Here is a 144,179-nt window from a genome sequence, read left to right on the forward strand (position 1 = left end):
CGGCCTGGCTCTTCTCCTTGACCACAATGGGATCCATTGTGTTACTCTTTTGATCATTTCAGTTAGTTTTTTTTCTCATTATATGTTCAGTCCAGTTGATGTACCAGTTTGTTTCGATTAATATCTGTCTAGTGAAACTACATATATACTTATTCAACAGTTAACGTCTTCATATTCCTCGTAATTAGATATATTTACACATATTATTAACTATACAAAAGTTAATAGTAGTTTATTTATGTCCAATGTTGAATAATAGGATTGATTGTCTTTGTGTTACAATGATGCAGGCTTTATATTTGCGAAATTTTTCTCTACATTGACGGGCACTGTTAACAACTAGAACAACTCATTAATTTAAGATTGTTTACTAAACTTGTTATTTGTTTCGGTACGAGAGTTGAAAGTTTCTCAAAATGTATCAACACATTCACTTTTTAACCTTGTCTTTTCAAAACACGTTATACGATAATTAAAAAACTTCAATCAAGTCATTATGTTTGTATATCTGGATGGAAATTCACAATCCATATTTAGCCAACTATTATTTAAGTTAATCCCTTGAAATCTCACTCGCTTATTTGGTCTGTATACAAAATTCTCGTGTCAAAGTGTTAGTTGCCTAACTTGGAATTAGGTTGATTTTTATGTTGTAAGCTGTTTTTAAGCCCATATATAAAATATGAGGATGCTGAAGGGTCAAAGTCAGATCATTCTCTCATATTACTAACAATAAGCGGACACAATATAGTAAAAGTATCTAAATAAACTTTAATTAATAATAGGTACTGCAAAAATTTCAAACAAAAACACACAAGAACTCAAGAACAAAGAGAAAGTTGACTGTTGACACTACCACTACACCAATACTCATAATTACACTATCTAACACACGTTATCGTCTTCAGAGCCTGAAGGTAAACTAAAACCTATTATCGTGCCTTACCTATATTTTATACTAAATTTTCTCATCAATAAACTTGCGTCCATATTTTAAATGAGCTATGTGCTCTTCAAACCGAACATTAACGGTCTCTTAGTTTGCCCAATATACGTCTCAACACAATCACCACAGCTAATTTCGTATATACCATTCTTTTCCCAATTTGGTATCTCATCATTAGGATTACCCAACAATCTATTGGTGGATTTATAATCCAATTTAAAGCTAACTCTGTTAAAAATTCCTTCCAATACTTTTGTATTAACTAGATTGAAAGGTACCAGAGCACATTTTTCATGCTTTCAATTTTGATTTTGGAATAAGGTGGTTCCACTTACATAAATCTACCACACCCTGTGAAAATACTGAAACTCTTGACTGATTTTTTTTTTCAAAGCGACTCACGAATATTTTAACTATAAACGGTGATAGGCAATTGCCCATTGCTGTGTCTGTGTTTCTGTTTGTGTTCCTACATACATATTTTTGTTAATTGTAAACATACTTCTAATATATCAGGTCCCAAACTATTAGAGAGCCGCCAAGGTCTATGGGATTGCCAGATTTCCGCCAAGGAGGTTCTCTCGCTGAAATTATTTTTTGCGAGAGAAGTTTTATTGGTGGGAAAATTCATTTAAAAATATAGGAAAGTCTAGTTGATAGGTTTCAGTCTCTGAAGACGAAAACTCAGTTATCGAAACGCGCGCCAGACAGTACAATTGTGAGTACTGGTGTAGGGGTAATGTAAACAGTGTGTCAAGTATAAATATCACTAACGGGTCCAAAAATTCCATCTTAACCAGACGAAGAAGCAGAGAAACTAATAATTAATATAAAGCAAGTAGCATGGAATAATACTAAAGAGATTACAAGAAAAACGAAAGATTACAGCTACCCCAAAGAAAGCTACTTCAAGACCAGAACTACAGAAAATTAGAACATAATAAACAACCTTACCCAGCAAGTGAAAGAAGTAATAGACGTGTGGCGATCTCAATATTGATTATTTCAGTATATGTGCTGATCAAGAATGTCTTAAGTCAATTTTTGCAGCTTTTGGTATGTTCATGCATAGAAGAGCACCAACCAGAATAACTAAGACCAGTTCTAGTACTATAGAATCGTATGATAAAGTAAACAAAATAAACCTTGGTCAACTAGAGGTTTACGTAAAATCAGCAAAGAACGTGCGTTCTTTATCTCACCTAAGGAAATTCTCGAATCGTGTCTTCTTCAAAAATTACGTGAGACTATACAGAAAAATTTATCATACAGACAATAAAGATTGCCAGGAATATATATTAAAATAGGAAACTCGCCAATTCTCATAATGTTTCTAATGTAACATGGTCCATTGTAAATGATGTAAGAAATTAGGCTTTTTCATCGAACATAGTCTTCACTTTACTTGATATTCTTAATAATTAGTTTGTGAATATAGCCAAAACCATAAAATTCTATAACTCCTTCTCATGATCAGCTTTCATATCTCGCTGATGCTAATGCTAACAGTTCCTTTAATTTCTTAAATACACTCATCTGGAACTGATGAACTTATATCAGAAATGTTTTCGAGTCTGCCCGATTTCTTTCTTTTTTATTTAACAAATTGCAGTACTACGGTTTCAGGGGAACACCTCTCGCATGGTTTAAGTCATACCTTACCAACAGAAGTCAGCTTGTAAGGGTTGATACAACGATGTCTTCTTGAAAACCAATAGAATGTGGAGTGCCCCAAGGCTAAGTATTAGGCCCTATTTTGATTTTTCTGTTTACAACATCGCCTATCTAGACGTCAGTGGTGAAATATGTCTATTTGCAGACGAGACTAGTTTCTCCTGGAGCAACCCTGATCTCACGGCTCTTCATAGGACCATATCTAGGGACCTAATCACCCTCTTAAAGTTTCTAAAACAATATATCATATAAAAAAACATTGCTGCCTTTTTTTATTAAATAAAACCACCATTGACGTCTGTGAAATTCTTAATGCTTGTTGTGAACAATTCCTTGAAATAGGAATTGCATACAAGTATTGCTGCTTCATTTAAAAAATTAAGTTCCTCCAGTTTTGCGCTGATATCAGTTTCCAAAGAATGTTATCCATCTCCTTAACAGTTTATTATGCCCTTGTTGAGTCGCGTCTCCGAAATGCCCTTCCCTTCTGGGATACGTGTGGTGCGACTCAATTTGAGCTAATCTTCAATCTACAAAAAAGAGCTGTTAGATATTTACTCGCAATAAACAGCAGAGCTCACTGCAAGATTAAAAATTCTGACTCTTGCTTCCTTATTCATCTTTAAATCCGTTTGCCTAATTCGAAAGCACGCTTCTCAATTTCAGAAAGTTCGTTGCACGGCTATCCACTTAGGAACGCGGAGTACGATCTTCACCTACCTACTCCACGTTCAGAATTAGTTAAAGGCTCAATATTTTACTATACCAAAAAATGCACAATCACTTGCCAATTGAAATCAAATCGATACTACCTCTCCCGTATTCTACAATAGTTTGAGGGTATATTTACTGGAAATGGAAAATTCTTATAATAATATTTAATGACGGGCATACTGTATACTGGTTTAATTTTGCTATGGACTATTACCTATTACTATTGCCCATAATTTTGTTTCTCATTATGGTTTTATTCGGTATATTGAAATTTTATTTCTTAATTTAGTTATTTTTATATTTGTTTTTTAGTTTTTACAAGCTTTGGTCTACAAATTGTAAACAATTTTTTGACAATAAAACATTTCTCTTGCTCTAGTAACTTCAAATTATCAAAATTTTATCGAAATTCTAATCCAAATCTTATATGTATACCCTATTTTCGCACATATGCACCGTGGGTACTGAAACCGTCACAAGTACAACCTTGCATTGTTTTGCGACCTTTGACTGCTTTAGCGGGGTACGCCTACATTTTCAGCGACGGCCGGCACTAGAGAGTACCCGGACTGAAACAATTCAGATATACAGAACGGAAAAGCGGTACCGATCAGTTTTGTGTATACATTCGAATTGTGGAGAGAGTGCGGTTTGGTGCGTGAGGCAAACGTTGTTTGTTTACTGTTTACAAACAGACATAAAAAACTTTTAATATGTTGGGGTACTACATTTTCATTCTGGTTAGTAGTTTTGCATTTTTTACTAATCCTTATATAATATGAAAGAAGAGGAAATGCTATTTATCAATTATGTAGGCATTTGTTTAGTTGGAGAACATTTTATTCTAATAGATAATTAGCAATATCAACTTCTCTAATTTCGTAAAGTTTTGTAATATTTGAATACATGATCGCAAATACTTGTAAATATTGTGTACAAAGAAATTGAGGATTGTTCGAATATATTTTAAATTATTTAAGTAAAAAATGTTTATTGATTAGATGCTTTAAGCAGATGTGTGATAAAAAACGAGTCTTATTGTAATTATTCTGCATTTTATTGTTGACCAAAATCTACATAACAATAATAGTCCAGAGAACAACGAGAAAACTATGGTATCACCTCATCCTTCACTTCAAAATCTACCCTATGCCAATAAGTGCAAATTATTGTAAAGGGGGAAAACTATCCCTTATTGTTAAAATTGAATATACATTTATTAGATTAAAATAAAGATAACATGATGTTTTTGGATTCTATTTATGTTTCTCAACCTCAAATCAATGTATTTCAACCCTGAGAAACTAATACCCTTTTATGATAAAATAATAGGATTTTATATTACTTAATTTATATTAAAAGTGTCCTTTGTATTTTATTGAACTCAAATGTTTTTTTATCGCAATTTATTCACCCTTAAAAATTTTCCGTTATTGCTACAAAGTTATTTTGTTCATAGAACAAAAATGTTACTAATGTTAAATTGATATGCTTTATAGTGTTTGAGTTGAGTTAGGTAATCGATTAAAAAACATTTTGTAGGAAAGATTATAATCTATTAGGCTAAAAAGGTTTGGAATGCATTTAATTTCAAAAGGGAGACGTTCAAAGGGCTTTAAGACGATACCAGTCACACGCTACTATGAATTTTGTTATATCTGAAGCTAAGAAAAATAATTATATAGAAAAAATCTTTTTGTTCTCTAGCAGTTTTAACGTATCTTTCATATTTAGTTATTTTTATTGGAAGACAGTTTTTTATAAAAATAAAAAAAATTTGTCCATTTTAACCATAATATTTCTCAGAATCAAGGTCCACAAACCGTTCAAACTTTTTGATCCTATCATATGTATTCAATTAAATTGATTTGCAAATTTTATTTTAGTTAGGATGACAATATCAAGGGTGTTTTTCATGCAATGAAGGAATTCTATCTTATTTTCGTCATAACTCCTGTATTTTATGTATTAAAAAGTTTCAAGTCTCATTTGAATTGTTTCTAAAATTTTTTGGAAAAGATTCAATGCATTTTTTCCTAGAATTGACTGTTTATACTTAATTTTCAATTTTTCAAATTCTTATGGTTTGTATTAGGTCTGTAACCAAAAAAAAACATTCTCCGTATTTTTCAAAAAGTATATTACCTATTTACAGTTTTTTAGCACGATTAGCTGCAACAAAAAATTACCATCCTCTAGTTTGAATTATATTCATCCGCAGAGTAAATGATTTTTAAAGTTCTTCAAAAAAGATTCAATACATTTTTTTCGTAAAATTGATTGTTTTCACTTATCCAATTTTTCAAAATCTTATGTTTTTATTAGGTCTATAACCAAAAAAATCCATTCTTTGTATTTTCTCGAAAACAAAATTTAACCTCTCTACAGTTTTTTAGATAAAATAAATACTTTTTGAGTTATTTTTAAAAAATTGATTGTAAATAGGTTTTTTTTAAGCAAAAATTCAAAATTTCAATCACAATTGAGTATAAGGGTATTGATTTTTCTAGAACAATTTGTGCTCAGAATGTTTTTTTATCGATTAGTTACAACAAAACAATTACCACTTTCTAGTTTGGGTGGTATTAACCCCCAGAGTAGAAGCACTTATCGTTATAACTTCCTTATTTTATGTATCACAAAGTCTTAAGACTCATTTGAATGATCTTGAAAGTTCTTCAAAAAAGATTCACTACATTTTTTCGAAAAATTGATTGTATTTTCTTATTCAATTCTCAATTTTTCAAAATCTTATGTATTGTATTGGAATTATAACCAAAAAAAATATTCTTCGTATTATTTCGAACATAACATTTAACCTCTTTACAGGTTTATCGATAAAATCAATAATTGTTGTGTTATTTTTAAAAAATCGATTTTTGTAACAAAAATTCAAAGTTTCAACCACAAATAAGTGAAAAAGTATTGATTTTCTGGAAAAACTTGTGCTAAGAATGGCTTTTTACCGATTACAACGGTTGGTTTCAACAAAAAAATTACCACCCTCTAATTTGGATGGTATTCAGCCAAAGAGTAGAAGCACATATTGGCCAAATCAATCAAGAAATGTATCTTAATGGAAATCTGAAGTAAAAACCTATATTCACTGGACCGATAAAATTTTGAAAATAACTCAAGATGAAAAGTATCGATTTCAGATTAAAACACATCTTAATGAAATAAAAGCTAGAGTTAATTCTAGACTAATATCTTGACCGAAAAATATGAATTATTGAAAAATTGTTGAATTCGTATCGTCTATAAAAATTTCAATTGGTTATTAATATATTGTTGCCAATAATTTGAGCTATGTCAAACTATGAGCACAAAAAACATAAGGGCTACGATGATAAAGCCAAATAATAAAATAAAAATCACTTTCCAGCGATGTCTATTCAAATAAGGGATTACAAAAGGAAATTTGCTTATTTCTCACAATTTTTAAAATGTTCGTAGCCTAAACTCTATTAGATGTATAACACCATAACCTTTGAAGACATCAGGCCATACTGTAGTTGACGATAAGCAAATTAAAAACAAAACATATGTGAGCAAGGGGTCCAAAGTACAAAATTACATTACAAAAAAGTGAAAACTATAAAATCCTGCGAAAAAATATTCCAAAGATTAAAAGTCGATGTTTTCAAGGACAAAAATATTCAAGGAAGAAGAGAAATTGTATTTTATCTTTCAAAAACAAAAAACTTCAAATCACAAACTTGAAAAACAAAATATTCAAATAAATCCTCTCCTTCAAATTTACTCCAATTCGATCTCAATAATTTCTGAATTATGAAATTATGCTTATATCCGGATGAATAAATAAATATTGGAAACCAAATCAAGCTCGTAAGAAGTTTAATGAACTCGAAGAGTGTCCTCATTTTTTGATTTTCCAAAATTGAGAATTTAAGGAAGCATTTACCGCTGGTTGATGATCTAATATAGTAAAATTTTAGAACCGGATTTCTTGTTTACCTGATGAAATAATACAAATTGAAAAGAAAGCGTTGGTGTGCCAATGGGTAATGAAGAATTAGTCACAGTTTACTTTGTCAGGCTCATATTGAAGGTGATAAGTAATAATAATCGATAACGAGAATATTTAGATCGAACAATATAATACTTCAATGGCTATTATTTATCCCAAAAACTCATCTTCCAAAACTTCTTTTCATTTTCTCCTTCTGCCATTTCAACTATAGGAATCAGTATTATTTTATGTATTATGTCTTAAATCTATCATTTCATGTGAAGTTTCTTCTTTGTAGTCTCCTATTTTCTTTATTTTTGTTCGAACTGTTTCTTCTAAGTATATCTCTTCTTCTCTTTATAGTACTTCCTGTTAAACTTTTCTTGTAAGTCTTCATGTGTTCGTTGTAAAGCAATAATCAATTTATTTGTTATCTGTATATTTTTCTTAATATTGCCTTTTGTTTTTGTTGCCGTACTTCGTTTTCCCGCTATTTTTCTTAGGTGCTTCAGTTCAATGTATTCATGTAGGCTCACTTCTATTTTAATATCTCCATATTCCAGTATAGTTTTTTTACTAAGTAATATAGTCTCCTTGATTCATTCTTCTTACAATTTGTTTTTCACCATTAAGTTCCAATCCTCTGCCAATATAGTTCCAAGACATTCGTGTCCCCTTATTTTCTTCAATGTCTCTCTTTTAGTATTCTGTTCTAATTGTATTTTGTTCCTATTTACAATTCATGATCATCACTTCTGTTCCAAGAGTATTATTAAAAAAACTGGAAAAGTACTGCTCTATTAAATAGAAATCGCAAATTATTGAGAATTTTCAACTGAACTGAGAATTCTTTTGTCTGAAATGATATCGAGATCTTACTACTCCTCTCGTATATTGGTTCTTCAGTTTACTCCTTAAGTTTATCTTTCTTGTTGGAACTTCACAAATTACTTCTAATTTATCTATTGACTGCAAATGAGAAATCCACAAAATATTTGGTTATTTAGTGAAAGAAAGTTTATGGCTAATCTTCTCCTCCTTTGTATGAATGCAGATTTTCATTAACTTTCAATACATAATTAATTATCAAGTCATTATATTGAAAAATAGCTTAATTACATGGATTTATTCGGAATTTTCTAGTCACATTTTCACTCATTGATTCAAAATTCCACATAGTTTTTCGCTTTTGATAGCAATATATGCTCAATAAAAATATTGGGAACTGATCGATAATAATCAATTTAATTTTCATAGAAAATAGAATATTATGAAACTTCCAAATCCCTACGAAATTCCCAATGAGAAACAGAACCCATTTTTCTAAACGTGAAGTTACATTACTTATGAGTCACCTTGTATATGAATGCTTCTGGATTATGCAATCCTTTCACCTTTCCACTTGAGTCATATCTATTTTCAACTAAGCTACAAATATCTTTTTCAAACTGTTTAGTACCTGCAGTATTTATGTTGTATAACCATTAATTTATTATAATAATTTCTACAAGCACTGAATGCAAATTTGAAGTTTAAATCGAAGAAAGTTTGATGAGACATTAACGTCGTTGAATTGAATTGAAATTTTTTCGTCCTCACAGCTATAAGTTCATACTCACTCATAATCTATTTCTTTTCGAACTATAGGGATGTCGATACATGTTACAAATCCTGACTGAATGTCCTGTACATTGTCGTAGTAACAATTTTTTTCCTATCTACTTATTTTCAGTGTTTCCTCTAATTCAGGGGAAGGGTCAGATCTTAACAATGGTTTATCCTCCCCTACCTTAGGAAGTCCGTCTGCTATTCTAGTCACCTCCAATCCAGACTATTTTACAATCCATTGGAGGATAATTTCATTTTGTCTGCTTGTTCATTCAACTTCCCAAATCTCTTATTATATTAAAGATTAGAGCATTTATGGTTAATTCGCGATAATTCCTTTCCCAGTTGACCTCCTTGCATGTTTCAATTGCATACTTGGTGTATTCTAAACATTCTGATCTTTTGGTTGTGGATCCGTACATTGGCATATCCATACATTTTTTATATGGTGTTTGAACTTCAACAGCTTAATTTGGAAATAAATTTCTTTTCAAAATTAAACTTTCTCCTTGAGAATATCCCATATTCTGAAGGGTGTTGCGACCTTGTCTAAATAGCCCAAGAAAAGTTTTTTCCACTACTCTCTCCATCAATTTATGAAGAGGTGGAAAATTTAGGATCACTCCAAGTGCAAGCGCTGGACATGTTCTCATAGCTCTAGTTGTAAGACCAACTCCCCATACGCGATTTTTGGTAACTACATCCACGAGTTAACTAAAATCCTCATATATTTCATTCGTCCTTACAGCTGTCGAAAATCTATTAACAAATATAAATACAACTTTTTCCAAACTATACTTATTAATGTTAATGAGAGTATCGTTATTTTTGACCTCTGAGCGTTCAGTTACAATTTGGCTCTTTACCTATGAATCATTTCGTAATTATATTAGAATGTTATAAATAATTCAAATCCTTCCGCTATTGACGCTTGAATTCTAATGTTCCTATTTACCAATAATGTGGCTTTATTTTAATTTTTGTTTGTTATTAGATATACCAATCTTACTCACTTTTACGTTTTGTTCACTGAAAGTAAAAGTATGTAAAGCATATAAGATATCCGATTTTAATGACTTTTAGGTCGATACACTATTAATAACATTAGCTATTAGCTAATTATAAAATATTCGTTTTTAAATTAACTAATCAACAGACTCTACCAGAGCCAAATATTTTTGTGGAATTATTAAATATTGCTCAGATATGAATGCGGAAACATCTTATTAATCTCTTTTGCTTTGTACTAAAAGAAGAACTGTCTAAATCGATGACTCTATCTTAGTTATTATAGGAAATTTGTATCTAGATTTGTCGTCCTACATTGTAGAAATTGGAAATCAACTTAAAGTGACAATCGACCTCAATCGAATTTATTGGATATTTATCGATAATATCTGACAAACTTAAATTCACCTGAACATGCAAGAATTGATGTGATTCGACATCAATCGGCTTCAATAGATGTTAATCAACAATCTCTGACAAAATGAGACGTTAATCCACCGGAATATGTGAGAATTGATGTGATTTTAATGTATACAAAAAGTTGGGTTGGATATTTGAGGCTCTAAATGAAAATTCACCTCTGACTGAAATTTTAACCTAAGTAAAAACCATTATCAATAAATGAATTTCTAGGAATAAACATTTCTGGAACTAAATTATATGACTAGTAATCACTGCAGAGACCTAAGTGATAGTACTAAACTTAACTGGAAACAACATACCACAAAAAAGAAAACAACTTGATAACAAAGCAAAAGAACTACATTGGTTGATAGGGAGAAAATCCAAAGTCTCACTTGTGCTTGAAAATCTAATACAAATATTAATCAGAGATCCCAATCTAAAATACTCCGTCAACTATTAGATGCTCCATGGTATGTAACAAATCACACAATTCACGTGGATCTGGAAGTGCTCAATGTGCAAGAAGTTATGCAAGAAGGATCATCAAATACCACAAAACTTTAGAAACCCACCCCAATCCAATACTGGAGGAGTTGTTAACGCCACGAAATGCGAAGAGACGGAAAAAAAGTTGGCCAATAGACCAATAGGCCAATATCCTCACTAAGACGTTATCGATGTTAGATTATCCAACACTCGCGAGCAAATTAACCCATAGAAAGTAGAAAATATTCGGATTGTTAATAAAAACTTGTTATAATAAAAAAAAAAAAAACTGCAGTAGAAACTACAACGAGAAGGCCCTCTTTCGGTATTCGGAGAGGCCAGTTTGTGCTACTGTCTTGATTAGCAACTCTAGATCTGCTTCAACTAGAACAACAACAAAATAATGTAGGAATGAAATTATTTATTATTGAACAAAAACTGCCTTTTTAACCTCTATACCAAAATATTATAATTAAGGATCAATTACATAGGAATTAAATACTAACTATCCATATTATTTCCCGTTTTTAGCTTACTTTGCATTTACAACCAAGTATAAAAATTTTTTATTTCTAGTTCTGCTGTTTTTTCGAGTCAGTCTGTTGGGTCTACCCCCAGCATTTGGCGCGGTTTTCCGCCAAGGCATGGCACCGGTAGCATAGATGCTACATCGTCAGTTCTTCACCATAGCACTTGTCTGTTTTCAATGATCTTCGAGACTGGGTATTCCGTGACTCTTATTATATTTTTTGACTTCTTTTTATAGAACCTTGACTAAATCGCTCTGGATATTATGCAATTGATCATATATTCTGATTTTTGACTCTGAATCCTTTGTCAACAGTATCTTTCAACAATTACATCCGTATAATTACTGTTACTTTCTTTTCGAGATCAACTCTTCTCGTTCTACAAGCTCATCTCCCTCGAAGTTCCCTTACGTCATAATGTTCTGGTACACAACAAAAGGTCATTTCAGTGTCACGAATCAAGGATAGTGCCTCGCCCCAGCTCATTACCACAATAGTGAGTAGATTCTTGTGTTTCTATTCGATTTAGGGCTTTTCCGTAGCAGCCTGGTAGCTTTTTTTATTGTGTAGATTCCCACTTAAAAATATTACATCCAGTTTTCAGTCTATCAGACTTTTGGATGTTCAATTCCATTCAAAATACACCAGCTCCTGTTGAAATGTACATGAAGTTTAAGATTACATTTTGTCCCATTCCTCTCTTGTGGGAAAGTTTATTTATTCTTTTCTTAAAATTTATCTTAATTTAAATAACGTTAATGGAGATTGATACATGATATTATGTTTAGGTATTGTCATTAAATGAATGTATATTCATAAAAGTGAAAGTAAACTCGTGTAAGTCATTTATCGGTGAGTGAAATTTCATTAAGCTTAAAAATATTCATCAAAAAATTTGAAAGTTACGTAATATTATCGAATTAATTGAAACCAACCACGCATTTTCAAAAATAAAGTGTTCCAAAGAGTGAAAGACAAGGTGGACACATCTCCATCGTTGATATGATTATGACTGGAAATCAGTCACACTCGTTATAGAAATCACGTAAACAAATAACTTCTGTGGGTCCTTTTAGGACTACGATGACTATTCAATAGACTTCGTTCTGCACATTTTTCTATGTGGAAAAACAAATTTGATGTACTCACGGAATGGGAAATCTTGGAATCAGATGTTTCTATTTAGGATATTATCATGTACACGGCTAGGAAATAATTAATCTAGTTTTATTAATTATTTCTTGCTAGAATTCTAGGTATTTTACTCCATTGAGATTGAAAAATGATAATATATAACTCAATATCATGTTATTCTTTCTAGGCTCCATCTGCTCAATGTTGGAAATTCAGTATGTAGTATTTAATTCGTCTCCAATTGATCCTTACTTAATATAATATTATAATTTTTAGTAAAGAGGTGAAAATGCAGTTTTTACATTATTTTGTTGGTGTGCCAGTTAAAGCAGTCGATAATCAAGACTGTAGCAGAGACTGGCCTCTCCGGGCACCGAAAGAGGGCCTTCTCGTTATGGTTGCTTCTGCAGTTTTTTTTTATTATAACAAGTTTTTATCAACAATCAGAATATTTTTTACTCTCTTTGGTTTAATATTTGCCCTCATATTGAGTCTATTAGCTAACTTTTTTTCAGTCTCTTCGCGTTTCGTGGCGTTAACAACTCCTCCAGTGGTAGATTTGTGTGGGTTTCTATAGTTTTGTGGTATTTGATGATCCTTTCTTGAATAACTTCTTGTACAGTGAGCACTCCCAGGTCCACGTGAATGGTGTGATTTGTTACATACCATGAAACATCTACTAGTTGACGGAATATTTTAGATTTTAGATATTCCATATGTCCTTATAGGCTTGATGACAGATTTGTAGATAAGGACTTTGGATTTTCTCCTTATCAATCAATTTAGTGTTGTTTCCACTTAAGTTTTTTGTCTAGGTAGATTCCTAAGTATTTAGCACTTTCACTTTGGTCCCTGCAGTGAATACTAGTCATATATTTCAATTCTAGAAATTTATTTATTGGTAATGGTTTTTAATTCAATCAAAATTTTAGTCAGAGGTGTATTTTCAATTAAAGCCTTAAATATCCAACACAATGTTCTGTATACGTATATGTATATAAAAAGTTAAATAACTGCTAAAATCATTTACGTTTCTGTATATCATGATTAGTCCAAAGAACGTATCATCAATTAAGCTCTTGGAGTGGTTGATTACAATAGTTTTTTGATGGGGATCAATTCCTAAGGTCATCGTCACAGTTTCTTAGGTATACAAAAGTAAAATCTTTACTATTTTTCTCGAAAAAGAAAAAACAATACCTGGTCAGCCTTATACTGATTTGCTGACATCTTTTGTGCATTTCAACATTTGTTGTAGACAAAAAAACCGAAATGTTTTATCAGCCATATTCATCTGATCTGAATATTTCCGATATCTTTCCTTTACCAATATTGGGAAAGCCCATAAGTGAAATGTAATTTCAGATCAATAAAAAAGTGATGGCAGGAACTTAGTTTGTGAAGCATTCATTCCTTAGAAGGTTTGAAAAAATGAGAAACTCCTTGGAATATGTATATAGAGAGAAAGAAGATGTAAAATCAAACATTTCTTCACAGTGAACTAATTTTTTCATTGGATAGTCGCCAAATAAACATAAATGTATCGATTTTTTTAGTTTCCCAATTTTTAGATACTTTCATATATTTTTGTTTCTAAATTGTATTGAATTTAGGGCAATTGGTTTTTGAAATAAGTTAAAACTGATTTTCAATCAGAAGAGACCTAAAATCAAGATAATTTAGCAACAAAAGCATATTAGCAGTTCTTTGAGCCTTGAATCTCTTTCATGGTGGGTATGTGTCCATCAACTCTCCTCTTTTATCCGGGTTTAAAACCGGCTACAGTACCCTTGAAGCTTCTCAATCCACTTCAGGACACACACGAACCAATATTGATAGCCGATAACGAAGATGACCTACAGCGCTTGCTATATCAGTTCCAAACAGCCGAAAACCTCAATATGCAGATATTTGTAGAAGAAAAAACAGAATAAATGGTAATAGAAATAGATGTAAACTAGCTGTGAACGCCAGCCCCATTCACCAGTGTATACAATGGACAAACTTAGTAGTCGAGATCAAAAGCTCCAAAATCTTACAGCAAGAGGTACGAACGCAAATAAATAAGCATCAAGAATCGCTGGCTATTTGCGGGACATCATATGGAAAAACAAATATATGTCCATCGATAGTGAAGTCTGCATATACAAATATGATGAGAGCAGCAGAGACGAAACCATTGAAAACTATCAAAGAAGTGAGCCCAAATTTGAAGAAAGCTATAAGAGAGGATCTGAAAATTCAGGATATAGTACGATTTACGAGATTGAGACAACATTATTGGAGAGATAACGTCGAAAGAATGATGGACTAAATGGACAAAGGATGAAAAATCAACTTCAAGGAGACCTCCCAAGCAACCACCCAAGAGATGGCACGGAAGCTGGACATCAACTTCTCAAAAGGCTGAATAGTAGAAGAAACAAGACTGCGTCTTAAGAAAAAAGAAGACTAAGACAAACATACGGATTTTGATACAGTTTTAATCTAAACTACTACCTTACTTTCTACCATAATATTATAACATAAAACAATTATTATCAAATTTGCTCGGCATGCTCAATAAGGAATGACATTTTTGATAACATTCCATCAGTTTTTATTATTTTTATCAAAGCAGCATTCCTGGCTGCGTGAGATTACAAAATGATGAAACGCTATGTACTTTTGTTTTCATTTTAAATACATGCAATTCAGTTTACTGCAGTATTATATGTAAATTCATGACTGACATGATTCTAATCTTACTTCGAAACATTAATGGGTCATCAAATAGGGTTATAAGAAACAAAACGTTTAAAATTAAATTGTTTGCTACCATAAAATATACATCCTTTATTACCTGTTTGATGAAACTTCAAAGCTCAATATTTTTTATCAGTCTTTACTACTATTTTCCAATTGAAAGTAGCAGAACAAAAGTAGTAAGAAGGAATAAACTATTACTTCACAGAGAAGTTTAATTGGCTACAGATTCTTTGGAATACTAAGAAGATAGTAAATTGAATTGATAGATATAGGTATTGAGAACAAAGAGTTCATGTGATACACACATTTTGATGATCTTATACTAGTCACTAATCTCTAGATATAAATTAGGATGTTTCACGCTCAACGAAGGGAAATTTAATGATGAAATATCCTATCCTATAATCTAATTTTTCCTTTATCTCTCTATCTTTATATAGTACTAGCAGACAAGACAGATATCGTAAACTTAAAAATTCCAAATCTCGACCGTTTAGATTTTTATTAAAAAGTTCTCACAATATCTATTGTCATTACATATATGGTTATCACAATCGACAATGTGTGAGTAGGTATTATATGAGGGAAGTTAAAAGTAGAGACTGTGTGAATTAAAAATAAAGTTTTTTTTGATCAAAGTTGAAACTCAAATTATTTTATAACATATGAATTTATCAAATTGTACAAAAATTTAATGTATTTTAATGTCATTTGATTTTTGGTTAATCCTTGACGGGTATAAACAAATAAATTTGATGGTTTTACAACTCTGGAACGCGCCACATATAATTAACCATGAGAAAAGTACGGATTTTCTAAATCTAAACCACAAATCTTGATTGTTTGACTTTGTTACCTATTAATTGAAAATTGTGTAAGTTTCAATGATATAGGTAAATTTGAAGGATCCACGAGCGTAGCCAAGGAGAGGGTTTTGGGGGTTAAACCCCCGCCACGTCATAAATGGATGAAAGTATCATAAAGATTGGGAATCTGACTCCTATATTCTATGAATTAACGAAATATCTCTACGGAAGGACAAGTCATAGTTCCTCTACCAAGGAAAAGCGCCGGCGCATTTCGTTTTGTCTATCTAGAAGTTAAACAAGCCAATATTAGACCATCTGGTTTATTCGCCGGCTCATGCAACGTGCTATTTCTGATTTCTAAAATGGATCAAAAGAAAAATATATCCTTACTTCCAGCACTGAACAAAATGAAGTTTCCATATGGTTTAGAGTGGTATAGAGATAGAAAAGGGATATAAATTGATTGTGAAAACAATCGGATAATGTGTTCTTCTAAAATTACGTGAAATTATACAGAAAAATTTATTATAACACAATTAAAGTTGCCAAAGATATTTATTATAATAGGAAACTCGCCAATTCTCGTAATTTTTCTAAAGAAACATGGTCCATTGCGAATTATCCAAAAAATAAGGCTCCTTCATCGAGCATATCCTCTACTTGAACTTATAACCTCAATAATTACTTGGTGAATATAGCCAAAAATATATCAAATTCTATAACTTCTTCTCATGATCTGCTTTCAAATATTTCTGATATTAGTGCTAACTTACACAGTTTTTTCTTTATGCCCATAGTTTTAGCAGAGCTTCGCAGTACAATTATAGACATCAAAAATAAATACTCATCTGGAAATGATGGAATTACATTAAAAATGTTTTCGAGTCTGCTCCATTGCACACCTTACCACTTTAATTAACGTTTCATTTAAAAATGGCAGTTTTTCCAATTGCCTTAAGATGACTATAATTATACCTCTGCATAAAGGAGAAGAAATCAGGTACCAAATTATCACCAATTGCACTCCTTCCCATGTTATCTAAGATCATAGAAAGATTGGTTAAAAAAGCTTTTATCACTTCTGTTTAAATATAAAATACTTACTACCCATCAATTTGAGTTTTTAAGTAACCTACTTCACGTTTAGAATTAGTTAACGGCTCAATATTTCACAGTGCAGAAAAATGCACAATCACTAGCCAATTGAAATCAAATCGATATCATCTTTTCGAGCATTCCGCAATAATTTGAGGGCATATTTACTGGATAGTGTTTTCTACTCTACTTCTATTTAATTCTTAGTATGCTGCATACTGGTTCAATTTTTGCTATGGAATCATATACGACTTATATACTAATTATCTCCTATGACTATTACCTACAATTTTATTTCTCTTTATGGTTTTCTTCGATATATTGAAATTTTAATTCTATTTGTATCTTAATTTAGTTATTTTTTGTTTTTTAGTTTTTCCAAGCTTTTGTCTACAAATTGTAATAATTTTTTGACAATAAAACATTTCTCTTTCTCTCTTCTCTGTGAAAATATATTAATCCATAATGAAATATTTTATATAGTCAATATCTTTATTTAATAACCACACAATGTATTATTATCGACTATTTGATTTTGATTAATTCTACTTATACTATTCCGTGAGTTCAATAACCATTTGCAAGTTTTCTCAGCTCTCTATATATACGAGTATATATTGATATCTAGTTACCTTAGACCAGTTCCATGTATAAACAAAATAGTCTAAAGTAATGTAAATAAAGTCAAAAAAGTAAACCAGAAATACACAATAAATTAAAAGAAAAAAGCCATCGAGCCATCATCAAGTATCTGTATTTAAAAAGGTTAAGAGGTAAGCAGATTTACGAAGATATGCTTAATACACTTGGTGATCAATGTCCTTCGTATGCGATCGTGACAAATTGGACTGTAAACTTTAAAAGAGGTGAATTTTCCATTGGAGATGATGACCGATAGAGCTTCTGTGTCAGTCCCCGAAAATATCGATTCAGTTCATGACATGATTTTATCAGACCGTCGAATTGGTTCACGTCAATTTGGACATGAGAAAAATTGCTGCAAAATTGATCCCCAAATGTTTGAATGTAGACGAAAAGCGTTCAAGGGTAGAATCATCGCGTTCGATCTGTGCTCGATTTAACGATGTAGACTTATTAAACCGAGTTGTTACTATGGATGAGACTTGGGTATATTTCTACGATCCAGAAACAAAGCAACAATCGATGGAATGGCGACACTCTGGTTCTCCAAGACCTATGAAGTTTCGTGTCCAAAAATCTGCTGGAAAAGTTCTTTCTTCAGTATTTTGGGATTGTCATGGAATAATCATTATTGATTTTTTGGATAAGGGTAGAACAATAACTGGATATTACTATTCGACATTACTGACCACTCTACGGGAAAAAATTAGAGAGAAAAGACGGGAAAAATCTCTTATTGCCATGCAAGAAGTTCGAGATTTAGGGTTCGAATTACTAGAACACCTCCCTTATTCACCAGATTTGGCTCCGTCCTACTATCATCTCTTTCCTCAACTGAAAAAAAATTTAAAAGGTCGTTTTCTTCCAACGAGGAGGTCTAGAGACGTTGCAGGTTCGCTTTAATAAAACTATCCAATTAATAGGAGAATGTGTTGAGTAATAAAATATTGAAATTTTGTTTGGATCTATAGTAGGCTAAGAATTTTTCAATATATCCTGGTATCTCTTCTCACCATTAAAGGTTTTTTAATATCAAAATAAAGAAACATCTATTGGTTTCCATCTTTGTAACTCAAATATACATATTGGTACGATGTAAGTCCTTCATTTCCATTTCTGCCTATCCATAACCATTCATTTTCAGTTTCTCACCCCAATCCTTCCAAATACATCCGCATCTCAACCAACCTTCTCAACCTCGGTCTTCCTCTCTTCCTTTGCTTCCATTCCATCACAATTTTCCTTCTATCCTCCGGTCCAGCTTTCCATTAGTGTCCCAACTAACTGCCTCTTACTGTATTCATTATCTTTACTAGATTCTCTAGTTCCAGCTCTTCTTCTTTTTCTACTTCTGTATATTTTTTTGTTGTATACCTACTCGTTGTCTCTACACCATAAAACAGGTTGGATATTCTTATTGTTTTATCCATGTTTTCGCCTCCTTCTATCAATTCTTCCAACATTCCAATCAAAATATTTTTATTCTTTGCTACTACAATAATCTTAAATTGTTAATTTGATGTTCATTTTCAATTTTGGCTGTATAAACCAAGCTTAACTGTCATTATACAATCGTTTGTTTATTAATGGAACCACATATAATCGCAAAATTTTCACTGTATTGTTTGCTTCTAATTGAATCTTATTGAACTGTATAATGCCAGTCAATGTTAATTTTAGAGATTTGCGCATTTTTATACGATATAACATAATTGAAGAATGGCGCTCGTTTAGAAATTTTCTTTATTACACTTCTGGCTTTAGAAACAGTCGTTCAAGTTTTTAACACGAGTTCGTGCAATAATTATTTTTATCTTGATTAACTATTAATTATTTTAACGTGACCTTATAAAAATGAAAAAATTGTTAGATAATTCGACTTCGATTTCAATAATGCATCTAAAATTGAATTTGCTATAGTTTGATATATCATTTCAATAGTTTTATGTTTCGAATTTGTATTTACTTAATCGAATCAAGCTTTTTTTCCAGTTTTTTAACATATGAACTGTATCCGTTAGTCAGATATATTGTTGTTAATATGACAAGTACTATTAATGAAAAAATGACGATTGTACACATTTTATACTGAGATAAATTTAGTTTGCGATACATGATTTTTTTATTTGCACCTTTGACTTTATATTTACTTGAAACCACATTCACGAAATTAGCTGATATTTTAATATTCCATTATTGTTATACAATACAATGAGCTGAAAGAACCATTCTCTCTAAAATTTTTGGAAAAAAAAATACGTCAAACATTTCATTATCTTTTGGTATAGAAGTTATGAATTCATCAACGTTTTTACACACAACTGTTGTGAAATGCACTCATTATACGTCTGCTTTCTCTACCTTAATCATGGCAATGTCATTAATCACTGCTGTCAGATGCTTTCTTGATTTAGCTATATTATATTGTTTCGCTACCAAAAATTGGTTTTTCTCATTTTATCATGTGATACGTTACTAAATATTTTGAATTTAGTACTGTACTCATAAATAAAAACTAAAAAAAGCAAATTTTCCAATACCAAATACGAACTCAGGAAGAAACATTAACACATCGACATTGAATGTTGTGTCTTGTATCAGTGTAACGATGGTTTTTGGAACAATTTATAAATTGAAGCACCATTTGAAACAATATAAATCTGACTCAAACCTGTCAACATTATTGTGTGTTCAGATTTTATAGTAATTTAGTATTTTATGTTAAATTATGTTGAAATACAAATTAAAAATGGATATTGAAAATGGATGTGACTTTTCTTTAACACCACAACAACTTAGAGAAGCTGCTGAAGTTGCCTAATTGAATTTATTGCCAGAAAAGTCAAGGAAAGTATATCATAAGGAATATGAATTTTGAACCGGAAACAGGGATTGTTTTTCTAACAAGAAACTTCAAAAATAATATTTAGTAGTCGCGTATAAAGTATAGTATTCTACTTGCGTGTAATGAGTTATTATTCACTCGGTGATTCATGCTACTCACTAGCGCTCGTGATAGTCTTCACCTCTTCAATAATAACCTTCATAATACACTCGTCAATAATATACTCTTTTTAAATAGGAATTTTTTACATTATTTGATAAAGCTTGTTTTTCTGCATCGTAACTCTGTATATTGATTAATTTCTACATACTCAGCACAATATGTATATAAGATATACGGAAATATTGGAACATATTATCATCATGTTAAACACTACTACATATTTTCAATTTAGTACTGTACACATAAAAAAAATTGAAAAAGCAAATTTGCCGATACCAGATACGACCTCAGAACGAAACATCGACATTGAATGCGCTGTCTTGTATCAGTGTGTCTTGTATCAGTGTACGATGGTTTTTGAAACAATTTATAAATTGAAGTACCATTTGAAACAATATAAATTTGACTCAAATCTGTCAACATTATCGTGTGCTTGGATTTCTCAGTAATTTAGTATTTTATGTTAAATTTTGTTGAAAAACCGACTAAGAATGAAATGGAAATGACTATTCTTTAACAGCACCACAAATTAGAGAAGCTACTGAAGTTGCCTAATTGAATTTATTGCCGGAAAAGTCAAGGAAATTATATAATATGGCATATGAATTTTGAACTATCAACAGGGATTATCAATAACTATTAAAAACCTCTCGTAATAGTTATGAAATCAATGCATAGATTTTTGTGTTTATTATTATGGAAATATTATACGATTATTTTAATTTCTAATAAATATAAACTATGTTTGAAAGCTAAGTTTATATGATCTATAAAATATTGTATGAAATATTAATTAGAATGAAATAATAGTGATAATGCTACCAAATTTTCTAACAAAAACCTTCAATAAAAACATATAGTAGTCGTATATAAAGTATAGTATTCTACTTGCGTATAATGAGTTATTATTCACTCGGTGATTTATGCTACTCACTAGCGCTCATGACACTAATCTTCACCTCTTCAATAACTACCTTCATAATACACTCGTGAATAATATACTCTTTTTAAATAGGAATTGTTTTTTTTTTCATTCATTTGCATTCATAAAGAATGTAATTTCTGAATCGGTCAAAAATCTTGAAAAAAGTACCGTAACGGCTCATTTTTTCACGTTTTTGCGTTAAAATAAGTGCCGTAACGTGTCATTTTTTAACGCAATTATGAAATTGTTTTATCAAAATAGTGAACTGTGGAAGCTTTCTTTCTCATGACAATTCAAGTACCAATAGTAATGTAACATCTTCTTCACTTCAAATTAATAATGCTCAAAATTGTACTTCTTGCAAATAAAAATTGATAAAAGTTTTGTCGAATTTTTTGAGTCTACGGACGTAGAAAAAGTTTTGTATGAAATTCGTGAGTAAAGTAACTTTTTTCACTCGTAGGAATTGCCATCCTACTCGTGCAAAAAGTATTACCTCACTCGCTTGCATAAATAAGTGATTTTTTTTACATTATTCGTTGAAGCTTGTTTTTCTGCAACGTAACTTAATATACAGTGCTTTTCAGATAAAAGTATCCACCTTTAATAACTTTTTAACTGTGCTATTTATTCTACTTAAAAAATCCAAACAAAAAACTCTACTTTTTATTAAAGTTTGACATTGTCAACTAGAATTTGTAGTCACTATTGATAGTGTAATTTGATACATTATTTATTTTGTTTCTCTGAAATTGTTTACTCTTTGCAAGAAAGAATTGAAATTGTAGGTTTATACTACCAAAATAATAATTGTGCAAGAGCTGCTGCTAGAATATTTAACGAATTACATGACGGAAGTCATGCAACTTATAAGTATGTAATTCAACTGATGGAGAAATTTACCACAACAGGGTCTGTTTGCAATAAAGTGCATAAGCGAGAGGGACTCGTAAATAACGAAGCAATCCAAGTGGCAATTTTAGGGCAAGTCAGCTTAGAGGCTCAACAACCCCAATCGTTGTCAACAATAAGTAGAGCGATCGGTGTTTCATCTTCTACAGTTTTCCGAGTTCTACATAAATTCAAGTACCACCCATACAAAGTTAAGTTGGTGCACGAGTTGAATGAAGATGATTTTGATCGTCGTCTAGAGTTTTGCGAATCAATGACGCAAATTATCAATAACAATCAATAACAATTGTTAAACAATATTTGCTTTTCTGATGAATGCTCATGGTCATTAAATGGGTTAGTAAGTAGGCATAATTGTAGATATTGGGCTGAAAGTGATCAACATATTATGCGTGAATTCCATACACAACATCTCCAAAAGTTAAACGTTTGGTGTGGTATCCTAGGTGACCACATTGTCGAACCTTCCTTCATCAACGGAAATTTAAATGGTGAATCATATCTTGAGTTACTCAGGGAAGGGGTTGACCCACGTATTACAACAATAATAGAAAATGATAACCTTTCCGAAGATTTACTGGTATTTCAACAAGACGGAGCTCCCCCACACTATGCTATGCCTGTCCGACAATTTTTAAGCGAAACATTCCCCGCTCGTTGGATAGGTAGAAGGGGGCAGATGATGGAGTGGCCACCTAGGTCACCGGATTTAACACCCCTAGACTTCTTTTTATGGGGGTATTTAAAAACAAAAGTTTATGCTACCCAACCAGAATCTCTGGATGATTTACGAGAGAGGATAGAAAATGAATGTCGACAATTAAATCCAGCCGTATTAAGCAATGTCAGAAAGGCATTTCAAAATAGATTATACCATTGTATGGAAGTGAATGGTACTCATTTTGAACACTTATTGTAACTTCATAATAAATAGCACAGTTAAAAAGATTAAAGAGTTTGAACTGTTGTACAACCCATTTTAGTACAGGCAAATAAGGTGAAAGTAAATAATAAGTAAAATTTGTGCTCTTAAAAGAAAAATTGTTTATCTCATAAACTAACCACTTTAACCTACAAGTATTATACATTTTTGAAATCAGCTCAAAGAGGAGTATCCAAATTTTACATAAAAAATATGAAAAGTAATTTAAAAAAATAAAGGGGATGCTGCTAGGGGTGAGGGGGTGGCTTTTCCAGTAAGTTTAAATAAGCCATAATGCTTGCCCCTTCCAACATAAATTGACGTGTTTTTGGATTTTTTCTAAATACCAGTATTACAAAAGTTATTAAAGGTGGATACTTTTATCTGAAAAGCACTGTATATAATAAGATATATGGAAGTATTGAAAAATATCTCCTAATTAGTAGTTTATCCTGATAAATAATAATAATGGCTTAACACCAAAGAGGTAGCTCCGTTCTCTAGATCCTCTTGTTGAGTGGACTAATCCCCATAGTTCATGTCTACACCATGTCGCTTATTTCCCACCATAACTTCCTTTTTCTTGTCATTTCTTCTACAACTGAGATCTCATTGCATTATACAGAATGTTATAGATTTTTTTAGTTCTCTTCATGATAGCCCCAACTACTTAACTCGCTTTCACAATATCTTCTCCGCTAAGTTCGTCAGTTATTTCTTTGGTTCGTTCTTAAAAATGAAGTCGGGAAAACTACTTGTCCAACCCAAATCTACAAAATCCCTCATACCATTACCAATAATTATTTTTTTCTTTTCAAAAACTTGTTTCCTTCGAAGTAATAGATTTTATCCTACTGTCACTAATACCGCTCGTTGAAAGATTATATGTGTCAGTGTGTTTTTTCCTGGTTATTTATCATAAGAATCGTTATGCATTTTTTACGGTAAATTTTACCGCCTAATAATAATAAACACTTCTCAACAATGATTAATGACATAAACAGTTTTTTAATAGTTTCAGTGGCGACCCCAACTATTAAAAGTACAATCATGCGGTCTTGATTATTATATTTTGTAATTGAATACGTTCTAAAAAATTAAAAATATATTGTTTGAAAAATATGATAATAAGTTACTTTCATTTAACTAAATTAGAAATATTTTGCATATTTATGAATTATTTTATGAATATCAATAATCAAAATTGGCGATCTATAATTTTATATTTTATATTAAGGCCGCTAGTCTTAGGGTCGAGGATTGCATAATTGTAAAAGTTCGATAATTAACTATTTAAACTTATTAAATTATTTACATAACGAAAAACTAAACGCACATGCAAAATCTCTAGAATCCGCTTAGTTTCGCTGAGATCTAGGAGTTCGTGATCTGATCGATTCATTGCTCTTAGGATATTGACAAAGTTATAAAAGAAAGGAGACTTGGTAGTAAGGGGTAGAAGGATTATTGTTTTATTGGGAACTGTTCTCACATTCATTTAATGAAACGTGGAACAGCGTCGCGTTTCTCGAATGTAATTTCTGATAAAAAACTGGGTGATTGAATCCTAATCATGGAAAAATGCAAATTTTCACCCTCCTGTGAAAAATTTTTTATATCGTTTCAATACTGGAAAAGTTTAAATTGGGTAAAATTTTAAATATGTGGATAAAAATTTGAGACATAAAAATTGTAACTATAATTTATTAAGTATGACAAAAAGTACACTGTTTGGTGAATTAGTTGATGGAATTTTCGATCGCTTTCTAGTGGGAAAACTAATTTCGTAAATTAAAATGACATAATACGGAATAACTCATCATTAACTTGCCGATATATTCACTAATAGTCTTCCTGCTCTTGCGTTCTCAAATGATAGGAAATCTATTGGAGTTTTGAGTTTGAGGGTAGGTGTTGGAGCTACCTACCTCGTATTTAGTCAAACAAAGGACAATAACAACAGACTTTCCGTTTAAATATTGATTTCACGATAACGTTTCTGTAATTATTAATTTTTTTACATTGTCGCTCAATTACAATCACGATGATGAAGCGCAACATGGTTATTAAATCCATCCTGAGCATTCATGATGCCATAAGAAAAGGAAGATTCCAGAAGCCTACCTAGTATCACTTGGCCCAAATATCCTTGGCCGTTTCACAAGAAGACGTGAGTTCCTCATTGGTAGCATTCAGCGTATTCACCAAAAAGAGCTGAGCGAAAGAGTCCTTGGTTTCGAATTCATCTCTATTGAAACCGAAACCATCAGCAGCTAACGTCAACTTACCATTTACGACATTTGATGCTTCAGCAGAAAGGTAGTTTGCCTTTTCCTACGTGACCAGTTGCTTTGATCCTCCAGTTTTTCAATAAAAGTCTTGGAATCAAATGATTCTGATGTGCTCATGATCGACTATCACACAGTCACACAACAATCCGCAAAACAAACTGATTGAACAGTGAGCGAAAATCTCGGCCCATAACCTCTTGGGTTAAATTCCAATTAAAAGAGAAATAGAAGATTTGATAGTGTAATTAAAAAAAAATGAATAGTTACAGAAACGTTTCTGTGAAATCAATATTCAAAACGGTAAGTCTTGAGTTCGACTAAAGACGAGGTAAGTAGCTCCAACAGTATAATTTTAAATGTCAATTTTTTAAATAATACGCAAAGATTATGAATTCATATGAAGTTTTGAGATGATATCTTCTAATAGGAGTATTTTAGGTGTTTTCGGATTCAATAGACTTTATTATGGTATGACAAAAATCAAGCTAAAAAAAAAACACGACATAAATCTTATTTATTGAAGGACCGTTATTTACAATTTCTGTGATCAGAAAATCTAGAATTCCTTGCCAATATGTTTCTAAATTTTCAAAACCCTTAGGGACTTCTGCATTGTGTACGTAATGTTTGGGAGTTTTCAAACCACTAATTCCTTGTGAGGTGGATTAATAGATGCCGACTAGTATCTAACACCTCCATTTTTTTTCTAAAGGTTTATGTGAGTAAATTGGAATATATGCAGGATGTGCAAACCGAATTAGAAAGACTGTGTCCTTTGATTCGTTTCTTGTCATGGCATGTTAAGCATGTAATTATTATAACTTTTGCATTTTATTTAATAATTATTCTCAATTATGAGCATTAGGTAGATAACCATGTTTAAATATTGTTAAAGGAATCAACATATAAAATTAAAAATCTACTTTTTGTACATTTTTATCTGAAATATATTGCGATATAATGAATTTCTTTGTGTGTATCAACCTTATTTGTTATTAGCAAAACATTCAAGAAACATTCCAAGCATACCTAGCTCCAAATATTTCATCATATAATTATCATACATGATTCATGTTCAATAAACATTTATTCTTAAAACATAACATACATCTACGACATTGCTATTATTACTTTCGTGGGCAACAGAAGATATTTATCATTAAAACATACGAGGTCTGGCTATTAAATAACGAGACTTCGTGCCTATAGGGAGCCCTAGACAGTTGTGGTGAAAAACGAGTAGTGTCCCAAGACAAAAGCCTATACGAAGCTGGTGCCAAAAAATCTGACTCCTGATCAAAAGCTCTTGCGTCGACGGGTCTACTCAGATTTCCTTGAAAGGTTAAAAAGATTAGAAAAAGATCTGCTTTGAAAGGGATCCGATTCGAGTCAATGGAAACGGTAAAGCAAAAAACGACGGAGCTACTAAAGGTACCACTCACCAAAGAAGACTTCCAGCACTTCTTTGATCAATGGAAAAAACGTATGGAAACGTGTGTGACGAGGGAAGGGGAGTATATTGAAAGGGAGCATTCGAATTTCATAATAAAATCCTTTTTCGTAACAAGTCTCCTTATTTAATAGCCAGACCTCGTATATTTACTCGCCCATATATGAAGTCAAATATGCAAACAATACAATTAGTAAGTAAGTAGAAGCCAACAATAATTATTGCAGTCCTCTCACATAATTCAATAATTCATATTATATGAACAATGGAGTGCAGTGTTGCCGATAATACTACAATTGCAGAGCTTTCAGGGGTTTTTTGAAATAAATATATTCCATACCAAATTTTTCAGGAAGCTTCACAAAAATAAGTTTGTATCACATAGCTCATAAACGAGCAAGCCTGTACCAATTAAGAAGTAGCAGTTCAATAATAATACACGTGAAGTGGTTTAGAAACACAGATTTCTGTTTAACAATATAAAATTTAATTTTCAACATTCTTCCTACAAAATGCGAGTGATTCATTCGATAGACAAGTCCACCAACTCACGCAAAAAATAAATAAAACAAAGAATACTGCTCTACTATTTTTCTTGATATCGGACAGGCTTTTGTCAGAGTGTGGCATTAAGGGCTGCTATACAACATTAAAAGAAATCTTCCCCCAAATTACTAACCATTTCTGAAATCTTAATTAATCAACAGAACCTTCCAAACAAAAGTTAATGAGATTAGGTCCGAAAATTTTACTATAGCAATAGGGGTGCCACAGGGTAGCGTACTAGGCCCACTATTTTACATACTGGATACATCAGATATACCAGAGACACAGTATACAACTACAGGAAATTTTCCTTACGACATAGTCATTCTCTCTACTGATCAAGAACCACAAACAGCAGCAAAATATGTCCAGGCTCATCTTGATGAATTACATGTTCACCAGTTAAGTTCAACAATATGTTAAATACCACAAGCATATAGTGCCAAATACATAGGAATCCACCTAGACAAAAAAACATAACTAGAAACAACACATCACAAAAAAAAACAATTTGATACAAAAGCAAGAGAACTACATTGGTTGACAGGTAGAAAATCCAAATTCTCACTTGAAAAAAAAGTCCTTATCTACAAATTTGTCATTAAGCCTATATGAAATAGAGCTGAGGGGTTGCGCTTTCAAATCTAATACAAATATTATTCAGAGATCCCAATCTAAAATACTCCGTCAACTAGTAGAAGCTTTATAGTACATAACAAATCAAACCATTCACGTGGACCTGGGAGTACCCACTGTACAAGGAGTTATTCAAGAGAGGATTATCAAATACCACAAAACTTCAAAATCCTACCCTAATCCACTACTAGAGGAGTTGTTAACACCACGAAACGCGAAAAGACTGAAAAAAAGTTAGCAAATAGATTTAATTTGAAGTATAAGAGGCTGCATTACTGGATGTAAGTTTCATCAAGACATTATAGATGTTACATTATCCAACACACGCGAGCAAATTAACCCATAGATTGTAGAAAATATTCTGATTGTTAATAAAAAAACGGTAAGTTCTGATCTCAACAATGTATATGTGGTCCACCTTTTTGTTAATATTCTACATATTTTTCAAATCATAGCATTTTTTAAATTTATGGTAGTCCAATGAGTATCTCCTTCAGGTATTAACCTACTGCAGTATTTGCAAACTCTCTCACTTTTAACTACATTTAAAGTGATTACTTCTGACTTGTTTTGACTTATTTTGAAAAATCGTGGTTTGCTTCAATAGTAATAATACGTCAACAACTACTTCCATAATCATAACACTTCTAACAACATTTGATTCCACATTAATATTTTCATTGTAACACGTTATGAAAAGAGCGTTACGTAAATAACAATCATTTATTTTGGTATTTTTACATACACTAAAAATGTGATATCTTATCTGTCTTTAGAAACTCTTTTTGAGGACCAAATCGTCATTTTCCTTAAGAGGCTGTCTTTTTCAAAAACAACACAAACAAACCGCAAGGATTACGAAGTGAAAATGAAGAAGTAAACCAGCAACAAACATAACCAGAAAAGCATTTAATTATAATTCCACATGCAGAAGGATAGGAGGTATACCTACAACAGATAAGCTAACCATGGGAAGAGGTTACAGAAATAACCAAAAACAAGAGAAAATGGAGAGCTCATGTCAACCAAATTAGACGAAACTCACATACCGACGCATGAGGGGCTAACACATCGTTTTACCATCACTGCTAAAACACCGACAAGTGCCCTTTACTCTACCAATATGACGATAATGATGATGATGAAGAATGATAACATCTGAATCATAAGTTATCTAAAAATTATAAAAATTGTTCCTGTTATGTATTTGGTAAACACATCATAAATAAAAGTTATATATACTAGCAATGCCAAACATTGATACAACAACCAATTTAACCAATTTTTATGTACCTATATTATTATCAATATATCTAGCGAGATTCAATTTTTTTTTATTATATTTATAATTAAAAGTCTGACAATGTTAGTTCACGATTAAAAAAAGTTACACGCTTCAATATAACTACCGCAAACCTAGTGACAGTAGTTCCAAGAGTGAAAGTTAACTAGATGCTATATTTAAGGAAATAAATATGATATAAATTTCCGGGTTGACTTACACTTTTAAACGGGCCTTTCACACGCAAATAAATATTTCAAATACATTAAATATATTGGAACCGTTAAGAAGAATAACTACAGAACTCAAGCTCTAAATATATATGAGTGCATAATACTTCCAAGTAGTACATTTTTAGAGGTTTTATGGTTACTTTTGAATTTTTTCTAATTTTTGTACATATTTATTCAAATTTATGAATATTCATGATATTTCTCAGTTCACCTCGGTGTGAACCGGTGTGTACCGCTAGAAAAAATCCTCACTCTCCAATCTCTGAGTTCTCCATATTTTTCGATCGTTCATCTAACCATAAAGCCCAGTGTATATCTGACAAAAAGACCCAAACCCAAAAGGGCAAACTATCCAAACTTATTTCACTTTGAAAACCTCCTCCAAAAGCTCTTGATATGGACACAGTTATTCACAACTATTCCCCTATCTCCTAATAAGCCAAGCAGGCTCTTGCAAATGCTTATTTTACGCTATCATGTCCAAATCCATACTTTAGCATCGTGAACCATCAATAGCTTGAGCATTCGAGTTACGACATTCTCAAGTTATGAGACGATATAAAAGAAGGTATTCTAATTATATATCTGTGAAAGAGTTTGAGTGCTGGAGATTGAAATATGTTCAAAATAATTTAAGTGAATTCGACCATATCCGGAGCTTTCCTTGGATAGTGAATCTGTTTTTTGTAAAGTCTGTGGTAATATGATGAGCATGAGCGAAAGTAAATACTTTTCTAAATTGTTTAATTGGTATAGGTGCTGGATTAGTATTTTTATTGGTCTCATTATGGTCAAAATATCTTGGTCTTAAGAAAATACAAAAGCATAACTTATTCTTGGCGTCTTCTGCTTCTATCTTTCGTAATAGGTCTATCGCCTGCTCCTTTTTCGACATTTTCTTTCTTCATTCCAGCTTCATATTATTGCTTCACCTCCTTTGGGATCGACCTCTACTCCATGCTTCAATTGGAGATTTGTTGTTATGTTATGTATGTTATCTAAGACACATTGTTTTCGCTTTTCTCTCAATCTAGTTGTGTTTTTAACGAAATTCGCTTGAGAGTTTCGATTTTCGTGGTCTCCAAGAGCTCCCTCTTGGCAATATTACTTCATATAAAGTTTAATTGCTCTCTATATAAGTAAATACAATAATACATATATAATAAAGTATATAAGAAATTGATAACTGCGGGAAAAACTTGAAGATCTAATGTAATAGCATGATTAGTAATGGGTGTCTTGAGAAAGCTATTTTCAGCAAAATTACAACTCGAATTTTTTTTCTGTCATGTAAGTAATTGCTTCACTGTTATACCAAATAATTCGAATATGAATTTATTCAATAATTTACTAAATTTTTTAGGAAAACAGAATTATAAACAAGACTAACTCAAGATTTTAAACTCGAATTTGTGTCATTCTATATCCCCAAAAATTAGTTTATCCACTCGCCTGTCAGATCTTACATAAATGTAAAGTTGTGAAAAAAATATAAAACTACATCTAGAGAAAATAATTTGATTCCAATTTAAAAGAAGGATAAACAAATCTCATAATCATTAAACAAACAATGAACATATTAAACTGTGTAATATCTATCCTTACCATATATGCAAGGACTTTCTCAGCAGTTATCAAATTATTTTAGTAAACATGGAATTAAAGTTAGTCATGAAGGACAATAAATTATAACAATATCTAGAAAATTGATTAAGACGTTATTATTACTATAAGAAAATACGTTAACAAATGATATAGTCTATCAGAGACACATTTAAATATGAAAGTACGAAACCAACTTCACATTTGATGCATAGTCAGTCAGTCAGTCATTCACAACATATCCTTTTATATATTTACAACGAAAAAGAATTTTTTGGGTAATTTTACATCATTAAGTATAAATGGCCCATCGATGTATTCGAAATTTTTTAAACTTTTACTAAATTGACCTATCGGGACTAATTTTTTTTTGAATGTAAGTTATCTACTGTACTTTCACTTGGTGTTATCATTATTAATATTAAATAAAACATTTTCCGGGAAATCCAGAAAAAATCAATATCTCAAAAACATCGCGAATTTTTTTGATATGGTTTTAAGAAATCCTTGATCTATACCCAAAATATATATCACTCTATTTAGAAACATTTTTAGTGACACTCAGCTTATCTAACAAATGAAAATCGTCAGACGCTACTCATTTACAAATCCTCGGAAGAATCAAACATTATTTAATACTTGTGATAACTTAAATTTCCGATCATTTATTTTGCCAAGAATTCAAATAATTAATCGAACACTCGTGGCGTATCCACCATGTATAATTAGAAGAAATTTCTCCTAAATTATTCATAAAAAGTTTACCTTCAGTCTCTGAAGACTATAACTTTTTTCAAAACATGCGCCGTACAGTGTAATTGTGAGTGTTGGTGTAGTGGTGGTGTAAACAGTGTATTTAGGATGAAAATCAACAACGGTTCCAGAAATTTTAACTCAAAAAACAACTTCAATTAAAAATTTATTCTTGACGATATCGTGGAATACGCACAGCACTAATTCAATAATCTAAAGTCATATCAAACACGAATGATGCTCTACTCCATTCTACTGTGAGTATCTCAGTAATTAGCTGAGTGTTTGAGTGCAGAAGCATTTCATCACGACGCTGCGTCTTCTGTGAATACGTGCGTGTCCACAGACATAGGCCGCATATTACATTTTCACTCAGGCGATGCTCCTCGTTATTTTAATAATTATTTGCAAAATAAATGATCGAAAAAAAACTGGCGAGCAAAAAATTGAGGTCTCTTCAGAAATTGAGAATAATTTTAGCGTCAATATTGTGATAACGATTAGTAGGCGTTGAAGCAAATTTTTCCCAAGACTTGACAGCTGTCATTAGTTGTCATTTGATGTCTAGAGTATGACTTTGATGAGAAGACCTGGGAAAAGATATTCTGAAGTTTGCATTGACAAGCGTCTTCCATTTGGCAGTGGGTCAGTTATGATTTGGGCGGGAATCACTGCACAAGCTCGACAGAGTTGGTCTTCATCGAAAATGGCTCCCTAACCTCTCACAGGTACATTACGGAGGCGGTAGAAGACCATGTTATGACTTCCATGGTGGCTATGGGGGAACGTGGCATTTTTATGCAAGATAATGCGAGACCATATACAGCCAGAATTGTCATGGAGTATCTAGATGAGGTGGAAATTAGGCGGTTTTACTGGCCAGCCTGCAGCCCAGGCATGAATCCTGTTACAGGAATGGGATAACATCGTCCTGAATGTGATCCGCAACTTAATTCAAAGTATGCCGCGCCGACTTCAAGTAGTCATCAATGCAAGAGGAGGGAATACACGTTACTAGTATCAAGCTTTTTTATTTTGTTCGTTCCATATCTTCCCTAACAACAATTGAATTTCGCCCAAAATGTTAACTTGTTGCTTTTTCAGAATAAATCATTAAATCCTAGAGAAAAATGAATTTTTCTTTAGTATAGAGTATCATATTCAGCTTACAAAAGTACATGCAATGATGTACAGTTTGCGAATACTATCTGAAAACGTAAAATTTCAAAGAACATGAAAATTTTAAGCTGACCTAAATTTTTTTCTCGCCAGTGTTCGAATTATTATAAGCTTTGAAAATAATGTAGGATTTTTGCGGGGATTTGTAAATGAGTATCGTCTGACGATTTTTGTTTGTCGAATAAGCTGAGTCCCACTAAAAATGTTTCTAAATAGAGTGATATATGTTTTACATGTATTTTTTCACATAGAATACGATGGAGTTGTTAGTTTCACGATAAAACCTACATTATAAGCGTTGGAAGAGAAATAAATAATGGATGTGAGGCTTGGATAGGTCAAAAGCGACATTTTTGTTTTGGGGCCATATTTTCCGAACTGGGTATATTGGTAAACTGCCTTTTGGAGAAAAATCAGGTCAGGAGTTGCTTAAAACAATATCAAAACTTCGCGTAAATTAGGGCTGAGGTTTTTGAGAAATCGATTTTTGAAAAAAAATTATTTTTTAGTTTTTCTGGATTTCCCGAAAAATTTTTTATGCAATGTTAATTGTGAGAACAACAGCTGAAAGTAGAGAAAATTGGTCTCTATAGGTCAATTTGGACCATAATGGCGGCCATTTGAAATTAGAGTACAACTTGAAATGCTTAAATAGCGTATTCACAATGTAGTCTTCCACATAGCGCCACAGGGCTCAAAAACGTTTTTCGGAAAAATGAAAGTGGCCATTTTTTTTCAAATTGAATATAGAATGATATACCAAAGTTTGAAAAAATAGGATTTTGGTATCTGAAATTCTGATTTTTGTATCTGAAATTCTTATTAAACTCGTAATTTAATGTAAGTTTGATAATAGAGTTTATGAGTACAATACAAAATTTCTGTATATTTTCGATTTTAATGTTATAAATTATAGCTTCTACATGTGCTAGTTTATAAGTTGATTACTATCTGTAAATGTTTACTAATTTATAGTTAACCAGTTATTTTCAAAAATTTCACAAAAATTGTGAAATAATAATAAGATTTTCAAAAAGCCTTTCGGTTTCTAGTACATATATGTGCTTAAATTTTATTTCTGATGTCTGTTATTGATATTTTTGTTTGTATTTTGCCTTTATTATGGTAATATATCTACAGAAACGTCGATTTTCAAGTCTTTTAGGAATCTTCTATTCATGATCTCAATAAAAAACGTTCACGAAGTGTAATTTTAATTTAGGTGAGAGGACAACCACCTGGTAGATTAAATGTTGTTTGCTTAATATGTCGATAAGCCATATAAATAAAATACAAATAATTAAAAAAGTAAAATTTCCTTGCTAATCGCCAATTCGTAAAAGGCCAACATTAGAATATTAGTCATAACGATTATTTCCATAGAGTTGTCAGAAATTTTGATTTGATTCGTATGAATATTGTATGACGTATTAAGCACGTGATGAAAGATCTCCATCGTTTCAACTTTTTCGAATTTCATTCCATGAATATCTTTAAATGATTTAAATTAGCAATTTCTTGATTCCCGTAGATTGAAACATGTGTTTTTTGGTAATTATGTCATGTCAAAAATCGCTTTAAAAAAAATGACTAGAAATATTACTAGATTACCATCTAGTGGCAACTTAAAAACATTCCTGAGGCAATTTATCGAGATAATTAATTCAATTACTGAGTGTTAAACAATAAAGAAAGAATAACGACCGACCACACAGAAGTTCCGGACCACGATTTGAAAATAACCACATCACCTTCACCAATATACCATACCAGCACGTAAAATAATTTCACTGGCATTGTTTTAGGTATTGTTTGGAAAAGAAAATGAGGTTAATAGTTTAACTACAAAGAGGACATTCATGAACGGTTTTTGTTTTTGAGAAAAACACGAATACAAAAGGATCTCATTATATTTTTGGACACATATATTTAGAAACGCCTTATAAGGAAAATATACCGATGTCTACAGGATGGGTAATAGCTGTGTGGAAGAGAATACATCAGTTTTTTTTTCTAAACGTGACTTCCTATATTTTTTCACATATTCAAATTTCTACTTTCGCAATAATGGCCACATATGGTGATATGATGGTTCTGATATTTAAAAATTTATATCTGCAGGACCAGGGTTGCGGAGATTTGTTGGGAATCGAGCTCGTGTCGGTGGAATGTGGAATAAAACTGAATTAAAAGGAAATAACTCAATGAAGAAGCAATATCAATTGCAGAAGGCAGTTATGCGAGGAACAATAAATAGTCAGTAGTTCATAAATACGTACGACACTCATACCAAATTAAGAAATGGAAAATAATGTTTACTCCCCGTATAAAATTCGGTGAACATCTAACAAACCACCAGTCCACGTGGACTCGTCGTTTCCACTGTTTACCAATGAAACCATCGAATCGTAAACATAAATGTATTTCTATTGGCCGAAACTGTCGGAAGGCGTATATACACAATTTCTTTGGAATATTCCTTCTAGACAATCTGCGATAAGCAGTGGCGTGGTGTGTTGAGATTTATTGCTGAATTAACTAGAGTAAATAAATTCTCCATTTATCGAGTAGTCACGAAAAACATGTAAATAGAAACTGAAATCAGTTGACAAAGCTTCTAAAGATTTATAAATTACGTAAGGAAAACAGGGTTGCGAAATTAGAAGTAATACAGCAAAAGGTAGCAAATTATCCAGAATAAAATTATACCAGTTTAGAAACATTGCGGCAAGTTTTCTTGCCATGTGACTTTAAACTGATGACGATTATTTGCGTTAGACAATAGACTTACGAAGTTCTAATGGACGAATGGGGTACAAAAAGGGCTCAGTTCACGTCTGGTACCTTGTTTAAACCAAACTCCCTTACAGGCAGGTATATTTTACTCGTTTACGTTTTATAATGTAACTAGCAATACCCGTCGTGGCTTCGCCCGCAGTTTATTGAACCTCGCGTATTAAAGGGATAATTCAATGAGAAATTACTTATGTATTCTATGCATAATGCAATAAAAAGTATTTATAAAAATAATAAATTTATAAAATGAAGTATCTACGCCTATGGTTGATCAAAATTGTCTGCAAGGGTTTTTATATAAGTTTTTATAATATGCAATTGATATTGGAAGAACTATAATATTCCCCGATTTCGATTTAGACTAAATACCTAGATCTTGTATTTATGAGGGACCTATTGGTGGATTCTAAATTTTTGTCGTACGTGTTCAGTAGATTTTAGGGGGACAAAGTAACGAACTTTATTTATACTTGGTATATTGAAAGAAGATGAGGTAGCACCAAGATGTGCTCACAGTTTAGTAGTAATCTCTGGCTGTTGGTTCATGGTTGAAACAGTATGGACGTTTCTCTATCTCAACAGCTTCTTGAATGTCTTATTTGAGCCTGTTGTATTATGGTTTTATTCCATTTGATTTTATGCCTGATATGAGTACATTAGTGAGCTAAAGTAAAGGAGATATCGGGTTTTGTTAAAGATACTAAGTGACATTAATCGACATACATGGATTGTTTGACTTATCTAAGAAATAAGAACATTGTCCAACCAAATTAGTGATTTATACATTCAATGTTGTTAATTTTTATCTTTAACATATTTGATTAATTAGAAAAAACTATGTTGCCGTTTGTACATTTTCCGAGAACTTCCATGAATTTTTATAACTCTAGAAATTCTATCTCTTTTATTATATCAGAAAGTGTTATGTTTAATTTACATATGAAATCGTAGAGGAGGACGATGGAGCTCCAATTGAATATTGGCGGATTTTATCACTTCACCAAACACAACGTTTGTAAATGGTTTTTTATCAAAATAATGGTCCTATTTGTCACACTAATTGTACACATAATCCTATTTATCCGAGGATGGTCCCAGAAGTACTTGGTCTGACCTAGATATAGCGGAAGTTACTTGAAAAATAGCACTGTATTAGAAAGTACACAATCAGTACTACATATGATTCTAATTTGAAGACGCCACGTTGTTTAGTATTAGTTTGGCAGCCATCAATAGTGAAAGTTTTCAGTGAACATGGAAAAAATTGGTTATCGTAATGTGATATAATACTTTTATTCGGCATTAGCCCAACCGATATAAAAGCTGAAGTATTCTTCTGTGGTTATAAGGTAATGACTCCAGATATGTTGAAGAAAATTCTCGGAGCGGTACAGGATGATCGACGCATCATAGGGCACGAGTTAGCAGACATAGTAGACATTTCAAAAACTTCGGTACAATGCTTATTAACTGGAAATTTAAACATGAGAAAGCTGTGCCGAGTTTGCTTATAATGGAACAGCGTTGTGAAGATGTTTCATCAAATGTTACACATAATCAAAGCCGAATTTTTGTGCCGTTTCATAATCATGGATAAAACGTGAGTACATCACTTCACATCCAAAACAAAAGATCAATGAAAACAATGGACCGAAAAGGGTGAACCGGTTGCAAAGAAGGTAAAGACCGTCTACAGGCGTCGGTTTTCTGGGATGTGCGAGGGATATTTTTCATTGACTCTGTTGAAAACGCTAAGATTTGGCAACAATGAAGAGGTGATGTGGATGATTAATAACTATTTTGAGGAGCTTGATGATTCTTATTATAAAATGGGTATCGAACTTATTGAACAACACTGGGAAAAGTGTATGGAGCTAAAAGGAGATTACGTTGAAAAATAAATATATTTTTTCCAAAATTTCTGTTTTCATTGTGGGGACAGATACTTTTGGTACTATCCTCGTAATTCTGCTTCAGAGCGGTTAATTCGAATAACATTTTCTTTTACTGATAATGTGCAATATTGAAAATTCATTTTTTGATTTTATTACGAATTGAAATTATTGTGTAACAGTGAAACAAACACTCCTTAGTTTGACTCCGAACAGATTGAAGGTAAATATTTTACCCTTCGTTTCTGAAGACGACAACTAGGTTCTCTGTTTCTTATTAGTTTAACGTGCCTTGACATCGCTGATCATTGGAAAAAAACTGTAATAGTTTTCACGTTAACTGACGTAAAATACAAAAAACTCAACTCCAAAATATATTTTTTTAAGTTTGGAGTAAAATAATGTCGTTAAACGCCTAATAAATGCATTAAACTTGCAAATAAAACTCACAAAAAATTTAATTCTGAAGAGAATGATGTTTACAATGTCAGTAAAAAGTGAATGCAAGTTGTTATTCTACTAAATGAAAAATGAAAAAATGAAAAATGTGCAAATGCAAATTGTGTAAGTAACGTTACATATAACGATATTGTCCTATGTTACAGATCTGAGACCTGTTTTATTCAATTTTTCAGGTCAAAATACGTATAGACCAAACAAATTTGCATGACAATTTCAGACCCGTTCAGAGTCGTTCAATATGGATCCTATTATTGGTGGATCAGGAATCCGGGCGAAATATATCGCTCACTATAACTCGCTTACGAAGCGTTTTTGGAAATTTTGTTATACTAACTTTTTTAATCACATTTACATATAGAATCATTTCACGAGAGTTTGGAGCGCTATTCCCAAATACCCTGTATATATTTTTTATTCTTATCTTCTAAGAGTCCTTTTTTACTTCGTAGAAAAACCTCTATAAGCTTCAGTATAATTTTCACCTCTAGAATAAAAGCACTGCAAATCTGCTTTTATTTAGTCCATCATCAATTCACAGAATTCTTGTCTTCTATTAGGATAATCTTCATTTAACTCCAGTCTAGTTTCACGAAACTTTTTTTCAATTTTGCTAACTGTAGACTGCGAAACGTGTTGACTAGGGTTTTTATTATTAGAAATTTTACAAACCTCTTTTTGAGTTCTTGTTTTATCACCATAAACAATCACAATTAAAATGTCTATTCTTTGAGTGTCGGACAAATGAGCCACAATTAAATACGTGGCACAAATATTATACTGACATCTTTTAGTAACTTTGAATACTTAAATGACAGCAGCCTACTAGATTCATATCAATTGTTGATTTGGCTTTTTGACTAATATTTTAGTATCTGCAAAGATTTTTTCCTAATCGTTAGCAGAACAGATACGAAAATACCTGATTATTTCCAAAGTATATTTTAATAGACCAGACAATATTGTTAATTTAAAAGTTAGGATAATGGAAGAAATTCCCTTCGGTTATTGCCAAGTACATTGAAGAATACGTAAAGTTTTGATTTAGATATATTATCAAAATTTGACATCTTAAAAATTAATTTTCTTAATTACGATTGCACTAAATTTTAAAAAATTCACATTACTGAACAGAGGACTAAAATTCCTTCCCAACAAGGTGCCACACGTCCTCCTTTTTTATTTAAAATTTTCGAGGGGGTACTGAAGGTGATAATATATTCATATTGTGAATTGTCAATTTGACCTGTTTTTGATTATTTTTTCACATGGCACATAATAACGATAACATTTAATTTATTCCATACATTTAGACCGCATTGTATAATCACTGGGACAAGTTGACGTATACTTAATAGCTCTGTGCGAAATAAGCATTCATGACCATAAAATTGAAGCCAGTTTACGATGCAGTAAAGTTTCCCGTATTAGGAAGCACAAGTAAGTAAAACCGGGCGGATAGTAAGGATGAAGGATAAATGTTCACCGAATACATAATATTCCCATTCCTGTGAGTAATCAATTCACATTATCCATTCAAAATATACTTCTCCTATTCTTTCTCAAATTAGAAATAATTCTGTAAATAAAACTTTTTACATCTCCCTCATCGAAATTGACAATAACCGACAACGGCATTGTGACAGTTCTACTATAGACATCATAACCTACAGATGAGTAAAGCAAACAATGTTTCCAACTAAAGAATTGGTATATTATATTATAAGGATTAAAAGTGCACATTTTTTCACGAGCAATATTTGCAGTTGCAGCGCAGCCGAGTGAACGCAAAATTGCGAGTAAAAATAGGCACTTTTAGTCCGTATGATATATACTATTTTTTTCTCTAACCAATTCAAAATTAAAATAAAGTTAGTTTTATTCAAAAATCGTTAATAATTTGGTAATAAATTTGAACACATATTAATTATAACAGCGATAGCAAGTCGGTAGTCATGGATATCTGGTATTGTTGGTAAATATCGATTGTCAAGTAGACGTCAGTTAGTAGTAATAATCATATAATTTTTGTAGTAGTTTTTAGGCTGCTTTCAAAATGAATCTCGATCACTATGAAAATATACCTGCGGATATATTGGAAAGTGCCGAAGCAGTATATCTAAATTTTTGCCACCCAAATCTCGCCAAGTGTATGAACTTGCATATCAGCGATTCATGGATTGGTGTAAAGAAAAAAATATGCAAAACTATGCGGAGAGTGTTCTTATGGTGTATTTCTCAAATTTAACGAAGACCGTCAAGGCATCCACTCTATGGTCACAGTATTCAATGTTCAATGCGATCCACACTGGATATCAAAAATGGTGTGGATATTAGTAAATATTCAAAATTACGAGCATTGTTAAAAAGGCAAAGTGATGGATATATACCTAAAAAGTCTAGGGTTTTTACAAAGGAGGAAGTGGATCGGTTCCTGGATATGGCACCTGATAATTTATATTTTATGATAAAGGTTGTTCTAGTACTAGGAATTGGAGGGGCTATGCGTAGTGACGAACTAGCTCATTTGTAAATTGATGACATTGAGGATATGGACTCGGTCCTCGCTCCAAATATACAGGAACGTCGTTTATTTTTGAAGTATGTTAATGAGAAATGTCAAAGAATGGTTGTTGGTATTCAAAAAATTAGTGCCGTGTCGCAAAAAATTGCAAAATTTTTGAAGTTATAAAATTTGAAGGAGTATACTGGACATTCGCTAAGAAGAACATCTGCTACACTTCTTATTGATGGTGGCGGTGACCTCACATATCTTAAAAGACATGGAGGTTGGAAATCGAGTACGGTAGCAGAAAGATATATTGAAGAATCACGTCTCAACAAAGAGAATACTGCCAGAAAAATATTGCAACCTCACAAAGAAGGTACAACTACCCGTTCAGATATTTCCTCGAATGTTTCATCAACAGTTACGGAGAATATTTTGAGTTGTTCTAACATTAATGAAAATCTTTTGAATAGTTCGAAAATTGTTAGTGATAATTTCAGTGGTGCTTTGAATTTTGGCAATAATTGTTCCAAATAAATACCTACATATAGTTGCCCAATTAGTTTGTTTTACAAAGTTTGTAAGAGACAAAGAAAATAATATTAAAATATCAACATTTTTTATAGTTGGAGAAAATAGTTATGTTACTAGGAGTTATTGTCGAGCCCAGATTCTTGCACTACCGAAACAGATAATGGGTCTTGTGAACCGAGTGATATATATTAATTCTTCTTCAAGTGGAGGTGTACATTGAAATTCTTCTTTTAGAAACATTTTTACAATATACTTTTCAAAACTAACAAACATAAAATTAATTAAAAATTAAATGACAGCTCCCGCATACTTAGTTACAACGCCCATAATAAGACATTCCTATTGTTTCTCATCATTTTGTTACTAGTACAATAATGAGCGTTCATTATTTTACTAGTAAGAGAATAAGTTATTTTTATGATCTGTCTTGCCGAAAATAATATAGATATTATTATACGCTTGAAGAAAAATATAATTTTTTTAGATCCATATAAATATTTTTTATATATTGTTGTTCCTACTCATATTTTCTATGTGTAATATCTGCCACTCGAAGTCCCGGTAGTTTTTATTATTTCACAATGAATTTCGCCCGATGTTACCTTATATGTTCAGAGGAATTTTGAAATATGTCCCACACAAAACTACATCCCACGCTAGTTGATTATGTCAGATATAAACGTTAGTTCTACTTTGTTGCAAATTGCTCACGATTGAACCACTTAAAGGTAACCTAGATACGAGGTAACTATAAAATGTAACTATCAGATTGCTTCTAGGAACCCCTGATTACTCGGTAATTTAAAATTTTGCCGAAACGTACCTAATTTTTTAATGGATTTGTTCAAATGTCGAATCAAAAATCGCTAGGTTTCAATGTAATTTGAAGATTCAAAAACATATATATGTTACCGTTGGAATGCAAAACACGTTAATGTACACATTAACTTGGTTGATGTTACTGTTGATCAAGATCCAGTTATCTCAGATCAATTTTCTTTAAAAAATAAAAAATTAATTTTCTTTAAATGTCCATGATAAAAGCCTTCATTAATTATTTCTCAGAAACTGCTTCGTTACATATTTGTACCTGTCTCATAAGTGGGTGTCTGTTCAATGAAATTAGACGTTGAATACGTATTGGTTTCCTTAGAATTGTATATCTAATTTGTTCATTGCATTTGATTCTATGAAACCCTTTCTGTTCCCCTCACTGGTTGTGGATAGTTTACTTTCAGTTCCAAACAGTTCTTTGTGAGGAGTTTACCTCATTTGTGTTAAAACATATCAACGAAAAGAAAACGAGTGGTTCTTTCATTGGAATGGAAATTATTACGCGGCTGAAAAAAGATGAATCGGATCAGACATCAGCTATCGAGTTTGGTGTTGGTAAATCAACGATAACAGGAATAAAAAATTATGCTTATTCAATCACCAGCTAAACACAAAATCGGTAAGCGGTTTTTGCAAAAACGGTCTTCTGGGTAGCCCATTTCGGGGCCCATTTTGTGTGAAAGCATTGGAATTAAATATGCAGCTTGGTGGTGACCCAACCTTTATCGCAAGTTCTGGTTCACGGTAAATGGGATGCGGCAAATAAAAATTCACAGTGTGGACACTCCAGCAGCAGTTTCTTTTTCCGAGAACCTTAAGAAATATCTTGAAGTTGAAGAATATGATGTGGATTTCGTTTGTGTCTGTCTGTGAGAAGCTTTGCTATTTAGGTCGTTGGTGACTAAAAAAAAGCCTCGCCTCTAGGTTACAAAATGAACAAGGATCGCGTTACAGTAATAATGTGCGCTAATGTATCTGGGACACATAGAGTTCCGTTGTTAATTAACACTATATCACATTTTTTACCTCTTATTTCTTACAATAGTCGCGAAACATCGCATATTCTTTTTCGTATATTTTCGAAGACTTAAATGGAATAATTTGCCCTACTGTCATTATTACACTACTCGATTTGATATTCTTGACTCGTCTCCTTCGTCGCCTGGTCCATTAACGTCTATCTCGTATAAGGTATTACTTGAGATTTGATTTTGTTCTTTTTTACACTGACTTGGCGTCCAGGGGTCTAACATGAATATTGTTAATGAAAAAAATAGGCACTACCAATTTTTCAGAACTAATAATGTTCAAAATTCCAGTTTAACATGGGGCAAATTAAACCCCGTGAGTATTTTTTATATAAAAAATGTTATAAAACTATATTTTTTATTAAATTGGTTGACACCTTTTGCTACTTATCAGACACTAACTAAATTAAAATCTAGGACCCTATAACATTTAGAAAACAAATTTTCATATCTCATTTTAATTATTTTGTGATGAAAATCTGTCTGTTCATCTGGTTATAAAGTCGTTGTTAGTGGCAAAACAAGTAGCCATTGCAAGGGAAACCCTGTTCCATTTTTATCAAAAATGAATTATTTGACGTCAAAATGGTACTTAAACCAGTAGTATTTTGTCAAACAGACCGGCCGCTTTCCTACACATTCGGCGCTGATGACGTAGTACCTATTTGGAACGGATCCCTGGCGGTATAAAATATATCCAGACTGTTAAATTCTGCAAGGATGTTAATACTGATCGTATCGACTTGAAATGAACACCATTATTCATCTAAAACTAAATTGTAGTTATTTTCGTTAAAAAGAATATATTTGTTTTAAATTTTCCAAGCTCATTTAAACAAAAATCACAAATGACACAATTCTTAGAGCTCTAAGGTGTAACAATCATGAAATTAAAACAATTTTTTGTCTAATTGTGCGAAAGCTTAGATGAAAATATTGGATGAATTAAATTAGGAAAACATTTCAGCGTTTTGCAAATGTCTGAACTTATTATTAAACATTTATCTATATCAATTTGAGTATACTTTATTGTAAGCCCCTGGTATTGAAATACTACTAAGCCTACTCATCGATCTATATTTAAATTTCCTTGTGACATTGACATTGAATTTTTTTATTTCTCATGATAGATACTTCTTATTAATATTCCTATCTAGTATAAACAATTTAATTATTCCAATAAAATATAGATACGAGGTCACAGTTTTCTTAACACCGCAGACATGAAAAAACGCTTGGGTGAATTATAATGTAGAATGATTTTATCATAAGTAGATCTTTGAATTGTTAGTATGCATCCTTGACCAAATTTTCCTGTAAGAATTCAACTTTAATTCACACTACAATGGAAGGATATTAACTAGAGTTTAATTTGATTTATTGTTTCAATACGCTAGAAACGAGTAATTCAAAAGGATATTCGAACACTTGATATTTAATTAAAGATTAGAACAAGGATTTCATCCAAATCATTATTTTCAATATCTCTTTGGCTTATAACTTTTTATTTGTTGTATAAGGGCTCCGTACTTTATAGGACTTCTTATGGTTTTTGATGAAAATCTTGTTTTATCAATATATAAAGTGAAGAAGGTGAAATAAACTCAACAGTGTACTTAGATATTTGTGATTATCATTTCAACTCAATGAAGATAATCATTCTGAACAGACATGATGATGGCACCGACCAAAGAGTTAAAACAATCATTTTAAGTCGAGAAAAGTACGAGGGTTGCTGCTTAAGTCTTTACATAAACAATAAAAACAAATATTTATAATTGGATGCGGCTTTATTGTTTTTCTCCAATAAAATCAATACACTTTTACATGCGTTTGTATCAATTCCGCAATTTATTTTTGATTTACGAGAATAAGAAGAAATCCATGGGTGCCAAATAAGTTTTGACTGTTCGAAAAGGTTTTTGTTTGAATCGATATCTGAGAGCTCGCATTGTCGTGGTGGAGAATGATTCGTCTTCTGCGATTGGTTTCCATGATTTCTTCTGGCAAACAAATGATGGTGTGCCATTCTACGTTGCTCCATTGAAACGATGGCGAAATGTTAATTTATTTCGAAAAAACAGGCGACCATTTGCTTCTTTTTTTGTATTTGGCTGGTCTTGAGATACCCATACAGTTGATTAGTGTTTAATTTCGGTTTCATATGCATAGATCCATGAAACGTTTCCAATTACAATTGAGTTTGTTTTCAGCATTTCTTTGAACCGCTTTTTTTAAGCGATTGTCAAATTATCCGGTATCCAGCACGAACAAATCTTTATGCCAGCCAAATGTTGATGCGATGTTGGATGTATGCTGATGGAACTAATGCCCAAGTACGCTTCAATCACCCGGTACGTCACAATATTGAATTTGGAAAATCAGCACACATTGGCTCGAGATGGTGTTCCAGTCGAAACGAATTGATTGGCATACTACTCTGCTTAATCTATGTCGAAAGTCATAGAAACTCATCGCACGAAAAGGTTCGCGATTAAATTCCATTTTTTGACCAAAATAAATGGTTCAAGTGTCTATACACATCTCAAATAGCACTCGTATGAGACAACAGGTTCTCAGTACTTTCACCATTAAAAATGTCGAACTTTATGATGGCAAAGTCATATTTGAGACATATCTCAAAAATGTATCAGCATCTTCGTGCTATTCAAAGCCTGAATTATGAAAACTGTGAAGTATAAGTAAATGAATGAGAACTGAAAGGTACCATTGAGCGAAAATGTATAAATAGGTTAGATTTTTAAGTAGAATTGCGATCCCAATACGTTCTATTCTATATTTTAATATATTCCTTTGTTTGCATTCTATATCTGCTTATTTTCTGTTTCGTTTCATTCTGCACCTTCTTAACTTTATATAACGTTTATTTTGTTTTTTTCTGACGATGTATCATCTATACCAATTCACATGTTTCTTATTTAGTTTTTCCATTGTTGCTTCCTGTTTTATTCCTTTCTTGCTGTTTTTGTTTTTCATACCAAAGGTGAATGAAATACTTTTATTATTTTACACAACAACAACAACAAAGTGAAAAACGAAAGATAATATTTAAATTAATCTCCTTCCAAAGTAGCTTTTTTTCATCTACTCTGTCGTTGCTTCCGGACTGTCAATAAAAGCCGCATGGTAACAAATCTTGTGAGTAAAAATTCACGACTTGTGGTACAGACCATTGTCATAATGAAGAAGAAAGTCTTTGACTAATTTATACCCTTGCAATCAAAAAAAAACAAATACCATGACCTTGACGTCACCTTTGATTTACGTTTTTAAGGTGAAGTAGGTCACTAATTTTCCAAGTCTTCACTTTATCTCAAAGTCTTAAGAAGTTGATGTTAATACTCTGTTTCTGATAAAGCTTTACTTGTATGAGACATAAAAGTGAATAGTTGCTGTATAAAGAAATCATTCAACGTATTTTTTTATCACACGTCGTACACTGACATAAAAACTGTTATAAATACCCTAGCCAGACATGAGTTTTTTTAAGTTCCATCAATTATATCATTCAATTTAATTGCTAATATTCGTTATTATTAATTAATTGATTTTTATTAAATAATTGGACCAAGGTAAACGTGCCAATAATTTCTAGAATATAACTGGAACTATTTGCACACATTTCTCTTAATAATTTACTGGTTACTTTCAAATTTGTAAGAATTTTCGATATCTAAAAACGATATTCTTCATTCACATGGTATTTTTCAAGGTGATTATAGCAAAAAAGCTTCACTTGATGAATCCCTAACATCGCCCCGGCTTATTCAACTTCGAATTCAAATAACGATAATATGTGTATATCATACATTCTCAAGACTAGCCTCCCTGTAGGAATGTTAGTTTATTTTATCCAAAGGGCGTATTTCGTAGGTTTATTTCATTGGTACTGAATGAACAACTGGTATGTACAGTTTCCAAAATCCAATATGTAATATCTTGAACTATATTTCGATAAGCTTATGAACAAGCGCCTTACTGTAAAAGAATACTTGATATTAAGTATTAGGAATGAACTATCGATATCAGTACAAGCTCATAACGAATTTTCCATATTGTAAAATGTGAAAAACGTAATTTTTATTTCTTTAGCAAGTAAATTCCACTTTATGAGATGGGAATCAAAACGTTATAACTTTGACAATCCTAAATCACGTACTTCTGGAAGATACGTTATTATCTGCTTCATTTGATGCAGCGATATCTTTCCAATCCAAAAGGGCAATCGATACTGGATGAGTTTTTAAAATGGTTGGTGAGTTTTCGATATACCAATGGCAGCACCCCAATATCGTGGTAATGCTTTCCAAACATCAGTCAAGTATTATTTATGGTTGGTGTGCAGTGGTTTACCAACCGTGATTCCAATAGACAAAAAGAAGAAATTACTCATCGACATAATAATGACTCGATTTTTAACATTTCTACACGATATCTCTACACAAATTTGATGATAAGGTCCATGGATTTTCTCATAATATTATCTGCAAAAAATTGATTAGTCCCGAACTCCATTTTAATAGCCAACTTGGTCCTCAAATTACTACGACTTCTTGGAAATATTAAATAGGCAAATAAGAAATGAATTAGTAGACACAATTGTGATGTTTTACGACAGTTATCTGTATGCCCACGTGTAGTGGTCAAAATATTTACTATGGCAGTTTTCTTTTGCCATTTTATAATACTTATAGACTTACATAATTATTTTATTGTGTTTTGATTAAGTGTATTCCGAAGAAATGCTCGTTTTTGAAACCGAAAACAAATCGAACGCTTTGTTTTTTCCGCCGAAGCTCCTGTGCTTTCTAAGTTCGTCAATCCCTTTATTATTTAGATGAAGTGATAGAAACCTCAATTGTTTCTGTTCGTTTCGAAGAATTATGTTTTAATTGATTCCTTACATTCATAGGAGGTAAATTGAGAACACGAGTTAATATAAAACTGTATGATTTCCATTACTCAATAGCTGTTGTTTAAATATAAAGCTTACACTTCTTTGTGACTCTGTATTCACTTAGTTTTCTATTCTTCCATCTTTCAAAAGTGTTCTTGATAAATTATTAGTTTTTTCCTTTCTTATACAAAAAATCGATTATTGTGAGATCTGGAAATCTAGCAGACTAACATTTCACACACCTCTCAAACCATAGTCCACTAAACTGATTAGTAATCTAATCAGTAAACATTTGTATGTAAATGAACAAGGTAGTCATCATGTTGAAAGAAAAGATTCGATTGAATATTATTTCCTATCTGGAAAACAGCTTCGTTAACACCAATTTTCAAGAAAGGTAATAAACTTGACCCCAATAACTATCGCCCCATTAGCCTCACACCAATCATCTGTAAGGGTACGTAAACTATAATTTCAGAATATATCAGTGAATTTCTTTTGATCGAAAAAATAATACCTGAACAACAACATGGTTTTGTAGAAGGACGTTCAGCAATGACGAATCTACTTTGGTATGTTAATGAATGGACAAAATCTTTAGACAAGAAAATCCCGACGGACATCATTTACCTAGATTTTGCGAAAGCGTTCGACCGAGTGCCAAAACGAAGACAACTGTATAAATTGGAACATCTTGGCATACGAGGTGATCTACTGGAGTGGATTGACTCATTCTTAACAAATAGAAAGTTCTGTGTGAAAGTGGGAAAGTGATTTTCAGCTGAGAAACCCGTATTAAGCGGTGATTCATCTCTTCATATAAATCTTCAAGAAGACTTGGATTCGATCTCTAAGTGGTGCTCAGACTGGATAAGTGTGTAGCTCTTTACTTAGGCGAAAACAATCCGAAGCATACATACTTCTTAAACGGTCGTGCTTTAAATGAAGTGAATTCTTAGAACGATCTCGGTGTTACAATTACTACGGATTTGAGTTGGTCCGAACATGTTATAAGTATTGCTATCAAAGCAAAAAGTAAGCTGTATCTCCTTCGCAAGTCTTTCGGAAGAATATCATTATATAATTTAACACGTTTATATAAAACTTAACGTCGTCTTCGTGGGGATATGAGAATCACCTATCGCATTTTAAATTTCAATTATGGTAACTTAAGAAACATATTTAATGTGGACACTGATAATCGGCTTCGAGAACACAGATGGAAATTGAAAAAAGAAATATTCACTTGTAGGACAAAGCAACTTTTTTTGTGTAATCGTGTTTTTTCAACATGGAATCATCTACCTGAGGATATTGTAGTTAAATCTTTTTTTTTTCCTTGTAATTTTTAATTTTCTAACTAGGTATTTTAAATACTTCAATTTTTGTAATATATATAGTATATTTCAGGGCTTATGGATCTTGGGGTCCCTGCCCGTACCTCATTGTAATAATAATAATAATAATAATATTAGAAGGAAATTCGTCAATTAATCTTTGCAGAGCTCGTTTATTCATTTACGAAATGTCCAATGATTCCTATCTCTGATAACCCACTCTAGACACGGATTACTAGCAATTTATGATCATTTCCGTATTTTAAAATTAGCTACTTTGAAGACAAACAGAACTACAATTTCATTGCTTTGTCACTTTACTCTAAACTGTTTTTTGTCTTAATTCTTATAATAGATGCTTCTTGTTGTAAGGAATATCTAGATCAAAGGCATACTTATTCTATACCCATCCATCCACCTAACAAATGATGCGCTACAGCTGATATAACACACATGGGGAATCCACTATTCACCTTGATCCTCGATAAGAGCACAATAATACATTGAAAAAGTCTTTTCCACATTTTTAGAAAATGACCTGGCTTGTAGCTTAACTATTAATTCTCCACAAATATAGGAAATCCTGTTCAAAAGAAATTCTACAACTCGCGAGTAAAAAAATTAACTCTAAAGGTAACAATACTGATCACAAAATTGTATTTTTTTTAACTAAAATATCAAATTATGGAATAAGCTTCAAAATAAGTTATTCTAACGTTTCTTGCTTTCAGACCCTACCCTTTTTATGCTTGTTTATAGTAGTGCTAATTAGGGGTAACTATTGAAGATTATCTACTTGACTTACCACTATCAGCTAGACATCAAATGTCAACCGATACACATCTCCATTAGTAACAAACAAGAATTCTACCTGAAAATGGAAACAACAAGTAATATAGCGGCCCTATGGCGACAAGGCCAGAGTCAAAGAAAAGTGACCAGTGCTCTGAACATTAGTTAGTATGTTTCCAAATGTTACCGTCGTTACCAAGAGACTGGTAACTTTAATCAAAGATACGGTTCCGAAAATAAAACGGCACATATGAGAGAGATAACTGATTCATTGTCAGCATATCACTGAGAAATTGGACCCTCACTGGTGTTCAACAAGAGCTCAGAGAAACCAAGAGCTGAAAGGGTCAACTACTGGCTCCAAATTAATCCCAGTCCACCGAGTCTACGATTTTAAAGATGACTTCAATTGAATTGACGAGCAATGGTGCCTCGTTCTCTTCTCGGACGAAACCAGAATATGCCTACAAACGTGGCTTTTGAATGAATTTTCTGGATGGTTTCGGCGGGAATTTCAATGGAAGTGAAAACCGAGATACAGAGAAGAAATTTTCGGGGCATCACATCGTTTCCTACGCCAGTAGGATATGTGATCGAGTAAAGAAACTTATTCCATCCATCATCCATACCAAATACTTCAAAACTTTCAAATCAAAATATTTTATCAAGAGGGCCTTTTTGGTATAAAATTAAATAATGTTTAAGTTCACTTGAAATTTTACTTAATAAATCCAATATTGAAAAAGTTATGTTCATTACTACTTGGTACGAACCGTGTAACCGGCTCCCTCTATGAGGGTCAGACATAAAAACAAATTCATTAGATGTACCATCTTCCAAAACGTATACGTATAAAATGTCAATACAATGTTGCCACTAGTTGCAGCAAAATCATAAAAAATATAATTTTTTTTCAACGCAATTTATTTTGAATACGGATAGCGTTACGAAAATTTTTTACTGAATAAACCTCAAATATTTTTTAGTTTTCTACCTATCCTTCTACCTTTTTTAAAACACCCTGTATATAATTACTTGAATTTCTTCACATTATAACAAAACTTCTGTCTTTTATTCTAAAAGAAACTTACTTAACCTTATTTTTATTTATGTAGGCATTGTATTTCGTGATTTTAATTCTTACGGTATTTTGGAATCTAGTTCAACTAGAAAATGGATAACAACTAAATAAATTCATTTTATAACAGTTAATGTGATGTAATCTTTTCATAATATGTACTTAGTTATTCAAAGAGAGATATTTGATGTAAATTTTACTACTTATCAAATTTTTCAAGTAATTTGAAATTACTAAAACAAAAACAATATCTCAGTTTACCCAATGGCTAGCACACTCAAACCCATATAATCAGTAGTAATTCTAAAACTTACTCCAAATTACATTCTTACATTTCAAAAGGTCATTTGAATAAATTCACTTTAATGTATAATTGATCTTAAGCATTGTGATATGTTAAATGTCTAATATGAAAGCATTAATATCAAAAATTATATATTTGTCTATAAAATATTCGTTTTCACGTGGAAACTGTGGTTACAAGTTTGAATATTAATAAACAAACTGGTGGAAAGTGTAATTTGAAGTTAGAAAATTAATAGACAAACTGGTGGAATCTAGTGTGAAGCTAGAAAATTAATAGACAAACTAGAGGAATCTGTGGCGTGAAGTTTGAAAATTAATAGACAAATGGTGGGCAAAGAAAGGACGCAATAGAATATTTTCAGTTATAATGATAATACAAAATAGTTAAATAGTCATATGGGTTGAAGAATGGGTAATAATATATAAGAGGGTTGTTGTTTAATTTTCAACTACCGATCGTACAGTATGAAGGCCAAGAATGCAGCAGGAATGTTTAGAAAACAACCTCCAAAATAATAAGAAGACATAAATAAGAGATTTTTATTGATTTTTGCTTATATTCAGTTTTATTTTCATTGAAGGGTCGCGACGAATGACGTTTTTAATAGAATTTGTTTATTCAACATATGCTTAGATTACACTATTTATATTTATTTAAATCAGATTTTCATTCAACAGATCATTTTGAGCAATAAATGTTTATGAAATAAGCTTTTATAGTTATTATCTGTTGTTGAAACTTCCTCCATAGAAAACGTGTTCGGCTAGCGAGCATCTCATCTGTCAGGGTAAAATTTGCTGACACTATCGTGAAAAGTGAGTGACTTTTAAAATGTCAATTTATTGGTTGATGTTTTAGCTCAAACTTTCGTAAAAGCAGATCGGATTGTCAAGTTTCGTCTGGACGCTATCTTCATATTATCTCATTTCCAAAAAGTTTGAGAATAACCGATTCTATATATTGTAATGCATTGCTATTATTGAACTTTAAATCTGGCTGATATTAAAAACAACTGTTATAATATCTATTATATGGAATTCGTTCCAAAAGATATAAGGGATATGAGTTTTCAGTGAAAAAATTCTTATCATGAAATGAAGAATAAGAATTCTATTCTTCATCTTTAGATTAAATTATCCTCAGTATTACGTGAGTGATATAAAACTTATATACCAGTCAATGAATATTTTATTGTCCTTGTTTCCAATGAATTTAGTTCCAAAAAAGGTGGAAGAGAACGAAGAAGAGAAGAAGCCGTCTCTGTAAAACAATTACTTAAATGCAAATACTTCAATTTTAGAGAACAAATACTCAACTTTCATTTTATTAGGGCTAGGTTTTAATCATCCTTAGTGTGGCTACGTTATTATTTATAACACAAATTAGCATCTGCTACTAATTTGAACGATTCCTACTGAATGAATAGAAAGAAATCATTTAAGTGAGAAAATATGTTAAGAAATAAAAAAGTTTTTAAAGAAATTACATTTGCGCCTCTGCGGCACCGAACAGATTTACTTTTACGTCACTTTTGACAATTCCAGCATTTCTTGTCGGTTGACGCTACAGTCTGGATTTGGCTCAAAGTTATTTTCGCTTATTACGATATTTAGAAGCATTTCTTGTCGTTAAGTACTTCACTGCAGATGATAAGGTAAAAAAAGAAGTTAAAGACAAGCGGCTGATGTGTACGTCTGAGATATATATAAGCTTGTAAAATGTCATAGTGAACGCTTGAAAAAATATGAAAAATTCGTAAAAAAATAGAAACATGTGTTAGGAATTGAGATAATAAATAGTTTTTTAAGAAAATCTATTATTTTATGATTATCTATACAACACATAACTAATTTGTGACATTTATAATAGTATGTCACTTTCATTTTTAAGTTTGGAAATCAATGAAAGTAAAATTATCATAATAATATCAAAGACGGAAAAGGAACTGACTAATTAAAAGTATTTTCTTACATATTCGCCACTACTTTCTTTTTAAAGACATTAAGGGACTTTGTTTGGAAAATGCCACTTCGATTTCTTTATATTTATACGTCAACCATTAAATTTGAGGTCATTGACTGAGAAAGTTTTCACTTTTATTGATCACAACATTTTTACGGTACTCATTGGTACAACTCAACAGGGCGCAAAAATTATAAATACGACGTTGGTTGTAAAAAATCACATTGATATATTTCCTGGGCGAAAATAAAATAGAGCAAACAACTGTTCAAAAGTTAAAGATTTTGATTAAATTTGATTTTATAGGCTAGAGCAAAAAAATTCATGGCATTTAACTGATCATAGAATCTTGTTTTCTTATCTTAGAATACTGAAAATTAAATATAGTGCATATAGAATAGTAAAACAAAAAAATTATTGGAAGAGCTAATATTCTGTGTAACCTCTATCATAGCGGCACATTTTATTAGTATGCTTTCAAACAAGTTGCCCTCCACTTATTATTTTTCTACTAGTTAAAATTTTGAGTTAAAATGATCTAACGTCACATTCCAACCTAATTTTTGCATCTTCTTTACCATTTCTAAGACCACACGTTTGATTGCATTCTTTGTTGTCTGCTTTTTCTTCATATATTGGACAGCTTTAAACATCTGAAATTTAACTTTCATAAACTTTCCATATTTTCTAGAATACTTTTTTGGTTGAGACGTTATAACAACCACGAAACCATGTTCGGATTGTTAATAGCTTATCTGAATCTTGAATACTTTGTCTAGCTTGATGGCCAAAACGGAATATTATTGTGAATCTGTTTGATTGGAAATAAGGTGTACCAATTTCAAGATTCCACAAATTTGTAATTCCTTCATTATGAGTTCTATAAACTCCTGATACTATCAACAAATCAATTTTGCTCAATTCAGTTTTGCTCTCGTCATGACGATTGATAAATAACAAAGCCAATGCTTCACTGTTTGTGGTCTCAACTTAAAACATCTACCATCAGTTCTACCTGGTATTTTCACGTATTCACAAATGATCCACTTAATTTGTTTTTGCGAGTGATAAAGTGAATTTTGCCTAGTGCATCCAATAGTTGCACTATGTATATACAAGGATATATTGAAAAATTCTTAGCCTACTATAGAACCAAACAAAATATCAATGTCAAAATATTTTTTTACTCAACATATTCTCCTCTTAGTTGGATACATTCATTACAGCGAATCTGCAACGTCTCTAGACCTTTCAAAAGAAATGTTTCTTTTTGCTCTCCAAACCAAACCTCCACAGCTGTTATTTCCTCCTCGTTGGAAGAAAATTTACGACCTCTTAAACTTTTTTTCAGTTGAGGAAAGAGATGATGGGTGGACGGAGCTAAATATATACAAGGGGGGTGTTCTAGTAATTCAAACGAGTTTTTTGCATTGCAACATGAGATTTGTGTGCAGGAACGTTGTCATGCAAAAACAAAACACCTTTGGATAGTTCTGCGTTTTTTCTCTCTAATTTTTTCTCGTAGAGTGGTCAGTAATGTCGAATAGTAATCTCCAGCTATTGTTCTACCATTATCCAAAAAATCAATCATTATGACTCCATAGAAATCCCAAAAAACTGAAGCAAGAACTTTTCCAGCAGATTTTTGGACACGAAACTTTTTAGGTCTTGGAGAACCACAGTGTCGCTACATTCCATCGATTGTTGCTTTGTTCCTGGATCGTAGAAATGTACACAAGTCCCATCCATAGTAACAATTCGGTTTAAGAAGTCTACATCGTTATCGAATCGAGCACAGATCGAACGCTATGCTTCTACCCTTGCACGCTTTTGGTCAACATTCAAACATTTGGGGATCCATTTTGCAGCACTTTTTCTCATGTCCAAATTGACGTGAACTATATGATAAACGCGTCAGTCTGATAAAATCATGTCAAGAACTGCATCGATATTTTCGGGGACTGACACAGAAACTGGCCTTCCAGATCGATCATCATCTTCAATGGAAAATTTACCTCTTTTGAAGCTTGCAGTCCAATTTTTCACGATCGCATACGAAGGACATTGATCACCAAGGGCATTCTGCTTACCTCTTAATCCTTTTAAATACAGGTACTTGATGATGACTCGATACTCCAATTTTTCAATTTTCATAATTTCAAACTTTACACTGACACTTCTAATAAGTTATTGTTCGTTGCTATGGTAACGCAATATTTTGTTTATGCACGGTCTAGGCTAACTAGATATCTATAATCCTCGTACTTAAACTCAATTGAGTCCTGTTGATACTGAAGGTTGAACCTTTGCAATTCTAAAATACTGAATCTATGATTTTATTGTCAAAAAACGGTTTAACTTTCTTGGGAGCACGTTCATTTGTTCAGACGTTTAGTGTTTACAAGTACATGTTCAATTAGCAGTCGAAATTCATTTTTTATTTTCATACTTATTCAACAATCAAAACAGTTTTTTATGTCAAAACGGAACTATCTGTCAGATATATGTCTAATTTTGACAATTGACATGGTGAAAAATAAATTCATTTTTGAGAAAGTATTTTCAACCTCTTGTGTCAGACAACCCCCGTATATAGCCTTGTAAAAATATTTTCAATAGGTAAATTGTATATTTATTTATATAATGGAACATCACAATTACTGCTACTATATAGAATTCATCAACGTATTTATCTTTTATTAAAATTTTACTTCCAATTCCACACATGAAAAAAATAAACTTGGTTCCGATATCTTCGTGTATATTTTGCCGAAGTAAATACTTTATTAAGTTCGCATCTGTGGTAAATGTAGCTTCATATCATTTTATGTAAAAATTCCAGGACTTTCTTGAAATAAACCCACAAAAATATTTACTATAAATAACCTACGTAGCGCTAGATGACAGTTCAGAAACTTTTAAACCAAATATGGAACTCCTATTGAAAAATATTTATTTCATGTGAAACGAAATTACTCGATATGTAACACCAGTTCATATGAAAGTATTTATGTTTATAAAATTAACATAGATGACGTTGCGTATTCCTTAAAGAGCCCACAAAAAATGTACAAAAGGATATGAAATAAAAGGACAGTTTGAATATAAAATTCACCAACAATTTTTAAGAAACTGTACAAATCTAAAAGAATAAACATCTTACATTAAAAAAAGAAAAGGGATGTTCTTAACACACACTTGACAACGTTGGCAGATAGGACGACCTTCTGACGACACAAATAGCCGTGAGTAAGCTTCGTGTGGTTGATGCGAAGTCTTATTGTCACAGCTTCTCTCCTATTCAAAAAGTTTAGGGAAAGGTGAAAAGTAGTGCTCTTGCTCCATGTATCGCGCCAAGATTTTTGAATGAGGTTTTTGAAGTTAGTCTTCAAATCATTGGTAAACTGAACTGGGATTTCAGGATGATTCTTTGTGGCTTCTTTGGCATGATGATCTGCACATTCGTTTCCAGCAATTCCAGTGTGCGATGGAAGCCAAATGAGAGAGACTGTATACGGCTGCACACTCTCACCACTTCTGTTTAAGTTTTATCAGATAAGACCTTTAAGCAAGCTAGACACTACTCATCAAATGGAGAAAAGATTAACGGTAAACTTATAAATACAATCAGATACGCAGACGATACAGTTGTACTGTGTGACGACTTGAATGGACTGCAATGCCTTTTAAACGCCATTGACAGAGTGGGAAGAGAGATGGGCCTAAACATTAACTGTTCTAAAACAAAATATATTGTATTTAGTCGCTTACCATACCATGACACTCAGCTAAAGGTAAACAGAGAAAAAGCGATTCAAAGAGTGTCCAGTTTCAAATATCTTGGCTGCTACATTACTGAAAAACTGAAAAACTTCAGTTGATTATGATGGGTAAAGCTGAAGGTCGTAGAGAATAGAGTGGAATAAGAGAAGCTGGACAGTTGTTTAGACTAGCTCAAGATAAAGAGAGTTTTGCCATGCTTGCGACTTAATACGGCACGCTGAGAAGAAGAATGGGCAATATCAAATCACAAACGACGGTTTGAGGTATGGGTACGACAGCTTCAGGTGGGGCATTCAAAGGTTAGAGAGTGCTACTAAACCTACGGTTTTTTTGTAGTAGCTCGATATAATTCAAATTGATATAACTAATTACTTTGAAACGATCACCTGGTATATCGGCTACTCCTTTCTGTGGGCGAATCTTTGCGTGAATAGTTAATTTCCAAGAATCAATATTTTTCATATATTCAAGGCTCTCAATAATAATTGAATAATTGAATGACGCTTACAGCAATGTTAATATTTAATTGGATACACAGATTAGTCTCGTACATTTAAATAACAATAATAAAAAAATGAGAGCGTGAATACATAAAAACATAACAGCTTGACAATAAGTTCTGTTGTCCATTAAGAGATATCTCTGATAGCTTCCCTAGTACTACAACATCTCTATGAATACGTGTGTTGCTGCAGATAAATGGCGGTACCACTTATTTTCGAACAAACATCAGTAACATATCGATATAAAGGGAGGAGATTTTTTATTTTTTTCTTGAATTAAAACTGAAATATTAATCATAACATATCATTCTCTTATCCTCAAACTTAAAGTTTGTTGGAGAAGGATAGTTTGTTTTGGTCACACTTAAATTCTCAGTTGTTGGAATGTGACGCATTAACAGACCTAAATATAGGACAGTAATAAAGTTATTGGTATTGTAAGATCTGTAAATGTGGTAAAATAATACAGAATGTGTTACTAATACTTATATTAAGAATGATTTGGCCTTGTTCATTTTAATTTCCTGAGTAGCCTATCTGTATTATCCTTAACGCTAAAGGCTCTAGAAAATTCGAAAATCATCAGGTATTCCATTATGTCAAACCCAATGATATTTCTCCTTATGTTAATAAAACCTTGAGTTTGAGGGGAACGTCAATTAACCAGGAGAAGTTTAGTATAAGCTTTAAACATATCATTACATGGAATAAACAATATTTTCATACACAAAGATCTCTTCAAAACGATTATAACTTTAGAGTTGGCTTGAGCTTAACCACCATGATTCTGAATCAAGACGCTATGGTGCGAACCTGGTGCCTTGGCTCCAAAGCGAGCTATGGTTCAGAAATTGAATGGATGGAGTTTTTTAGTATTAAAAAGGGAATTTGCTTCTGGATTACCTCTATATTAGTGAATGAATAAACGCAGTATAACTAAGGTTAACATCCAGCTTATTAACTAGATTTGGCTTTATCGTCATTTCAAAAACATAGTTTTAATTAAGCTGTTTAAGTTATTAGGGATAGTATTCTATATGATTTAATTCATAAATTGAGGCTTCGATTTCGTTTCTAATAATCATCCACAGCCATAAAAACGAAATCAATGGTGTTAAATCCTGGTTATTTCATGTCATAATATAGATACCCTATATACAAATCAAATAACGAGTGGTTCACTTGTTATCTAACAATATACGAGGGAGTTCAGTGAAAAGTTATGATGCTTATATATCGCTTAAAGAAACCAAGGAAAAATTACGTAAATATTTTCCAGAAGTTAGTCCGACTCATGGAATGGTTGTAAGTGGATTTCAGCTTTCAATTTATTTATACGTCAACTATTCACTAACACTTGATTGCTCAACTATTCACTAATATCTGATTTGGGTACACAATGAACATATTATTTATTCACATATACAATTTAGTTCACCGTCATCGAACTATTGACTGACTTACGAATGTTATACTCTCGCTTTATATACCAAAACCACATTCTAGAACCTTCGATTTCTGGAAATCGTAGTTAGCCGTAAATAAACACAAACGCCTTCCAAGAAATTCCCCCTAAAAAGGTAACCAATCTTAAAAGAACAAGAAATACCTGGCGCACCCATCAAACTTAAATAATTCTGCAGGTAAAGTAATTGTCTCCATAGTTCGATGCAGATCAAAATCAAACTCGCATTAAAACTTTAAACGAATGTTGGATATTATTAAACGTATTCCAAGTGAATTGTGGTAAATATGTGATAAATAAGGAATTGAAATGCCTGCCGTTACCAACAGTTACATATCCAAAAGTTTACCACGGTATCTCTGGATGGCACTCCAACTAAATGTCTAATTTTCGAGAAGATGCGTTTGTACAGTTCTGTGGACTTTGTCATCATAAGTGTATGAGGCTCATTTGCGTGGACCTGCAACTTAAGAAAACTCTCCAAAAAAATTGAGAAGCTCCTATTCCATTAAACTGTCCTCGTAGGTAGACGACGAAATAATTAAAAAATAATAATAATAACGATAGATAACAAAAGAGATCAACGTTCATAAAATATACTTCAATAATATTAAATACAGTAATTATGATATTATTTTGACTTTGATTCTATTATTGTTATGGGAGTTTCACAGCAACTGCACTTACCTTCAAGTTATCTACTACATAATTATATTCATGATCATATCTCATAACTTAGCCTTGACATAGCTTTTAAATTAATAGTTTATCAAATAATAGGTCACTTAACTTAGCTGGTGTTATAGATCTATAATCATATTTGTAAAATAAAATGATAGTGCAAACTAATCAAATTTCATGAGAGAAAACAATCCATTAGAAATAGTTGATAAGTAATTATAAAAATACCGTAAACCAATGTTATATAGGCACCATTTGGAGACATTCGAGACTAAATGACATCGTCATCGACAATAAGGGGCCCCCGGGCTACAGAGACCCCTAACGTGTGTAAACAAAAATTAGTGAAATTTCACTTAATCTCGTGTGTCCCGGTAAAAGCATAAACATAAAAAAACTGTCATACTTGCCTATAGAGTTTTTACTTCAGAAATGACAAAAAAGTCAAAAAAGCAATCTCTTTTTTTCCCGAGTTAAGCGATTCCAAGTGTGTTATTCTTGTAAATACACGCTAATCCTCTTCAATTTTAAATGCCGTACAGAAAATTTTCCACACAGTTTAAAACGTATACAAAGCGTCTAAAAATCATGTATAGTTTGTTTACGGGCATTTTACATTAAACGCATTTTATGCGTGTTATTTTTATACGTTTGTGAAATCTTGGGATTTACAGTGAACGTGCGGGCAAAAGTTGGCAACATCCTACATCGGTTATTGCGGGAGTTCCCCGTTTAAGTCAAACTATGGGGAGCAATATTTACGCGTTTGTAATACAAAACAATCTTGTTCTTCTAATTATACATATATTGGTTAATTAGTTTGATTTGTGAAAATGAGTTAAAGGAATAGGGAATATTCGTATGGAGCTATGAAAAAAAAAGTAACCAGAAAAGGGAGGAGGTTATACAAAAATGCCCAAAATTTCTCCATTTTTTCAGTAATCAGCTTCTTCTATGAAGCAGGAACGGCTATCAGAATTGCCACTTCGTCTTCAGCTATAGATGATTTAATAAATCAATTTGTCGAAGAAAAATAAGAAAAGTGTACATTTAATTTGAATTGTTTGGCTAGCTCAATTTCTATGAGGAAGGGATAACTTATAATCAATAAATATTTATTTTAATTTAATGCAAGCATTTTTGTTTCTTTTGTGAGAAAAATTTACCCTTCATTTGGGCCCCCCAACTAATTTTGATACAGGGTCCCTCCAAAGCACGCCACGCCACTATCTGTTACACACAAAAACAAAATTAATTTCTATTATTGTTCGGGAATAAAACACAAAATTATTTTATAAGGCTAAGAAAATCTATAAACTAAGCCCCTTCTGTAAAAAAACCTAGTAGATGCAACCTCTGACACGGACACAAGTTTGTTAATTTCACCAGAGTCTTCATTGAAACGAATTGGTGAAAATCTTGGCTTAGGAGTTCGTGAATCTCCGGGTTCGGGAGCTGGTGTATATGCGGCTAAATTCTTTACCTTTCTATCTCTATTGATTCTCGAAGCCTATCCCTCAGAGTTATCTGATGGGAGACGAACCTAGGCTTCTACCAAAACGGTACATTATATTATGAATTCATGATATTTCCGAAGGAACTGTTGTCATACACTCCAAATCGTCGACTATATTTAAACCACAAATCCCCCGGTGTACCCTTCGAGTAGCACATTCACATTGTAATATAATCTCCAATGAAGCATTGTTTTGGTACTTGTGAGTTCAGGTTGCCCAAAAGCTCAGAGGAAGTTGTCTTACAGCTCTCAACTGCTTCTTCTCTCTAAGAATGTCATAAAAATTTCTTTTATAAATTAAGATTCTTTTTGTGATACTAAACAAACTGTTGGATGTGAATATCATAGTATAATAGAAATTCTGATCTATTTATTTCGAATATATTCACACCCAATATGATGAACTGCTGTTATATTAGTAAATGATGTAATAGACTTCTCGAAAAGGAAAAACTGATATGATTATGTTGTGACCACTCCTTTTTGGTGTAAAACTAAATAACTTTCACTCTTACTTGTAGATTCACCTTGAAACATCGCTTGTCGCCCCGGGGTTTTCCAGTTTGCGAGTCTCGTGACGATCTCATTTAGATTTACGTAATGATATCAGATTACTGAGACATTCAGATCGCATTCATATAATAAAATGCGATAATTGATTTTGATCCATTAGAAAATCATCAAGCACCGACTAGATAAGTTTCATTTAGTGAAATAGCTTTTCATTTATGAAAATATTACTACTAACGAAACTTTTATTCTGAATTTTGGGGTATGATTAAATAATTCATCTGTGAAATTAACTGAAAGTAAGAACCATAAAAATAATTTCGAAAATGGTAGGCAGATTGCGGCGGATGTAATGTTTACACACAAAATCCTCAATAAATTATTGGTTCCGTCAGTTTCTATTTCGCAACGTGATGCTTTACATAAAATTATAATATATACAAGATGTCCCGGTTTGAAGATTTCGTTAATGGTAGCACAATTATTTCGAATATTATTTTTGAGTACATAACTCCCAAGAACAATTGAATAATATCGTAACATGATATTTGAAGCACTTTATATTATCATTCAAATTTAAAAAAAAATTAAATATTCTTGGCAGTCAGTTCTTTTAAAAAAAATATTCAACTTTTCAAATACTATAAGTAAAATAGAAAAACAATTTAGAGAATCGGCCACGACATCAAAGAACTAAACTCCATATACAGTGTGTCCACGTAAGTTGGCGGCATATGGCAAATTATTAATTTTACGAAAAAAAATAATTGTTTATAAAAAGTTCTGCATGGTCCAAAACCTAAAACTCAATCATCAGATGTTGAATTTTTTCAGTCATATACGAGGTTTGTCAAAAAATATGATTTTTGCTCTAGAGTAAAATACCTTTCTTTTTGACTATATCGAAAATTGTTATAAAGGAAAGATGTTTAGAATTAAAAATAGCTAACAAATATTCAACATTGTTTATTTACATTAAAAAATATTTTTTTCTGCATTTTCTCTGCGATTACGTTGGAAATTTCCTACTCGGCATTTTCTCTGCGATTACGTTGGAAATTTCCTACTCGGCATTTTTTTTTCAGAAATTTACCTCTAAATTTCAAGTCTTTTTTGAGTTATCCGCAAAAAATTTACTGTTGAAAAAATGCAATTACACGAAATTCGTTTTTTGTAAGAGTAATTTTGAGACTAGGAAAAAATCACAGGGAACCTTTTTTATAGGAAATTTTTGAACTACATTTTTGATCCCTTCACTTTTTTCGAAATCTCGAGTTATTTGCAAAATTTGAAGTTTTGAAAATTTAAACAAAAATATATCGCGTAGCGGCCAATATTTTGATGTTAACTTTTTCTAACTAATTTTCGTGGGTTTTGGTTCTGGACTCTACTCAATGGACTAAGTGGGATACGAAACTCGTAGTCCATTATAGTGTGTTTCCGAAACACCTCCCCATCGTATTATTCCAAAAATTAAATGTGTTTCCACTAAACTCTGATAAACCACAATTCTCACTTTTATATTCAAGAATTCGACAATTTTTTAAAAACTATATAGGATGCACCTTAATTTTTTGTTAACGATTCCAAATGAATTTTCCATAAGAAAGTAAAATCTAACGTTATCCCCAAATATTTCATTTCATTTGCTGGTTTTATTGTGATAGAATTTTGTATTGTTATATAAAATTTTGGAAAAGCCGCTAGACGCTGCCGAATGGTAGATAAAATATTTTTTTTTAAATTCACCGATAATAATCTATCTACGGTTCACCCAAGTTTTAATTCCTACAAAATCCCTTTCTACTTTTGATTTCAAATTGTACCAGTTTGTGTACCCAACCGCAATGTCATCAGTAAAGCCATTTTCTCCAATAAAAAGATATTTTTCATGTAAATAGTAAACAATAATTGTCCCAAGACCATTCCTTGAGGCACTCCACATGTCACTTCTTTTGTTATGCTTATTTTATCTTATATTTTGATCTATTTTGTGCGATTTTTCAAATAGCTCTCAAAAAAACTATATGCTGGGCCTCTAATTCCTATGTCCTCTAAGGTTTCTAGTAAAATTGATTGTCGAAAATCTTTGCCAAATCAAGAAATATCCCTATTACTGGCTTATCTTTATGTGTGCATTCGTAAATAGTGTTTATTAATAAATGTGATGCATATTGAGTTGAATTACTTAGATTTCTAAATCCAAATTGAGAGTTTGAAAGTAAATTATGTTTTTCCAAAAATTTGTTTACTCTAGTTCCCACAATATTTTCTAATACTTTGGCTAGGCTTGTTATCAGTGAGATTGGGCGATAAATTCCTGTCTCCCGATATAAAAACTCTGTTGTTGAATGCTTATGGGTCGACAACCATAATTTCGTTATGAAGAAGTTACTCTTGAACTCTCGAGTATCCATAAGTATTTAGGAACCATCTTTACATTCAATGGAGTATTTCCAAACAACCTACAAACCTCTTAGAAATATAAACTTAGTGGGTATATCATCTCTTAACTCAATAAAGACTCTGTATAACAGCTTTGTACTACCTGCACGTGATATTTGGATGTTACCATACTTGAAACAAACAGAAAAAATAGTTTCTGGAAGAACCTCCTATTTCTTTAAACACGAGAAGGTTATGTCATTAGAAGCTAAGTCGGTCTCTGTAAAATGAGCTATTTTATAATAAAGCAGACCTTAGAGCTCTTTGTGAGGATAAAGGATCACAGCCCCAAAAGGTACACTCATAAAGCAATTATTCTTCTGATCTAGTTGAAGGACTCCAGCATTTGTTAAAAATATGAATGGATTGACCAATTACACCACAGTATAATGAAATATTGTGATTATGATCTAGATGTAATTAATTTCATTACAATGTCTCCAGAAAAATTCTTATGAGGATTTATATAAAATAGTTTCAAGTACACACCATGCATCCTACAAATTATCCCCCAATTATCTTCAGAGAGCCTGCCTATTATGTATTAAAAAGCTCTTCGAACAGTTAACTCAGAAGTTAACTCAACATCAACTAGCTATTTTTATGATAAGACAGTTATAGATTAGTTAGTTGACATAAGTTAATAATATCCCTGTGTGAAACCACCATTTTCCAAAATAAAAACGAAAAAAAGAAAAAATTACATCTGGTATCTTTCAATCTTATTCATACACAAGAATTAGATAACAACTTTAACAGAGTAGGTTTAAAATTAGTTTATAAATGAAGATTGATTTCGAGATTATGCGGATTTAGGCTACTAAAAGAGCTTATTGGGCTCCATTTAAAGGAGATGTTATCTGTTTTGTACATTTTGAAAAAAACTGTTTTTTCACTTATTTCTCTATACAACGTATAAAAATACAAATCATATTGAAAATAATTGAAATCGGTATCTTTTTATCGCCCGATTCTGCCAAGAGGTTACCAAGATTATTATAATTTATAGGTATAGCAGGTAAAATAGTTTTTAAAACTTTTACATTGTCTTCAGTGCACTGATAGCTTATTTAACATTTTTTAAAAATGAATAGAGGATTTAGGTAATTTGCTTCATCCGTCTGAAAATGTTAACAAAATATCACTCAAATTTATCTGAAAAGAAGATATCAAAGATTCAAATAAACAAAGAATTCTATATGAACACTCGAAAATTTTGTATCTTCTGATATTTTTTATAGTTTTCGAATTCATCAATTAGATAACTTTTCTGATACAAATAACATATCGTATCTAATAAGGGCTATGGCAACACTTATGTGAATATGTCAAATCTGACAATACCATCACAAATTTTGATAATACGTACCTACTCAGAACGAGTTGTCATAAGTTGCTTACAGATATTTAAAAGATTCATTTTGGTCAAAAAATTGCAAACTTTTTTGTGCGATGCTTTACTATGTCTTTCAAAGTGGATTAACTCGCTTCGATTTTTGATGATGAAGAACTATCTTGAGCCACCGTGGTTTTAGATGGTTTCCTGAATTCAATTACACAAAAAAAAATATTGTGTCAATTGGTGCAAAGAAACTCTGGAAAAGTTCATTGGCGGTGCTTCAAAGACGTCCATAAGATCATGGCAGGGATGAATCTATGCATATAAACCCGATACTAAACAACAATGGACTGTATGGGTTTTCAAGAAGAGCCCAATCCCACAAGTTGTTCGCCACCGTTCCAATGGAGCAATGTTGATTCTGAATGGTATACCAGCATTTTTTTGCTAGTGTTGGAAAAAATTAGGGAAACCAATCACAGAAGACGAATCATTCTCCACGACGACAATGCGAGCTTTCACACAATAGATTGAATAAAAACATTTTTGAACAGTCAAATCATCGCATTGATTGGTCATCCGCCAATCAGTCTCGTTTGGCAGCCAATGATTTTTTCTTATTTCCGCAGATCAAAAATAAGTTCCGTTCGATTCACATGCTTTAGAGGCACCTCAATCGGAATGGAAAAAATACAATTAGTTCAAACACATCTATTTATCTCAATGCAAAATATTTTGTAAAACAATGAAACCATATCTAATTATAAATATGTGTTTCTATTTGTCTATCTCTAAACTTAAGTATATTGGTAATTGCTTCTATTAATGTATGTTTTTTCATCAGGATTTCAAGTCAAAATATTGGTAGGAAGTTAATTTGATTACAACATTGGTACGGAGCAAGTTGAATAGTATAGTCCGGGAGCCAACAACAAAAATAAATGACTAAGTTCCTCTCAAGAGATAATTAGTAGAATGCATCTGAAAGTTGTATAATAAACTCTAGTGAGCTGCGGCTCGTTGGGTGGGATGAGATGAGGAAAAAAATTTAGTCATTTCCTCCCAACTAAAAATTTGTGAAACTGTAACTATCCCAATATCTCATGAAATAACTAGGAGGCTATACTATAGTCAGTTGGCGCCTGGAACATATATATATATTTTCAGTGATTTTCACTCAAATAAAAATTTTATTGCTGATATGTAGATGTGAGTAAATATATAAGTCATCTGGCTGTATCTTGGTGGAAAAACTGTCAGCTGATACTTTGGAAGTTGTTACATAGGAGTTAAGCGGAAGCATCTATTGCACAAGCTGACCTTAACAATCAGCTTTCAAATTTTCAGCTGGGAAGAAATAACAGAATTTCTTTTTTTGTCGTGCGTGGGTGGCTACTGCTGCTTATCCCACCCACCGAGCGGCAATTGACCTTCACTAAGCTTTATTACATTACTCTTTGATGCATATCACCAATTAATTATCTTTCGAAAGGAAATAATTAACCAAATTTTCACCTGGCTCCCGGCCTAGTACATAAATATTTATTTCTAGTATTTAAAATTCAGTTCATGGATCAGTTAAAATTTAAGTCGATTACATTATATCAGTTTTTTTTAAAAATGCTTTGGACGAGATTTTGTCCCACTGAACATTGCAATCCACATATGAAAATCAGCTGTACTATTATGAGTAATAATCTAGAAGATAATATTGCAACAAACAAAGACACAATCATATGAACGCTCTTATTAATTATTAATTCTTAATGTTCCATTAAAACATGTAGTATTAAACCAATATCCTTATATACTTCACATTGTTCAGTTGTACAGAGACGTGTTTCGATTACGTACATTAAAAACCCATCATGTTTGGTTGTTACGCACGTATCTGTCTACAATTGAATGTACAAACGATTTTGGAAATAACTAAGTCACCAGGACGCTACTTGCATATTAAAAAAGTAACAACACAAATTATAGTATCAATATTTATAGTTTTATGAGAATTCGTCATTTACTGTTAAATTCATTTTCGGATGAAATTCTTGAAATCTTATTATGTTCTCTATCCCTTAGTATTCTTTGATTAGGTTAGGGATAAACTAGAAGATTTTAACTCAATCAAGAGGAAAAAGGTTATGAATAAGGCTCTGAAAAACCAACAGATACACCCAACTCAATTAGGACTTTAAATTTTGCAGACGAAGGTGGTGAACATAGGTTGGTACTAGGAAAAATCCGCATGAAAATAACACCAAGGCGTCAATAAGAAAAAATAACTAGGAAAGGAATCAATATAGAATCACTATGGGAAGATTCCACAAAAAAACTATACCAATACAGAATTACACAAAAGCTACATCAGAACCCAATGAACGAAACCGAAGATGTAAATGAAAGATGGAATAAAATAATAAATAATATATAATCTGCTGCAGAAGAAGTGAAAGATAAATGCAAAGAAAAACGGAATATTTATTTGAAGCTCAAAATGTAACGAAACCCAGAGTCCCAAGAACAATACAGAATAATCCGAAATGTGATCAATCTACTAGTAAGACTGACAATATTGGGAACGATTCTCCAAAAGATTAGAAATTGATTTTTATAGTGCCCAGAAACAAATGTGGTGTTTCCTGCGGGCACAGCGAAAAGAAATAACAGAATTTGCAGAAACTAATAAAATTCCTCAAGAAGAATGGGAAAGACATCTGACAGAATTATTTAAAGGAAATGGCAACCATAAACTAATAAACCACAAATAAGAGAAGATTTATAAATCAGTCAGCAAGAAGTACAAAAAGCTCTGAAAAATACGAAGTCATCCGAGCAAGACGGTACACTAAACGAGCTACTAAGATACGGAGGAGACAGTTTAACGACAGCACTTACCAATCGAACCCAAAAAATTATACTGCAAGATACCTGACAGATAGAGAACTAGTACAATGATTCTAATATTTCGAAAAGGAGATAAAAAGTGCCCAAATAACTATATGGGGCATTAGACACATAATATAACAAACAAAATTAACGCAAGAACAACAGGCTTTAGAACCGGAGATTCATATTGAGACAAAAAGTTGAGAAATCCATAGAATATAACAAACCAGCATATCTGTGTTTCATAGACCTTCAAAAAACGTTTGACCGCAGACCAAGCCAGAATTAATAACAAGTTGACAAATGCTGTACCTGTAAATAGCACCATCAAACAAGATGACTTACTAAGCCCCCTTTTATTCAATATAATAATGGACAAAGTTACAAAGAAAGTACGACAGAGCTAAGGGTACCAGAAGGGTAGCAAACAACTTAAAATACTTTGCTACGCGGATGATGCCGTACTGTTCGCTGAATCCGAAGACGATCTCCAGAGACTAGTACACATCTTCAACTCAGTAAGTAAACAGAACAATCTGATAATTTCGGCTGAGAAAACAAAATGCATGACAACATCTAAGGAACGCTGCAAAATAGAAATTGATGGTCATGTAATACAACAGGAACTAAAATTTAGATATTTGGGAATATACATAACGACCTATGGAGATGTCAAGAATGAGGTGCGATATCAGGTCGTCAAAACAAATAAAGTAGCAGGATACCTCAACAGCACTATTTGGAATAATAAACATCTTACAAATGAAACAAAAAGCAGAATATATAAAAACACTTTTAGACAAAGGAAGAAGTGAAAATATAAGAAATACGTGCAGGGTAGAAAATGTAATTGACTGGGTACTAAAACGAAAACAAGAATGGATTAGTCACATTAGCAGAATGACAAGCGAAAGACTAGTGCGTATCGCAAGGGATAAATCGCCAACAGGCAGAAGAAGTATTGGTCGACCAAGAAAGATATGGTGAGACAATATGAATCCAGGAAGCTCAAACAGAAGAAGAAACAGTTTTTAAACCATTCATACAGGAAGGAAGAAGAAGAAGATGAACATGAAGAAATCAAAAACAAGTGTACTGATCAGCTATGGAGAAATTGAAGAATATTTTGTACTAAGAAATATAAGGGAAGAAACTAAACAATCCACATAATCCTAGATACAAAAAAAAAACGTCGTTGATATTGGAAAAAACTGACAAGTGAAAGAGGAGAAATGAGGTTGAAAATAAAACAAAAATCATGAGGTATGGCAAATAAGTCCACATGGAAGAAATAAAAATAAGACATTATGGATTATGACGATATGAAAGGAAATGATAATAACGGAAATTTGAAGAGTAACATATAGTAAAAAAACATTGAAAAAAATCAAAATTTGTGAAAAACAGACGAAAAAACAGTATCGATGTGAATGCTAGAGTGGGATCCAGGAGGTAGTGAAAGAAGAAGAAGCCCCAGATCAAAGCAGTTAAAATAATTATCACTTGGGCAACATGTGACGCGTGTCTCTTAGTTCAAAAAAACGAATAGGGAAATTGGTTAGGTTATATATACACGATAAAAGTTCAAACAGTGAAAATTCAAGCCCCCAAACCATTCCTCCAATCGCAGTAGTCCAAATTGTTGTTTGACTTTGTTTGGACAACCAAAGAAGTTAGCCATGAGAATTAGATCCCAAATGGAGAAAGTGGGGACTGTGCGTCAGACTCAATACGCCTATTTCTTTTAATTTGCAAAAAAATCCTATCAGAATTTAAAAATTTTGGTTTTCCTGAGGAGATACAACGGGAATCACATTATGAGTAGATTACCTCTTAGCTGACATGATCGAAGATCATTATATTGTTCACGCCGCCCACGTAACAATAACCAGTGATGCTGCTTAGGCCGGGGACACATTGAGAAGCATGTGATACAGTACAGCTTAGAGAAATGTAGCGTAGTTTTCTGTAATCTGTATCGATTAGTGCAGAAGTTCCCTAGCTTTTTTCCTCCTAAACCACTTTCAAAAATAATTAAACTAGTTCCAGTTGCTATATTTATACCAAATTCTTAACTCGTCAAAAAATCAGATATAACTAAAGAGCTTCCCGTAGACCCTTGAGGATACACCTGGACCACTTTTGGGAATCACTGAATAGCGCTTATTGGGTGAAAGGGCAGGACAGAACAGTACTATGCCCACGTTTGGTTGTTCGAATCAGAATTTTCTGCAAACGTACAACGAGATTTGAGTCAAGATTTTTCAAAACTATAGAAAATATAGAAAGGATGTTATCGATGTTATTAGCCGTTCTAATTAATAGAATATGCAATAATTTGATCGAATATGTAGTACATCGCATCCCCCGTTACTTTAGGAAGATATGCATTCATTTCAGTACTTTTGGAGCTAGATGTGAATCACTCAACACCCTTTGAGTGTTTTAAATATTTGTAAAATATAGAGGGTGAGTCATGAAGAGCTTTACATACATTAACCATATGTAGAGCCCATAAGGGAGGATATCATGAAGCTACTGAAAAGTCAAATTTTCTTCTTCATTAAATTACAAGGTGATTCGAAATTTATAACATTTGTTTAAATTAATATATTATTATGTGATACGTCATCACGGTTGTTTCATTCTTGATAAGATTTAATCGTTCACTGAAAATTAAATAAAAGTGCGACAACTTTTTTGCATATGTCGTTTTCATTGGTTATTTTTGCACCCTGAAAACTACTCATTGCATTTAAAATAAGTTTTATACAGGGTACAGTATTCAATACGAATTCATAAATTGATTTTTCCATAGCCAATCCTGGAGTTTCTAAGCATAACTAGTACTAGTCGAATCTTGATGGTAATGTACTGTATAGTGAAAAAAATTTGAAAATAAAATGAAATGTGTAAACACTATAGCCCCTTAAAATACATGGTCAATATTACGAACCACCCTGTAAATTAATAGGGAAGAGGAATTGACTATTTTCAGTAATCACATCCTCCCTGAGTGACTACATTTGGTAGAAGTATGTGAAGTTCATTATGACTCACCCTGTATTACAAATCGGGAAATTGTTCATTATAGTACATTAATTTCTAGAACAATATTACCCGACCGTATTTTATTTCACACTTTCACCTTACAGGTATCATATCCTGTACTCCGAATTACCTTATTCACGGTAAAATATGAAATAAAAAATGTACATGATTATTTTTGACAGTGACAGTATTTCTATCCACATTCTCTGAAGTAGGTATAGTGAATAAAAAAAGAAGAAGTTAATTTTTATATCATAAATAACCTCGTCTGTCATTCTGTCATGAAAAAAAAGAAGAAATAGCGTTTGGTTGAGAAGCGTTTGTATTTGCCGAACGTTCTAATCAGTATAAAATTGAATAAATGAGTCAGCCAAAGTTATATTCGGTCAGTTTATCATTTAACTGATTACCTTGTCGAAAAAGCTTTTTAACAAACAATTAAACTAATTTTTTGAGATTGAAATAAGTAACAGAAAATTTTTACTTTTATAATTCTAACCTAATATAATGACATTTCTAAAAAATGTCATGCCTACTAATAATTAGTGAGAGAACCAAACTTATCTAGCAACCTATGACAAAATCATAATTTTTTTTCAATAATCAATACGATAATTGAAGTGTCAAATCAAACAAAGAGAAAAAAGTGTAAAGTGATAGATATGTGGTCAAATAATGCAAAAGTCTTTTCTTTTCGATTAAAAAATGTATATTTTCAAGTGGATCGAGAAAGATTCTTCCGTACAGCAAAATTCGCTCAGGCACAACAACAAGCGTTAGCAACGAAGACGTATCCGGCCGAAACCAAATCAACTACGCCCCTAAAGGAAAAGGAAGTAGAAGCAAGCACTTATTTGGCCCCTCAAACTAAAAAATTACCAGATACAACAGAAACTATATCATTCGATGAGATTCCAGGACCAATCAGCTTGCGACTTATATCGAAATTTTGGGGTATGATTCCCATCATGGGTACTGAAATAACCGTAAGTGTTGTACAATATTTATTAAGCGGAGGCAAATTTTTCGGTGGTATCCTTAGTTGGGGAGGTAACGCACCATTCTTTAAAAAATTCTTTGACGTTTATGGACCTGTTGTCAGATTACACGGCGCATTTGGAAGTGATGTCGTCCTGTTGAGTCGACCGGAGCATGCTAGTGCTGTATTTCAGAGTGAGGGGCCGTATCCCATTAGATCATGCTTAGATTCTGTTGAAAAATACAGACTGCAATGCAGGAATTATAAACAAGCTGGTCCATTTCTAACGTATGGACCAGAGTGGGAAAAAATGCGTAAATCAATTGAAATACCTCTTCAAACAATTGTAGCGGACCAACAAAGTATCATTGATAAAAATAATTCGGATTTCATCGACAGGATGTTGATTATTAGAAACAAACAAGAAGAAATGCCTGGAAACTTTAAGGTAGAAATTTATAAGTGGGTTTTGGAATGTCTTTGCTCGGTCACATTGAATAGAAGACTAGGATTTCTTGATCCAGCTGGAGTAAGTCCGGCTTCTGATCCCGGAAGATTGCTAGATGGTTTATTTGGAGCTACAGCTGCTATTAGGAAGTTGGAGTATGGTTTTCACTTATGGAAGTTCATAGAAACTCCGGCATGGAAGAGCTTGGTAAAAAATTGCGATTTGATAGATGGTGTATTGTCTAAATACGTTGATAAAGCAAAAGACTCTTTACAAGAGAAGAAAGCGCAAAATGCTATTTTGGAAAAACCTACTTTAATTGAACATCTTTTGCTAAAAGAAAATATCGTAGGAGAGGACGTGATGACTCTTTTATTGGACATGTTTTTGATTGGTGCTAATGCAACAGCTCATTCCGTGGCTTTCTTTTTTTACCATCTCGCCAGAAACCCCCGTTGCCAGATCAAGTTATACACGGAAATTAAAGATTACTCTGGAGAGGTTAGTATGAATCATTGTTATTGAATTAGAAATGTCTAACTATGAATATAAATATGGGTAGATCCATTAATTTTCGAAGAAAGTTTGCGAATTGGGATCGGCTATTTTGATGCTAAATTTTTTCTTGAAATTACACCTAAAAAGAAGATGAACCTAAAAATTTGAGCCCAATATGTGTAAAGTCGTCCGTTGGAGGATTTTTTGAAATTTTAGGAGTCGATTTTCTACTAATTTTCAAATAATTGTATTCCAGTTTCAGCTTCTATATAACTTGATTCCTGGAATTTTTCTCAATAATATTTCTACTTTTATGAGGAAAAATATGAGATTTAAACTCATCGAGTTTAGTTAATAGTTTCCAACTAAATAATAGTTTTAGTTAAAGTTAAAGGTTGCTTTATTCTGTCCCCTAGAACTTTTAGATAGCTACAAATTTTGCTCCATACTTCGATTTGTTCCAAACTCTCAGAAAAGTTACTTTATTCTGTTCAAAAGAACCAATCAAATTTTTCAAAATCGCTATTTTTGAATAGCTAGAAATTTTCCGTCTGAACTAGAAAATTTTTTCTCTGAGCTTCGAGTTGTTTCAAGCTTTTAAGAAAAGTGTTTTATTCTGTTCCCAAGAACCAATCAAATTTTTAAAAATCGCTCTGAATAGCTAGAAAATTTGTCCTCCGAGCTTCAAGTTGTTTCAAACTTTCTGAAAAGTTGCTTTATTCTGTTCCAAAGAACCAATCAAATTTTTCAAAATCGCTGTTTCTGAATAGTTAGATCATTTTTCCCCCGAGCTTCAAGTTGTTTCAAACTTTCTGAAAAGTTGCTTTATTCTGTTCCAAAGAACCAATAAAATTTTTGAAAATCGCTCTTTCTGAATAGCTAGAAAATTTGTCCTCCGAGCTTCAAGTTGTTTCAAACTTTCTGAAAAGTTCCTTTATTCTGTTCAAAAGAACCAATCAAATTTTTCAAAATCGCTGTTTCTGAATAGCTAGAAATTTTCCGTCTGAACTAGAAAATTTTTTCTCTGAGCTTCGAGTTGTTTCAAGCTTTTAAGAAAAGTGTTTTATTTTGTTCCCAAGAACCAATCAAATTTTTAAAAATCGCTCTGAATAGCTAGAAAATTTATCCTCCGAGCTTCAAGTTGTTTCAAACTTTCTGAAAAGTTACTTTATTCTGTTCAAAAGAACCAATAAAATTTTTCAAAATCGCTATTTTTGAATAGCTAGAAATTTTCCGTCTGAACTAGAAAATTTTTTCTCTGAGCTTCGAGTTGTTTCAAGCTTTTAAGAAAAGTGTTTTATTCTGTTCCAAAGAACCAATCAAATTTTTAAAAATCGCTCTTTCTGAATAGCTAGAAAATTTGTCCTCCGAGCTTCAAGTTGTTTCAAACTTTCTGAAAAGTTCCTTTATTCTGTTCAAAAGAACCAATCAAATTTTTCAAAATCGCTATTTTTGAATAGCTAGAAATTTTCCGTCTGAACTAGAAAATTTTTTCTCTGAGCTTCGAGTTGTTTCAAGCTTTTAAGAAAAGTGTTTTATTCTGTTCCCAAGAACCAATCAAATTTTTAAAAATCGCTCTGAATAGCTAGAAAATTTATCCTCCGAGCTTCAAGTTGTTTCAAACTTTCTGAAAAGTTACTTTATTCTGTTCCAAAGAACCAATAAAATTTTTCAAAATCGCTATTTTTGAATAGCTAGAAATTTTCCGTCTGAACTAGAAATTTTTTTCTCTGAGCTTCGAGTTGTTTCAAGCTTTTAAGAAAAGTGTTTTATTCTGTTCCCAAGAACCAATCAAATTTTTAAAAATCGCTCTTAATAGCTAGAAAATTTATCCTCCGAGCTTGAAGTTGTTTCAAACTTTCTGAAAAATTGCTTTATTCTGTTCCAAAGAACCAATAAAATTTTTGAAAATCGCTGTTTCTGAATAGCTAGATAATTTTTCCCCCGAGCTTCAAGTTGTTTCAAACTTTCTGAAAAGTTCCTTTATTCTGTTCCAAAGAACCAATCAAATTTTTCAAAATCGCTGTTTCTGAATAGCTAGATAATTTTTCCCCCGAGCTTCAAGTTGTTTCAAACTTTCTGAAAAGTTGCTTTATTTTTTCTCCAAGCAGCCTTAAAAATTTGAATTAGGAAATCGAGCTTGTATTTGAGCTATAATTTTTTTAATTTTGTCAAAATTTCGTTTTTGAAAACAATTTTTCCCGATAATTTCTTACATGTCTATCGTATTATTTACTTTTACTGAGAAAATGCCCCCGAGCATGAGTCTTCAAGTTGTTTAGGAGCTTAGATACAAATATTTGAAAATTAGTGAAAAATAAAACTTTAAAAATTTAAAATATCCTCCTGCTTCTGTATTTGTACATATCGAATTTAAATTTTCAGGACAGTCTTCATTTTTAGGTATACTTTTGAGAAAAAACTAGCATCAAAATCGCCGTGCTCACACTTTCATCGATCTATCCACACTTATTTTCAACTTTATACTTCTAAGACCTTTTCATGATGTTCGTGATGAATGGTCTTGATTTTAGGCGTCTCTCGTTAGAAAATAAAATAACATAAAAATTGGTCGAAACTTCTATTTTTACCTTATAAAATCAAAACTATTCATCACTATGAAATGACGAGGTGTGGCTTTTAAGTAACGAGACTGATGATATAAAATATTACATCGGTTCGTGCGAATCGTACATTATTCGAAACAGTGTTGGAAGTCTTTCTTCAAGAAGCGCGTCAGTTTTTCTTTCACAGCTTCAACAGACTCAAATCATGTTCCTCTTGAAACAGATTTTACCTTTGAAAGAGGTAGAAATCGTAAGTTGCAAAATCCGGCGATTAAGGTGGTTGGTTTAGCAATGGGATATTGGACTTGACCGACAGTGCGGTGTTGTCGCATTGTTTTGATGAAAATGCCAAAAGGACAATTCAGAACATGTTTTTCTTATTCATTCAAGGCGTTCAATAAGAATGTAAAGATAAAAATATTGGTCAACCGTTTCACCTTTAGGAATCCATTGAAGGTATATAATTCCATGATTATCGAAAAAAAAAACAAACATTGCTTTGACTTTTGATTACTCTTTTTCGGGTTTTTGGCTCTTGGCGAAGTTGGACTGTTCCAGTGCATGGATTGGTAATTTTTTTCAGGATCTCGTTATTACCTTTTCTAATAAGTTTTAGTAATTTCCAATCGCATTCAAAGTGTCAATACAAATATTTTTGCGAACTTCTTGTTGTTGAAATGTGAGGATTTTCGCATGTTAATATTTTCATGAAAATTTGCCACACGCATTCTTTTTCAATTCCCATAGATGCAGCGATCGCACAAATACTTTGCCGACGGTCGAATCGAACAGGAATACCAAATTTTTTTTCATCCGTTTATGACCTCGGCGCCCCGAATTTGGTCATGCCATCTTGAAAACGCTTAAACCACTCGAAAATACGTATACTCGACAAAACAATAACATCTTCTATACAAAAGAGAGCCATGACTACATTATCCTGTCTAAAGACACGGTAGACGATGCATTTGAAAGAGTAGGCTTCAGACTAACCAGTTGACAGTCGTTAACCGCATGCTTCCTTTCACATTAGCTGCGGTAGTCTTATTTACTTAATAGCCGCACCTTCAATATTGTATTAAATTTAAACTCTAATATTTTTGTTAACAGATCACCGTTGATGGCTTAAAGAATCTCAAGTATCTTCAGGCTTGCTTGAAGGAAACTTTGAGATTGGATCCACCTATACCAATTTTAAGCAGAGTATTGAGTAATGATGTTATTATTCATCATTATCGCATACCGAAGGGCACTCACGTTCTATACGCCACTCATTTAAATAACATGCGCGAAGAATATTTTGAGGATGCGGCTAAATTCAAACCGGAAAGGTGGTTCAGTGACGATACAGGTGGATTCGGTAATGAACATCAAACGTTTGCTTCTATGCCTTTTGGTTACGGACCAAGAAATTGTTTTGCGCGAGAAATGGCTGAAAACGAGATAGCTTCTTTGATATTGAAGGTTTGCAAGAAGTTTAGGATTGAGTATAACTATGGAGACATGAAGAGTTCTCATGAGTTGATGGCTTCTCCTACCAAACCATTGAAATTCAGGTTTATAAATAGAGTTTAGTTTTTAGGTTAGTTTTCAACAAAAATGTGTTTTTTCGATCGGAGACAGTTCGAACTAACGAAATGAATTTGTTTGGTTAAAGATTTTTCGTAAAATTTGGAACATATATTTTTACGTTGTGATTAAAGCATTGTTCTGAATAAAATTATATAATTACGGTGTATTTTATTACTCAATACCCCATTCATTCCTCTATTTCAAAATTTACCCTGTGCCGGAGGTTCCTTTTTCCCTGAAGGATAGATGCCACCCTTTCTAGGGAATGAAAATAAGTACGTAAAACGATAAATTGACCAGGCAACTTTTGATCTATCAAGTTTTTTGTAAATATAAATACTTTTGGACTTATTCGCGAGTGAAATTGTCGGTTTTCAGGCAAAAAAACACTTTTTTAGATTGTTTTCCGAGAATAAGTGGGAAAATATGGAATATGGAAAAAACTGTGGAAAGCAAAATTGCAGCTTATGAAAAAACAAAAAATATCGTGTATTTGCGATTTATACAGACCCAATACAAACGGATTTATTGCTTGTTGAAAATTGATTGGTATTTTCAAACATCAAAATGGAAAGTGTCTACGTACAATAACCGAAAACCAATACATTTTTCGTGGAAAACTTATCGAGCCTTTTCTAAAAACCTTCATTTTTACTTTTTAAAAAGTTCCTAGCATTAAAACTGAGCGAGTTATGAAAAACATAATATCGATTCCTATTTTTAGCGAAAATCTCACCCTCTCTTTCACCTCATTTGAAAAAATCGTTGATACTTTACAATTCGCTTTATTCATGTTCTAATAATGAGCTTTGAGTGGTTGACCCGTTTAAAGGAATTATTTCTAAGAAAAATTGAGCTTGAAGTGAGGAAATTATTTTCGTAAAAACGTACTTTGCGTGTACGCACGCAACCTTGGCCATATCTTTCTCAGTTTTTATCCTGCAAAAAATGCATTTTGAAAAAAAACATTTTTCTCCCTCACATAATTTTGCGTATCATTAATATTCTTTGAGTTATTTTGAAAGAAAGACGATTTTTCGTTAAATTACGGAAATAATTTTGTCACTTCAAGCTCAATTTTTTTCAAAAATAAGTAAGACGCTCAGAGATTATTATTTATTTTCCAAAGGGCTGAACTTATCCAATTCCTTAAGAGTTTATTATGCCCTTATTGATATATCTGATTTGCCGTTCCTTTCTGGGGTACCTGAATCTTCAAACTACTCATTCATCTATGATTCCGTTTACCTAGTTCGTAAACATGCTTCTCCAATTTCAGAAAAGTCGTTGCCCGGCTATTCCCTTAGGTACGCGAAGCACGACCTTCACCTACCTACTCCACGTTCAGAATTAGTTAAAGACTCAATATTTTACAAAGCAAAAGAAATGTACAATCACTTGCCAATTAATAACAAATGGATATTATCTTTTGAGGGCTTATTTTTTACTATACTTCTACTCTGTAAATGAATCCTATTCTAATAATAATATTTAATTCCGGACTTATTTACTAATTATTCCCTTTTACCTCTAATTTTGTTACTCATTGTGGTTTCTTTCTGTATATTTAAATTTCATTTAGTTATTTTTATGTTTGTTTTTCAGTTTTTACAAGCTTTTGTCTATGAATTGCAACAATTTTTTGACAATCTCTCTTCTTAAACCTCAAACTTGAGCTTAAGAAACAAGATATTTGCCATAAAATCACTCAAAACGTTGCTATATCATCATTATCCCAAAAAATAATGAGTGGCAGGTAGTAAAATACTAAAAGACAAAGGGCACTTAGAGTTCCTTTAGGTACTTAAAGATGAATTCTCGTAATTAATCATAGACAAACGAAATAAACTCAATTTCCAGATATAAATTCCTTTTATTTTGTCCTCTTTAGCTCCTTCCTTCCTTATGTTGTCTCTTGCAGGACATCGATTTAAAAACATTCCATGCAATAATTGCAACTGGATGCTCCCACAATGGAGAATTGCCAAAATAATCATGATTCCAAAACCATACGAACTCGCGTCGTAACGTCCTATTAACTTACTACCAGTACTTTCCAAAGATTCTGAGAAAATTTTCATAAATTACATGAAATTATCTATTTAAATAAGCTGATTCCGGATCTTAGAATATCACAAGCCTTAGAAAAGGTCTGACATTTGGGACTATTCTCTAAACTTAAAAAAATCTGCCGTATTACATGTTTTAAGTACCAAAGACTTACTTTAGGAACAGACACTTTTTAATTGAACGCCAAGATGCATGCACAGAAAGACAACCAATTCAAGTAATTATCCCTCAAGCAAATGTCTTAGAACCTAGACTTTATTTATTTATACTACTACACACTCAATCACCGTAGCAACGTGTGCCTAGGCATCTCACAATTTACATAGTGTACAAAATAAAAAATTGAGAGTTCATATAACATCCACAAATAGAACAGAAAATTTTCCTCCAGTAGAATTCAACAATAATTCAATCTTTAGTTTAGACAAGAAGTTTCAAAACGTGAAAACTAGATATAAAGGTCCAAAACTATGAAGCCTATTTTGAGGCAAAGGACAAATTCTTCTACAAGCACATCATCGAGAAGTTAGACAAACGTTAGAATGATAAAGATAAAGAATAAAATCGATCTTTGGCAAAAAAAATGTGTTTGTCCTAGTTAGTCACACGACTTATTAAGTGCTTGTTGAACTCGCTTGTTACAAATGAATGTTTGTTGTATTTTTTATTGGATTTTTTTGTAAAAAAATGTTTGGTTACATCAAATTCAATAGATAGCCATCAAGTTATTCTTGTGTATCCTCAAATTTACTTTCAGGTAGTATATTCAACATTTACATCATCAGCACCAACATGGGATACTCCTTCTCCGCACCAATATCATATCCAAACTGACGAAGGTCCCGAACGATTTTTTCGATACCAAACTGATAGCGGTCAGTACCGAAAAGAGAAACGACTCGAAGATGGCACCGTAGTTGGCACATATGCCTGGATAGACGCAGATGGTATGTACATATATTCATGATCCTATTCGTTCACATAGTAATAAAATATTTCGATATAAAATTCGATTTCTAATGTTGCTGCTGGTTCCGAAGATTCTTTATAGTTTTTTATCTTATCAAAATGTCTATACAGATGCTACTACATAGTTTTTTCTAATACGTTGAAGTGAGAGACTTGAAACGAAACTTATTGAAAATCTCCTGTTGTATCGCACCAGAAAAATTGAAATATCATCATGATTCTCGTGGATAGCACTAACATGATGATCCTTATACATATTAGGACAAATTAAGATAAATCTTCCTGTATGCTCCCAGGTCTCTAGCAGTTAGATTCTGTAGTGATTTGGATTCAAGAAAATTGTGGAAAGATAATTTCTTGTCCAGCCTAAACATTGCGGTTACTACGAGGCATATTTTTTAAGTAAACACCGTTTTGGAGTTAAAAAAAGAAGTGCAAAGATATCGCAATAATTTTATTTTTACATGAAAGCCTGTACCTTAATCTACTTTTCTACATAATTTCCGTGAATATTGAGACACTTGTCATAACGTGGCACCAGTTTTTGAATACCCTTCTCATAAAATTCTGCCGCCTGACTTGTTAACCACTGTATCACAACTGTTTTGACTTCGTTATCGTCTTGAAGACGCTGACCGCAGGTGTTTCTTCAATTGCAGGAACAAATGGTAGTCGCTGGGCCCCAGATCAGGGCTGTAGGGAGGATGATCTAGAGTCTCCCAATGAAAAGATTAATGAGATCTTTGGTCCGATTAGCTACATGTGGACGGGCATTTCATGCAGCAAAACGATACCACGTCTTTTGTTCTGGATTGCACGACGCAGATTGTTCAATGTCTCACAATAAGACGCTGCATTGATTGTCTCATTACGAGGCCGAAACTCCACTAGCAATACTCCTTTTCGGTCCCAAAAAATGTGCACATGATTTTTCGGGCAGAAATTGTTTGCTCAAATTTCACTTTTTTGGGTGATGATGAATGTCGCCATTCCATGGATTGTTGTTTCTTCTTCTTCAGACATCTCAAGATGAATATCGATCGGTTTTACGCCTTTAGAACTAAGAAATCGTAGAGAACACAGCCCGTACTTCACAATCAGCGGGAGTCACGATTGTCTGAGGCATCTTAAACACTTAAACACATCGTAAATAACGTACACAATGAAGAATCAGACTGTAATGGCGTCAGTGCGTAGACAAGAGATGTAGGTAACCAGCGCGCATGTGCGGAACGCCGACCTTGGGGTTACGGCGGCGGAATCGCAAAACGGTACTTACCTAAAAAATATGCCTCGTATTAATCTATTGGTAAATTTGCTCACGTTTTTAATTGGCATTAATACTAAACTGTATTGTTCTTTTCTCCTCTCAATATTTGATTAGCGTCCAGTACAGTTGGCTCACTTTTTGCAAAATAAGCAAGAAGCTATCATTGATTCCATATAGTTCTTCTTGCTTTTAAAACGTGTATGATATAGTAAATTTGCTATAGTGTGGACCCAAGGTTCCTATATCAAGCATATCGACCACTGATATATGATCAACTCTTTCGCTACTTATGCTTCTTTGATGTGATTACCATTAAATGAAACATATACGCTTTCTTATTAGAAGTTGTCTTTTGTAATCGGGGTGGTATCCCCCTCATCTGTGTCGGGCTCCTTCTCGAAGCCTCTTCATATTTCAAGAGTTCAAAGAGTTATAATCGTTTTGAATTCTCTGAGATTCAGCTTACATTGGATAGGTGATTTATGTGTCTTTGTTGTTCTTCCACGTTCTTCTTCTCGAGGCAATAAACAGATATTTTCTTCTTGATTTTCTGATAGGATAATGTATATACGTTTCCACTGGCCTGTTGCCAAGCCGCGAACATTGATTCTAACCTTTATAAGGTGTAAAAGCTTCTTTACTTCTACTTATTGGCTTCTAGGAAATAAGAACTTGGCGGTGTGCATTTTAAGGCTATCACCAGACGCTCTGGAGCTTGGAACTGTATCCACTCTGCAAACCTCGGTGTTTCTTAGGTTATAAATATAATTCCTAGTCTTAAGTATATATCTCCGAATTGGAGCTTCCAACCAGCGATCATTTCGACTACCAAAGTTTAATCTTCTGAGGTGAAGAAGGGAGAACCAAGATTCTAATTGCTAAAGAGGAGGCATCGACTCGACACATTTTAATAGTTATTCTCATTGAATGGAATGAGCACTTAAGTCGTATGGATAACAACAGACTGGTCGAAATAGCGCGCGATAAAGCCCTATTGGACCGAAGGAGTACCGGTCGACCAAGAAAAAGGTGGAGCGACAACCTTGAAGCAGGATAGGAGGCAAGGATATCGAAGACAAACAGGCGACTACGCCTAAAACACGGAAGAAGAAGAAGAACATTCCCAGTTTCTTGATAACGAAGAAATTTCAATTAGGATTATATTAGACACATCTTCGTTCTGCTTTTTAGGACGTGATACTGTTTTTAAGGCTATGACATGGCCTCGTTTCTCAAAAGTCAAGGTCCCACTTTCATACCATATTTTCGCTAGCCTATCTGGAGAATTTAATTTGGTTGGTAAAATTTCTTTGAATTCTGACTAGCTAATCATTGGAAAATTTGTTTTCGTGATCTCTCCAGTATTTTCTTCTACCACTAATCAAACTCTGATCCAACATATTCCAAGACGCAACTAAAAATTTGTTGCGTCTTTGTTCCTTTGGTAGTCCTGTGAAGGAATGCCTATTATTTTATTCTCAGCTCAGAGTTCTCTAACTACTGCTTCGGCTCCTGTTCTTCCAGGTCTCACGAATGTTTTGTAAATGCTCCCCTTTCTCTTGACTTTTTCTTCCAGATGTCACCCGATGTCACGTGCTTATGACATTTTTTTAATTCAATAATCTATTTCGAAGTTAGTTCAATTATAAACCAGAATGTTGCTATAAAAAAATTTATGATTAGGCTACAGAGTTGAAATTTTTCAAAGTTTTATTCAATAAGTTTTCGTCATATTCTACACATTTTCAGAATCTCTCCAGGAGCTTTTGAATGTCACACAACCAATCTCTCACGAGGGATTTCTTTTTGCTTTCGAATCACAAAAGCCTCTTTCAATGAACCGAATAAATAATAGTTGCATGGCGACAAATCGGGATTATAAGGAGGGTGTTCCAGTATTTCTCAACTCAATTCGCTTAACGTTTCTATCGCCGTTTCAGAAGCACCGCGCATGAGGCAAGTTTACCACCATATCTAGTTAGCCTAGACCAGTTCCATGCATAAACAAAATTTTGCATTGCCATAGCAACGAACAATAACTTATTAGAAGTGTCAGTGTAAAGTTTGACGTCAAAAAAGTAAACCAGAGCTCCGCAATAAATTAAAAGAAAATGTCCACCGAAATTGTGAAAACTGAAAAATTGGAGTATCGAACCATAATCAAGTAACTGTATTTAAAAGGGTTAAGAAGTGAGCAGATTTACGAAGATATGCTTAATACCCTTCGTGATCAATGTTCTTCGTATGCGACCGTAAAAAATTGGACTGCAAGCTTCAAAAGAGGTGAATTTTCCATTGAAGATGATGACCGATCGTGAAGGCCAGTTTCTGTGTCAATCCCCGAAAATATCGATGCATGATTTCATCAGATCGTCGAATTAGGCTAAAACGGATATCTGAAGCACCGAAATATTTCATACGAACGCGTTCATCATATAGCTCAAGTCAATTTAGACACAGAAAAATTGCTGCAAAATGGATTCCCAAATGTTTCAATGTTGACCAAAAGCATTCGAATTGTGCTCAATTTGAACACGATGTAGACTTCTTAAACCGAATTGTTACTATGGATGAGATTTAGGTACACTTCTACGAAACAAAAAGAAACCAACGATCGATGGAATGGCGACACTCTGGTTCTCCAAGACCTAAGAAGTTTCGTGTCCAACTATCTGCTGGAAAAGTTCTTGCTTCAGTTTTTTGAGATTGCCATGGAATAGTCATGATTGATTTTTTGGATAAGGGTAGAACAATAAGTAGAAATTACTATTCGACATTACTAACCAGTCTACGGAAAAAAAATTTTAAAAAAAGACGTGGAAAGCTATCCAAAGGTGTTTTGTTTTTGCAGGACAACGCCCTTGCACACAAATCTCATGTTGCCATGCAAAAAGATTCGTGATTTAGTTTTTGAATTACTAGAACACCCGCCTTATTCACTAGATTTGGCTCCGTCCGACTATCATCTTTTACCTTAACTGAAAAAAAGTTTGAAAGGTCGTAAATTTTCTTCCAACGAGGAGGTAATTAAAGCTGTGGGTGTCTGGTTTGCAAAGTAAGAAAAAACATTTTTTTTGAGAGATCTAGAAACGTTGCAGGTTCGCTGTAATAAATGTATCCAATTAAAAGGAGAATATTTTGAGTAATAAAATATTTTGACATTGAAATTTCGTTTGGTTCTATAGTAGGCTAAGAATTTTTCAATATATCCGCGTACCATCAAATGATACTATTTATTTTTTCAGGTATGCTACGACAACGCGACTACATTGCCGACAACGAAGGCTATAGGATATTAAAAACCAAAAATATTTTTGTTGGAAGGAATATAAATGTTGGAGATGCTATAAAATCGGCGAAAAAATCCCCCGCATCTGCAGGTACTCTGGTGAAAGCAAACCAAAGACCTATTGTCAATGTACCATATAATAGTGTATCTTTCATTCCTACCAGTAGTCCTGTGCCTTCATATAGTTACAACGCGAACATTCCTGCTTCCAGTAGTACATCGTCTCCAATTACACCTGATAAAACTTATATTTCCACCACAACTATTTCTCCCTTGTCGTCCACTGCCTACACACAAAATGGGATACCTACAACAGATCCTCATTATCTTGATGTGGATCAAAGTATAAAATCAACCACATTTAGTCCTTATAGCGGTTTATCATCTACAGGAGGGCCCGTTATAGATATCACACCACCTACTTTCGCAAAAACTAGATACAATCCATTCAATTTTAGTTTCTTGAATGAAAATTACATCCAATCAACTGAAAGTTCCGGAACTAATCAACAACTTTATTATCAATCAACTACTCCTTCTCCTATCAATATAAATACAGATCGTACTTTGTATTCCTCAAATCCCACTACCTATTCTCCCGCTATTTTCGATAGTCCACAAGAACTTGACTCAAATTCTGTCGAGTATAATCCATATGTTCGTCAAGTTAAGGATACTTATAGATTTAGAAACGGACCAACATATCCCTTAGACAGAAACGGGAAACCATTCCTTGGATCCGATAACGGATTTTCTACTTATGACGGTGTTTCAGTTACTAACGATGGCTTCAGGTATTACATCCCAAGAGCTTACCACGAAGAACAAACCGAACCAGGAGACAAAAGATCTGGTAGTTTCGGGTATATTGATCCTTTTGGAATAAGAAGAGTCATTTATTACAATACTGCTCCTGGTACAGGATTCCAACATAGGAAAAACAATCGATATGTAGGTTTCAACGCAACTCCTTATGATCCTAGACCATACTGAGAGCGATAAAGTGTTGCTGACTATTTGAGAGAATCTTGCCAGCTTGGTGCCAAAAGTGATGATAATATTTAATAGTGAAATATGCTAGTGAAAAAATATTTCGAGAAAATATTCATGGCATATCCCAATCAATAAATAAAAAAATTCTTCATCTGCTTATTTTAGAGAACTATAAGAAAAGCTGTCTTTCATAAAATATCGCACGCAAAACTCACTAAAGTGTATTATAGTTGATAAAATCAAACTTTCATGAAACAAACTCAATTATTTCATATTCATCCAAAATAGAGTCCTCAAAAATATGATTTCAAGGTACTAAATCATGTAAATAATAATGTAATTCTATAATTAATTTAAAATAGGTTCAAATGAATGCTCAAAACGTAGCCATCTCAATGAATTATTCTCAATACAAGTACCAAATACTGGGAATAAAGCTTTTTCTATTATTTGGATCCGGAAATGCCGCAAGAAGTTCTGGAAGCACTGAATCCAGTGGGGTTTTTCCCAACAATTATTTCGATTTAATGTACCACTCAAACGTTTCCTCGTTTCAAAATACTACGTTATCAAGAAAATCACTATTTTCATCATAATGACTCATGAAGATACAGAAAATTTCAAATGCTTAGAGGTTTCTATCACCCGGATCATCTCCTGGGAGTTCGTGAATAATTTGAACTTTGTACGGGTGCACAAACAACTTACTAACATTTAGATGCAAGATGATTTCAGTATTTATGGTTGCATGAGGGTTGTCCTGGTCTTCCAGATTTTGGAGCATCCCTCACGCTTCCCGTTTCATTTAATCTTGTTCCGTTCATACATATACACGGCTATACATTCTATTGAGAATTGTAGCCGCTCAAATTGAGCTCTTTTGACCCTGTATTTTTTGTGGGTGGACAGCCTACATTTTACCCTATATAATTACAGTTTATCACATATTTTTGCAGCTTCGACTATTGTTCTCCAATTTTCCCTGTTCTGCATCTGTTTGTTCAAGTCACTTACTCCCAGATTTTCCATATCTTGCACAATCTGATCTACCCATCTATTTTTTGCTCTACCAGGCAATCTTTTCTCGCTCGGTCTCCATTCTGTGATTTTCTTTGTACCCTGCCGTTTTTCCATTCTTTTAATGTGACCGTACCATTGTATCCTTTTTGCTATAATTGTATTCACAATATCCTCCTTTTCTAATATAATTTTAATTCCATAGTTCATTGGCCTACTGTAGTCATTATTTCCAGCTTTTACTGGTCCATGAATTTTCCTATTTATTTTCCTCTCTATATTCTTAGTTGCTCTTTCATGGTAGTTTTTCTTTAAAAAGAGGACCTAGGGATGTTATATAGTTCTCTAGTTTTTTCAATTATATATTTAATTACTTCGTCTATTTTTGTTTTTGCGTGCCGCTGTTAGCATGTTGTTTTAAAAGTTGTTTTTCAAAAAGTAATGTGTTTTTTGTGAAACAAAATGAACTTGCACAACACTGCGGCACGGTCGATGTACTAGATTACATGAAATATTCCTAATTCTCTAAAAAATTAAGATGCTTTTCACAGGTTAGTCTATTTTTTTACGGCTCTCATACGGCCGAACCATTATATTGAGTTTTGTATTTTAAAATAATGAAAAAACTTTTCTTCCTAAAATTGATGATTAAAAAGATTTTCCTAAAATAAATACACTTGATTTATAACAATTTCTTCGATTTAAAATTATTTTAACGAACTAACTTATTTAGATAAATTATTTAGATTAGTTTAATTTATAATAGTTACAATTTAAGTGCCATTAATTATGAAATGCTTTGGTCCTGTGAATCACAGTTTGACTACTGAATTTTGACAAATATACGGGATGTTAACTTAAAAATTTCTCACCCTTAATATTTTTCTTCTACTTCAAATGAGCAATGTAAAACTTGTGACTCAATTTACAAAGAGGAATAGATCTTACTCCTAAAATATGTTGTCATCTTAGTGACAAATTTATTCTCTTTTCATCTCAGTGTTTTCACTTAAAAATTACGGTGGAATTGACATAAACAAAAACTACTTTGGTAATTGAAAATCAAGTTAAAAATAAAAAAATGACATATATATGATTAAGTTATTGAAGAATTTGGACGATGCCACCGACTCTTCTAATAATATTCATGCATTTCATCAGTATTTTTCGTATATTGTTGAAAGTAACATTAAAAAGAGGATTAAACGCCTTTTAATATCTATTATCAATCTTCTCTTCTTATTAATTGAACCACAAGAGATACAAATATAGATTTACTTGAGTTGTCCTATTTTGAAGAAAGAAATATATTAAAAGTGGGTGTAAGACGTAGCTCAAACTCTAGTTCCAGGACCTTTCGAGTAAAATTAAGCTTGTAAAATGGATTTAGCAATATTGGTGTAAGATTTGAAATAATAATTTAATCGAGAAAGCTAAAATTAGTATTTTTTTTTAATGTTAAACTATGAAGAAATAAACTTGGATACCTTGTAAAACCATAAGATATTTTTCTTCAAATTAATAATTCAACTGAAAAGGAAGATTCGGCATATAGCTTAGCAGGACAATGAAAATGGAGTGAAAAAAAAACATATCAACCACTATCAGTTTCATGTGAACTTCTAGAATTATTATCCAGATATATTAATAGAAAAATTAATTTGATAATCATCATTCAATGAAATATTGAAAAAAGTAATAAATTACTTTGTTTGTTTGTCCTTTATTTATAAACCCCAAAAGCATATAAAAAGATCCACCGTCTGTTAACAAAGTTTTCATGGTGCTTCATGACAGTACCAACTCTCTTGTTCTCAATTCCCACCTTTAAGATTTGTTAACTTGATAATTTTTATATTTTTATGTCTTTTTATGTCAGATCTTTGATGACTGTGGCTTCCTCCGGTATTTTTTCAATAATTTTCTCTTTTGGCATGAGTTGCTGAAATACTTCTCAGCAACTTCTCTTGAGTAGTATCCATTCTACCGCTTAAATAACTGGTGAACAGCTATTATTACTCATTATTTTCAAGTATGTATAATTTTGGTGACCCAAAGGATCTATTTTGTCTGATCTATGAATTCCACTCATTCAAGAAAGTTCTCAGGATATAATATTTTGCAGCTCTGTTGTCTTTCGCACTTGAATGAACAAATATAAAATTATTGGAACCAAGATAATGATAGGCAGATTTCGAAAGCACCTTTAAAATAATGAAGTTATAGTTACCTATATATAACAAATAAATATATCCTTATATTTCTTGAAGTTGAAGGCCCCCAGTGTTGAAGCAACATATAATTTATATTCTTCCTGTTTATAGTTCATCACCTGACATGCTTTATAAACCAAAATACCGTAACAGTTTTTAGGTTTTTTAGCTATATTATAATAATAAATAGCAACTAAAAACGATTTTGTAGAAAACTCTAATTAAGGAAGTCTATGTTATCCTGACAAAACCCAAATAGGTCGAAACTGGTCTGTACCATACGTAATTACACTACGATCTCAAGGACTGTTGTATCCCCGCATTAGATCTGCTTTTGTCGAAGAACCATTTACAGCTAGACTTGTTGTAACTCATGAGTTTTAGTGTCCGTACTGGTTTCCCGTCCAAATAATTTTCTGCAATAAGTTGTAAAGGTATTATGTAATTAGGTATTCCGGAATGACTTTCTTTTCCGTACATAATCTACAATTATCAATTTCCCGTAGGATAATATCCCGTAAGGAAGCCAGAGATTGATAATCAGATATTTCGTCATTTATATTTGATATTGCAAAACCCATTACGCTTTTGGTTATTGTTACAAATATAAACTTCAGTTATTATTGCACAACAGACACTAAAAATGTAATAATTATAATTATTAATATTGTTCGATGGAAATTATGTTCAATAAAACATGTCTGACTCATTTTTTTGTGGCTTATTTCTTTTTAATGATATATTGTTATACACACACACACACACACAAAGTGATGAAGCCCATAACATTGAAGAATCATTCGCGGACAAAGTTCACAGTTAGGTGCGAATTACAATATTCTGCCCTTCATTTTTATTCGTCACGTTGTTCGTGCCTAGTTTACTTCCTCTTCTCCTATTTCTGTACGAGATTCAAAGAAATCTACTCGTTCCTTTCGTTGACTAACTCCGATGACCATGTTACCATTCTTGAGAACCATTTTAACCTTCTTCAGTCAGAGAACTAATAATCCAAGTAGTCATTCTCCATTTCTTAAGCTATCCCCGATGTATAACTCGTCACTTGATTATGTAGTTCGAAGTTACTGTGATGCAAACACAAAAGATACCCAATAAGGTCAATTTCAGCAACAGAAATTTAGTTCGGCTACTTACCAATCGTGGCACTAGTGTAATAAAAAAGTGTCATTTTTGTCAATGTCAATTGTCAACATTAATAATCATTCGTTTCACTTTCTTGAACGTTTTCCTTGTGTGTGTTCTAAACAGGAAGAATTTTATAAAATTCAATGCTCAACATCAAATTGTCGTTTGTGTGAAAATTATTTTCTGGAAAAGAAAATTTCAATTGAAAACCTTTGAAGTATGAAGCTAGCCCATCTATTCCTCTCATCTGCCTCCATTATCTTCTTCATTCTATGAAGTTATGCCAAAGTTCATGACCAAGAACATCCATTTGCTATAAATTCAGGTTTAGTAAATAGTGATATGATCGTCGAAGAGCATCAACTTGATAGTCCGAGTGTCAGACTCCATTATTAAAGAGGAAATTAGTAGTTTTGTCAAACAAAAATCGGTTTTTGTAGCTGAAACTAGTAAAAACACTTTAACAGCTAGAAAAATGATGATTCATCAAGTTCAACGGAATACAACAGACAAAATATCAAAATTGAAATTTTGAAAAATAACAAAGGTAAGGTTAAGAATATTGAAGAAGATGTGCGACATTGACAAGGTACAGCAAAACGATGGACTATAATATAAAATAAAACTTTTGCTCTTTCTTTGTACAAAAAAAATCTCTACAACCTTTACTTTCAACTATGTTAAATTGATATAGTTTAGTTATTTTACTGCTAAAGTGTTGGAAATGAATAACATAAAATACATAGATATTCTATGATGTAAATTTAAATGAACCGCGAAAATAGATTAGTTCTGCCACATACCATCGAGGGCACTGGCATCGAAAATCCGCCATGTTGTTTCCACTGAATAACAACTAATGTTTTTGGTTTTCTTGTTGAATTTTTATTTTTTCGAATCAATAAGAACTTTTTATTACGATGTTTTCCTCCGTCTACCGCATATTATGATGCTCCTATAAAACCTTAGCTTGGAGTTTCTTCTTCCCGACGGTTATTCTACACGTATTACAGTGTCCTCGATATATTATTGCAACCAGATATTCGACTTTCATATCCACTGAATTTCTTCATTATTTATTTTTTCGTCGGGTCGGAAATTTGTTGTTTTATGTAGAGGACGGCTTGGCTTTTGATGCTGGCTGGCTGTCTATTATCGACCGTGTTAAACCAGACAAGATGCAGCGCAAAGAAAATGGGGTCTTGCCCTATATAACAAGCTGAAGCTCTGCGAATGGCTTCTTCTCTCGAATCTTCTGCGAAGATCTTTACCTAATCGATAATGGTATCAAAATGTAAATAAATGGCTTAAAGTAAACATGTAAGTTGAACAAATCAATGTCAACGCAGTTACCGTCAACAACATCCCTCGGTTTTTCATTCTAACAGATTTTATTTCCCCGTCATTCGCTGATATTTTAGATAACTGTTTTATTTTATAAAGAGTGTCATGTATCCAAAACGTCATTTTGAATATTGAATTTTGAAACCAATGAATTTGATGCTTTTGCAAGAACTTACAAAATTCAAAACAACCTCAAATATCAATTAATTATTTTCCAGACGATGAATACATAAGTACCTATTCGAAAGCGCGAAATATAGGTGAGGATAGGGGAATTTCAGACGCTGAAGGGAAATAACGCACTACATTCGTACTATCAATTATAATCAGTCTGTCTTTATTAATTATTAATCTTTAGCTATACATCTACAAAAACAATCCCGTAGCGCTCGGGGTAAATTCGGACTGACCCTGGATTAATTACGGACAGCATGGGGTATTTACGGACTAGGTCCACATCATAGACAAAAATCACAAGTAAAGCCTACAGAAGAACTTCCTGCAGTGGAGTTCTCATGAGCCCACTTGTTACACTTTGAACACATAATCCAATCTTCGGCGGGTGGATCACTGTTTTTTCCTGACAATAAATGCAAAAGTAATCAAAATTTCCTTCATTTTCAAAATTATTCAGATTTCTTAAACCTTTTGATCCTTTTCCTGTAGACAGTTTTGACTTTTTTAGCTTATTAGATGTAGTTTTATTTTCTTTTTCTTGAGCTTTTCTTGTCTGATTTCTTTTGTTCCTTTTCTTCTAGATTTTTTTTCCGGTGTGCTGGTAAAAATAATGGAATGCTTTTTGTTCACTGCCCGTTTGCTATGACGAATTTGTAGAGTTGGTACCTTTATTAAATCACTAAGTGGTACTGATGAAGATTGACTTGCCGTACTTTGGTTTAAATCAGCTTCACTTGTAGCATTATTCTCATTTATTTCGTCTTGATCAGGTACATTGGGAACGGATTCATCGATAATGTTTATGTTACTAGAGGGCCGAGACTCTTGTTGAGATCTTACTTTACTAGGAATGCTGTTATTAGCTGCATCACTAATTTGAGATTCGCTATGAAACTCTCTTTGGCTGTTATGATCAGGACCCACATGGCTGGTATCACATAGAGTTTCTGGTGTAATTATATGTTTTCAGTGGTCCATGAAAGGTCAAGTCTAATGGCTGCATTCTATGCGATGTATGTGGAGGCAATGTCAAAACATGGATAAAATTTTTACGACAAAACTCGTAAGCTTTCAGACTAATATGGCTCTCGTGGTTGTCTAGAAGTAACAAAACGGGATTGTCTGCCGATGCTTTAGCGAATTCTTTAAAATGCTGAAGCCAATCAACAAATATCGATTCATTGATCTAACCAGAGTCTGAAACACAAGCTACCATGTTGCTATTACTATCTTTCATAAGCTGAGCATTCATCCTTTTTCTTTTAAAAATAACAAATGGTGGAATATACGAGCCTCCGGCATTAAAGCAATTCACAACTGTAGTTAAAGAACCACGTTCTGCACTGGTACATTTTCCAACCTGTTTTAATCCCTTTGGTGCAAGAATCCTGGAATTGCGTTGTACCGTACTAATCCCAGTTTCATCTATATTGTAAATTGAATCAGATTTAAATTTGTATTTAATCATGAGAGCTTTCAGATTCACAAAAAATATATCGGTTTCTTCTTCATTAAATGCGGCAATTCTACTTATGGAAGTATACTAGCTTCAGGCCTTCGAAGTGATATATTTGGATGTTTAGCCAAAAAATTGGTATGGCAGGAATGGATTGATTACAGTTTATTACAGATTATTACAGTTTCTTTATTGAAATTATTTTTTATGTTGTTTGCGGTGGCAAAATCGAAAGCTATCTTTCTCAGAGTAGGTATTGTTATCCCAAAGAAAGCCTTACATGACTTTAAAATAAAATCAACCAGTTCGTTTTCTCGTATTTCGTTAAAAACGGATTTTCTATATCTCTTTGGTATTGTAGAATCACTTGGTCAAAAAAGTAGCTCTAGGAATACCATATTTTACTTCCGTCTGACGAAAAGTTATCTTCTGGTCTTTTATTTCTTGCACAGCTTTTTGTAATGATTCGATGGTGTATGATTGTTTTTTTTCTTATATATTTCCGAGGCATTTAAAAATGAGAAGTTATTGATTAATTTCATAATAGTTTATTGAATTAGGGGTAATTGCGGACGTCCGTACTTACCTCGCAAGGCTTGTCCGCAATTAACCCAACTGGGTATTTTTAAAGAGAGAACTTTGTAGGTTATGAAAACGTTCCATAAAAATAAACATCGGCGATTCAAATTCCATTGACAAAGCTATCCATAGAAAATATCACTTTTTACCATCACTTAGTATACAGACCTGTCTCTCGACTTAAAAAACACTGAAAATTAGATAAATATACTCTTTTTTTTTAAATTTTACCTACCTTTCAAACTGTGTGCAGCCGGCTGTCGTAAGTTTTTGCGTGGCACTAAAATGGCGGAAAGAAACAGATGATAGCACCGGGCTGGAGTTTCATTTCCACATTCCCGCTAAGAAATAGTCTTGATTTTAGGTCTCTTCTGTTATAAAATTAGTTTTTATAAATAATCTTTGAAAGATGGATAAAAGTTTGGACGTTTCGACTACTTTCGACTAATAAATGTTAGGTCTCTTCTGATTTAAATTTAGTTTCTTTTATAATTTCTTCTTCTTCTTTTACTTTATCAAAATATGATATTTATATTAATATAAATGTTTATATTCATCTAAGTTGGAATTTCTGAATAGGTATACTGTTTACAACACCACCACGCCAACACTAACAATTATACTGTCTGACGCGCGTTTCGATAACCAAGTTATCTTCTACAGTTTACAGTTTACCTTCAGTCTCTGAAGACGATAACTTATTCATTATTATTCATATTGATATAAATACTCAAATTGTCAGTATCAATATTCTGATATAGACTACAAGTAGTCGAAACGTCAAATTTTCATCTGTCTTTAAAAAAAAACTAATTTTCAATCAAATGACGTCTAAAATCAAGAACATTTAGAAGCATAAACATATCAAGAGGTCTAAAAAATGAGAAATTAAGGAAATTTATCAAAGTATTTTGATATATACAGCGCCATCTTGTGTAGGTGAATCAGTATAATAAATGAAGTAGTACGAGTTTGTGTGGTGCCATCTACAAAATATCTTCGTACTTGTTCACATCGGTACCGCAATACGTTCGAAGTTACCTGCATAAAAGAGAATAATGTTGTTGGAGAACATAAATAGATGGAGTGGTAGGTATAAAATATATTTTATTAGTAATATACCTTCGAAAGCTTTGATGAATGATGATAACTAACAAATAATTATAATCAGAAGCACGATATTTCAACGTTCATGTTAAAGATTGTCAATCTCAATGAAAAATTTCCGTTCTTACATCGAAAATGAAAAAATTATTGCCAGCTGCGTATATAAATAAAGGGCTAAAGTGGATGTTATATGATACATTGCATGAAGAGTTCTAACATATAAATATTCTCTTCTTTCATAATTTAGAACGAGTGAATTATCAATGAGATAAAGAAACTAGGAAACTAAATTTATTAGAGGTCTTTTTCTAAAGAGTAACAGTTATATGGTGATTTGAAAGTTATCGCATTGGGATTTGTTTGTGGTACATTCGTGCAGTGGAGGGTGAGGCCAAATTGGACGGAAATATCCGTATGTCAACCGGAATACCAAAATGTTAAGTATGTGCCTCTGGTAGACTCAAAAAATGTCCTTTCACCTCCTCTTAACATTGAACTTAGACTTTTGTAAATACTATGAGAATGGGATTTAAATACCAACAAAAAAGTTTTTTCCCAGTGAAGTTGATGACAGACACAGCGGATTTCACTGAGGCGGTTGCCGAGACTGTTCAAAACATATATGACGTTTAACAAACAATTTTCGTGTTTCTCATTTCAGTCTATCATTATATACAGTTGTAGTCATACTATGAACCTGAATGCTTTTCAACATCTGAGATTAGATTCTCCACATCGTTTTTTTTTCCCTCCTAGTTAAATCCCGCGTCAGTTTTATACTCATAAAAATTTTGAAACGCGAATAACTCGGAAACTAAGAGGAATTCGAGAAAAACTGTCTGAGCAAAAAATGTAGGTCACAAAATTTTTTACAAAAAAGGTCTATAGGTATTTTTTCGTTGAAGCCATTATTTCTAAGTAAATCTCCCTCAACGCCGAAAGCCGGAGCACTCGGTCGCAAATTCCCAGTGAGAATTCAAGCCAATTTACGTTCCAGGCTCACATGGAAACTGCTCTAACTCTTGTAAAACTACTTCATTTTAAAAAAATGAAAATTCATTCATCATAATGGTTAACATCTCTATTTTCTACTTGGGAAAGTTTTCGAAAATCTTGCAAGATGAAGAGGTATATTGGCCACATAAGCACTTGAAGTTTCAATGGATAAGTTTCATCACTCGCCATATAGACAAGCAAATCCATCGAGAGATTTATCGTTCGTGATATTATCAATATTTTCTACTTAGTGGTTTCAAATGAACTTTTAAAAAACTCATGAACTCTATTTCCGTTCTAGATTGATTATTATTTCTATATTTACAGACTTCTTAATAGTTTCTCTTTCACAAAAATGTGGGTACTCATTTTGTGCTCTACAGTTTTGGTTTCGCCATTTTTTTTAATTCTATGTAGTTTTCGAGTTATTAGCGATTCAAAATATTTTTCAGCGTTCAAACCTATTTTATAATGGAAAAAATTGAAACCTTTGTACAGAATATTGTGCTCCACATTTTTTGTCTCGGCAGTTTGAGTCGAAAACTTAATAGTTTCGCGCGATTCAAAATGTTTTTGAGTACACAAACTCATCAGGGGGGTTAGTAAAAATGCTTGAAGAGAATTTTGTGCTCTACATTTTTTGCCCCAGTAATTTTCTTTTTTTCGAATTTCTCGTAATTTCCCAGTTATTCGCGATTATGGTAAAAAATTTGGGATTGGGAACAAATATCTGGGATAATTTTTTGTAGAGAATTTTGTACTCTACATTTTTTGTCACGGCATTGTTTTGAGTTTGAAGTCTCAAAATTACGAAAACCCGTGCCCGTAATTGTATTAATTAAGAGTTGCTAGTCTTATTCAGTATCCCAAAACCTCCCAGAATCTAGAAAATCAAAACCGTCCCATTTAATTAATTAAGGTTTTAGCTCAAAAGCGACTATGGTACCGACTCGGTAGCCGTATCGAATAAAACCACTCTGTCTCTCATCGCCCTTAAGTGACGCTGAGTTTACGGAGAGAACTTATTTTTATTTAATCACAGATATGAAAATTACTGAGCGATATTAATTTTATACACAAACATACCACGTAAGAACTTAGACCTTGGAACTCATTCGTAAATGTCGCAAAAGGATTTTTAGGCAACATTATGAATGCAAACTACAAAAAGCTAGTTAATGACCTCTAAATGGCTCAGCTGTCAAAAAATATCCACTTTCTCCATTCCGATTTATTATTTCTGATCTCCATTCCTGAGAAATTATGAGCTGTCAACGGCGAGCAGAGTGAAAGGTTGCACCAAGATATCAGAAAAGTGGAAATTTGGTACCTAGGACGACTGGACGTGTAATTATTGCTGGTTTTTGCTGATATGAATGAAAAAAAGTATTTTACGAATAAATAAGTTAGGAAAGTATTGTTTCTCCAATAGATCATTCTATTTGAACCAGTATGGTACACAGTTTGCCAGTATCTTTGTAGCGTCTGAAAGGATGCTGTATTGTCTGGTGCTTTGTCACTTGGGATACGTTGACTATCTACTCCCTGGGTACTTGTAATACAGACAGTGATGCATCAATAGTAGATTTATCTTTGCAAAAACGAAACTGTTTCGTGTTACTTTCAAATTTATCTCTCTAGTGAGTCCGTTTCTGATCAGTGTTTCCAGAAACTTACTGAGCTTAGCATGCATAATCATCTATATGAGTTGGAATTCTTTTTTGGGATCACGATGACTTTGGTAAGGTTCCAGTTTTCAGGAAAGTGTTGTTTCCCTAATAGATAATTCTATTTGATCCAGTTTGATACGCAGTTTTCCATTATCTTGATAGCGTCTGATAAGATGCTGTATTGTCTGGTGCTTTGTCACTTGGGATACGTTGACTATCTACTCCCTGGTTACTTGTAATACAGACAGTGATGCATCAATAGTAGATTCATCTTTGTAGAAATGAAACTGTTTCGTGTTACTTTCAAATTTATCTCTCTAGTGAGTCCGTTTCTGATCAGTGTTTCCAGAAACTTACTGATCTTAGCATGCATAATCATCTATATGAGTTGGAATTCTTTTTTGGGATCACGATGACTTTGGTAAGGTTCCAGTTTTCAGGAAAGTGTTGTTTCCCTAATAGATAATTCTATTTGATCCAGTTTGATACGTAGTTTGCCAGTATCTTTGTAGCGTCTGATAAGATGCTGTATTGTCTGGTGCTTTGTCACTTGGGATACGTTGACTATCTACTCCCTGGCTACTTGTAATACAGACAGTGATGCATCAATAGTAGATTCATCTTTGTAGAAACGAAACTGTTTCGTGTTACTTTCAAATTTATCTCTCTAGTGAGTCCGTTTCTGATCACTGTTTCCAGAAACTTACTGATCTTAGCATGCATAATCATCTATATGAGTTGGAATTCTTTTTTGGGATCACGATGACTTTGGTAAGGTTCCAGTTTTCAGGAAAGTGTTGTTTCCCTAATAGATAATTCTATTTGATCCAGTTTGATACGCAGTTTTCCATTATCTCGATAGCGTCTGAAAAGATGCTGTATTGTCTGGTGCTTTGTCACTTGGGATACGTTGACTATCTACTCCCTGGCTACTTGTAATACAGACAGTGATGCATCAATAGTAGATTCATCTTTGTAGAAACGAAACTGTTTCGTGTTACTTTCAAATTTATCTCTCTAGTGAGTCCGTTTCTGATCACTGTTTCCAGAAACTTACTGATCTTAGCATGCATAATCATCTATATGAGTTGGAATTCTTTTTTGGGATCACGATGACTTTGGTAAGGTTCCAGTTTTCAGGAAAGTGTTGTTTCCCTAATAGATCCAGTTTGATACGCAGTTTTACAGTATCTTGATAGCGTCTGGAAGGATGCTGTATTGTCTGGTGCTTTGTCACTTGGGATACTTCTAGCTACGTTAACTATCTACTCCCTGGCTACTTGTAATACAGACAGTGATGCATCAATAGTAGATTCATCTTTGCAGAAACGAAACGGTTTCGTGTTACTTTCAAATTTATCTCCCTTGTGAATCCGTTTCTGATTAGTGTTTCCAGAAACTTACTGAGCTTAGCATGCATAATCGTCTATATGAGTTGGAATTCTTTTTTGGGATCAAGATGACCTTGGTAAGGTTCCAGTTGTCAGAAAAGTGTTGTTTGCCAGTATCTTAGTAGCGTCTGAGACGTTGGCTATTTCTGATCAGTAAACGGTTCGACGTTACTTTGTGTATTTTCGCTTGGTCATTTATATAATACATATTAGAAGATTTCGCATTTTTGTTAGAAAAATATATCTCATTTTTGGGTATCTGCATCTTTCTGAATGTATGTAATTATTTTTTTTATTTCAAATAAAAAAATATGTAAAACACACGTTATTTTAATTTTTGTTGCTTATCCCGAGCATATTCGTCAGTTTTTAATACTCTCTACCTAAAACATAACAGTAAAAAGTTTGATAAGTCTACAACCATATGTATGTTGGAATCATTGTGACAATTTGAAAATATATTTTTATGATGTACTGCAATGAAGGAAAAGAAAGAATGATTAAATGATTATATTTCATATAGGCACTTAAATAACTGTTTAATAGCTTTATATGCGATCGTTCACTTTGTTAATTATTTAACTTTCTATAAATATGTGAAATAATCGTATCGTTTAAGATTACAAATTACAGATTTTATAAACAAAAGTATGTAAAAGAAATCGTTCCACTTACAGTTTCCTCGATAAAATCTAACTTGATTTCTTTTACTCAGTTAATATGTTTAATTACTTAACTTTCAGCGATCTAACACACTCAATAACCTATGTTGAAATAGTGATTTAGATGCTATTTGTGAGATTCGAGATTTTTGTGGTATGTAAAGATTTCTAGAGAAAATTCTCCAATAATTCTAACTATCATTTTCGTTATAAAAATCGCACTTTTAAAAACTTGACGCAAACGTAAATTCATAAAGATTTGTTGGATATTGTAACGTTTTTCGTATTTATATATATTCTTTCTATTCGTGAGGTGAATTCATAATAATTACGTTCTCAATTTATTTACACACTATGCAATGCACTTGACTTATAATAATTTACTTATAAATTGTGAGAATATTGAATTCAAAAATCCTAATCTCTTAAGATTTTGTACTTTTATACTAATGGTTTTAATATGATTTTGAGAAAAAACTTTTTCACTTTAAAACATATGGTAAACATATTTTAACCTTGTCAAATAATGTATTTAGGTATTTCCCTAATAAAGATATAAAAGATTTTCGAGCTACAGGTCATAAAAACGGTTATAGGTTTATGTATAGAATGGATAATAAAATCCAAAATGTATTCATTTTAGAAAGTAGGTATTTTCAATTCTCTCAAGAATCAACGTTGTAAGGACATACCTCCGAAACTCTAAGTGAAATAAAATAATCTTCCAATTGCCAATTCCAATTCCCATCTTCCTAAATAATTAAATAAACCGCCTGCTATAATAAAACGTTCTGAGAGGAAACATCAAAGGTACGCTATTTATGAAAGAACAGATGAAAGGCGTTGCGCGAATTCGCAGAAATTCATAATTCTAGCCTAAGGACCCGTTTTGCGAGCTTGTTCGTAACAATATATTGGAGGTATCTGCAGTATTATAAGACATAGAGAAAACATGATGTCATTAGATTGAATGTGGTAGAGAGTCATGTATCAATAAACCTGCAGGTGGAAAACCGCCAACCGCTACCACAAACAAAAGTACATGATCTCGTTTTTCAAGAAATAAATGAATTGAACACAGCTTGCAGACTATTCGGCGGCTTTGTCTTCTAATGTGCTTTGACCTCGCACTTCAAGGTGCTTTTTCTAGCCTGTATATTGTTGCCAAACGTTAAGTTTAGTTTATAGCACAAACCGGCTGTGGTGGCCTTCTGTTTCCTCTCTTTTTCAGCTTTGATTTCATGGGCATCTAAGCGATTCCACTGCGTTTTGTTGCAAAGTCTTTTTTTCGAACATATAGCATCTATAACTGTCCTTTTTAAGTAATGATATGATGATATCGTGCAAAATAGACACATCATTGGTGTTATGATTGGTACTCTTCCGCCTATTCATTTATATCTTTGGAAGTTCAAAGAAGAGTGGACAGGGGAAAACTGGAAATGACGTTGTTGGTGAAAGAGCTCCAAATTATTTTTCAAAATTTGACGCCTTTGTTATTATAATTTGTTTAAATGAAATTGCCGATCAATAAAGATGGTGGTATGAAGTAATTAGATCTCCAATAAAGCATTCATCCTCTACGATTCTGTTTATTCTGCCTGTACAGATTATAAAGTCGACATTGGAAGAGCTCTAGTGACTAATTGACTCATGAGAATGGCTCTAGGAAAAGGAAATGCATATTCAAGAAAATTGATAGAAAGGGTCCAATTCAAGTGTTTGTCATAGGAAAAGTGCAACGAGATATCGATGGCTATGCAACCCAGATTATCTCTAGAGACAAAAATTACTAATGTTAGTGAAGTGAAGAGGGACGAGAAGTCTGTTGCTGTGATAATAGAAGTTCCTGTCCAAGTGAAGATTGGTACAACCAGTGAATTGAGGGTTATTTGCAAAATGCTAGTGATTGATAAAATTTGAGTATCTTAAAATCTGAGGGTATATGGTGGTAACTAGAAGTCACTTCTTAGCTACACCTTGAAAATATTGGGATATGAGAATTGCGTTAAAGATGGTAATGGATGAGGTTTCACTGAGAAATATGCAGTCTGTTAATAGACCTTCTTCCAGTGCCTGCTTCATTCTAATGAAGGTTGGCAATCATCTTTTGGAATTCCTCACGATCTTCACTCATGCGTATTAGATTTACGGCATCACGTACGTGGAACCAATCTCAACCATGAAAATCTTTTTCTACCCAGGCCCCGCCTGCCTTCTATCTTCCCTTCCATGATCAGCTGTAACAGGCATATTTTTGATTTCTAAAAATGTGGCAAGTAGGAAGCTTTCCTTCTCTATACAATAGTTAATAGTTCTCGTTCTCTGTTCATTCGTTTTAGCACCTCGTCGTTGGGCACCCGATCCGTCCATGGTATTTAAACGATCCGTCTAAAGAGCCACATTTCAAAAGCTTCCACCTTACGCATGCTGGAGACCTTCAACGTCCAGCAATAAAGTAGGGTAGTCAAAACATAGCATTGTGTTATTCTCCAGCATTTTCTCAGGTTAAGGTCATTACTTGTCAGAAGCGACTTCTTGTCTTAATTTCTTCACCTGGGTCCCATTCGTCCATCAGCCAGCTTCCCAAATACATAAAACGGTGTACTCTCTCTTTGGGTTGGTTATTAATTGATTGGTTTTCGATATTACCATGAATTTCGTTTTACTGTAGTTTATTTTAAGTCCGCAATTTTCACTTTTCACACACATTTAGTAGCTGATGGATATCTTGAATGGTGTGGGCTAGTATTACAATATCATCTGCATACCTAATATTGTTTAAGATTTTCCCATTAATTTTAATTCCAGTTTCAATGTCTTCCAGAGCCTCCTGAAAAATTGGCTCTGAATATATATTAAACAGGAGCGGGGAAAGAACGCAACTCTGTCTTACACCTTTCATAATTTTGATTTTTTCCGAGAGACGGTTATCGCACTTTATCCAATACAGTTGTTTAAGTATAGTGATGTCTCTACTATCGACTCCCAGTTTGTTTAATAAGTTAATCAGGATATCATGCTTAACATTGTCAAAAGCTTTTTCGTAATCTATGAACCAAGCTATTACGGTTGATCTAAACATTTCTATATTAAAACTTGTACTGCAAAAAGGGCGTCACGTGTTCCGAAGCCGTTCCTAAATTCAAACTGAGTTTCGCCAATATTAGCATCCAATCTTCTCCATATACGGGTGGGTATGATCCTCAAAAATGCCCTTAAGACGTGACACATGAGACTCATGTGGGTGATAGGGTGATAAAAGTCGAAACAAGCCATTCTTCGGGAATATTACTTGTCACTTTAAGATTCTGAGCAGTAGTGTAAGATGTTCATCATCAAGAAGTTTCATCAATTCTATGGGGAGATCATCTAGACCAGTAGCTCTCCCATTTTTGGTCAGACGTAGCGCATTTTTAATTTCTGACATGATAATGTCTGGGCCCTCCAGATCATCCGCATTTTGCCTGTCTGTGCGGTTGTCATCAAATATTTTTTCAATGTATTTGCACCATTCTTCAAGTTGTTCTTACTGATCTACGTAATAGACAGTCAAGGCTTTTTCCGGGGTAACTGCACCAGTTTTTAGAGGATTTTTTGGAACACACTACAGGAAATGGCCAGTTGATGCACAGCGGTTGCTGTATTTGTGTACTACTTACAAGCAATTGGAGCTCGAGGTTTCGCAAAGATGCAATAGCCCATGGAAGTTTGTACCTTTATTAGGGCAATTTGGTAAACAGTTTCGAATAATTACAGAATCAGGGGGGGAAGTTTGGGAATCAGGCTATAATCTTCCTGAATTAAATGCGTATTTGGTACAAAAATTTCTTATACCGTGTGATACATAAAATAATTACTTCCGAACTGAACAATCAAAAATTGTCAGCGCGATAAGTACCACGAATATTAACGGATGCACAGAACCACACGTGAAAAGATTTTAGCACAGTATAGATAAGACAAACTTTATTTTCTTGAAATATTAATCACAATAAATTTCTTATGAATTCATCACTATGATGGAGAGGCAAAACTGTAGTGTAATCAAAGAGAGCAAAGAGGGCCACAATTACAAGTGCCCATTATGCCAATTTGGTTCTAAAATGACATAAAAGGTATTGCAATAGACACAATAACTCATATAGAAAGAAGAATATTTTCGTGGTCTGTGAAGCCGGGGAATAAGTAAAATAAGTCATGAAGTGTTATAGTTATAGATAACGAGTCAAGTTCAAGTTTTAAATGTAATATATTTTTTTTATTACACTTATGCACTGAACAAAATTCTAAGATGTTTGACGTCTTGGATACTTGAAAATATTTTGGTCTTCTTCTGGTGTTTTTAGTGCATCTGGTCACCTTCCAAAAATTTCAACGTTTGAATTGTTAAATTGTTTTCTAAATCTGTTACTTCTATATAATATTTGCAGATTTATTCACCCGCTTGGATTCTGGGAAATTATTCACTACGTCTATGTTAAAATCGTTCTCACTAAACGCACAATTAAAAGTGGTACCTATATAGTTATTTGTGGCAGTTTTGTTCAAAGAAAACTGCAACTAATAAGATAATGAGTCTCATAATTGAATGGTTTTACCTTCATTTCATGTAAAAGGATTAATTAAGAACTTCCTGATGAATTAATCAGACAAATACGCACCGTTCTAATAAAAAAAATCAATACTAAGTTCCCGTTAGGTACTTATTTATTAACTAATGGAAAAACGGATATTTTCTGTAATTTATATACTCAGAAACTTTGTGATTAAAGGTGTGGAATATTGAGAACTGTTAAAAACTGAATTTAGTTCAAATAAACCTCATTTCTGTCTACAATTCTGGCTTGTATCCCTTTACAGTCATCTATATAGAACTCAGTATTTCAAGTAAACTCTCTTGTACGAAGGTTGCTACTTAAGTTTTAAGACAAATAAAAACGACTATTTATTCATTATACAACAAACTATCTGTTTCTGATAAGCTATTATGATATATTTGTGATTCATTCCATGATTTTTTTTACATAAAATCCCCATCTTCCTATAATTCAGAGACTCGACTAAATTTATTTGAAAATAAAAGGCTTAAGTACTTTATAATCAAGCATAAATGCAAACAGCATAGCCAGCGCTATCTACCAAATGTTTTCATCACTTTTTGTTTTGTAATTTTACAATAAAACATAGTACATCAAAATCTAGAAATTTTTTATAATCCTCAAACATTGTTATTGAAAAATAATAAGCAGTTAAGTATAATCATTTTCCATGTAAGATTTATATTGAAAAATTGTAAAATTACACCTAGTCCAAGTAAATTTTTTCAATCGTCTAAGAAAATTACTCAATTTTCTTAGTTTAATTTGAGTAAAACAAAGGTAATTTTTCAGGAAATTTTTACAGTGTACTTCCAATACTTGCTAAACTAGGTACTAGAAAAGTTATTAGAAATCAGAACAATAACAATTCTCGATGAAAAGTAAATTATTCCGAAGCATCAAATGGGATTCCGGGAGAAACAAGTATAAAGGATAACAAAACAATCATACAAAATACAAAGTACTGATCTGGAATATTCCTCGATGTAAGTCCGGCCTTTGATAAAGTCTAGGATTTACTTTACAAAATTCGACAATTCTTTTCCTAAATTATTTTCTCTCAATTTAAGATCAGTCCCTTATATTCAAGTACCAAAAGGAATATTCAACTATACATCAATCATGGTTTAGTTGCTTTCTCAAAACCGATCACTGGTGGTGTTTCTCAAGATTACAAACCATAACTTTGGCGACGATAACCACCCCAATAAACTTGGCTAACACCCAAATCTGTCACCACCATCAATACCAATCTTAAAAACAGTCTGTTGCTGTTTTTACGAAGACAGTTCGTACTGCGGGCTCAGGATTTAGTCCTGTCTGGACATAAAATATCACCATCATTGTAAATTCGCGTGTTGAAGTTGTGAGCAATATGTCCTGGTATAATCACGTGGCCGAATTAGCTAATTAGCAAAAATTTTGAGCCCTCTTTAAAACCGAAAAGTTATATACTCGGCAACAACTTCTAATCCTCTCTAAGGCTCTGATTTAACCTTGAGTTGACCAGAAACTTGGACAGCCTAGAGCATGAAGAAAAGGTCGTAGATCTGACTTACTACCGCCACAGATGCTCTTCCGAGCTGTTCAGTATAATCCTATCAAGATCTACTCGACAGGCAGACGTGGCTCATGAGGACCGTGTTCGCCTGCAGATGACCAGAACGCGAATTTATTGAGTCTTTTCCCCTTTGTATATTTTTAGGTCTTTGCGTTGCGCACTAAACTGAATCACAAATCTTCAAAAAAATTCGACAGGCTACAACAGAAGTCGAAAATATAGTAAATTTAAGTTAACAAATCTAAATCTATCCACGTGATATTCACAAACAGACGAGGAAACTGTCCTTCCATCACAATAAACGAGCATGGAATTCCATAAAGAGAAGAAGCCAAATATCTTGGAATCCATCTGGTAAGGAGGAAACTTTCTTGAAAAAAACACCTCGTCGCCCTAGATTAGTATTAAACTTAAATAACTGTATTAAATAATTGGAGAAAAATCACAAGTATCTATCAAGAATAAGCTTTAATAAGGTTCATTAGACAATACTTAAACCTAAATTGATATATTCAGTTATTTTGAGGGCTCAGTGTTTCAATGAAATATAAATTTTCCAGAGATTTCAATTATAAGTTCGGAGGATGATAACAAATTCTCCATGGTTGGTATGTATGTGTCTAATAACATCATTGCTAAGGATCTACTTAGATAAGAATCAATGAAAAGATCGATTGAAGATTTCATAATCTAAAATCTACAACCTACAACCTTAGATTTATACTGTATGATAACGCTAACAGATTTCATATCGATTATAATTATGTAGTGCCCCCTATGTTTATTGTTTTTATTTCAACTAACTAGTCGGGTATCATAGGAAATTTTTTTATCAAACCACCAATTTTCAAATTTGAAGCGTATTGTAAAATTTATAAAAGCATCGATCAAAAGTTCATTAAAGTAATTCCAATTAATCAGAAACACTCCCAGTTGAATGAATTTCCCTAAAAACTCCATATAAACTTAATAAATTATCCTAAATGTGTTCGCATTATCAATTACCACAACACGAAAATATCGAATTTAACAAACTCAATAACAAAACTATAATTCAAATTTTAGTAGATGAGCTAATAAACGGTTACCGAGCACAAAATTTTTTCCAATAAAAATGTAACGCTTGAAGCTAACGGTGTTTACCAAACTTGCTGTTCCCGAAATGATAACATAAATTTCATTTAACTACATCAGCCATATTAAATGAATCTTACTCAAATAAAGCAATTTATTATTAAATACGAAAGTCCATTTTATTGGTCGAGCCGCCAGCAATACCCTCGTTGCCAATTGGCTTCGGTGTAAACCTCTGAAAACGACAGGCGTTAACAAGAAGGTTGGGTTCGAATTGCCATTGTTCTGAAGCGGCCAATCGTCGGGCGCCGAGGCGTTCACCGCTAGTATAATCCCACTAAACGATGGGGCGATCAGTTCAAACAGTTGTTTAGTAGATATCAGAGCAGTTAAGAGTTGCTGTGTTTGTTCAGTGATTTTCTCAAGTGATTATTCAACATGCCTAGGCCGTCTAGGGACTCCTATGGCGACCAGAAACCTCCATATTCCTATATATCTTTAACAGCTATGGCTATCTGGAATTCACCCGAAAAAATGCTTCCGCTTTCCGAAATATATAAATTTATAACCGACAGATTTCCGTATTATAGAAAAAATACTCAAAGGTGGCAAAATTCGTTGAGGCATAATTTATCTTTCAACGATTGTTTCATCAAAATCCCAAGACAACCCGATAGACCGGGTAAAGGTGCGTACTGGGCTTTACATCCCGCAGCTTTTGATATGTTTGTTAATGGAAGTCTACTTCGACGAAGAAAGCGCTTCAAGCTCTTGAAAAGTGATAAAGAAATACTAGAAAATGAATTAGCCGCTCTTACAAATATAAATAGGATATTCTTCTCGCCACCGAATCCTCAAGGAGAAGTTAACCCCGCAGCTCATCCGACGGTAGTGGCGCCGCAACCTTCTTCGCCTAATATAACTAAATCGCCCGAAACTTCGGTCACATGTATAAGACCTAAAAGGTCTTTTACAATAGAAAGTTTAATATCTCCCGATAAACCTACTCCTGTGGTGCCTAGTGCTACACATATGGTGCCTCATGTTCATCCTTGGATGCTGTCTTCATACGACTTCACGTTTACTAATCCAATTGCTTTAATGCCTCCTGCTACCCATTATGAAGCTTATGGACTTGCTTCTGCCGAAGAATTGTTTAGAGTTTCGCAGTTATAAAAAATTTGTGTTGATTTTGTAGACTTCTTAAAGAAGAATATTAGAAAATTGGAAGGAAGCTGTAACTCTTTGGGAGTTCTAAGACTGAGTTACTGTTGTAAAAGTACGTACTTTTGTTGTGATTTTTTTTTGTATAAGTATTTATTTTGTTGATATTATAAATAATATGAAATTAACATGATTGTTTCGTTTTAAACAGTTAAATTTAATTATATCATTTCTGGTTGTTCACTTGAATTTAAAAAAAAATGACACGACACCTGCATATAATGTGATGCTATTCAAAATACTCCATTGGGAATCAAAGTTTAGTCTACTCACTTTGATATACCTACCTACTTGGTTACTGAAATCTTTCAGTAAATTATTTATAAAGATATTGGTTTATGTGAAAAAAAAATATTAAATTTTTACATTTTTTCTAATATTTATAAGGAAAAAGTTTCAGTATTCTTCACGCGGATCTTCAAAAGAACAATGGCAGTATATATATCAAATAATAATTTTTTCCTTCGAAAATATCACCAATGCTAAGGAAATTAAGTGATGAACCAATTTCTTAACCATCCGCTAGGCGCTTAGGCTTTTGCAACACCACCAGGTGTTAGCCGTATTCTGGTCGGCAACTTTTGTTTCATTTCACTTCCTAATTCACTCTTAATGATGATTTAATTTGCTTTAAAAAAAAATAAACGTCTTCGCAAAGAACTTCCATGGGATTCCAACAATATTCGCATATTGTTTTGGAATTTTTCCCACACACAAATTCTGATCACTCTTCACACAATTTGCTTTATTTTCTTTGTTCAATGTCTTCAACTTCTCTTTTCTAATAATGAAGGCTTCGCATCTATGGGAAGGTTTTTTATGTCTGATCTGGCATACAACTGTTCTTTCATTAAATTTTGAGCCAAGTTTTTGAGAAAAATATTTCTTCGATCAGGAGCTTCTAATGGTAATCCTGAATTAAACAATATCTGTTTTTTGATCCCAGCTGCGTTCATTACATTCTTGGTGTCTATCGATTCTATCATTATTATGTACAGTTTAAGTTAACTACATATTTATTTTTCTTCATTGCCTATGAAACAATTGGCAACTGATGAATTTTTCATCAGGGTGTCCAGGAATGAAATTTTCTTTGCTAAAAGAATCTGAGCCAAGTCGAACGGCGTGTGACAATTTTCACTTCAATATTAACTGCTTATTGAATGACTGAGATTTACTTCCACTTTTTTGTTGTAGGGGATGAATATCAGGTACTTGAACACAAAAAATAACGAAAATCCCTGTATACCGTCCACCGGACGTCGTAGCGCCGGGCGAAAGGTTAAACGAAAGCATTTCACCCTCACTTCAAATTTTCTTTTAAATCGTATTAAAAATCGACATTCTCGTCTACTAGTATTCCTCGTGCAAAAAGGGGTGCCCCAGTTATCTTCGCGGGGGGTATGTTGTTACAATTTTTAATTATTGTCAAAATGACAATAGCTATCAAACAATTTATTTATTTGATTACTTCTATTGTTAATATGTCTATTCATCTATAAAAATATGATTGAAAAATTATTATTTCTTCACAATGGAAACTTAAAGCAAAAAAGTCGATTGTAACAACTTACCCCCGATTGGGAGCTAGTTGTTACACCTTCGGGGTACGATGCTATGTTAAATTAATAGACATAATCGTCAATGATTAATAATTTTTTTATTATTTATAAACGTTATAAACAAAAGAGATGACTTGAAGCAGGCTTCTCACAATTATGAATACATATAGTGGAAGTTGGCCTAATTTGGACCAATTTTATAATATTCACTATATATAAGCTCGGAAGAAGTGTCAATAGAATTTAAAAAGTAGAAAAGAAGCTTCCTAAGTGTAATAAAACCATCTACCTATTAGAATTTCAAATACCATTTATAATAGTAAAAAATAAATTTAAAGAAATCATATCATCCTTCAAATATATAATATATATTTGAACCGCTCGCTGCCCAAATTGGACCACTAGCTTTCTTATCAACAATTATAACAATAGAACCTTTCAACTGCAGGACTAGCTCCAGCACTCCGAGTATGAATCCAAGAGTTTTTTCTTTCTTTCTTGTTTTTTTCACTTAATGCTCAGAAACATGAACTACTATTTTCTGTTTTATGTTTCGGCATTTTATCAAAGTTTGGTGAATTGATTTTTTGAGTTTATTCTGTCTAACTGTGATTTCTGCTTGTTATTTCTACTGCTTTCTGAGGTATTGGCGATCTACGAGAACACGAAGAACCATCTGGATTTTGATTTTTCTTTGCCACCGTTGATATTTTTTCAAGGACTCTGCCTGCCTCTTTGCAGGTAGTTGCATATAAATTGAAGTCACCATACCGCAATATCGCTTTTTTCTATCAAAATAGACTTCCTTGAATGCTATTTCCACGGAAAAAGTATTTATTTTAAGAGTTTCCATAGTGTCCATCGACTCAGCTCAGGGTAGTTCTTATAATCTGATGTAAATTATTTTCTAAAAAAGAGCACATGTACTTTTCTCTTTATTTCAAATGATTTTTTCCTAGGGAAAGAAGATTTGCATGAAAGAAATGCTTGGAATTAAAATAAAGCAAAATTTCTAACTATTATTGGGTACTTTTATAAATGGAATGATACGGCACGAAAACTTGTATTAGCTCAGGTACAAAATTTTAGGAACTATCTAGATTATTCTGTATCTAATAATATTTTAAATGACCTTACAAAGTTTTGGTTGAGTAAGTAGGTTTTATTACCCTCTCGTACATAAAAATAGATTGTAATTTGGCCGAATTCACATTCCCAGAAAATTCAAGTCAGGTATGCAACCTATGAATCATCTTGTTATGACAAAAGAATGTTGTGGGCAACGAAAACAATTTTTTCTCAAACTCTCAAAGTAATTTTTGAAAACTATTGATAATTTATATAAAATTCGATTTAAAAATTATACGAGGATATATTGAAAAATTCTTAGCCTATTATAGAACCAAACAAAATTTCAATATCAAAATATTCTATTACTCAACATATTCTCCTCTTAATTGGATACATTTATTACAGCGAACCTGCAATGTCTCTAGACGTTTCAAAAAAAATGTTTCTTCTTGCTCTGCATACCAAACCCCCACAGCTTTTATTATCTCCTCGTCGGAAGAAAATTTACGAACTTTTAAACTTTTTTTCGGTTGAGGAAAGAGATGATAGTCGGACGCAGCCAAATCTGGTGATTAAGGGGGTGTTCTAGCAATTCAAACCCTAAATCACGAATTTTTTGTATGGCAACATGAGATTTGTGTACAGGGCATTGTCCTGCAAAAACAAAACACCTTTGGATAGCTTTCCGCGTCTTTCCTTTAATTTTTTTCCGAAGAGTGGTCACTAATGTTGAATAGTAATCTCCAGTTATTGTTCAACACTTATTCAAAAAATTAATCATGATTACTCCATGGCAATCCCAAAAAACTGAAGCTTTTTTGCAGCAGATTTTCGGAGACGAAACTTCTTAGGTCTTGGAGAACCAGAGTGTCGCCATTCCATCGATTGTTGCTTTGTTTCTGGATCGTAGAAATGTACCCAAATCTCATCCATAGTAACAATTCGGCTTAAGAATTCTACATCTTTTTCAAATCGAGCACAGATCGAACGCGATGCTTCTTCTACCTTTGCACGCTTTTGGTCAACATTCAAACATTTGGAGATCTATTTTGCAGCATTTTTCTCATGTTTAACGTGAATTATATGATGAACGCGTTCGTATTTTAGCCAAATTCGACTGTCTGATAGAATCATGTCAAGAACTACATCGATATTTTCGGCTACTGACACAGAAACTGGCCTTCCCGATCGGCCATCATCTTCAATAGAAAATTTACCTCTTTTGAAGCTTGCAGTTCAATTTTTCACGGTCGCATACGAAAGGCATTGATCACCAAGAGTATTTAGAATATCTTCGTAAATCTGCTTACCTCTTAACTCTTTTAAATACAGGTACTTGATGACACCTTTTTTCTTTTAATTTATTGCGTATATCGGCCGCCCACTCAGGATCAGACGCTATCGCCGGCGTTTCTCTCTGGATAGGGGTTTCTGAGCTATCTCACCAAACAATAAGGTTACGATTCCCCTAAAGAGGGTTCAAAAATTTATATATTACTGATTTTTAAAAACTAAAATTAGCCTTTAACGAAGCGGGTCTCGATTCTATAGATCCCAATTTGAACTGAGAATTATTTATCTAAAACAAGGGACACATATACATATATATATATAATATATAGTGAAACCTTTTTGAGCTATCTGTAGTACGACACTATTCGATTTAATCGGCGATTAATATGAAGTCTTATATTAACCAGCTTGTTTACTCAATTTACCCCTTAGTTGTCATTAACTTAAAAGCACGTGCCTGTTCTGAACTATCTCTGCAGCGATTTCTTTTACTATCTAATTAATAGATAAGTTCTCAATGTTGTGTAACCTCCAATATTTTTGAAAACAAACATTTATTTCTATTAACAATTTCATAACAAGAGATAAAATGAACTAATAAATATTGAAACCGGATGTACTGCTCAAACTTATATTCATGTAATCAAAAATATGCTACTTTTTCTTAGGATGTGAAAGGAGAAAAAATTGGAATTGAAAAATTTACATAATATATTGATATGTAGTAATCGATTCGAGAGCAAAAGAGAGAAAGTCTTCTATGTCAACTATATTCACCTGAACCGATGAAACCGATATTTTAAAACAATAGAAAATTTAGAAGGATGAATTTTCAATCAGTGTCATATATCTGAATTTTTATACATCTAGGCATTTCGTGAGGACATTAATTCTCTTCCAGAAGACGTAAGAGTCACCTTATACAAAACATCAATATCTGACTTTACTGATTTGGGATTTTCTCTTTTCTTTTCCATCTTGTTTTCCAGCGCTGTTTTTTCCAAATGTTGGAGATAGAATTTGTAAGGGGTGGTTCTCCACAGTTTGAGAAGTTTAATCATATTAAAATGAAGAAATACATTTTTAATATCAATGAAATACAAAATTTTCGCAGTATTCACCAATAAATTTTCGTATGTTGATTTCCAGGTGTACAATCGTTTCTGATCTATCTAGGTAGACAAGTACCTTTACATAACCCCGTAAAAAATAATCCAATGTGATTAAATCATACGATATTGATGGTTTTGTAGTTGGACCTTTTATCAAAAATTTCTTCAAGTAAATCAACATGCTGGAATCAGAACCACATGTTAATTATTTTCCTATACCATTCACCATTATCAGTTACATTCTGATCATCATCACTTTTGGACAAGTCTGTTTATTTACATAAGCATTCAATGTAAAATGAGCTTAATCAGAGAACTTTTCTTATATAAAATAAAGCGCAGTTGCTGAGAATTGCGACGAATTTGTTGATTTAAATCTTCTCCAATTCTTACCTAGAGATGTATACAGCTTCTTCAGTGCGAATTTTTCTGCTTGCTCTGGTTTAAGTTTATTCATAATGAAATGTCAAATCAAACTAAACCAAAATCAATTATCATCATTTGAAAAGGTTGTCAAATGCAGCCAATTTCAATTTTTGAACGATTATAAAAGCACCTAGTATAGGAGTTGTTCTTGGGTGTATAGAATCATATAAACTACAAGCTTTCCACTACTGAACATACTATTTACTATTGAAGTGAGGCGATGAAAGAGAAAAATCGTTCTTTTGCATGAGAAGAAGACACTCAGAGACTGTTCTGCAATTGTAATAGCAGCAATATCTCAGAGAAGCCTTAAGTATCTGTCATATTTTCTATATACAGCCCCCAACGATTTCTGGATGTTTTCAAAACTTGAAGGACAAACGAGCTGAACCATGTAGTTATCAGCCACCAAGAGGCGTTTTTGCACTTTAACACAAGATGGGAGCAAATTCAGACGTTATGGTTTTCATAGCAACTGTATTATTTTAGCAAATTTGAATTGCTGTGTTTCTATGGCATCGACACTGCCACATTACGCGGATATATTGAAAAATTCTTAGTCTACTATAGAACCAATGGAAATTTCAATGCCAAAATATTTTATTACAACACATATTCTCCTCTTAATTGGATACATTATTACAGCGAATCTACAACGTCTCTAGACCTTTGAAAAAATGTTTCTTCTTGCTCTGTAAACCAGACCTACACAGCTTTTATTACTTCCTCGTTGGAAGAAAATTTACGACTTTTTAAACTTTTTTTCAGTTGAGGAAAGAGATGATAGTCGGACGGTGCCAAATCTGGTGAATAAGGGGTGTGTTCTAGTAATTCAAACCCTAAATCACGAATATTTTGTATGGCAACATGAGATTTGTGTGCAGGGGCGTTGTCCTGCAAGAACAAAGCACCTTTGGATAGCTTTCAGCGTCTTCTCTCTTTAATTTTTCCCGTACAGTGGTCAGTAGTGTCGAATGGTAATCTCCAGTTCTATCCTTATCTAAAAAATCAATCATGATTACTCCATGGCAATACCAAAAAACTGAAGCAAGAACTTCTCCAGCAGATTTTTGGACACGAAACTTCTTAGATCTTGGAGAACCAGAGTGTCGCCATTCCATCGATTGTTGCTTTGTTTCTGGATCGTAGAAATGTACTCAAATCTCATCCATAGTAACAATTCGGTTTAAAAAGTCTACATCGTTTTCAAATCGATCACAGATCGAACGCAATACTTCTACCCTTGCACGCTTTTGGTCAACATTCAAACATTTGGGGATCCATTTTGCAACAATTTTTCTCATGTCCAAATTTACGTGAACTATATGATGAACGCGTTCGTATTTTAGCCCAATTCGACGGTCTGATAAAATCATGTCATGAACTGCATCGATATTTCCGGGGACTGACACAGAAACTGGCCCTCACGATCGGTCATCATCTTCAATTATTTCCATTTATTTCAAATTTTTGCTAATTATTACAATATTATTTAACAGAATATAAACATTTTTTTGAATAGAATTGAATGTATGAATACCGACTTAAAAGCTTATTTAAATAATTGTATAATTCACTTATAAGAATTGAGCTAAGAATACGAGGGAAGTACTTAGCACACAAAAGAAAAATGAAAATTGAAATGTTCATTTAAATCTGCTTCTAGTTCGATACACTTGAATCAGCGATGATACAACATACGTTTTCTCAGGGTCCACAAAGTAGGCTTTCCTATCTGGTGGCGTCGAACTCTTCATTCGACACATATTTCTTCTGTGTTTTTCAATATTGTATCGAATCGGCACAATAATTAGGTATATTACAGCCCAATGATCGTTTTGCATTTCTCCAGGTAGTCGAAGTAGATCATACCTTGTGAATCCCAAAAACCGGAGATCTTCATGGCCGATAACACAGTCTTCGCTTTCTTTGGTCAACGTTCATTGAGTGGAGTCCATTGTTTTGGCTATTCTTTGGTCTCTGGTGTGTAATATGTTTCATCCACTGTCGCGAACGACGCAAAAACTCTTTCGTATTGTAGTCAAAAAGCGTCAAATACTGATCTGAAGGAGTCTCACATTTTTACTTGTTGTCCGCATTGAGCAAACGTGGCAGTCGTGGAGTTTTCATACTACAAACGTCTTGTAGGATAACTTTCATGATGTTTACAAATACTTACAGTCTCATGTACCTTTAATCGACTCACTGTCAAAGCGAGATCGTAGATTTTCGTCACATTATCTTCCCTGAAAAAATCCGCTGGACGTCAACAACAAACGTGCATCCACATTGAAACCAATTTTTAATATTCGCCATCAAAGGGAGAAAGAAACAATACACAGCAACCGAGCGATTTTGAAGCGCGTTTTCCCTTCCAAAACTAAGAATCTTATGACTGACCCTAATTACCCTTTTTACATTTTTCTAAAATGCGCAGACACGCTCGCTTCCACACGCTATGCTATAATTTCGACAGTAGTCGTCCACGAGAATGTACTACACTATAGTAAATTGCTTTTGCATTACTAGCAACATCGAGGAGTGATATTGAGTACTTAAAGAACTATCATAGTAAGTAGTTCGATGTTTTGGAGATTCTTAATCCGTTATCCTTCGTGAATTACATGATTTGCTCAATAATATATTATCTGTATATATTTCGTTGTATATAACTTTATTTCAAATATAAAACGGTGAATTTATGGGTCGAGGATGGTGAAGAGGTTGCAAAATAAACAAAGTTCTATATCTAAGTACTTAAACTTACTAGTTATACATCAACAAAACAATATACACAGAAATATATACAAAACGTAAAAACAGCTTAATCCTCGCCCATACTGAATCTCTCGGAGCAGCATAGCTCCGCTGAACAGGGTGGAAGGTGTAGTTTGTTGGTTTGTCTTAAAGCGTGCTAGTTAATTGTATGCTGTTAGGGTATTAACCCTTTCGCTCCCAATTGTTTTTTTACGAGTAATTATGGTACTCAACAGCTTAATGAGCTATTCAACACTCAAATGGTATGGAAAAATTGTTGATTTAGGGTAGTGGGACACATAGATCCCAGTTGAAACTTTGTGCGGGACATATTTACACCAATGGTATTCATTATAATTTTATTCACAACAAATTTTTATATGTATGTAAACTAGAAAAACAATTTTTGCACAGAGGAACATTGCACGCTGAGCAGAAGGTTGTACGTTTTTCTCTCTTATTTTTTACTTTTGATGGTCTGACATATTAGCATTTTCTAACAACCTTGGCATATTTTCGAGCCTTCGAAATCATTGACTCCGCAAGTGAAACAAGAAAATCCAGGAAAGTAATTTTCTTATGATTTTTTTCTCTCCAAATAATTCATGCATTTACCGCACTGGTCATAAGCAAACGGTAAAAACTTTTTTCCACCACTTCAAAGACTTACAATCCATGTCATAAATACACCAATCAACTGGTCAGAAAGATCAACAGCACCCATGAACCTATTGTAATGGGCCACAATTTCAGGACAAGGAATTTCCTTTTTATTGTCATCTTTTTCTGTTCTGTTCACAAAGATCATATCATTTTCATGACAATTTGAAAGCAGCGTTACTTCTCTTGTATCTTTCCACAAAAGTACCGTAGTACCAAATTGATTATGGACAAATTCAGCTTCACTACTGTTTCTTTTCTTTTTTTTTCGAATTTAGGCATGTTTCTGCGATTGCCAATCACTGTGCCAACACAAGCAAATTGAGAGTTGCTTATTAGTTTCTTCGACGTGAAAAAACGATCAAAACATAAATTAACCTCTGGATCTCTTATTGAAGACGAAAGCTTCGTGACGACTGATTCTCCAAGAGTGGATTCGGTATCTCTGTTGGCATCCTTTCCACAATAAATATTGAAATCATTTGTGTAGCCTGTTTTGGAATCACAGCGTTCCCATATTTTTATTCCTCGCTTTGTAGGTTTTAAAGGGAGGTACTGTTTCAGAGAACTCCTGCCCTTGAACTTAGCCATGGCTTCATCAATAGTTTGGAAAGTGCTCTCACTCCTTGCTTTTTGAAATCTTTCTTGCAAACAATCAACCGCTGGTTCAATGTAGTACAGTTTAGTCGCGTTCTCGGTTTTTTTTTAGGATGGTTGAAGTACATCTTCGAGGACAAAAGTTGGAACCTATTTCTGGATATGGCCTGTTTGATTGCAGTGTTTCCCATTGAAGAATTAGTAGACCAATAATGTTGGAATGTTGGAACTCTATTGTAAGACATAATGAAGTAGCATCCCAATACAATCATTATATCGTGCTGATCGGTTAGAACGGCTTTTTGCTTTTTATCTTTATTGAGGATATTCAATCTTTCATTGGTTTGTTGTGCAATCCATAAAAAAAGACTTCTTGGAAACATCTTAAGAAATACATCAAGCTCAGTTGATCCGCTGTTCAGATCAGCCAGAATGCTGCATGGCTTAGTACTAGGGACATTCTTTCTTGGAGTGAATTGTGTGTGTAGTGTCCGAAGAAACAAATGGGGAGGCAATTTGTACTTCATTATCTAATATTCTCTAGTTCTCCATTGTTTTCAGATTCTCCTCCTGAATTCTCAGTAGAAGAACCAAGTTGATTTGCTCCTGGAAATTCTGTAGACACATCAGACTCCCCATTATCTTCTGACGCGTCAGGTTCAAATACTTCATAAGGGTCCTCAATATCAGACAAATGTTCAATCATATACTGTAATTCAGCATAACTCAGTTTTCTTTTTCTGCAAAACATAAACTCAAAGTTACAAATGGGACAAAAAGATCCCAAAAAACATAACCAATGGGACGTATATGACCCATTGGGAGCGAAAGGGTTAAGAAGGTTGAAAAAAGAAAGGTAACTTGGAATTCTAAAAAAAAAGACAGCTTGGCATTCCCGTGGTCGGAGGATTATTATTTTAGTAAGGAAGTTGTTCGGGGAAATGGTCGAAGGATGAAAATGTCGTGTATTATATATTTTTAAATACAAGGGCACATGGCGTGTTTGCCACAACTTATAGGTTATGACTAAATTAATGGAGTATTTTGATATGCGTCACTGAAATAAGCATTTGTTTATATTTTTTTAGTAATAGAACAACATTGTTTTTCTTCCAAATTTATTGTAAACAGCTCATAATATTAAGTATTATTGTACATAATATAAAAAGATATAGTTCCTGATTACGATATTATGTAAATATATTTGTTAGTTATAAATAATTGTGATAATATTTCTTAAGTTATTAATGTATTTGTAAATCTAAGTTTAAAAATAAAATGTGAATTTGTAGGAATGAGTTTGAAATAGCTGTATAGTAAATCAATAGTAGCAACGGTGTAACTATAAGAACTGAGGCCCGTGGCAAATTCATTAGATGGGAGCGTCCCAGTCAAAATCATCATCAAAATTTAATACTTATAAATCATTTAAGTAGATATCTAATAGATAAAATGAACGTTTTAGCTAAATATCTAATAAATTTTGATTCCGAAACCGTGGTATTACATAATTTCAATATAATAATTCAATGATTACTATTTTATGGAATTATTTTCTCCGACCGTTCTGTTCCGCAAAAGTATCAATAAATCAATGTTTTTAAGAACCAGCAGCATAATTTACAATAAACAAAATAACTAAATCATGTCAATAAACACATAAAACAGATAATCTGCGGATGTTCTCAGAAACAGCTCTAATTTTGATGACTATTTATTTAATTTATATACGTATTATGAAATTCCGAGATCTTTTGAAACGAGGATCACATAATTCAAATAATATTCGTTATATTACTTTCAATTTTTATGTTTTTTTGACTGTTAAGAAAGAATTTTTTCGTAACATTTTTACTTTCAATCATTCTATTGACATGAACTTTCACTCGATTCCTCGCTTTTGATACATATTCAATAATTAGTGAGATAATATCGCGTCCAGTCAATGAGAGACCTGGGGCGAGATATTTTTCCGAGCTTTTTTTACAGTGATTAAATCCCTCATTACCACATCCCCTGCAATATCTTTGTCACCGATTCATCAAGCACAGGGATAATCACTAGTCTCGTTACAGGTCGAGACATCTTCCCCATAGTTAGGTTTCCCCTCGGTTCTCTGTGTCCACTTATGTTAGCAACAAGGAATTGAACTTGAATTTCTTTCACTGACCACTTTTTCATATTTATTAGTAGGCATCGCGCAAAACGCATTCCTTGAACATAAAATTAAAGATGTTTAGTTTACCATTTGGACGTTTTATATAATTTGAAGTAGCATGTTGATTGAATATTTACATTGTAATATGCTCATAATTTTTCAAAAAAAGATCAAGCTTTCGCAAAATTCAATGATTGTTATTTCCATATTTTTATTTTTGCCTCAAAATACACATTTTAGAAGTGCAAGGTGTTTCTAGGCGCGATTATCGCGTTTGCTCTACAATTTTTTTTTATTTAACTCCAGTTTATTTAACAATCTATGCCTCTTAGGGAACAATAATTTGAAATTATGACGTTGGTAAATGTGAAAACGCCCCTTATTAACAAACTTATACAAATGTTTAGAATCTGGGAGGTAAGTCGGTTGGTTTGGAACGTTGGACTCTGTGAACTTACCTACAAATATTGAATAGTTCATTAGTAAACACATTTGGGAGCTTTTTTGGATATTTTTTGCTATATTCACTGATTGTTTCTTTGATGCTGGCACCTTTTAAGTCTCTCATCATTAGGAATGTACCATCGAGTGGCTACTATGATCTCTAACACTTTTTGAAAACAATAAAGAATGTCTGGGTTCGACTTACTATCTAATGCTATAGGTCTATATAGATTTAAGTATTGTTCTGTATATTACAAGCTTGTTTCGAGTGATAATCGTGTCTGCAAATTATCCAGGACATTTGTTGCTAAACGAGGCCGAGCTGTTATCTCCCAAGTTAATTTTGTATCTGGATTTAAGGCTAGTTTATTCAAAGAGTCTGTCTCTACTAGTTGTTTGTTCTTCAGGAAGTCGGATAGACATGTAATATGGATGTAATGGATTTCGTCTTATTCGCTTTTATTTTTCTATTTGTTGAGTAAATTTGAAGATGCTCCTTGAGGATTAGTGTAAGAGGCAATAATGGATATGTTATTTGCGTAAGTTGCAATTGTTATCAGTTGGGTTAGGTTAAGTCAGCATCTACCTACTCTAAAGCCGTCACTGACCGCGTTAATCAATTAACATATTTTCAAGTGAATTAACTTCATTTTTAAAAATTCATAACGATTTTTTGTAAAATGAATTAATAATTCATATAAGCCTTCAGCCAAATGAAGTTTTGTTCGAGAAACTAATAACAAAATTAAAGCCTACATTCAAAATTTTTCTCACGATGATGCAATCTGTATAGGTATGATATGAAAAGTAATTGTAACCTTTAAGAATCTTACTTATAACTTTACTCTGTTGGGTTCTCAATCTTTTTACTAAGATATTGGCAAATAGAATAAGGAATAAGGAACCAACTTCCGAAGAACAATAAGGATTCAGGTCTAATAGATCAACAGTGGACGCAATATTCGTAGTTCTGCAGTTGGTGGAAAAGTCTATAGAATTCAATAAGCACACGTTTATCTGTTTTGTTGACTTCACCAAAGTATTTGATAGAATACGCCTGGGAGACGTGATTAGGGGTCTTGAGAAAAACAACATAGACTATAAGTACCAACGAGTCATCGAAGAACTTTATACCGGAACCAAAACAAGACTTAAAACTAAGGTAGAAAAAGTTCAAATTAATACTGGTGTTCGACAGGGAGTTTTAGCTCAACCCTATTCAACGTCATAATGGATCAAATTATCGAGAAAGTCAACAAAATCAATGCAGGATAGAGAATTGGTCACCGCTCCCTAAGGGTATTGTTTTATGCAGACGATGGTATTGCCGTAGCAGAAAATGAAGACGACTAAGAAACGTCTACCATATAAGATGAAAAATTCTGCCGAAAAATTTAATATGAGCATCTCAGTCAATAAGACACAATCATTGGTAATATCAAAAAATCCTATTATATGCAAATTGGCAGTCGATAGCGGAATACTACAGCAGGTATCAAGATTCAATAGCCTGCGAGTGAATATATCTAGTGAGATAAACCTGACAGAGGAGGCACGAACATAAGCGATGAAATCATCAAAAGTCAGCGGCTGTCTGAGAGCAAGACCAGAATCTATCAAATGTGTGTGAGACCTATTCTCACATATGCATCAGAAACTAGAGCTGAGACAACAACAAAAAGAATCATGAGAACCACAGAGATGAAAATACTTCGAACCATCAAGGTAGTCACCCTCAGGGACCGAATAAGGAGTGATGACATAAGAGAAGAGTTGGGCGAACAGGATGTGGTGAGATGGGTCAGGGCACGAAAAAGATTCTGGAGGGATCTCGTAGAACGGATGGATAAAGTGGGCTAAGACTCAGAGACCGAACACACGCAGACCTGTAGGCAGACCACCATAGAGGTGGTACGATAGCTGGAGCTTCTCAGGAAGATCCAGGAAGAGGGCCAAATGTACAGGATTGAACGGGACCTGGTCCTATTGAAAGAGAAAGAAGAAGAAGAATCTTACATTTGCTTTGCTTATATCTAATTTCCTGGAAACAATTCTATAAGTTGTGTTTGAATTTTCAATTAGAGAATTAGAGAAAAACATCCAATTATGTTGTAAGTGACCTTACCTGGAATCCACGACATCTCGTCGAAAATATCTCAACGTACACTCTTGAAGAGAAGATTTTAAGAATAATCTTCAACCGAATGAATAATTTCAAATAACATTGTTATTGTTATTATTTTTATTCTTTTCCTCTCTGCGCTTGTGCTAAGCTTGCTTTGGTGCTGTAACACCGAGTGCACACCTTGCATCTAGGGTGATTATTCTGTATTTTCATAGCACTTTCCGTACTATGTGTACCGTACTCAGTTTTACTGAGACTTCTGTGATGGTATTGGAAGTGTTGTTGGATATTAACCCAACTGCTCCTATTATGATAGGTTTTACTTTCATTTTAAGATTCCACGTTTTCTGAGTTTTGATCTGCAGGTCTTGTATTCAAGTAACTTCTCGGATGTTTTTTGAGTAATATTGTAGTTCGATGTTATCGCTACATCATCTAGCTCACTGCTTCAGTTCTTATTTGCAGGTGTTTCTCTCGGATGTTGTAGAGTTCTATATAGGAAATATCCATCACCTGTGATCATGTAGTGGTAATTAGGTGCTACGTACTAGTTAGATGCTGAGGATTTCGCTGGGTGACGGTCGAAGACACCTACAATATCCGACCGGACGCGCTCCATTCGCAGCAGGCCGCGCTTGATGGGAGATCCGTGACTCAACACAATTATTATTATTCTTATTATCATTTTTTATTATTACCCATAGAGGAAAGTTCCAAGGGCCCAAGCTTGGTCCAGGCTTGGGCCCAACTATGTAGAACTCTGGACCAAGCTTGTAAGCCAGGATTGGCCCAGTATTAGTAAAACTCTGGAGTGATAACGATGGCTTGGCCCCTTTGTCAACTCTGGGCTTTCCTGTATGTGTATATTCGAAATATTCTAAATTGTATTTGCCCTTGACGTGGAGCGTGAACCATGTTGTATATAAATCGTCTCTTTTCTGTTCCAATAGTTTCTAGTTTTAGAAAATATGGAAAACAACAATTAGAATTGTTGTTTTTGAGACCAAAGCTTGATCGTCTGATCAAATATGACCCAGACCGACCAAGAAAAAAATAATATTCCCACTCTTCAAATATAAATATTCATTATAGTTTTTTTTTGTAGCCAAAATGGGCATGCTGACTTATTTAAGCCTCGGTTGGGATGACTTTACTTTTTATGGGTTAAATAGACTTACGGTACGTTTCTTAAAGCAGATTTCAAGTTTCCAATAGAAGAAAAAGTATCCAAATTTGGCGAATACTATAACAATGACCCTCACTTGGCCATAAAATCAGCCACAATATCCTGTTATTGTCGTTAACAATGTTTGAAGACTTTAACTGAATACTTCGTGCCATTCAAGTAGAGTACCCAAAATCTTCTGCAATATTTTTCGTTGAAAATACAAACTATAAAATTTTCTGATTCGATTTACGTGGAAACTTTAAACGCACCAGTCGCGCTCAAATTTGAACCGACCATGTACTTTATCTCATCTCATAGAGTTCCTTGAATAGACTTATTTTTTAAAATTTAATATTGAAAATATGCTTAATAGGAAACTGTGTCTTTATTAATAAGCACAACAGATTTCAATTACTTTTCTTATAGAAATTGTTAGGTTATTTCCTACACCGCGGGCCCCAAAGTCAACCTATAGTTACGCCACTGATTATGTACTACTTGAAATTAGTTTGTATTAACTATATAATGAGCTAGCAATCTAGTAATTTCTATTATTCGCCTATTGGAAATTGCATTGTGTAAGTTGAATGGGCTAGAAAAATTTTTGAAAAATGATTTCCATTTAATTCGAAACCTCAAATGATTAGAGTAAAATATGAAAATGAACAGCTGCCCTAAGGACCCGCTCTGTACTAAAGCAAATGGTCAAACTAACTGCCAAACACGCTACTAGTATATTAATCCAGTTGTTAGTATTTAAATCCCAAAATTTTCTGGGAGATTCAAACATGAAAATTCCCCGTGCCTTTGGGGAAATTTCAGATTTTCACTATGTTCTAGTTCAGTGTTCCGTAAACTTTTTGTGTTCATGGTACACCTAAGAAAGGTAAATTTTTAAAGGTAAACCACAAACATTTTTAGGTAGTATTAATCAACATTTTTTTATTAATCGTGCATTACTTTAAATATTTCTTTACCAGTTGTATGGTTGGGCAGTAGCAAACAGAATAAAAACTCCTCCTTTCATTTACATCGATTAATGAATCTAACATTTAAGAAGAGATGGGCGGCACCACTGATATTAGTAGACTGCGAGGACCAGCTCTCATACCAGCGCTTTGGTGGTCTTCCAGGCGGTCTACTTGTATTGGGTCTCTCTTCCTTTGCGATTTTCGCCAGTCGATCGTTGTTCATTCTATTGACATGATCTCTCCACCAGCATGGTCGTTGAGCTACTCCATCCGCCCAACTAACTAACATCTTAGCGATCACGTAGCTTGCTTTTGGTGCAAATTTTGATAAACGAATTCATGAGATTTACCTGCTTCTTCGATTGGTCTTTCAAACATTGAATATACGTTTTAACTTTTTGGGCTACTGATGGATGTTTAGTGGTTAAATGTCGTATTAGTTTACCTCAAATTTCTCCGCACACTAGACATTTTGGGGTAGGACAAGATTCGTCTCCGCAATATGTAAAACCTTTCGTCATATTCTTGATGAACAATTTTGGGCTTCTTTTTAGTTGACCATTTGTTATAATATTCATTTTACGCTTACAATAATAAGCATAATAATAAGTAAGGAAACAAAAGCATCCGGCGCACACGTACTGACTCGACAGGAGTACTGATAGCGGGGACAGAAGGCCTTCGCCGTCCGCACCAAACGAAACCACACAATAGAACAAAAACCTCTCGCTCGTACGTTCACGTGAATATAATAATTTAATAAAAAGTAATGGTAAGAAAAATACTTAGGTACCTACACATAAAAATACTGAGTTTTTTTCTTACCTCTTATGAGACAACTTTATTTTTCCGGGGCTCACCAGTGTGCCGCGGTACAGTCTTTGTGGAACACTGTTCTAGTGAACACAGCGTATTATACAGGATGTAAGAAAGACTGGTCATAAAATCATTTATTATGAGCTCGTTTCAGCATAACCTCAATGTAAATGTTCAAACAAAAAAAGTTACAGCTATTTGAAAATACACTTCGAAAATTTCTTCAACATTTTGTAATGAAAATGGAAACATGATTTTCTCATCCTATACAATAACGAAATCTGTACCTACAGCCCATAAAACTTTTAGAGGATGATTAGAACCACAAGAACTCCCCAAAATTTTTCTTAATTTTCTTAAAATTGTCATTAATTGAAAGCTTCAATTGACAGTATGTAATTGTTAAAACAACTGTTTGCTATTTAATCGTAGAAACATAATTCGGACATTTTTGAAGGATAATGAAACTCTTGCCATATATAGATAAAACATAGCTTTTCAAAAAAGTGATGAAAGATAAATAAATTAATTAAACAGTATTGTCACAATACTATTATAAAAAGACAAGTTTGGACGATTCTAGATGTTCAAAACCTCCCTAAATTTTTATGGTTTGTACAGATTTCAACGATAATAAAGAAATGTATCCATTTTAATTACAAAAGAGTAAAAAAAATCATTTTGTCCTGTCCAAGAACTATAACTGTGAGCCGATTTGAGTTAAGTTATGACCAGCCTTTTTGTTTTCATATTCTTTAGAGAAGCATTTTATTTCTAATATCGATATAAAAATTACACCCCTGTACATTTTTCTCTTGCATGTATGTATAAATTATTCATTGAATGATAATATTATAAACTGTACTTAATAAAGTTATTAATTATGATGATGTTTATTTTTAATTAAATATTAATTTCCTGCCATTGTCTAACACAGGTCAGTAGTGGGGAATTTGTAGCAATGCTACAAACAATTTACGGCTCGTGGTCAAATTTTAATTCGGGTTACTGTAAGGGTCGTATATTCTATAAACTAATTATACTTCCCAAGATTATCGATATCTTAATCTTCAATTCTGGTTAATCATTTTCTTACCTCTAGGTTAAGTAAAATACATTTATCCAACTTATTAATTATAACATCCCCTTTCATGTTGGGATAACTACCATGGATGGGGATAAATTTGAAGTAATTGTTTGAAACTTCATGACCTAATCTAACTTTACCCAACCTTAACCTGTAGAAAATGGTCAATCCAGACGCAACTGGTATGTAAGTAAGAAGTACTAACGTGGAATATTTGTATAGAAGGAATATCGTTAAATATAATAAAATATAAGTTTATTTTTTGATTTATTCGTTATCATTCTTCATAAAAATATCAGTTCTTGCTTCGTACTTATGGAATGCATGACTATTTGTCAATTATTATAACAAGAAATGAAAAACTATAAAAAGCTAAACAAACTCATACTTTATCTGCGTATAGGCTAAAAAACGCCACAATCCTTGCACTTAAATTTTAGAAAATTCAATCAAAGTTAGTTCAACGAAGTGAAAGAAAACAAAAAAACTATTCGCTAAAAGATGTTGATCCGACCAGTTACGTAAGCAAAAATAAAATATAAAATATAAAATTTGGTAAACATCTAACAAACCGTCAGTCCACGCGGACTCATCATTTCCACTGTTAACAAATGAAAACATAGAATCGTAAACATAAATACACTTCTATTGGCCGAAACTGTCGGAAGGCATATATATACAATTTCTTTGGAATATTTGTGCTAGACAGTCAACGATAAGCAGTGGCGTGGCTTGGTGACATTAATTTAATGAAATGAAATTGCATAGTGTAGTGAGAATGAAAACAGGTATGTTAATAATAAAGATTTAGATATACAAACACGGCAAGTTCTTTTAAATATATTCGAATGTTTGAAAAAGGAAAATATACTTCTTCTTCTTTTAATGCTTATCCATTAATGGATGTTCGCGACCACATTTTTCATGGCTTCTCTATCTCTAGCGGTATGGATCAATGTCTAAATATCTTGTATACCCGTCCATTGCCTCACGTTCCGTAACCATGACATCCTCTTCCGTCCCAATCCTCTCTTACTTTCAATCTTGCCCTCGACTATCAGCTGAAGGAATTGATATTTATGGCCTCGCATTATATGGCCAAGATATGCAATATTTCGTTTCTTCGCGATGTTAAAGAGTTCACGGTCTTTATTGATACGCCTGAGAATATCCTCATTCCTCACTTTGGCAGTCCATGGTATCTTCAGGATTCTACGATATACCCACATTTCGAATGCCTCTAATTTGTTGATGTTTTTTACTTTAAGGGTCCAACCCTCCATCCCGTAAAGAAGCACTGACCAAACGTAGCACCGCACAAGTCTCACTCTAAGATCAAGATCAAAGTCGGTACATGTAAATACATTTTTAAATTTTATGAATGTACTTCGAGCTTGTTCAATTGGGCATTTTATTTCACCGTCCGACAACCATTCTTCATAGAGAACCGAACCGAAAAATTAAAATCAGTTGACAAAGCTACACAAGATTTCATACGTAGAACAATTTATGCAATAACCGAATCGTCAAGGATAGTTCGATGGCGATAAGATTATTTGCGTCAGATAAAAGACTACCGAAGGTCTAATAGACGAATGGGGTACAAAAATGGTTCAGTTCACATCCGGTACCCAGTTTAAACCAAGCTCCCTTACAAGCAGGTACATTTTACTCGTCTATTTACGTTTTATAATTTAATATTCAGTTGTGGCAAGTTAACGAGGTATAATAATGATTTTTTCCAAAGTTCCAAGTAGGACTACAATTAAGTGCATCTGAGGTATCTACACCTGTGGTAGATCAAACAAAATTGTCGGCAAGGGTTTTTTATAATCAGCAATTGATATTGGAAGAACTATAGAACATAGGTGATGCTATATATTTTGAGATAGAAGAAAAATGTTCGAACTTATCAATACAGTTTTGTAATTTTAAATAGTTGATATATTAGTAATTTCAAGAAAACCGTTTTGTATTCATGTCAAATGTATCGATATTCGATTGAACCTTCACTCGATTTTCTTAAATTCTTTCATTTTTTCATTTGTGAGTCAGACACGTCATGCTCTTCTATTTTTGGTTCATCTATTTGTCATTTATCAATTTCTATTCTCTATCAATCTTCATCTAACCCCAATTTTTGAACGTAGATTTTTAATGCTCTCATTATTTTTGATTATTTTATTAAAATTTTTCATGCTTCGGCTAGTTGATTATCTCACCTCCTAATGATTTATATTCTTCAATTAATAATTTATTTCCTTCATAATATTTTTTTTTTTCGACAGAGCGCAGTAGATATTTTTATTTGTACATCCTAAGGAAGTTTTTAGGACTTTTGATGTATAGATATCAAAAACTATTTTGAATATCTTTTTAACATTCCAGAAAGTTGCAGGCTGCCACTGGGTCCAAAACTTTGTAGACACTTGACATAATGTGGCACAAATTTTTTGTAAGCTTTGCCTTCTCTATTATCCACGATTTGGTAACACGTTCTTTCAGCTCGTTATTATAGTTGAAGTATTGATCACCAAGGATAGATTTTAGGTGTGAGAATAGATGGAAATCGCTAGGAGCGAGCCCGAGTACGAACGATGATCAAACACGTTCCTATAAGAGTTTTCTTTGTTACATTCGAATTGTTGCAATTTCTTAATGGTCTCGCAGTAAACATGTACATTGATAATTTGGTCTCGTAGTAGAAATAAATCAGCAAAATGTCTTTTATGTCCCAAAAAACAGTGCATATCAGATTGCGAGGTTTCGAGATTTGTTAAGGGGTAACTTTTGATGGAAACGTCTGCCTCCTTTCCATTGATTACCAGTTAGGTCACGAGTAGAAGAGGTAGCCCAGTAGGTCATCCAGTCGCTTACCTCGTCACCGGGCATTAATTAATCCTTTCATCTACCATCTTGGCTGTTATATTCACCAAACGCTCTCTTCTATACTGAACAGCAAACTGAGCTATGTAAAGGTGGTCCAACCAAAATGAACGATGTTAATTGTAAATAAAACAAAAAGTTTTCAGAGAATTATCTTAATATTTTTTATAATGATAGAAAGGTCTATGACAATTATGTGTGAAACAAAATATCGGCCAAATGCTCGCCACGGCTTCGGTGGCATACCTCTATCCGATGGTCCATATTTTCAATGACTCTGAGACATAAGTGAGGTTCTATGTCGTTAATGTGCCGAATTATCTCATCCTTTAGCTCTTGAATGGTTCTTGTCTTATTGACGTACACTTTTTAGTTCAAATATCCCCAAAGAAAGAAGTCCAACGGTGTCAAATCACATAATCGTGACGGCCAATTAACATCGCCACGACGTGAGATAACACGACCAATGAATTTCTCGCACAAAAGAGCCATTGTTTCGTTGGCTGTGTGGCACCATCCTGCTGGAACCACATATCGTCCAGGTCCATATCCTCAGTTTCTGGCCACAAGACGTCCGTTATCATCTCGCGATAGCGAACACCATTCACGGTAACTGCTTGGCCGACATCATTATCGAATAAGTACTGCTCGATGACGCCGCCAACCCATAAACCGCACCAAACAGTCACTCTTTGTGGATGCATCGACTTTTCAACAATCACTCGTGGATTCTCATTTGCCCAAATGTAGCAATTCTGCTTGTTAACGAATCCACTGAGGTGAAAGTGTGCCTCGTCGCTGAAGATGATTTTCTTTGTCATCATTCACTTTTGTCTGTTCAACCAACCATTCGATATATTGACGATGCTTGAAATGGTCAGCAGGCTTCAGCTCTTGGGTGAATTGAACCTTGTAGGCGTGTAAATTCAAATCTTTGTTCAAAATTCGCATCAGTGATGTTCGTGAGATGTTTAATTGTTGGGCACGACGACGAGTCGAGGTTGACGACTCTTCTGCCACACTATCACGAACAACAGCAATGTTTTCCGCAGAACGAACGAAGCGAGCATGCACAGGTATTTTCACATTTCCTACAGATCCGGATTGCTAAAATTTGCGCACAATTCTCCCGATTGTGGACACACTGGGTCGGTTATGCTGACTAAAAAAAATCACGAAGCGCTCGAAATGAATTTTGATTTGAACGCCCATTTTGGCTGAATTTGTCAAGCATTGAAACAAAGAAATGTCAAATTAAGTTGGGCAAAAAACTTGACGTTAAGGTGCGACACACAATTAACATCGTGCATTGTAGTTGGACCACCTTTTAATATTCTCCTTTTTCGTCCGTTAATGATCTTCTTGCTGCTCTACTGGCTGCTCGTGTTCGAAAACCAGACTGACGATTGATACCCGACTGGTTGTCTCGTCTAATAAGGGCCTTAGTTCCTGGAGTGTGTTAAGATACCCAAGTTCCATCTGAGCAAGAAAATCATCACCGTCTTCATTGTAGCGTCTCAAAAACTGAAATGCTCAGCTCATTTGTTGTTTTGTGTTGTTCAGTAAAAATTTTCGGTACTTAAAGTGAGCGAAGTGTCTATTTCCACAAGTTAATATCTAATAATCCTAAACTCAGGGTATTTCTCAAGTTTCTCCTCGATTGTTTGAAACAGTGCATCAGTAACTAAAGACAGGCGTCTACATTGTTCTTCATTGCGCACTAGATCACGTCTTTCATTGAACTCTATGACCAATGGTCTAATCATTGAGTCATTCATATGATTTTGTATGTATACTTCACAGATTTGCCGATAATTTTCATTTGGTTCAACTTTCTTTGAATTTAGAAAACGAATCACAGATCTGATTTCACAATTCTAAATTTCTATTTTATTCTTATTTTGATATTCATGACGTTTAGGTGATTTATTGACTGATAGAAATACGCAAATTGTCAGTGTCAATATCATATTTTGATAAAGACTAAAAGAAATCGAAACGCCAATAATTTTCATCTTTTATCAAAAACAATAAAAGAAACTAATTTTAAATCAGTAGAGACAAAAAATCAAGAATATTTAGTCGCTTAAACGTATCAAGAAGTCTAAGAAATAAGAAATTAAAGAAATTTTCACAAATATATTTATTATTCAGTATTTCATTACAAACTTGAAATTAGTTAGATGTTTCGGTACTATTCAATATCGTTAATTAGAATAAACCTCCATAATATCTTGTGGTACGCATTCTACATTGAATAATATGATTTAAATGGATTTACGAGAGTAATGAAAATTTCATATCACCCGTCCATCTGATGGGAAGTTTTGTAGTCACCGTAGTCAATGAAGCATTTAAAATTATGTAAATGGGATGGTTAAGTAAAGGGATGTTGTGATGCTTGTCTTTAGAATGCGATTTGTTCTGGCTCATAAACAAATATATGCGATAAGCCGCCGCAAAAGTATACTGGTTTGAATAAGTTTATGGTTTGCAGTGAAATTGGTTAGAGTTTAATGGGCAAATAAAAAAACGTGTTGAACTTTTTGTCTGGTATTGAGTTTCTCAAGATAAAGAGGTCCGCTTATCAATTTCCTGTTAAAGAGTATACATATCCTATTTAGTAACATGTGGAACTGTCATCACTTTATAATTTTTGATTTTTATCCGAAGAAATAGATATTACAGCGAGAGAAACATTGTATAACCTTAAAAAATATTGATTAATACATCTTTAATGTCGACCGTCAATTTACCCAGTACAACTTTTGATATCAAGTAATTGTGTCTAGAGTCCAGCATCGATATATCTGAATGTAATAAGTTAATTATATTTCTCCACGGCTATGTAATAATATATATTCCACTTCATAATCCATAGAGTACCAGCCAATCACATACTACTTATTTTCGGATACCACGGGCCTTGCACGATCGTTAGAATCAGATCACCACCTAACACGTCGCGTCGCATATAAACCGCTAAACAAATCATAATTTGAAACATCGAATGTTAGTATCTGTCGTCTTTCATTATAAATTTATACAGGGTAATCCAAAAAAAGATGATCACTTCTCTAGGATAGATAAAAAACTGAAGAATATTTGGGGTTTACTCAGTAAAAAATTTTCTTAACGCTGTCCGTATTCGAGATAAAGAGCGTTGAAGGAAACAAAATTATACAATTTTTTTACATAATTAATAACTTTATCAATACTATATACCAGCATCCATAATTTTCAAATCAAAATATTTCGAAAACAGTGCACAGTATTGAGTTTTATCAAGAGTACTTTTTTGGTATAATATAAAAACTTACTACTCGTTATTCGAATCGCATCTTCGCTATGGTTTGCCTTTCTGGGGGTCTCGTAGTTTGCATCTCGAATCTATCTTCAAATTACAAAAAAGAGTTATTCGTTATATTTTTGGTATGAGTAGTAGAACGCATTGCGAATTCTATTTTAAAAAATCACGCTCCTCGTTCTTTTCATATTAGAATCTGTTTGTTTGGTTCGAAAACACTCCCACAACTCAAATGAGAGACCCAATCATAGCTATTCTACTAGACGAAAGAATTTGGATATTTACTTAACTATACCCCTTCTGATCTGGTAAAAAATTCCATCATCCTCAGTGCCAAAAAGTTCAGCTACCTTCGGAATTGAAAATGGCAAATATATATATTAATCGGGTTAAAACGTTCTTCGCCGTCTTCCGATTCCCAGTTTCCATTTTTCTCGATCTTCCCAAAGATCTTCTTCCAATCCTCTCTCTCGAATATCCTTCTTGATACCTTCTCTCCAACTTAATCTTGGTCTTCCTCTCTTTCTTCTTCCTTGTGGTGCCCAATTTAAAATTTGTTTGGGTATGCGGTCTTCAGGTATTCTTTGGACATGTCCGTACCATCTTAACTGATTCACCCTAATGTCTTCCGTAATCGTGTGTTGCACCTTCATGATCTCCCTGATTTTGTCGTTTCTTATTTTTTCCAGTCTTGATATTCCTGCCGCGCGTCTCCAATAATCCATTTCTGTGGCTTCAAGAATTTTGACTGTTTTTTCTTTTAGAGGCCAGACTTCGCTACTATATGTTGTTATACTTTTTATTATGCTATTGTATATTCGATGTTTGTTTTTCTTGGATATTTGTTTGTCCCACAATATACTATTTAGTTGTCTTATTGCTTGTCTTCCTTGGTTATTTCTTTGTGCCATTGCTTCATCTAATCTTCCATCATTAGTGATGATCATGCCTAGGTATTTGTATTTTGTACAATGATTTATTTTTTGTTGTGTTTCTTCAAGTATTAAATTTTGTTGTTCTCCTCTAATATACACATATATTCCGTTTTACTAAAATATACTTCTAGACCCCATTTCCTGTATTCCTCAACTAGCTTTCTTGTCATATATTCTAAGTCTTCGTAGTTCTGTGCCAAGATTATTTGGTCATCTGCAAAACACAGGGTATATAGTGTGGAATCGATTAGTGGAATGCCCATGTTCTTACATTTCCTTTTCCAGTGTGCTAGTGCGTGTTCCAGGTATATCTTGAAGAGTGTGGGTGACAGGCAGCATCCTTGTTTCAACCCCTTATTGATGGAGAATCCTTTTGAGACCTTGTTTCCTATTTTTACTTGTGATTTACTGTTTTCATAAAGCTTTTGTACTGCTTTTATTAGGACCGCATTTATATTTGTTGTTTCCAAGGCATCCCATAGTTTTGTTTGCGGTACGCTGTCATATGCTTTTTTAAGGTCAACATACAAAAGGTGGAGTTCTTGATTTTTGGCGGTTTTCTTATCAATTATTTGCGAAATCGTAAATAAATGATCAATAGTCGACCTCCCCGCTCTGAAGCCTGCCTGTTCTTCTGCCTCCATGCTGCAATATTCCTGTTCGATTTTATTTTTTATGATTTTTCCATAAATTCTGGATATTGTACACAGCACTGTAAGTCCCCGGTAGTTGTCGCAATTTTCTCTGTCCCCTTTTTTATATACGGTAGTCATATAAGATGTTTTCCACTCTTGGGGTAGCGCTTCACCATTTATACACTTCTGGAAAAGCATTTGCAGATGAGAAAAAAGTTTTTCAGTGCCATTTTTAATTAACTCTGGTGCTATTTGACCCGGGCCTGGAGATTTTCGATTCTTTAGTGACTGACAAACGTCTTTTACTTCTTTAATTGTAATTCTAAGCGGAGATGTGATGATGTTTATCTTGTCTTGTTTTTGATTTTTGAACTCTGGTCTTGTTTCTGTAAACAATTTAGAGAAGTACTCATCCCATTTTTCTAATGTTATTGGCGATATAAGATTATTTGATCTATCTTATCGAAGAGATTTTAAGGTTTTCCAACTTTCTGTGTTTCTGCTGCCTCCTAGGTAGGTGTTTATTTGAGTGCAGGTATTTTCCCATGTCTCGTTTTTCTTTTTTGTTATAGCTTTTCTTACTTTTGTCTGTGCTTCTTTCAAATTTCTTTTATCATTATCATTTTTTTCGTGCATAGAAACTTGGAGAACTTAACTTTCTTATCGTTTATGAGATCCTCAATTTCCTTGTCCCACCAGTACGTTCTTGGTCTTCTAGTGTTATCGGATCTTCCCAGGGCTTCTTCCGCTGCAGCAATCATGCTTCTTTTGATAAAGCTGTAGTGTTGTTCCGGATTGTCAAAATTTTCCTGTACCAGTTTTCCATATAGACTTTTTTGATATAAGTTCTTTACACTTTCCTCTTGTAAGCTATTTATTAATTCTATTATTCTATTAATCTATTAATTTTTATTTCAAATGCTTTTTCTTGTTGCTGTTTTTCTATTTTATTTATCTGCATGAAAGGTAAAATTTTTGTTCTAAGTAAGAAGTGGTCGCTGCCACAGTTTGCCCCTCTTTGTACTTTAACATCCTGTATTCTAATTTTTGTGTTTTGTCTCATTATTATACAGTCTATAATAGATCTTAAGTCCCGTGTATGCTGTACCCATGTGTATTTATGTATCATTTTGTGTTGGAAGAAGCCATTCAGTATTTTTAATGTATTTTGTTGGCATAATGTAATAAGTCTGTTTCCATTATCATTTGTTACTTCTTCCCCGAATCTTCCTACTATTTGATCGTCTATTTTCTTGCCTGTTCTTGCATTTAGGTCTCCTAGGATAATTACCTCTCTTGAGGTGCCTACTTTAGAAATTTCTTCGGACAAACATTCAAAATAGTCATCTTTGTTATTTACTGTGTCGTCTTCATTTACCCCATATGTTCCTATGACTGTCGTTTTGTTTCCGCAAATAGCTATATTTATTTTGATAATTCGTTGATTGACTGCTTCCGACGATGACTCGTATTTTCTTAAACTTTTCTTAATTAATATAGATACTCCTTTCTGAGCTCGTTTGTCCTTAGATATTCCCGAATAGAAGTGATCATAATGACCCAAATTTTCTGAATCTTGTCCTTTCCTCTTTGTTTCCATTAGCACCACTATATCCATATTAGTTGTCTTATTTCTCGTAGAACTTCATTGATTTTGGTGGAGAGGTCTTGTACTTTCCATATTCCTAAATTCATTTTCCGTTTCCGCTGCTTTGGTCGTCTTAATTTTTTACTTTTCCTATTCCGAGGCTTTTGACTGGGATTTTAAACCTTTATTCATTTTTACGAGTATCGAGGGGTTGGCCCGACGCCTCAACCCCCAACCTGGAGGACCAGGGCTTTAAATCGGAGTGCCTTCTCCTAGATAAATTGCTTTCTCTGCAGCTAATGAGTTTTATCTACCCACTTTCCTCTTTTATTAACCCTAGAAGCAAGGGTTGCCACTTGCGCCGGATCCGCCGGTGTGGCCTTCACCCGTATCCCTGGGTAGGGGATTGCGTTATACCCCGCAACATTGGGTCCTTAGTAGAACTTAGCCACCGACTCTTTTGAGTCGGACCCACCCCCGTGACTTGGACGCGCCTGCTGAGATTTGCCTAAGTGAGGTCAGAGACGACAGCTCTGGGTCTCCTTAAGCCGGGTTAATGCTCATATATGGTGCTATGAGCAAAGGCGAAAATGGAGTGTCTAAACATTACACGTCGACGATAACCGGAAAGAAGTTTGTAGTGACTGCACAACCGACACCGGATTCAGTTTTAGAGGTATCCGTATAGAGAATTAGGTCGAAAGATTTTTTATGCAGAATTTCTAGGAATGCTTGTTCTACAAGGATTCATGTTTATTTTAAACGGTAAGTGAGGTGCTATGGGAATATTTTGGTAAAAAGGGGAGAAAAAAAAGGAAGTGGGCAGGTCGAAGAAAGGTTGGTATTTTCTAGTAGAGGTATGTATTATGTGTTTAATAATTTGAAAATTAGAATCCTTCTCTATTTGGTATTTGCAATATTCTAATTGTTAATTTCTATAACCACTCACTTCTCCAAAAGTCTAGCCCCCCTGGTTATTTAATAAAAAAACAGTTTTAAATTCATAAAATGTACTCAATCATATACTTTAGTGTAACTTTAGTGTAACTTTACTGTAATAATAATATATGTGAAGCAAAAAACATTAAGTTACGTAACAAAGAATATACAGTAAACCAAGTAACGAAAAATGTGCAAAATATTGAAGTGTGAAAATTTTTATTTTGAAGAAAAAGATAAATTAATAGTTCGTATGACCGCCTCATCTTGCAATCAATCGGCCAACGCGTCTCGGCATCCCTCGAATCAAGTTATCGATAACATAGTCAGCCATATTTTCCCATTCTTTTTGAACGACAGCAGTCAGATCTTGAAGGGTTTTCTCGATTGGATATTGCTCTGCCAATATAATCCTACACATGTTCAATAGAATTCATAACTGGTGAATTTGATGGCCAATTAATTCTTAGATATCTCCTTGCTCTTGGATGTTTTGTACCATTTCCGTGCGATGTTGTCTGGCATTATCATCTTGAAAAATGAAATTTGCTCCGTATTCATTGCGCAAGAGCTGAACTATTCTCAGCGTATATGTTACCTGTCAATGTTCGCTCAATAACAATAAGTCGTGTACGTTGACCATACATTATACACCTCCCCCAAAACATCATGGATCCGCCATGATAGCGAACAACATCTCAGGTCAAATTATGTCCTTCCTGTCTACCTGGACCTCTCCAGACTCTTTCCCGCCGATTATGACCGTGGAAAACAAATCAGGAAAAAAGAACATTACACCATTGTTGTAAAATTTAATCCCTGTGCTTTTGAGCCCAATGGAGACGGGTACCTATGTGTCGTCGTGAAAGTTTAAGATCCTTGAAGGTCTTCTATCTTATAGATGCGATAAATGTAATCTCCTTCTGATGGTACTTTTCGAAACTGGCCTTCGGTATGTTAGCAAAAAGTTACTTCGAACGACCGTTACCGTTATAAATCGGTTTCTTCGGATAAAATTAGCTACGTAATGGTCTTCCCTCCCTGATGTAATTCTGGAGCGACCCATGATCGGTCGTCTTGAAACGCTACCAGTTTCCTGGAAAAGGGCCACTATCCGACTCACTGAAGTCCGTAACATATTCAGACGAAGGGCAATGTGATGATTAGATAAACCTTCTTGATGTAAGGCCACTATACTTGCTCGATCTACCTCATATCATATTACTCGGCATTTCAACAATATTTAAATGAACTCCCTGTCAAGTTAAATCGTTAAACTTTTACATATACTTTTTACTTTTTCATATATTTACAGACGAAAATAATTTTTTTTACGATATTGTTTCTATTTTTATGATTAGGAGCCACAAAATTTAAAAACAAAAAATGGGCTCTGTACATAGACAAACTTAAAAGCTTATAAGGGGGCCAAGACTTTTGAAGATGTGTGTATAAGTTTCACAAATTATTTACTTTTTTATTGAACTTTCTGTTAAGATCCACCAAATAAACAACAATATTTCCCATTGGTGTTTTAATGTTGGGTGGTTTTATCTCTAATATATAAATTCTCGTGTCGCGGTATTTGTAATTGAACTCCTCCAAAACGGCTTGACCGATTCTCACGAAAATTTTGTGTGCATATCGGGTAGGTTTGAGAATCGAACCCATCTATTTTTCATTCCAAAAATGTTAAGGGTATTCCACCCCTATTTTTTTTTATTTCTTAGATAGCATTTAAAAATATACAACCCTAAATTTACAACCCTCTACAATAAATCCTATTTTTTATTTGTCAGTTGTAAACTTCAATTTTTTGGCAAAATTTTTATTGGTTCGCAATAGGATTACAAGATGACAATCGAATATAATAATTATAGTACGATAAATTCTTATCTACAATTTCTATTTCCTTTTTGTACCGATCGTAGCTGTGACTGTTATACGTAATATTTTGATTTCTCTGTACAAATCTCATCGTAAATTTATCATTAAGTTCAAGTGCAATAATTATTTATTAATAACTGAAACGTCAGTTTTTACTCTCATATAAATAAACACGTGTTGTGAACTCCCGCTAATAACGGCCAATATCGTATCTGTACATATTATACATAACATTTTTTGAAAATAGTTTCAAATCAAAACTGAAACGTGTACGTGTTTTATTATTGTGGAAGGTAAGTCAAATAATAAGCAAGTTTTTCACAAATAAGTATTTTATTTATTGAACTAGAAAAATATTTCGTAGATATAATTTATATGGGAGAACAACGTTTGCCGGGTCAGCTAGTATAATAAAAAAGAACATTATTTTTCACTAGAGAGTTACCAATATACAACAAATATTAAACTATTGCTCTATATTTTTGATGCCAATAGGCGGTTTTATGGTATTCAGATTTCCTTGCTATTGTGAACTTAATTAATAACATCTTTGATATTCCCTCCCGGGAAATCCGTACTTTCCATGATATATTGGACACGCAAATAAACGATAAACCATTGAAATGATTCTACTTTACTGCCTACTGCAATTCTTGTATTCAGATCCATTGTATACAAGTGAATCATTAGATTTTCATGAATATATATATTTCTTATGCTCGATGGATATCTAAGGTGAAAAAAAATATCAAGTTAATGTGTACAAGGCTTCGGAAATGTGCAAATTTGAATCTTAATGGAAAATACATTGAGTTTTAAGTATGGAATGCCTCAATTATTTCGGAAACGGCTTGTACGATTTTCATAAATAAATATAATGAACTTTGTTATTTCAATTGATGCAGTTTTTCTGTGCAGTGATTTGGACAAATCTTTGACAACTAGTTTCGGTAAACTTTTTCACTGATTTACTGATAGTAGATGTTGTTATGGGATTTCGGTTAGGATATAAATTATTAAAGATATCACACGGTTCATTAAAATATCGATTCTTTCTCCATTCATTCTGTTACCTCGTTAGGTTCAGATCGTTAAGTTCTACTAATAATAAATTATTCGTTTTTTGTCATAATTAAAATGTGATAACACAAATTGTTAAAGGAGCATTTTAACCACAAAATTTGTTAAATATACTTGAAAATTATCTACTTATTCGGAAATTAATCGGCCAATCACTGTGACACTGACTATTTATTTTTTCTCGAACTGAGATTCATAAATTCACTCCGTTTTAAATTTTTATTTTTTCAATTATTGACTGCGAGTTTGGCAACCAAGATCACAGCAATATGTATAACCTCCCCTCACTTGCACAAAACTTGATAACCACTCCCTCTTCTACTTCCAAAAATCAACCTAACCCGAAAAATCCAATACTTCACTCTCCACCTTTATCATATGTTGCAACTACTTCAGAAAAATATCCGCCGCCTTCTGTGCCTTCACGAGATCAGGCCATCATTTTGCCTTCTATCCCCTACACTGAACTATTTGACTACTTTAAAGCGATAGCAGTGTCAACTCATTGTCAACTAACATTGTCAAATCATTTTGTCAACTTTGGACTTCATCATTTCTCAACAAAGAACCCAAACCCACTGAAACCAACAGTAATTGAGTGGTAATAGTCTACAGTTTCTACAGCTTAATTTGAGATAAATTTTCTCTCAATTTAAAGCTTCTTTGGGATTTTATTACTTATTCTTGATAAGTCCTTCTCATATTCTGAGAGAAGTTTCTTAGTACGCTATATGGAAAGGTAAAAGATGTAGGATTACTTTTGGTACAGCGACTCTTGGCAGCATCGATAAACTAATTCTATTGGTATCCAAACTAGTTTTAATGTCCCAGACATTTTGATATTTTGATATTTTTAATAGTGAACGTACTCAGAACGTGTTGCCAAACGAGTGCTATTCGAGTTAATCACAGTTATTTGAAACATTTATCTTGGTCAAAACATGGAATCGTATGATGATTGCCTATGACGTGGATTAAACCAACAGCAGTGTACTGATCAACTCTCTTACACTTTTGGTGATGAAGCACCATCTTGTGCCACCGTGTTTCGCTCGTTCGGAAAAAACTCGTGTCGATTGGTGTAAAGAAATGCTAAAAGGATTGAATATCAGTTCGAAAGACATCGTGACAGGTGACGAATCATGTGCATATGAACCCGGAACTTAAAAGCAATCGACTGTATGGGTCTACCAAGATGATCCAAATCCAACAAAAGTTGTTAGCGCACGAAGCACTACGTAGCAAATGGTCGCCTGTTTTTTCGTACTAACTGGACATGTCGCCACCGTTCCTTTAGAACAACGTAGATCGGTTTCATCTCACAGTTCAAACAAAAACGTTTTTGAACAGTCAAAACATCGATTTGTTAGGTCAATCTTCATTCAGTCCTTGTTTGGCCCCCAATGATTTTTTCTTATTCTCGCAGATCAGAAATAAATTGCGATTTAAATGTTTTTCTACACCTGAGGAAATGTAGAAGAGAGTAATGTGTACAAATCACATGTTTTGGAGGTACCACAATCTGAATGGAGAAAATGCTTCGACAATTAGCTCAAACACATGCAAAAGTGTATTGTACTCAATAGAGAATTTTTTGGAAAATATAAACATTGGTTTTTATTGGCCTATCTTAAAATTTAAGTAATAACTCTCGTTTACATCCACTGTAGGGACTGTATGTTACAACTTCAACCCTATCCTGCGAGTTTTTCGTATAACATAAGGGAATTTGGGGTCATCTCCTTTACTTGTTTTCCCCTCAATGACTTGGTAGTTTTTCTTCATATTCTGTTAGTTTGTCGGTTTCTAATTTCACAATTTATCACTTTTGATGGCAATACAAGATCCATGAATAAAAAATTTATTATTTTCTCGTAAATTCAGTGAATAAAAGTATAAATTTATCTAATTATATTGTCATAAATTTTTCCCAGATGTGAATATGGTTTCAGTATGATATCTTGCACTTTAGATATCTGTATATTCAATAAATTTGTATCTTCAGTTGTTTAAGTTGTTCCTAACTCAACCAAAGTACTCCAAGTTTTTGTACTGTCTCTAATAAATAGGTTCAACAACAACAAAAATATGTTTTCTAATGAATCGCTATAATTATTCAAAGAAAAATTGATAATTGATGTTTGCACAAATCGCTTCTATCAAACACCATTGGGTGTCTATCATCATGCGGGTTTATTTTGTAGTGGATATGATTTTTCTGTTGGTAAGGGTCAAAAAAGGGCGTATACAAATTCTAAGACGAAGAGCTAACATCCTACCTTGTTATTATGAGATGTTATCTTGAATATATTCAGGTAAGATAATCGACAAGATGTATAGGGTAATCTAGTGGAAAAAGATGCGTGTGTGATAAAGTCGTGCATTGAAATTAGTCAATATAGTTGCAAACTTATTTTCTTTTCTCTCCTACTATTGTTTATTTGAAAATCTACAGGATTGTGATCAAATACATCATAAAGTGTGGATGAGCAAACCTTAAGATATTAACCAATAATTTTATATCTCAGTCACAAGGAGTTCGCAATTATTTCAATATAAAAAAGTAAAATATCAATTTTTACTAGGGATGTTATTGTTATCAAAATGAAATTATCATATTTTGAAAAATCATTTGTTAAAATATTTGTCTTTGTTTAAACAACAGACTGCGTCGGTACATTTATTGCGCCGACAAAGTAGTTCCATAATATCGTCTTTGATATTTATTAGGTGTAGAGTGTAGAAAAATCCTGCTTTTAAAATAACTTGGATAATGATTTTAATTTTTGATACAATAACCAAAAAAACAAAGAGCTTAACGTAGACCATGTGTTTCCATCTGTTTAAATGTTTATTAAACCATTGTTTGTTTTTTATTTGCCTCATTTATGCCAATTTTGCCAATTCTGTTTTTTGTATAGAGTCAAAATATACTTACAAACATCTAAAATGACTAATCCATAGGTTACTACAGCTAGAAATACGATTGCTATCAGATCCAACCACAAATCGAAACAGTTTATGCAAGCAGAAGTATGGACATCCTGTATAATAAAGTGAAGAAAATAATAAAATGAGATTTAGAGATGAAGATTAATTGGAAATAGAGAAATTGGTTTACTGAAAAAGCACACTCATTTCATATCTATCGGAAATTTTGAATATGATTCTAGTAAGAGAATTTTAAATTTAAAGGGGCTATTATACATCGATGGTATCGGTAATCGAGAATCGAGAATCGATTTCTTAGTTATCGGTATCGAGAATCGAAAAATTTTGGTATCGGCACATCTTTTATTTTAACAAATATATATTTGCTAAATACTAATTTAGGACATTTTCTTAAAATTTGAAAATAAATCAGATACAACCAAATTTATATGTTAAAAAATTAGCGTCATATCAACTACCCACATAAATAATTCGTTTTGTTCCGATGAGCACTCATCATTAACCGTATCCTTACTTCTCTCAAGAATTATTCATGAGGTGTCACATATTGATGAATACCTGAAATTTAAATACTTCAATATTTAGTAATACTGCTATGAATACACACCATTATTGTGAAGCCAATAATAACAAAAACGCTCAAATAACAGTATACGAAGCTACACAAGAGAAAGAAGCGCAAATTAGCGAGTACCTAAATGGCAAGTACCATGAC

At 33.1% G+C, this 144,179-nt stretch overlaps 2 protein-coding genes across 2 annotated transcripts; both read left to right on the forward strand.

Moving 5' to 3' along the window:
* Positions 1-3,894: 3,894 nt before the first annotated feature.
* Positions 3,895-90,729, forward strand: LOC130444585 (uncharacterized). The gene is made up of 3 exons (XM_056779809.1): positions 3,895-4,074; positions 81,027-81,216; positions 85,754-90,729. The coding sequence occupies exons 1-3, from the start codon at positions 4,048-4,050 to the stop codon at positions 86,788-86,790; spliced, it is 1,254 nt and encodes a 417-aa protein (XP_056635787.1). The 5' UTR covers positions 3,895-4,047; the 3' UTR covers positions 86,791-90,729.
* Positions 90,730-104,417: 13,688 nt separating this feature from the next.
* LOC130444716 (fork head domain-containing protein FD4-like) lies at positions 104,418-108,960 on the forward strand. The gene is made up of 2 exons (XM_056779992.1): positions 104,418-104,432; positions 108,211-108,960. The coding sequence occupies exon 2, from the start codon at positions 108,223-108,225 to the stop codon at positions 108,958-108,960; it is 738 nt and encodes a 245-aa protein (XP_056635970.1). The 5' UTR covers positions 104,418-104,432; positions 108,211-108,222.
* Positions 108,961-144,179: the final 35,219 nt, after the last annotated feature.

Source organism: Diorhabda sublineata, chromosome 5 (assembly GCF_026230105.1).
Source record: "Diorhabda sublineata isolate icDioSubl1.1 chromosome 5, icDioSubl1.1, whole genome shotgun sequence".
Lineage (NCBI taxonomy): Eukaryota > Metazoa > Arthropoda > Insecta > Coleoptera > Chrysomelidae > Diorhabda > Diorhabda sublineata.

Excerpts from the sequence above, each read along its gene's own strand:
- LOC130444716 (XM_056779992.1), top strand. The coding sequence starts at position 108,223 with ATGCCTAGGCCGTCTAGGGACTCCTATGGCGACCAGAAACCTCCATAT.
- LOC130444585 (XM_056779809.1), top strand. The coding sequence starts at position 4,048 with ATGTTGGGGTACTACATTTTCATTCTG. Across the intron at positions 4,075-81,026 it reads GGTACTACATTTTCATTCTG|GTAGTATATTCAACATTTAC; the intron begins GTTAGTAGTTTT and ends ATTTACTTTCAG. Across the intron at positions 81,217-85,753 it reads TGCCTGGATAGACGCAGATG|GTATGCTACGACAACGCGAC; the intron begins GTATGTACATAT and ends TTATTTTTTCAG.